At 32.8% G+C, this 144,179-nt stretch overlaps 8 protein-coding genes, 3 long non-coding RNA genes and 3 pseudogenes across 12 annotated transcripts; 7 read left to right on the forward strand and 7 right to left on the reverse strand.

Moving 5' to 3' along the window:
- Positions 1–30,573: 30,573 nt before the first annotated feature.
- On the reverse strand, positions 30,574–32,707 carry LOC114721640 (heat shock 70 kDa protein-like; annotated as a pseudogene).
- A 942-nt stretch (positions 32,708–33,649) lies between these two features.
- Positions 33,650–36,002, reverse strand: LOC114721641 (putative leucine-rich repeat receptor-like protein kinase At2g19210). The gene is made up of 3 exons (XM_028907500.1): positions 35,406–36,002; positions 35,190–35,242; positions 33,650–34,148 (listed from the first exon to the last, which is right to left on the reverse strand). Exons 1-3 carry the CDS (start codon positions 36,000–36,002, stop codon positions 33,650–33,652), a joined length of 1,149 nt encoding a protein of 382 aa, XP_028763333.1.
- Positions 36,003–41,170: 5,168 nt separating this feature from the next.
- LOC114721651 (uncharacterized) lies at positions 41,171–41,857 on the forward strand. Its single transcript, XR_003738105.1, has 2 exons — positions 41,171–41,263; positions 41,605–41,857. It is a non-coding gene; the product is annotated as an uncharacterized LOC114721651 (long non-coding RNA).
- A 530-nt stretch (positions 41,858–42,387) lies between these two features.
- Positions 42,388–43,200, forward strand: LOC114721642 (uncharacterized). The gene has a single exon (XM_028907501.1). It carries the CDS (start codon positions 42,388–42,390, stop codon positions 43,198–43,200), a length of 813 nt encoding a protein of 270 aa, XP_028763334.1.
- LOC114721643 (uncharacterized) lies at positions 43,197–46,803 on the forward strand (annotated as a pseudogene).
- Positions 46,804–47,246: 443 nt separating this feature from the next.
- On the forward strand, positions 47,247–56,659 carry LOC114721649 (uncharacterized). 2 transcript variants are annotated; one of them, XR_003738102.1, is made up of 3 exons: positions 47,247–47,350; positions 56,048–56,128; positions 56,443–56,659. It is a non-coding gene; the product is annotated as an uncharacterized LOC114721649 (long non-coding RNA). The 2 variants fall into 2 exon arrangements; XR_003738103.1 differs by lacking the exon at positions 47,247–47,350 and adding an exon at positions 54,699–54,727.
- On the forward strand, positions 48,481–49,158 carry LOC114721650 (uncharacterized). The gene is made up of 2 exons (XR_003738104.1): positions 48,481–48,564; positions 48,906–49,158. It is a non-coding gene; the product is annotated as an uncharacterized LOC114721650 (long non-coding RNA).
- Positions 56,660–58,080: 1,421 nt separating the features above from the next.
- On the forward strand, positions 58,081–68,429 carry LOC114721644 (senescence-induced receptor-like serine/threonine-protein kinase). The gene is made up of 13 exons (XM_028907502.1): positions 58,081–58,171; positions 58,607–59,177; positions 59,280–59,779; positions 59,874–60,018; positions 60,261–60,332; positions 60,423–60,494; positions 60,597–60,668; positions 60,865–61,016; positions 62,201–62,427; positions 62,537–62,663; positions 67,393–67,455; positions 67,532–67,721; positions 68,024–68,429. The coding sequence occupies exons 1-13, from the start codon at positions 58,081–58,083 to the stop codon at positions 68,427–68,429; spliced, it is 2,688 nt and encodes an 895-aa protein (XP_028763335.1).
- Positions 68,430–75,934: 7,505 nt separating this feature from the next.
- On the reverse strand, positions 75,935–76,521 carry LOC114721645 (heat shock 70 kDa protein-like). Its single transcript, XM_028907503.1, has 2 exons — positions 76,505–76,521; positions 75,935–76,433 (listed from the first exon to the last, which is right to left on the reverse strand). Exons 1-2 carry the CDS (start codon positions 76,519–76,521, stop codon positions 75,935–75,937), a joined length of 516 nt encoding a protein of 171 aa, XP_028763336.1.
- Positions 76,522–76,999: 478 nt separating this feature from the next.
- On the forward strand, positions 77,000–78,029 carry LOC114721646 (probable LRR receptor-like serine/threonine-protein kinase At2g28960; annotated as a pseudogene).
- A 4,121-nt stretch (positions 78,030–82,150) lies between these two features.
- LOC114721657 (heat shock 70 kDa protein-like) lies at positions 82,151–84,176 on the reverse strand. The gene has a single exon (XM_028907510.1). It carries the CDS (start codon positions 84,174–84,176, stop codon positions 82,209–82,211), a length of 1,968 nt encoding a protein of 655 aa, XP_028763343.1. The 3' UTR covers positions 82,151–82,208.
- A 4,474-nt stretch (positions 84,177–88,650) lies between these two features.
- On the reverse strand, positions 88,651–91,080 carry LOC114721660 (heat shock 70 kDa protein-like). Its single transcript, XM_028907512.1, has one exon. The coding sequence runs from the start codon at positions 90,832–90,834 to the stop codon at positions 88,867–88,869; it is 1,968 nt and encodes a 655-aa protein (XP_028763345.1). The 5' UTR covers positions 90,835–91,080; the 3' UTR covers positions 88,651–88,866.
- A 12,607-nt stretch (positions 91,081–103,687) lies between these two features.
- On the reverse strand, positions 103,688–105,979 carry LOC114721656 (heat shock 70 kDa protein-like). Its single transcript, XM_028907509.1, has one exon. It carries the CDS (start codon positions 105,817–105,819, stop codon positions 103,852–103,854), a length of 1,968 nt encoding a protein of 655 aa, XP_028763342.1. The 5' UTR covers positions 105,820–105,979; the 3' UTR covers positions 103,688–103,851.
- Positions 105,980–122,643: 16,664 nt separating this feature from the next.
- Positions 122,644–123,027, reverse strand: LOC114721647 (SPX domain-containing protein 5-like; the record flags this gene model as incomplete). Its single annotated transcript, XM_028907505.1, has 1 exon — positions 122,644–123,027. A coding segment is annotated over one exon (384 nt), but the record flags the coding sequence as incomplete, so codon positions are not given.
- Positions 123,028–144,179: the final 21,152 nt, after the last annotated feature.

The following is a 144,179-nucleotide window of genomic DNA, read 5'->3' on the forward strand; positions in this document are numbered from 1 at the left end:
TTGGAAGTGCTTTGGAAGGAATTAAAGATCAAGGTTTCTAAAGAATTACATTATAATGATTAAAGAAGAACAAATAAAGGCCAAATCACAGGTAAAACTCCTCATTTGAGTTAGAAGTACAAAATTTTCCAGAGGTAAAATGAGCTAAATGAGCTATGACACACTCTGACCTGGTTGCAGCCTAACTAAAATAGAGGAAAACTTGGCTGAGGCAAAAAATTTTAGGCCATAGCATAGTCACTGACAGCAAAATGCACAACAACACTAAGCTAAAAAATTCTAGGTTTTAAGCCCCAAAATTTGACCTTGGCCGCCATTTTTCAGTTTTGGGTAGTTCTTGGGAGTATTTGGCTATGCTAGGGCTTGCTTCTTGGAGGAGATTGAGCTAGGAGTTAGAGCTTTGAAGAGATTTGGGCTTCTTTCCTTAATTTTTTTCTCTCCATCTTGCTTCCTCTACTCTTATTCCATTTTGTGCTTATGTGTATATATATTCTCATGGATTTTCTGAGTATGTGTGGTTAAATACTTTGATTCTAGGATTATTTTGAACTCTTGTATGGAATAAGTTCTCATTTCCCCTATATATTTGTGATTAATGATATGATTGTGTTGATTTTACTCTATGCTTAATACTTCTTGTTGATTGGCTACCACTGAGATTGTTGGATTCACTTTATTCTTGAGAGGGCTAGGTTAGTATAGAACTTGAGTTTAATTGTGTGAAAACTTGAAATTTGCAAGTTGGACGGATAGTTTTGTTGATGAGATAGAGATATACTCATTAACCTCACAGTCATATAAGGTTTGCAATTAAAATTGGAGCTTAATTAATTAATTAAGAGATTAAGGAATTAATTGAGCTAAACATCTATTTGGAGACTTGAGAGAGCACTTATAGGTAATTTAGTATCCTTGGCTAACATAATCTATAATTAAGAAGCAAATATAATGGGGATTTAATTGAGTACTTTTGAAATATAAAAGGGATAAATAATCTTATATCCCTTTGAATCTTTGAGATTGAAGAATCACTTTTTCTTTTTATTAATTTTTAATTTTATAATTAGTTGCTTTGACTCTTGATATTTGTATTACTCAAATTAAGTGAAAGTGTGATAATCAACACTTGATAGGGTTTTGAAACCAAATTTTTATGAGAACGATACTCTACTCATCACTTTATTACTTGTCACAACCCATGCACTTACGGTACGAACACATTTCAACCTTAATTAACACTTTCCTACCATACTAACGTGTATTAAACTAGAAGAATATGTACATGTGATGGTAGATTAAGCTGAGAGTATTGCAACAATCTCGTAAGAAGCATGCTCAACAGCACCTCTACACAATAATAGCATTCATGTCCCTAGCTTTTTCATCCAAAATGTAGTATACACGAGGTCTTTAGTGAGTTTGATTAAAGAGGCAGATTTGGCACTCAAGATTCTCAACCATCATGGCCAGCTTAATCGTGTAATGCACCTCAAAACCCATCTTCTCAAAAATATCATCAGACTCACTACCTCAACACATGCTTTCATCGGTTCACATTTACCACCAATTCAGGTCACCATACTAGATAGTCGTGCACGGGTATGTAAGTGAAAACTCAATATTCAAGTCATCCCTCGCCTCTATAATTACCAAAGGTTCATGCCAACTTGAGTTAAAACCCCATAATAATAAATCACTATCATCTTAATACTATCCTAAAGACGAAGAGTGGCCTACTTTGGCTAGTTTTTCCATTATGAGGTCTCATAAAGTATCCTAAAATGATGCTTAAAACATAAGATCCAACTCATCAATGTTCTTCTTACACAAGAGAGAACAACCAAATTCATATAAAATAAAACTATTAAATTACAACAAAGCTTAGAGGCTTCCCTGTATGATCACTTCACTGTTGATTAGTGCTAGAACAACTAAATCTGTGATTGAGTGGTGCCTTCTGTCACATCCCATCAATTTTAACCCTGAGAGAGTGATTAATAAATTAGATAAAGGGTCAAGTAGTAAAGTAGACTTAGAGTTGAAACAACTTTTGAGTTGAAATATGACTCTTGTTTGGAATGATATTTTTGAAATTATCGATCTAAGAAGGGCAAAATGGGAAAATTAGAGAAGAATTCTAGAAAATTCCTAGAAAATAGTAAAAAGATAAATTAGAGGTTTTGGAATCCTATTTGAGGCTCTGGAGGTAGAAATACCATGAAAATAATTTATTACAAAATTTTCTGTAAACAAAGGTTTGTTTTTGTAAAGCAATAGAAAATTAGTTGGAAATAATTATTTTAAATATTTAGAGAACTCAATAATTTTGAAAAAACTATGAAAAAATTATTTGAGAATTTATTTGAATTTATAAAATTATTTTTAGGTCCTGAAAGTGAAAGGATTAATTTTAGAATATTTATTATCGAAATCTTATTAGTTAAAGCCTGATTTCGGAGAAAATTCAATATAAATAGTTAGAGGTTGAGATAAATTCTAGAAAATTTAAGAGGACCTTAAAATATTAAAATATGATTTTAGATAGGTAAAAATAAATTTTTGAAGGTCCAAAAATATTATTAAAAATTAGACAGGAATTTTAGTCAATATGTCCAAATCAGGTGGAAAATATTTGGAGATGAAAGACAATACTTCTTCCTTCTTTCTCTAGCCCATTGGACATTATTTTAGGCCAGAAATGAATAGTAAATTCATGGGCCAAGTGGTCCGCATGATTATGGACTAAATAATGCAAATTTACACATGATTTTATCAAAATCATAATAGTACATGGGACACTTGTACACTCCCAATTTTCTGCAGCTTATTAAGGTGTGCACATGGCCCTAATACTCTAGTTTTTTAAGGAACACTTGGAGCCAAGGGGAGGCCAAAATTCACTCTATCAATACCCCCTCTTATAACTTCAATTTCGGTTATTTTTGGCACATAAAGGGGGAGGTTTTGCTGCAGAAAAACTGAGTTGGGAGAGCCAAGATTGTGCAGAAATAAGCCAAGAATTATCAAGTAAGAATCAAGAATTAATCAAGGTATGTTAAAGCATTAGTCTGACTATATTTCTAGCTTGTTTCAAGTGAAATTTGGTGACAAAATTTCAAGGTATCATGCTGTCCAAATTTCAAAATATTGAAGAGTGATCAGAAAAGGATAGAAACCATGATTTAAAGCTTAGAATAGCTCGCTTGGTTGATGTTTGGATTGGTTTTTGGAAGAAACTCCAAGTTCTCTAATTATTGTGACAATTCAACCAAGCTTGGTTCAGTGGGTTAGAAATTATTTTAGTTTAATTTGATGATTCTAATGAGTTTAGAATGTGTTTTTGTGTAGAAATATATCGAGAAAAAGTGTTTGAAAGCATTGAAATCAAAAATGGAAATTCTAACCCTAAATCACCTACTATTCGGCCAAGCTCATTATAATAAGGAGGAGTTTGATTTTGATAAAACCAAGTTGGTATTTGGATTCTACATGAAAAGTTGTATAAAAATGACCCTTAAGACTTGTCAAAACAAAGATGAAAATTAAAGTAAAAAAGTCAAAAAAAAAGAGGGTTATAGAGCTATTTTGATACCTAATGGTATTTTATATGTTATGATTCATAAGTTGGCATATATTTATACATGTATTGAGAGGCATTGAGCAAGAGAACAAGGAGAAACACCAAGGGACCAAAGAGACCGAAAATCTTGAATTAAAAAGAGGTAGGATGGAATTTACAATTTTAATGTTAACTTGCTTGGTTGTTACATAATATGATTCCTTGAATATATGTCATGTTGTATTTGAAATTATTTAATGATGATAACATGTTGGTATTTCATAAAATTTTGAGTTTTTCTTACAAAAAGTTATGCCCTTCCAAATTTTGGCATAAATTCTAAAAAATTAGAAAATTCATCGAATGAATAGTACATTTTGACGTTAAAACTGGGCATACATGAGCTGGATTTACACTCTAAATGTATTTTTGTCTTAAAGAGCTCATTGCAGGCTTCAAGTAGGACTTGGAACCATATCATTTTGATTTTTCTGGAACTAGTTATGATTTTTCAAAGTTTAGAAAAATTTAGGGTTACAATAAACAATAACCGGAGAAATTAAGTTTCAAAATTCAAAATTCTCCAACTTAATGACTTGAGAAATGATTCCAAATGTTTCCCACTTGATAGTAAAATTGGGCAATAAAATCAGGTGTGACATATTCAATGTGATATAACTCTTAAGATTGTTGGCAACACTTACAAAAATAATAAAAATATGATTTGAGTCGTGTCCAAGGATACTATCCTCAAAAGTTATTCCGCCAGACAAGTTACAATAAAAGATGGCACTTCATAGGATTAAACAAACCCTTCATGTGTAGAGCCAAATGACAGAAAAGTAGAAATTTGAAACTCAGGAGAAATCTAAAATCCTTTCCACTCCAAGTAAAAAAATCGAACTAACAAACATAATTCCATTTGCTAATAAAACTTGATAATTCCTCTGCATTGCCTGTACTTTCATTCGAACAATCTCACATTCAATTATTTACAACATCTTAAAAATAGAATGGAAGATAAATAAAGGTGACAACTGAAACAATAAATTATAAACGCAGCTTGAAAATCAAATAAAGGGTAAAGCAGTATATGTAATCGCGTCGGCGTCGGAATTGGAATCATGGAGGAACGCCCCAGTCTAATCTCAACCCCAATGCGGCCTTCGACCTGGAAGAGTGCTACGATTCGTCGGTGATATATGATGAGTGGTTAAGAGAATAAGAGAGAGAAGGTTTAATATTTTGGTTTGAAAGGAACTAACCACAACACTTGCAGACGTGATGAACAGAACAATGGCTCTCATGGCTAATATCTTTAATTGAAACGTCTGGTGCAAGAAGATGGAATACAGACATGAAAGCTAAGATTGTATCAGCGAAGAGGCGTGAGTTTTCAGCAAAAAATGAATCGAACCTTCCAGACTGAGATTGTAAACAATATGATAGATATGACAAAACCAAATCAACGATGGCAACTGAAGAGCTTGATTTTGCCTGAGAAGAGCTGAAGTGAGGCAGCAAAGAAATCGAGACTTGAGCAAGAGGCAAATGGGATTCTACAATTCTAGCTGATGAGTGAAGGGAAATAAGCGACTGTAAATGGGTTCCTGCGAATGTGGTTAGGGTTATATTCTGGGTGCTCTTAAAAGAACTTGGATTTGAAATTTAAAATCTCGAAGGGGAAGCTTATCAGGAAAGCATTGGTACATGCAAAAAGTCAATTGGGGAAGAGTTGGTGGCAACTCCGACTGGTTAGTCGATGTCAGATTAATCATTATTAATGTTGAAAGACTGAAGTCATCTGGGGAGTTTGGAGTATGACGTGCGAACCGCTGCATAACTCACTAATTACAGATTGAGATATATGACACGGGTTATGCATAAATGGACCAATGAATGACTTGCTACGACTTTTAGTGTGTTATATTAATATTAATAATAATTAATGATGATTGATGATACCAGCCCACCGACAGGTATATAAGATAATCTTTCTATACTTGACACCACTAGATATTAAACTCAAAGTACAGATTTACCGGACATGCTATAGGAAAACCTTGCCTTGTAGATTAATCCATCTGTTCGAATGATAATACAGAAAGTTACTGAAACAAGACGGTCAGCAAACTCTAACTTCAAAGATTCATCCCATACAAACCTTTCAGGCACTCAGCACAAACCCTCTAACTCATCTATATACGCAAAATAAGAATATGAGCCGGTATACTTTCACTGCTACCTCATTAGGATTAAAGATATATAATAAAAAGAATAACTGCTTCTCAGGAAATAAAATGAAAAGTGGAGATGAAATGCTCAAATTTTTTTTCGTTAACAAACTCAAAATACATAGTACACATATACTTAGTTTTTTTTTTTTTAACCATGACCATTCCAAGCACACAGGACAGAACAGACGGAACATTAAAAGCTTAGAACACAAACCGATTTCCAAGATAGAAAACAACAGGACAGCCTCCTCGCAAACTTAATCAAGAAAATTATTAGTTGTGAGATAATCAGTCTTCGATCTGAACTAAGGTATATATATGCTCCAAAATTTTGTCATGGAAATATTAATGTAGTTTGTTTTGATAGCTATTACTAGTGTATTATTATTCATTCTTAGATGAATTTAAATAATAGATTAAGATATGCTTTTAGTCTTTTAACTTTGTATAAGGTTTCAATTTTGCCCCTTAGCTTTAAAAAACATATTTTTAGTCCTTTAATCCTAAAACCATTAATAAAAAATGATGACATTGAAATCTTGAACATTGATAAAATATTTTCAAATATTAACATATTAAGTTTACTGTTATAAAAAAAATTATCATTTAAGACCAGTAATTTTAATATTAAAGGACAAATAATATACTTTTAAAGTTAAGATACCAAATTGAAACCTTATATAAAGTTAAAGGATAAATGTATACTTTAGCCATTTAAATATGCTGATTTACTAGCTCACGTCACTTGATAACACCAGTGCAAAATACTATATCCAGCATCTCTTAAAAATATCTTCTTGTTGGCCCCCTTTTTCATCACATTTAAATCTCAGTTAAGACAAAACTCCCCTCACATATATATCTTGTATTCCTTAAATTATGATTAAACTGCTTGTAAGTTATTTCAAACTAGCACATGATATAATAATAGCAGCAGAAATTAGCAATTATGGTGTACGTTACAAAGAAATAGATGCCATATTTTTTCATTTTTTTGTCTGTTGCAAGATGAAATTAACGTCGTAATGGGCCTTAAAATTGGAAGATGATTTGGAGAATACTTTAAGTTGAAAAAGGCTTATAAGTTATTTAAAGAACCTCAAGTAATATTGAAGAGAATTACATGAACGACAGGTTATATGAGGATCAAAAGCGCAAGTTTTGAAAGTTTCAAGTCATTAAGTGCATATATAAAAAACTTGCATGAAGTTTCAGAAATCATCAAAAATTCAGGAAAAATAGAAAAATAGTTTCTACTGGACTTTTAAAATATATTTGAGGCATTAAAGGTAACAGTGTCTCAAGAAAAATATTAGAAGTATTATTGAAGCCAGAGTTTAATAGGTCTTGAAATTAATATAATCTAGCAATGAAATTTGTTATTTTATGGCGCTTAGCGATTTTTTTTGTATTTCTAATTACAGTCCAAGTGATATATATGGTGCACTGATAAGCATAATAAACGCATACAGCTAAATTTAGCATAATTGATGGGGGTTGGAAGGTAAATCTAGTTTCAGTGCTCATCATAGTGATGAGCACCATGATACTTATCAAATCTCAACAATTCAAATTTAATATGAATAACGGAGATCTAATATTTTGTATTTTTATTTTTCAAAAAAATATTTTTCTATTAGGTATGTAATTCAAAATAAATGTAAATGCTTAACTGTAAGGTTTTCTTAAAAAGATTTATTTAAAACTTCAAGTTGAAAATTTTATATCTAGACCATTAAAATTGATTTTGAATAGTTTAAATTTTATCATATCGAAGAATATCATAATGTTTATTACTACAATGAATTTGAAACCAGTGAACAAAAAACCAGACCAAACCGATTGGATCAATTAGAAAACCGATGAACTAGCCAGTGGTCCGGTTTCGGTTAAGCATTGAACTGGCCACAAATTGAACCGATAGCAAACCAGTCAAATGGGGAGTGAACCGGTGAAACCAGTAAAAACCAGTGATAAACTGATTTGAATAATTATATTGCTATTAATCTTATTTTTTTCTCATTCAGCTCCTAATATCTCAATCATTATGGATTTGAATGAATTTTAATGATGATTTTAGTATCAATAATTATTAATTTTAGTTATTAAGAAATTATAAAGATCAGAATTCTTAACCAATTCAATGTCCGGTCCAGTTTATTGTTTCTTGGTTGAAACTGGCTCCGGAATATCGCCCCAATAGAGCGTGAGATAGATCCCATAACATCGCTATTCCATGCGTCACAAGGCACTAACAATTTGTACGTATTCAGAATTTCAAACTGACCAAATTGAGGGCTAAGTTCAGTGCCAAAAAATTGAATTTACGCAAAGTGTTTCAAACACGTCCGAAAGTGATAAGAATTGCCAACCGAGGTATGCGCTGAAACGAATAAGTTAAATTGGACCGAGTCCAAGTTTGACTCAGCCTAATTGACTAAGTCTTTTGGATTTAGTTAAAAAAATTGTTTATTATTTATGAAAATCTTCATTTTTGGCTTATTATTTTTAAAATTATATTTATAATGTTCCAAAATTAATAAAATGTCAGAAACACATTTAGACAACAAAGTTCAGTCATTGACAAGTCGTGGTTCTCGAGGATAATATATAATATACTCCTTTTCTCTGCTTCTGAGAGCACCGGCAACCCTTTAAGCTAACCCCTTTGTATCTCTCTTCCTTCGTATATATAACCTCATAACATGACCAGCACATCGCTCTGATTGCTCGCTTTGTTGCTGTTTGTTTTGTTCATCATTGTGAGCCACTCAGGAGAAGTTGCAGTTAATGGTAATTCAGGTAATTAAGTACTTGTTCTGCTTTTCAATTACTTCCCCATCCCTAAATGTAAGAGTTAAATGAGAAGTTTGTTTTAGTTTTAAATGCAAGATCTTAATCTCTCTTTTGTCTCCAATATTTATTATTATTTCTTATTCTAATATCAGAATTAGTTAAAAGATTTACTTTAGTTTCAAAATGTAAGACTTTAATCTATTTCCTTGTCCTCAATTTATAATTTTTTTAAGCTACTCCCATTAATTGTACTATTAAGGGAGGCTTATTGTATTTTCAGTGCAAATTATCAGAAGGAATATCTTAGAAAAATCATCATACATTTAGATAAATTAGTTATCTAACTCTTAATTAGGACTACACATGGGTAGGACTGGATAGGACAAGATAGGCTTCCTACCCAAGTAGTGACACTTTATTAATATCATGTGAAGATCTCCACCACCAAACTTAATAAATAATATTTTAGACTTCAAATATATTTTATAATTTCATAACTGAGAAGAAATATAACAAATATACTACAAATCTATATATCTATCTCTAGTCCACATCTTCTTATAATTATATAATCAAACATACCTTGATAGGTCTTCACACAAAATCCAAGATCAAATATGTCAAAAACTTAAATTTTGAAATATTTAATTCTACAGATATGTATATCACATATATATTAAGTACAATTACATATAATGAATATACGTATATTATATATTAAATAGAATTACATATATAAACTCTAGGTAAGACCAAATGGGTAGGATGATAATCCTACCTATCCAACATTTGCCCGGCCCGAAAATGCTTAACTATTTTTTGCGTTGCTTTTTTAGATCTAGGCTGGGCATAAGTTTTGCAGGCTTCGGTGGTGTTATGGGCTTTTGGGCCTAACAAACACCTCTACTAGCTCCTACATTTAAGACTGATGGAAGTATTTTTATCATAATATATACAATCATTATGTTTTAACAAAATCAACACGTTTTAAGAAAAATTTAATTAATTAATTTCTTTAATTCATTGTAAATTATTTATTTAGTTTTTGTGTATCCAGAAGAGAGTTTTCTATTTGGCTTGCTTGGAGAAAATTTTACAAATAGTGAAAGAGCACTCAGTACCCTAAAATATTTTTTTAAAGTACATTTAGTATCTTAAAGTATTTTATAGTATATATAATACCTTGAAGTGTTTTTCAAGTGCATTCATTACTCTAAAGTATTTTTATTGCAATTTTACATTTAATAATTTAGAATGGTAGATACACTAAAAAATTGTTTAGAGTGTTGGACGCATCTCAAAAAAATACTTAGTTATAGACGTACCACAATATAATTTAGGGTGCTGGACCTATCTAAAAAATATTTCAGTAGTATGTTGTGCACATCATAGAATACTTTAGAAGGGCATTGGATGTATGGATCTTGACCCTTTTATAAAAACAAAGGAATATAATGTGCAGGTTTCATAAGCATAGAATGTGGAGCAGGCAAAGATTACACAGACATTGAAACAGGTTTTTGGTATATCAGACAGATGAGGGCTTCATTGCCAATGGAACCAATTAAGAACTAGCCCAAGGCTTTAATTACAACGATAATCCAACCATAGCACGACAGCTATTAACTGTAAGAAGTTTCCTGAAAGGGAAAAGAAACTGTTACACTCTGAAACCAAATCAAGAGGAGAACGAGAACGAGAAAAAATATTTGGTGAGAGCCATATTTTTATATGGCAATTATGACTCCAAAAACCAAGTTCCAGTATTCGATCTCCACCTAGGGGTCAATTATTAAGCCACAGTTAATTCAAACGATGCGCATTTATATGAGATAATAATTATGCAACAAGATGCCACCACCGAGATGGTACAAGTATGTTTGATAAACACAGGACAAGGCACACCTTTCATCAACACTTTGGAATTAAGGCCATTGAACAACTCCCTCTATCCCGCTCCTCTTTCCTTATCTCTAAACCGAAGAGCCTGTGTTATTCCCAGTTCTAGGCTCCAGCACAAAATTAATAGGTATTATTCTCTTTCTACTACTCTGCACTAACTTTTTCAATTGGATTAAGGTATATTTAGCACCCTGAAGTATTTTCTTAGATGCATCCAGTACACCGAAATATTTTGTGTTGCGTTTAGCACCCTAAAGTATTTTTTTTGTCTTCGTGCTGGATGGATCAAAAAATGTTTTTGAGTGCTAATTGTACCTAAAAGATACTTTAGGATGCTATATGCACCAAAAAATACTTCAAGATGATGAACACACTAAAAGAAATACTTTAGGGTGCTAGATGTATCTCAAAATAATTTAGGATACTGAATATACCTAAGAAAATATTTCAGGCTACTGGATGCATCTTAATCATTTCTTATTTGTTTTTGGCAATACAGTTATAAGGACGGTGCGTATGACCGCTTGTGGAACAAATATAATTTTGGCAACAGTTTTGTTCCCTTAGAAACACGGGTAGAAGTAAAGGCTGAGAACTCCACTTATGAACTACCATGGGAAGCATTATCCGCTGCAATGCAGCCCATGATGAATCATTCTAATCTTCTATCCTTAAATGAGAGGGATACTGATATACTTAGTCAATATTATATGTTCCTTCAGTTTGCAGAAATTCAAAAGCTTCCTTCTGGCCACAAGAGAGTTATTAATGTCACTTTTGATGATGACGACTCCTCCTCTCAAGAATTTGCTCTCTAATATTTGAAACCTATCACACTAAGTTCCAAGAAGATGACTAAAGGGATTGGCTTCATAGTTAGAGCAACAACTAATTCTGATGTTCCTTCTATCATCAATGCCCTCGCAATTTATCATTTTCTCCCTCAACAATATTTCCCTACTGCTACACAAGATAGTATATATTACTCTTATTGTTTTCATCCATCATTTTGTTGTTTTTAATTATCAATAAATTAATTAACGAAAGGAAAAAAGAAAGATAAATTTTGACCCTTATTAGGTGTGTTTGTTATTGAAAATTATGCAATTAATGCCATCATGGAAATCAAGCTTATTTACGGGATCTCTAAAATCAATTGGCAAGGTGGCCCATGTGCTCCATCTAACTTTGCATGGGATGGCCTGAGTTGCAGCTCTGGCAATAGTACAAGGATCATTTCATTGTAAGTGCTGCTACAATATAATATTGCTCTTGTTTGTGATCCATTATATATTTGAATCATTCAAGGAAAATATCTTGCATATAAAAAAATTGTTTAAGAGGATAATAAAATGCCCCATTCTATAGTTTAGGGTTTTGTTCATAAAATATCCGAAATCATGCGCATACAGTCAAGTGTCACAATTAATTACAAGCCACGAATTACACTCTCATGTTTTTCTCACCCTGGTTAATAGCTATTGCAAATTGCAAATTACACATTATAGGAACTTGAACTCAACGAAATTAACGGGACGAATAGCAACATCATTTGCCAATTTGGAAAAATTGGAGTCCCTGTGAGTTGTTACTTAATTTAGATGGGCTCTAAATATTTCAAATATTATTATGTTGTTCATGATGTTGGATATTATGAACAACACTTGTTACCTCATTTCACAGAGATTTGTCGAACAATGAATTGACTGGGCCACTACCAGAATTCCTTGCAACTCTTTCTAATTTGAAATTCATGTAAGACCCTAATATTACATTGCAAGTTTCATATATACTCAGACAATGAAGTCATGTATGTATGAATTCCCATTTATTTCATCTTTTTCGTCTTGTAGTAATGTTGCAGGAAACAAGCTCACAGGTTCAGTTCCTAGAGCTTTGAGGGAAAAGGCTAATTTAGAGCTAAGGTTCATTTATGTGTCATTGTTTTATCAAATTCTGTTTAATTAATGGCCTCAAATTTGGCTCTAATCAAAAGTTAGCCCAAGTCTGACCCCACTCTATCTTACCAGTCTAGCCAACAATCCAGGTCTTTGCTAGGCAAATTCATGCAAAGAGCATAAGTTTGTAATTCCACTTATTGCATCAGTTCTGGCTTTGATCATCATTATTGTCCTCATTTCTTTGGTTTTGTGGAGATTCAGGGAGAGAACAGGTATTGATTTTTATGTATCTAGTTAGTCATTTTATTGGAAATGGTAGGCCCTTATCTGGTATCAACTTTTAGCACTAAATACGCACTAATCTTTACGTATTTAGCTGGTTTTAAGATCAAGTAGTTGCGTTTTCTCCTCTTTACAGATTCATGAATTATGAAGGCATTTGATTTAACACTGCAGTTTTGTCTACTGATGAATATGAAGATGGACATTCTAAAAGGAAAAAATCAAGCTTTTTCTTACTTAGAAGTTCTCGGCATCACAAACAATTTCGAAATTCGTATTGGGAAAGGAGGATTTGGGGAAGTTTACCTAGGCAATTTAGAAGATGGTACCTAGGTTGCTGTGAAGTTACTTTCTCAATCTTCAAGGCATAGGTGCCAAGAATTTCAATCAGAGGTTAGAAAAATAAAAACTCAAATAGTTTTCAATTTTTGTTTAATCACTCAATATTGAACATAAACATGTTCGGTGGTAGAATGATATTCTTATTAATAATGACAAAGCTAACTTTTAACTTGAAGGCTCAACTCTTAACAGTCATTCATCATAGAAACCTGGCTTCACTTGTTGGGTTTTGTGATGAAAATGGCGTCAAAGCATTGATCTATGAATATATGGATCTTGGAGACCTCAGCAGACTATTTTCAGGTTTGTCTTGAACATTTTCAAGACCAGAGAGAAGTCTGATCAAATTCTTAGTCTTTTGAACAATTTTTAGCGTTGATCAAACCGTGAAAATTAGCTTTTCTAATCAGATTCTCTTCACTTTTTATTTGAGATCGAGTTCATTGAAATGCTACTGTAATTGAATGGAAATTGTGTATTTTATTGATGCTTCGATTGGGTATTTATATACAATAGAGGAGCCTAGGTATTAATGGCTCATTACTATGAAATCCTATCATATCGTATCCTATATACTAATTACAGGATATTTACATATCTTATAATATCTCCTATAATATCTCTACACTCCCCCTCAAGTTAGAGCATAGATGTCAATCATACCCAACTTGTTACAAAGATATTCAACTCGAACCCCATTGAGAGCTTTGGTAAGAAGATCACCCAATTGGTCGCTGGATTTGACATGTCCTGTAGAGATGAAGTTTTCCTTGAGCTTGTCTCGGACGAAATGATAGTCAATCTCAATATGTTTCGTTTGTTCATGAAAGACTGAATTTGAAGCTATGTGTAGGGCTGCTTTATTATCACACCACAGCTTTGCTGGTAACGAGGTTTTAAGACCAACCTCTTTTAGTAGCTGGTATATCCAAACTATCTCACATATAGATGGTGCCATGGCTTTGTATTCCACTTCTGCACTCGATCGTGACACCACATTCTGTTTCTTGCTTTTCCAAGACACCAAATTGCCTCCTACAAAAACACAGTATCCTGTAGTAGATTGTCTCATGGCTTTCGACCCACCATAATCAGCATCACAAAAGCACTCAACGTCTGTGTGACCATGATTCTTGTACAATATCCCATGACCTGGGGATCCCTTCAAGTAGTGTAACACATGCTCTAAGGCTTCCCATTGTCGGACAGTTGGCGCAACCATAAATTGGCTAAGGACACTTACTGGACAGGTGATATCAAGATGAGTCACTGTAAGGTAATTCAACTTCCCAATCAATCTCTTATACCTCTCTGGATTTTCAAATGGCTTGCTCTTAGCAGCCTCATCAGGATTTTCACATGGTATGCTACCATCAGTATCAAGCAGAGGATTATAGACCGTAGGGAAGCTGGTCGGGGCAGCCCCTAGTTTCCCAGTTTCTTTCAACAGATCAAGAACATACTTTCTCTGAGTCAATAAGATGCCTTTCTTGCTCCTTATGACTTCAATTCCCAGAAAGTACTTTAATGAACCCAGATCCTTCATTTGGAAATGTGAGTTAAGGAACGACTTGAGAGATGAGATCCTCAAGGCATTGCTTCCTGTAATCAAAATGTCATCGACATACACAACCAGTAGGATCATGCCAGCACTTGTTCGCTGATAGAACACAGAATGATCACACTTACTCTGGTGCAGGCCAAAGTTCTTCACAACAGTACTAAATCTGTCAAACCATGCCCGAGGACTTTACTTTAAGCCATAGAGTGATTTCTTAAGGCGAGACACCTTCCCATGCTCCCCCTGAGCAACAAAACCTGGTGGTTGCTCTATGTACACTTCTTCAAGGAGATCACCATTCAAGAATGCATTTTTGATATCTAATTGATGGAGATCCCAACTATAGGTAGCGGCTATGGAGATGAACAGACGAACAGAAGAGAGCTTGGCCACAGGTGAAAAAGTCTCAGAGTAGTCAATACCATACTTTTGAGCATAGCCTTTTGCGACAAGGCGAGCCTTGAGGCATTCAAGTGTACCATCCGCCTTAACTTTGGGGGTCAACACCTATTTACACCCAATAGCTTTCTTTCCTGCTGGTAAATCTACTAAGGTCCATGTGCCAGCACAATGAAGGGCCGCCATCTCTTCTTCCATAACAGTACGCCAACCCGGGTGGGACAAGGCTTCATAAAGGGACTTAGGTACGGAAATAGTATCTAAAGAGGCAACAAAGGCACGATAAACAGAGGGGAGGTGGTTATACGAAACAAAGGAAGAAATAGGATGGGCATAAGTATGTTTACCTTTGTGAAGGGCAATGGGCAAATCAAGAGAGGGATCTGGATCTGAATCAGGAGGTGTCTCAGAGTCAATTGAGGGATCGGTATCTAGACCTGGAACAGGGTTAGGCTTAGGGTGCATGATGCTTGCTGCAGGATCAGATGACGAAGCAGATAATGGTGGAGTAGAATGTGGCGCAACAGTAGGAGTAGTTTCCTTCAAACGTCTGGTGTAGACCTGAGACAAAGGTGGTTGACCAGGTGCCAATACGGGAGCTGGTGCTGGTGGTAAGCTTGGACTAACAGAATATACCAGAAAGGTATCCTCCTCCATCGGTGGAGAAGGTGAAGCGGAAGCATTAGATGCAAAGTAGGCAACAGATTCCTGAAAAGTGACATCGGCTGAAACCAGATAACGATTCAGAGTAGGAGAAAAACATCGATAACCCTTTTGAACCCGAGAGTAGCCAAGAAAGACACATTTAAGAGACTTGGGGTCCAATTTGGAGATCGTGGGATGCACATCCCGAACAAAACAAACACAGCCAAAGATCTTAGGATCAATAGGGAACAAAGCTTTGGAAGAAAAGAGAGTGGTGTAGGGAATGTTACCATCAAGGACAGAGGAGGACATGCAATTAATAAGAAAGCAAGCTGTGGAGACCGTATTTGCCTAGAATGGTTTTGGAACCTGCATTTGAAATAAAAGTGCACGAGCCACTTCTAATAAGTGACGATTTTTTCTTTCGGCAACACCATTCTGAGCCGGTGTATCCACACAGGAAGATTGATGAAGAATGCCGTGTTGAAGCATAAAAGAGTGAAAGGATTCAGAAAAATATTCTTTAGCATTATCACTGCGCAAGGTGTGGACAAGCATATTGAATTGAGTTTTAATTTCGGCAACAAAAGTACAAAAGTGAGAGAAAAGCTCAGAACGATTTTTCATTAAATATAACCAAGTAGTACGGGAATAATCATCAACAAATGTGACCAAATATTTAAAACCACCTTTGGACTCAACTGGACACGGACCCCAAATATCGGAGTGCACTAACTCAAAAGGGGACGAAGCCTGTTTATTGACTCTAGACACTAACGGTAGACGATGATGTTTAGCAAACTGACACGACTCACAATCTAAAGACGACAAATGCTGAAACTGAGGATAAACCTTTTTTAAAGAAGATAAAGATAAATGACCCAAACGACAATGTGCTTCAAATGGAGTGACACCACCAGTACAAGCCACCGCACGAGACCCCTGATCATCAAGGAAGTAATGCCCGCCAGATTCATAGCCCCTACCAATAATCTTCTTCGTTAAAAGATCCTGTATCAAGCAATGGTTAGGAAAAAGTGAGACCCACCAATTTAATTGGCGAGTAAGCTTGCTAGGGGACAAAAGGTTAAAAGCAAGATTCGGGACATTGAGTACAGATTTTAAATGAATAAAAGGAGTAGGTTTAACAGTGCCAGATCCAAGGACACGAGAGTGGGAACCATCTGCAATGGTGATAGCAGAAGGGTTGGCATAAGAATTATAGCTAGAGAAGAGATGACGGTTACTTGTCATGTGATCAGTAGCACCAAAGTCTATGATCCATTTGGAGGAAGAAGAGACAAGGGCAGTAGCCTCATTACATGTTGCACTAGCAGCGCTCACGGGGGGATTTGCAGACTTAAATTGAGCATACTCGATAGCTGAGATAGTAACCATGTCATTAGCTGTTGTGGCCACATGGGCAGAGCTCTGTCGTTGTTGTTTGTTTTGCAGCTTATGACATGTGCGTTTAGTATGTCCCGGTTCCTTGCAGTAGTAACATATCACTTCCTTGGGCTCCTGATTACCACCTCCTGGTTTCGGACTACTACGATTAGGGAGCCCTCGATTGTCATTCTAGCCTCGACTGAGTAATGCACTAGTAGGTGTAATGGGAGCTAAGGAAGGGTTCTGTTCAGTTCTCAATACACGTGAGAAAGCTTCTTCAAGAGAGGGGATTTCAGCTCCAGACAAAATTTGCGATCAAGCAGCCGCATATTGAGATGGCAGTGCGGTCAGAAAACTCATGGTGGCCATCTACTCGCGGTGAGACACATTAACTTTCCTGTCATCAGAAATAGGCATAAGAACATTGAGCTCTTCATAGGTGCTTTTAAAATCCATAAAGAAGTTTGTGAGGGAACGGTCAACTGGCATCTCAGACCGATAGAACGACCTACAGACCTCGTAAATATGAGAGATGTTGTTCTTTCCTGAGTATAAGAGTGCCAAATAATCTATTAGTTCTTTAACAAATTCACAATGAGTAATAGAAGGCATGATCTCACTGTCAATAGAGTTACGAAGTTGTAACAAAAGCTGTGCATCATCTCTTAACCATGACTTGCGAGAGGCATCCTTTTCATCAGGAGGATTGTCAGTCAAGTGATCTTCCTTCTCAATGCTTCGAAAATAAATACGAAACGAATAGTCTTACTCTAATCCAGATAATTTTTTCAAGTTAGTTTGTGTTCAGTAATCTTAGTGACCACTGGAAGCACCTCAGGGACAACAAACTTGTTATTACCCATTAGGATAATAATTATCACAGCAACACTAATCAGCCAAATAGATCACACTAGGGACCACAGAATAAAAAGTAGATCAGAATTCCACAAACCAGAGCGCCAACGCTTTCTCAGGAAGCCAAAAGTGCTCTAAACAATGGGACCCAGGAAGTAGAAGTGGCAAGGAAGGGTCAGAACAAAAGCGACGACGCCGAAAAACGAGAGAAGACGTCGGAAAACGATGTGACGTGACGGCACGTGAACAGTGCAGCAACGAAGGGTGACGGCACATGAAGGCCACGCGCTACTCGGACAGCGACAAGACTCTGGTGGTTGGCCGATCGAGACCCTGCGACCTCCATTGACCGGCGCGTGTGCACTGTAGAGGACGGGAGGCTGGAGTTCTGTGAACAGTGCAGGGACGCTGAAGAATCGGAAAAAAAAAAACCCTTTTTTTAACCTAATAAACCTGCTTTGGTACCATGTAATTGAATGGAAATTGTGTATTTTATTGATACTTCGATTGGGTATTTATATACAATAGAGGAGCCTAGGCATTAATGGCTCATTACTATGGAATCATATCATATCGTATCCTATATAATAATTACAGGATATTTACATATCTTATAATATCTCCTATAATATCTCTACAGCTACAATACTTTGTCATAATATGTATGTCTTGGTTCTTAAGGCAATCTAATTTGATTGACACTTTTGCAGAGAAAAACTCAAATGTTTTAAAGTGGAATGAGAGACTTCAAATTGCTATAGGTGCAGCAAAGGGTTAAAGAATTAGCTATAGTCTCTCTCCTTAAAATCACATTTACCTTGCCTTAGATAATTTGATGAGATTGCAGGTGTGGAATATCTTCATAATGGTTATAAGACTCCCATAAGTCATAGAGACTTAAAACCATCCAATATCTTATTAAATAAGTTCATGGTTGCCAGGATTGCTGATTTTGGACTATCTAAGGCATTTATAAGTGAAGGAGATACTCATCTATCAACGTGACCTGTCAGTACACATGGTTTCACTGATCCTGAGTAAGTCATTGCATTTGATCAATGAAGAATTATTTGTTAGTGATTGTTAGAAGACAATATGCCATTGTTTTTCCTCGAAACTCATTTTAGTAGACTTAATGCTGCAAAATTTAGTAATAAACGTGAGCATATTAATCCTTAAAAAAAACCAAAAGAGAACTATTATAGACTAACTGATTATTGGCATTACAGATTTCAAAGATCTGGAAACCTAAATAAAAAAAGTGACATCTACAGTTTTGGGATGATTCTTCTTCAACCAATCACAGGCCATCCTCCAATAAGAAGAGAACTGGAGAGTAATTGTTTTATAGTTGATTGGATCTGTCCTAATATTGAATGTGGGGATATCCAAAGCATTGTTGATTCAAGACTAAAAGGTGAATTTAATGTTGGTTCTGCATGGAAAGTTGTTGAGACAACAATGTCATGCATTGCCCTACCGTCCATCCAAAGGCTAGATATTAGTTATGTGTTGCATGAACTAAAAGAATGTTTAGCTATGGAAATAGATCATGCCAATTCAAATGGTTTACAAAGCCATCCAATCAATCATTCTGGTCAACTCACTGCCCTATCAGCTAGGTGATTGCTATACAATAGTGTATGGTGTGAAAAGATATATATATATATATATATATATATATATAGTTCAACATCTTATTTGTTCTTTTTATTTTGGTTTGAATGTGAGAATGGATATTGTTATATGTGTGATATAAAGTAGTTTTTTTTTTTTTTAACTTGTACGTTTTGTTGAAGTTATGTTTTAATTTGTTGGATTGGAAAGCTATTTGACTTGATCATATTTACCATTACTCAAACGTTTAACAAGGATATTGGCTCGCAAATATGGATTTCTTATATATTCCTCAGGCCACCGAAGCCTCAAGTTTTAATTTGAGAAGATTTCCATCTACAAATCAAAACCCACATTTTCGAGTGTGAAAAGTTAAACATGGTTTTTGCACTTTTGATGGTTCTCTTCCACGGAGATGACACGAGAATGTCATCAAAAATGGGGGCAAAAAAAAGGAGAAAAGTTGATTTTTCATTAATGAAGCTATTCTGGGATTAAGTTCCTGACATTAACAGATGTTAATTTTTTAGATCCGGATTTTCAGACATTCCATGGTCTGTCCATTAGCCAATTCATAGTCATTTTGCATGAAATTAAGTTAGTTTCATCAATTAATTGGTTTTTAGAGGCAGTGCATATATTCTCTCAACTCCTATAATGCATGCATAAATAACAAAAGTTCCAAAATCACCTTACCAAACACAGGGTTTCCAAAATCAATTCTTGACCTGAACCATCGATGGTTTCAAAATTAGCTCCCAAAAAACCTGCATCAATATAATAAATTTAAATACCACATGCGCAAAATATTAAAAAGAAAATTTATGCATTAAATTAAAACTTAAGAACTTAAAATTATTTGATAAAATCAAATAATTATCAATTAAGCTCAATAAATATTAAAAAATCTAAATTAATAGGATAAAAAATATACAAAGTTGTAATTTATTGGCATTTTTTATTTGTGTGTTAATTTTTTATAATGACACATGCGCTTAGAATAATAAAGTTTCATTCATTTCTACCATGTTGACATCTTCATTTTGATTCAGCTAATTCATTGAAAAATTTTATTAAGGTACTTAGTAAGGATAGACTTCATCACTCGAGCGAGAAAACTGTTTTAGAAAGGTACTCAAATTCTATTTTCTTTTGTTCTGTTTTACATACCTAAGCTAAGGAATGGACGGAGAACAATGTCTCATCACTGAGGCTATAGTTTCTTGGAGTGTTCTAATATTTTTGAAAATATTATCAACGCTAAGCTTATTAAGCAGTTAAGCCCAGCAAAAAAGTCATGGACTAGCTAATTTCAACAAATTAATTAGTTACTGTAAACTTGTAATGTACAGATCGTATAATAATATACCTAACTAATTTTAAGTAAAACTATATTGTTTTCATAATTATGAACAATTGACTAAATTTATACACACGAACACGATCCTATGCAATTGGAAAAAATATAAAGAAATTTAATCTTAATAATCAACTTTATTTTATTATGATATACTACTTCTGGTCTTAAATATAAGATTTAATTTATAATATAAACTATATTACAAATAAAATACTATATTTAGTACGGTAGGTAGTAAATAAATTTTTTAATACATTGAAGAGATAGATTAATCTGATAATGTCGTTCTCATAAAAAGAATTTTTCTATTTCAAATTGCCCTTAAAGCCATGGTCCCCGCGCGCTCCCCACTAGCCCTTCACAAATTTTATAATTGGGCTAAATCTGTATACCAAGCCCATTTTATGATTTTAAAGAACACATTAATTTCTCACAAACAATTTATCATTGATACAATTATAAACTAGCAAATTACCCCGTGCGATGCACGGGTAGTATTGACTTTCATGATATTTAATTGCTGCCGCAAAAATCAATCCCCACTCCTCCATCATCAATGTAATTAATTAATTTGATCTAAATTCGAAAATTAGTTTTTACTGAAATAGGATTCAACACTAAATTGAACAAAAATAATATCTTCCATGCATGATGAAATTAAATTCATTTGAAAAAACAAAACGTATGAACTACATGTGCCATCATACATCGTCCTTATAAATTTATGCTCGCCAATTTATGTGTAAAATCATGAAGCATTTAAAAATGAATTAGTTCGAACTGAACAAACAGGGAAAAAAAAAATTCAAAACTGCATAATCAATAACAACTACATAAATTAGATGGATTGAGTAATTTCTTCAGAAATCAAAGCCCATTATGGCGGTATCCATATCAAAAAATGAGACTCATTTATTTAAGCATCATTAAGAGAAAAAAGAATGACGGAAAAATTAAGAAAAAGAAACCCAAGTTAAATACGAAAACTAATATATTAATATATTATTCATTAATCATTAAATATTACAACATTTGTTTGCCATCAGAATTTGAGTGGACTTATTTTTTTCAAAATGCAACGGATGACTTTATTTCAGCATACGCACACGTTAAATAGATAGGTAATTTTAGATCACAGTAATTTTTTTTCTGGACGTCAATAATCTAAAATCTTAAAATACTATCGATATCTGAACTAAAATCTAGATGTCAATGCTACAATGAACAGTTGAAAAACACCACGTATCAATTCACAAATCATAATTAGATAGATTGAGTAAACAGATTCAAGAAGTATTTCATGATTTTTAAGACTGCCTGCATCCAAAACAGTGCATTATCACGTCTTATCATTCCCAGAACGATCAAGAAAAGCCAGAAAAAATTGCTATCAGTGCAATACTGCAAAACCAAAGTAAACGTGTTGCAGGTCCTCATAATCCTGACATATCTTAACATACCTTAACATTTTCAGAGCCATGCGTCATTAGGCAATGGAAAGATGATATGTTACTTAAGATCCTTCACATTGAAACACAATCATGATCAAAAACTAACTGAATGCACGCATAATTTGTCAGTCTACCATCCATGGTGTACTCCATTCCTTGACAGCTCTCGAATGTATTCCGGGCTCAAAAAACACAAAATTAAATATAAACTATTAATGAATAAAAGTTCAATTATGTTCAAAGACTACTGTCCCTAATTATTGGATTAAGCTTAAATAAACTTATATATGGTTCTCTACATAGTGAGATGGGATAAATAATAGTTTTCATATCTAATTAAATACTAGTTTATTTTACTTCTGCTTCTTTCTTTTTATAAGCAAAATATTTAGTATAAGTTAACTTTGTATTTCCCATGACTGAGACGGTTGAACTTAGTTTTCCCCCACGTCTCATACCCACGTATTAGACTTCAATCAATATAGTAATATGTATTGTAGATGTGACCTTTGACTTTCACGCGGCAGCAACATTTTCAATAGATTAAGTATATTCAACCCACGTTTGACAACCATCTATAAACCGCATAAAGTAAACTTAATACTACCTCTGGTCCTAATTATAAGACCCAGTTGACTTATTTGAGGAGATTAAGAAAGTAAGTTAAGTTAGTTATTTGTAATAAATAAGTGGTCATTCCTAAAATATCCTTACTAATTAAGTATATTGGCTAGAACTATCATTATTAGAAGGACTATCTTGAAAAAAAAAAGCATAAATATGAAAGAAAAAATGGATTGGGGTCTTATAATTAGGACTAAACAAAAAGTCAAATGGGGTCTTATATTAAGGACGGGAGGTAGTATTTGTTTTCTCGTACACATTCACCTATGCATTGAAGAATCCAAAACTAAGTTTACATGAAAAACGAAGAAGGATGAATTAAACACAAAAAATGAAATGTAGGTGAACTTTTTTACTTTACTGGTGCAGCCTTCAACTTTTCCAACATATACACTCTGATGCGTACTGAAGCTTCTAAAACTACCTTTACATGAAAAAGCTGATTCCACGGACTAATTCATCTTGTGTGATGTATTCCTTAATGTGCCCTACAACCAAAAGGTCCATATCTATATGTTAGTATCCCCACATCTCACACCCATGTCGGGATCTTCATAAACTAAACTAAATATTTTTTCCCAACAGACGCAAACATATGTGAACTGAAGCTACCCAAAATTAACTTTACATAAAAATGCTGATCTCTTTACCTGGATACACATATGCTTTATTTCAATAATTTATCTGGCAACCAAAAAGTGCAAATCTGTATTTTCGTACTCCCACATTTCACACCCATGTCACTTTCGCTGCAGCTTTCAGAATCAACAAAATGATACTAACTTCCATCAGTAGAATTCACATGCAACAACTTGACAGCCATGTTAAAACAGTAAAAGTCAACTACCAGCATATAATATATCAATAAGACACACATCTACAGTTCACACACGCATGCTGCAAAATTCAAATCAAACAATTCAAGCAAGTACTTTAACAAACAAAACACGCCATTGAGCAACTTCTTCTCTGTACCTACATTGACTTTGAAAAAGTCCAAAAAGATAGTTGGAGGCCAGGACTTCCTTCTGCCAATGAAAAAGACAATTCGCACAACCATACTTAATATCTAAACATTCAAGTTTCACAATGTATCTTTTTACTTGAACATGGTATCTGGTAACTAATTAAACCAGGACTACTACTTTAGCTGTTAAACCATGACAAAAATATTTTCTGATTCACTTTTATAAATGTATAATCTCTAAATACACTATTAAATTAAATTGTTACATTAATAGTTTATCTTTTCATGTAAAGCAACATATATCCATGCTATTTTTCATTAGCTCTAAGCTGTGTAAACTTATGAATCATAAACTTAAAGCATCGAATTAATATATTTAATCAATAGTAGTCATTCTGATTATGAAGATAAAGAACATTTACTAACACAAAATGAAGTACATATTAAAAAGTATTCATTACTTCAAACCATACATATTTACATGCTAAATACATATTAAACATACGAATGTGGCACAGACCAAGTACATATTAAACCACAAAATTATAATCACACGTGGATATATACATGACCGGCATTCAAACCCTACCAACAAAAGAGGTGTGATTACATACTTAGTACAGGCAATAAAGGCCACATCCCATCCTAAATACATAGCCCACACATTCTAATTTCAAACTACACCTCTGTACATCCTAAACAACTCAATTCCTCCCAGTTTCCTTCAGCGGCTCCCTCCTCATATGGTGGACTTCATAAAAAATTGGATTCCAAAAAACCCTTGTAGCATTTGTATAGTTCATGAGGGATGAACATCCTGTAAAACAAAAAACAAAAAAGAACATTTTATTCAATCATGATTCTAAGACATTACCCTAATTGAACATCTTTGAATCATAATCTCATTACAGCACGTTAAAGTTCATCTAGTAACCCATTTACCTTGAACACTCTTCACAAGAGCATACTAAACAACACACACCAGCTTACTCACACCCTTCATGGCCTCAAAGTCCTTCCAAGCTTCCTTCTCTTGCTATAAAACACTTTTTACACTTTTTACAAGCCTCCCACTCACACTTACTGAGCGTGTATACAATGGGGGAATATAATGAACTCCAAGTAGGCCTTAAATTACACTTTTCCTCCTCATATAAATTTGATTAAGTAGCAAGCCTAGATAGAAGCCAAACCAGAATTCTTTCCTCGCACCATTTCCAAGACTCAATTGGTTAATAAGTTATCACTTCCTCTGTTTCAAAATGATTGCTAATTTGAAGCTCATGTGTTGTTTCAAAACGATTTGTCTCTTTAAAGTTTCAATAAAGTATTAATTACTATGTCCATTTTATCCTTCATTAATAAATCAATGGAGAAAAAGTCAAATACAAAATAGAAAATTAAGTGTTTTAGTCAAATAGTATTAGATATTATTGCACTCTAGGCTATATTAAATTTCTTAATCCTTGTGCATAATTTAAAATCAACAATTATTTTGAACTGGAGATAGTATACTAAACTACTTTCCACAAAATCAAAAGTGATGACGGTAATCTTATTGTTAAACCTTCAAGGTAGATAGATGCAAATACATACATTTATTTTGAACTGGAGATAGTATACTAAACTACTTTCCACAAAATCTGAAGTGATGACGGTAATCTTATTGTTAAACCTTCAAGATAGATAGATGCAAATACATACATTTCAAGCATTGGCCGATGAAAGTACTCATATCTATAATCTAGGCATAAAAGTATAGCATGAAATCATTTGCACAGAAGGAAGCAAGTCACAAAAGAACTTACAATATCTCTGCACTTCTTAATTGTATCTCGATTTCCTAGGCTTAATACAAAATTTCGAGTTATGGTGGAGAAATTGAGAGATGATCATATCTTACACAAATTTTTAACATTTGGACAGACATTTACTATCATCGGAGTTTTGGAACTTCCACCTACAAAAAAAAATAGACCATGTCTGTCAAGGTGTAAGGAGCCCACCTTACTAAGAAAAATAATAGATTGTGTGTAAAACACTCACAATGTGTAGCTCCCCAATTTGCAGTACCTCTGAAATTGGCACCATGCAAGCTATTCACAGAAGAAGATGGAGAAGACAGAGAACATGAAGGCGGTTTAGAAATTTGAAAGGTTGCAGCTGAAAGGAGAAGAAATCAAAGGGAGGGAGTTGCACGCATATGCAACTAAAAGGAAGAACAAAGGGAATGAGAAGGTTGAAGCTTCGCCCACAACCACAGCATAGCAAATATACAGAATAGAGGAGGAAGAAGAAGACCTTGGTGATTATGGCACAGAAACGACACACCCAGTACGCACTTGTGTGAGGGGGAAGAAGGAAGAGAAAAGGAGGAGATACTACGACAGAATCTTCCAAAACCCACAGATACTGATCCCAATAGGGGAAGTAGGAAAGGATCTGGCAACTACAGCATCCCAAGCGAGAGGACTAAGGCTCGCCCGCACATCGGCGACTATGGGGGGAGTAGTGACTTGAGCAGAGGAGAACTGAATGAAGCCTGTAGAAAAATTTTCTCCCACTCTCTAATGTTGGGTTTGGTAAAGAGAGGAAAAAATGAGGGGGAAAGGAAAGAGAGATTGAGGCATTGAGCTTTGAATTTTGAGAGAAAAAAATTGAAATGTGCAGGCCATGTGGTAGGTGTGAACTGTAAAGGATCTGACACACTCTTAGCTACTAAAAAAACATGACATATAAGAAGACACATTCACTCCATCACTTCATTACACACAAAAATTAAAAAAAAAAAAAAAGCGCACGCAGCCCAAATGATGAGCTGGGTACTATTGATAAGCTGATACTGTTCAAGAACAGTAAATTGAGTGAGAAGCCACAATGAGAGTGAAAATGGCTCAGCTTGACTCTGATTTTTATTTAATATATATATAGATTATAAATGATCTAACATAATAAGAATTGGTTCATAACTTACAAGTTTGCAAGTTTAAATTCTGCTTTCACTTTTACCCAAAAAAAATAGAAAAAGAACTTACGATTTTATAATTGGTGGGATTTGCGATCAATTTGGCAGAATGATGAACTCTGGTTTTGAGGAGAGTCAAAGATCAGATCTCTCAGGTTTTTCTTGGGAGCGGCTTCTCTCTGCTACCTTCCCGTCCGCTGCCTTCAACGCAGTGCCGTCTAGCTGGGTGAAAAAGGGATAATGGATGTTATGGTCTGACACCAGCATAAATGGGAGAGGCATGGCCACAAAGCTATCAAATATATTACACATTCGTTGAGCCTCAACAATATAATATAATTAAGTATATTATTGTTGTGTTTTTTTGTCTGAATATATGATTGTTGTTATCAACAAAAAATTTAGTTTTTTATTGCAAATCTATTTAATATTCGTAAATTATTCAATCCCTTTGATAATAATAAATTAATTATATTTTACATTAAAATAATTAAATCTTAGAATAATTAATTTAACAACAATTTAGTTTTTCATTACAAATCTAATATTATATTTGTAAATTATTCTAATCCCATTTTATAATTAAATCAATTAGATTTTACAATTAAACAAATTAAATCTTAGAATATTAATTTTGCCATTTGTTTATAATTTCACCTAATTTTTAATGAGGGTTTTCTATCTTTTATTAGATTCATTTAGTTTTTCCTAGTATAATCATTAATTCATTTACTCATACGGTCATGTATTTTATTTTTTAAAATATAAATTTTAAATTAAAATTATTAAACATTAAAATTTTTAAAATAGAATACATGACTACATGTGATTGAATAACTTAACATAATAAATTGTTTTTTTTAATCTAATTTTTCACAGGAAAAATTGATTAAAAAATATTTAACATTCAAGGACCTTAAACAGTAGTCTTATAAAAAAAAAAACAAATCGATTTACATTTTTTGACCCAAAAAAAACCAATTTAAATTTTAAGATCTTATAAAAAGAAGGGAGAGAGTATAATATGCAAACTTATATATCCCTTAATTTCTTATTTAGCTTATTATGACCATATAAACTAATGGCTACATTGAGAAAAACTATAAAAATCTTATAAAAGATGGAAAAACCTAATTAAAAATTGAGTAAATATATTTAATTATTTATTATATTTTTCCGCCTCTCCCATTTATGCGAGTGTCAGACCATCACATCTCATTACTCTTTTTTCACCCAGCTAAACGGCACTGCGTTGAAGGCAGCGGACAGGCAGCGAACGGGAAGGTAGTGGAGAGAAGCCGCTCCCGTTTTTCTTGCAGTGAAAGTATATTACACGGCGGCCATGTCGGCCACCGTGATCTATGAGCACTTGAAGCTCCTCCTCCTTTCTTTGCTCCTTCCTCATATTTTCAGCCCCCGCGTTCAGACTTCAGACCCAAAGAGGTCAGATTCAATTCCTTGCAATCGCAACTTTCATCATCGAACATTGTCGCAACCATCTTCAACTTCGTCTTTCGTTACAGGAAGCGATGGCGGCAGAGGTATAATTATGTTCTATCCTTTTGGATATAGAAGCTGTCTCTCTCATCATCATTTCATTCTCTGTTCTTAAAAAGCCATAAAAAAACAGAGTAATAACAAGAAGCGAAAATCCAGAATCCGAGAAGTTATGGTTCCCTGTCTGACTGTGTTGATGAAGTTAAACTTTCACCTCCCCATTGATAATAAACGGAAACGTTTGACCCGTTCGCTTTTACTAGAGATATTACCATATGATTTTGCGAAATGAGCCACCTTGTTCGATGATGGAAGTTGCGATTGCAAGGAATTGAATCCCATCTCGACAGGTCTAAACGCGGGGGTGAGGATATGAGGAAGGAGCGGAGGGAAGGGGGACTGAGGAGGTGAAAGAAGAAAATGCCACGATTGGATCACTAAAATCCAAACGTCGTCGTTTTTGGAGATGAGCTTCAAGTCCCCGCCGATCTGCTCGGCAGCTAACGCGGACTCAAAAAAAGAGAGAAAAATTGAGAAAAACTATTTGGCAAATAATTCATACGGACTCTGCCACTTAAACTCCTTGGGTGCAACTTAATTTCTCTCATGTGTAAATCCATGTTCACTTGTATTTTTTTTTTTTTGGCCAAATCCATGTTCACTTGTATGCAATTATCTTTTCTTGTGTGACATATCTTATTTGTGCAACTGAATTTTCTTTAAGTACAATTCCTTTTCCTAAATGCAAATTAGTCATATGTTTTTTTTAACAACTTAACTTCTAATTTGTGTAATCCAATATCTGAATATCTTATGAATCATTTGTCAATTATTTTATAACGGGGCATTTATCCTAATTTTCATTAAAAAAAACTATTCTGAAAGTTACAAGTGGATGGTTTCCAGGCACTAGGAGCCAAAAAATAAAAACCCACATGAGGCGCTATCAAGATTCAAAATCAAAGCCCCAAAGGTTTTGGAAAACAAAAAGTCAGAGCCCAAAGGTGGACCTGGGCATTAGGTCCCACAAAACCACTAAATCATAAGCTAATCCAAACATGCGGGAGGAAACACAACGTGCCTATTTTCTACAAAAAATCATATAGATGAAACAGTTCCTCAAACATTAAAGAAAATTTGTATTAAACCTGAAAGTCCAACATAAAAGTTCGGTAGCTATTCCCCGGGCAAATCATAGTGCATATCCCGGAAGCAAATTTGGCTTCACCTAGAAAGCAGAGGAGCCAACAAATTGGGGAGTAAATGATCCCAATTACCAAGCAAACCCTGTTCTTAAACTCATTTTCTTCTCTTTCGTTTTCTTTAGCACCCCTTGCCTTGGATCGGATATTGATATTATTGGAAATTTAATTAAAATTACAGAGATACAATGACCATTGTCTAATGAATCTGCAGCGCAATGTGAGCATGGTTGACATGGTTTGTTTATAATACTCAGCTATTAACAAAGAAAATACCTATAGCAACGAGATTTTCCAAGTCTTAAAAAGAGAATACCAGCGTTATGAAGCTCTACATAGTCTGATTTTTTTTTTTTAAAATAACTGGAGATGAAATGCTTAAACTGCTCATTCCACTAACAATACAGGGTTTAAATCTGATACTCTACCATGATCTTTCTGTACTTGACACCACAAGACATTTAAGCTCAGTAGCTCACACAAAAAGAACAGAATTACCAGACAGGACGGCCTTCTCCTGTACATCAATCAAAATCTTCAGGTGTTATGAAGGGAACAAGTATGATAAAGTCCACAATTTCGTGCCCTCACGCTGGCTTGTTACTTAAGAGTTGCAAAAACGAAACAAAAGTGAAACAGTTAACACAAATTCCCGAGCTTGCTAGCTACATCGTGCATACATGAAGCCGTTTGACACAGTAAAATAAAAATTCTCCTTTCTGTTCTCTCACAGTGAGGTGGTTGGTGAGCAGGAGGATCCTAAAACACACCCTGTGCAATTTGGGACTCAGCAGCAAATTTGAAGGTGGGATATTTAACAGAGGCAATATACCATCACCTAACAAATGTGTCAGCTACTACAGATAATAACTGCTTCTCTGAGGAAAATTGAAAGAGGAGATGAAATATTAAATTTTTCATTGAAAAACTCAAAATACAAAGTGTACAACTGATATGACTATTTTCAGGACCATTCTGAATACACAGCACAGGACACTACAAGCTCACATCACAAACTCAATTTAGCAAGACAGAGAACAAAGGACAGCCTTTGTTGAAAACTCATCAACTTCTTCAATCTTTGGCCCAGCTCCAGCACCACCAGATGATGATTTGCTGTAGCCACCGTTAGGCATGCTTGCACCACCGTCCATGGGCACATTGCCACCAGAACCCTGATACATCTTAGCCATTATTGGGTTGCACAACCCTTCCAATTCTTTCAATTTGTCCTCAAATTCATCCACCTCGGCTAATTGGTTCCCGTCAAGCCACTCAATAGTTTCATCAATTGCCTTCTCAATCTTTTGCTTATCTGCTGGATCCAACTTCCCTGCAAATTTCTCATCCTTGATAGTGTTCCTCATGTTGTAGGCGTAGTTCTCCAGGGAGTTCTTAGCCTCCACCTTCTTCTTCACTTCCTCATCCTGGGCCTTATACTTCTCTGCCTCCTGTACCATTCTCTCAATTTTCTTTGCTCAGTCTTCCTTTGTCGTTGGTGATAGTAATCTTGTTCTTCACTCCTGCCGTTTTATCCTCTGCGGACACATTCAATATGCCATTTGCATCAATGTCAAAACACATTGATTTGAGGAACTCCTCTTGGTGCTGGAGGGATCCGAGCTCAAATTTTCCAAGCAAGTTGTTGTCCTTAGTTCTTGCCCTCTCTCCCTCATACACCTGAATTAGCACTCCAGGCTGATTGTCAGAGTATGTAGAGAAAATTTGCTCCTTCTTTGTGGGAATTGTTGTGTTTCTCGGGATCAACACCGTCATCACACCTCCTGCAGTTTCAATGCCAAGGCTCAGAGGAGTGACATCAAGTAGAAGCAAGCCTTGAATCTTCTCATTCCCTTCACCAGTCAGAATTGCAGCTTGCACGGCAGCTCCATAAGCCACAGCTTCGTCTGGGTTTATGCTCTTGCATAGCTCTTTGCCATTGAAGAAATCCTGCAGAAGCTGCTGCACTTTTGGAATCCTTGTAGATCCACGAACGAGAACAACCTCATGAACTCTGCTCTTGTCAATTTTAGAGTCCCCAAGACATTTCTCCACAGGCTCCATGCATTTTCTAAACAAGTCCATATTCAGTTCTTCAAACCTCGCTCTGATAATTGTAGAGCAGAAATCAATACCTTCGTAGAGTGAATCAATCTCAATTGTCGTCTGGGCCGTTGAAGACAGAGTCCTCTTTGCCCTCTCACAAGCAGTCCTCAGTCTTCTCAGAGCTCTTGCATTGGTGCTGATATCTTTCTTGTGCTTCCTCTTGAACTCCTGCACGAAGTGATTCACAAGCCTATTATCAAAGTCCTCACCTCCTAAGTGAGTATCACCAGCAGTAGCCTTCACCTCGAAGATTCCCTCTTCAATTGTGAGCAATGAAACATCAAAAGTTCCCCCTCCGAGGTCGAAGATAAGAACATTCTGTTCTCCAGACCTTGACGCCTTCTTATCCAAACCGTAAGCATGGCTGCAGCGGTGGGTCATTGATGATTCTCATCACATTAAGCCCTGCAATAGCACTGGCGTCCTTCGTAGCCTGTCTCTGAGAATCATTGAAATATGCAGGAACGGTACCACAGCGTTCTTCACCGTTTGACCCAAATATGCCTCTGCGACTTTCTTCATTTTCGTCGACACCATTGAAGAAATCTCTTCAGCGGCAAACTGTTTCTCCTCTCCTTTGTATTGAACCACGATCATAGGCTTATCACCGGGACCAGAGACAACCTTAAACGGCCAGTGCTTCATGTCACTTTGAACGGAAGGGTCGGAGAATCGTCGGCCGATGAGTCGCTTCGCGTCAGAAACGGTGTTCTGTGGGTTCATGGCCACTTGGTTGTTGGCAGCGTCCCCAATGAGACGCTATGTATCAGTGAAAGCAACTTAAGAAGGAGTGGTTCTGTTACCTTGATCATTAGCTATGATCTCAACACGGTCGTTCTGCCGAACACCCACGCAGCTGTAGGTGGTGCCGAGGTCAATGCCAACAGTCTTTCCTTCTGTCTTGGCCACCATTGATGCAACAAAGCTATCCTCAGACGAAAGGACGATAGAATTTGAAGATTATGAAAAGAGAAGAAAATACGAGGATTGAAGTCGACGGTATGTAAGGCGTTTGTGACTGGGGATAGACACAAACTTCTTGGAATCAGTTGTGATTGGTGCAGGAGAATTGGAGGGAAGAAAATATATAGGAAGAAAGAAAACGGGGAAGAAAATTCGAGAGATTAGTAGAAGCCACAGCTCTCTGATTTTCTCATCGACTCCTTCACTGTTCTGCTATAGCTGTGATTATTGAAGCATACGGTGGAGCCTATGATGCAGAGCCTTAACTAAATCCTTCAATTCACTAGCACAGTGTTTATGGCTTGAACTTAGAGTTTCAAATGGGAGTTTCAACTCTTCCAATCTTTACTTCTTTTATTGTATTTGTGATTCCTTAAGTCTTAGAATGAATTTTATAATATTTGAATGTGTTGTGATGATTTATATTTGTATTAAGATTGGTTGTAGTTGTTAGAATCTTTGATTAGCATTTGACATTATGCTGTGATTAACTTTAATTTCTTTACTTGGTTAGACTATGTTTTGAAATTATTATGAATATTCAGTGATAATTCAAGGTGGCTTAGTTACTAGACTAAAAATATTAATTTCTTTCCTTTGATTCTCTTTAGTTAATTGTACTAAAACAGTTTAATTGTAGGTAATTAATATGCAAAGTGGCTTGGTATTGATTATTCCAATTAAACTGTGTCCGGGGGTGGCCCTTGGAGTCTTTTAAATCTAGTTAACTCCTAAATTAATTAAAGTAATAATAACCTAAATCACTGTGTTAGAGGATTGCTTTTCCATTTGTTATCACTTGTTAATTCTCTTTGTTTATTTCATTCATATCCATTTTATAAACTAAAAATCTAAAAATTACTTACTCATTTTGCATCCTTTTAAATTTTGCCATTTAGTTAGTTAAAAAAAAAAAATCAACCCCTTTCTAAGTTAATTCTTTAGCTTTTGCATGCTTAGTTACTTAGGATCTTTTTAGAGGCTCCCTAAAATGAATACGATCCAGATCATGCACTGTACTGCATTAATTCAGTTAACTTTTAAAGTGACCCTAAAATAACTAACAGTTCGTTCTTCAGTCACTTTATAAATTTCAAAAGCATTTAGGATAGGAGGAGCATATGAATTAGTTGCTGCTTTGATAGTGGAGTTTATATGACCTTTGGTGATCTTGTTGGAAATTAGGGTAATAGGCTTCAAGTATCGAAGTGTAAGTTCATGAGAGAGGGAGTTTTCATCATCATCAAAAGTGACATTAATGATCCTCTTGTGGCCAGCAGGAAGCTTTTCAATTTCAGCAAAGCGAAGGAACATATAATATTGGGCGGATACATCACCATATCTCCAATAACTGAAATTTGCAGTTAAGAGAGTGGAATGATTCTGGGGTTGTGATGCGGTGCGCAATACTTCCCGCGGCAGTTCATAAAGGGAATCCTCTACCTTTGCTTCTTCTCTTGTTTTTAAGAGATCCCAATCGGTATTATCATTGTTCCACCATAGGCGATCGTACACATCGTCTTCGTACCTATATTTTCAAAAATAGCTAGGCAAATTATTTATTAATCCCCTTTTTTTAATAGTTCAAGACATCTAATTTATCAAAATACATAGAAATTTACTTAAAATTAAAAAAAATAAAAACTTAAAAATAATACAACATTGTTTGTTATTCGGAATGTCTTGTGAAAGAAACTATATATTCATTAACATTTAGTATAAATTTTTTTTCTTTTTGGTATTTGTTATATCCCAAATTTTGAACCTAAAAACTCAAGCTAGACTAAGTTTAGAAGACTGCGATGCTAGATGAGTCAAATTTTCCAAGAATGTCACAGGGATCAAAGGGCTCAAGATATATAATACTATCTCTGGTAGTTAGGGGTTAAATTTGGTTTTAAATATAAGACTTTAATCCACTTTATTTTTTATATTTTTTTAAAATATCTCTATTGATTGTAAGGGATTCCTACTGAGAGAATTCCAACCATCCGATACATATAATTGAAGAGGATATTTTAACGAGACCAACACACATTTGTGACTAATAAGCAACTTAACTATTTTTTTAATCTTCCCAAATTAGTTATCTAGCTTTTATATTAAGGACCAAAAGTAGTAATAGAATGTTTTAGGGAATAGATTGCAGGATCTGGTGCCCTTTTGTGCAAAACTCATATCTGGAGTCAAAGATAAACCCGAGCAGCATGAGAAATCATTAAAAAAAATATTAGCAGCTAAAAACAGCTACAAACACAACTTTTTAACCACTATTAAAGCATATTTCCGGTCAAACCGGTGATGCAACAATTAAAAAAATTTAATAAAAGTTAATTATATAAATACAATATAATATATGAAAGAAATTATTTCATAACAAATCTAATTATTAGGATAGTAATGTCATAGCATATGAACTTTTCAATAAAATAACACCATATAACTACAAATTGACTAAAAATATAATGAACATTGAGAGAGAGGGTCAGTTGTTCTTTTATAGGTTTTTATTGAACTTTTTTCAGCATTTTCCATGATGCCAAAAACTCATCCGGTTTTCTAAAAATACTCTTGTTCTCGGTTTTTTTCCGACTCCAGGCTCAATAGCGGCTCAGCTCTAGCCTAATCCAACTCAAGCATGAAAACAGTTTTTTGTTTCAAATTAGGCTGTCAGCAAGTCTGGATTAGACGGTCTAACCATCTAGTCCGGTTCGGTTCTTCAATCACTGAGATGTAGCGCCACAGCAACACACACACACAAAAGAAGTTGGAGTTTTTAAAATACCAATAGATTAATTACAAAATCTTGAGTTATTAGCATGAGAATCAAGACGAAAAATCGGGAAGAGAAAGGGAAAGTAAGGGCAAAGTTCGGAAGAGCATAGCTGGTATTAGTGGGCATGAGGCCAGAGCCCAAGTCCATTCTCACAGGAAAAGTGAAATCCATAATAAGGAGAAGCGGAGCTGGATAGGGAGAGCTGTTCAATGGCCCCAATAGCAAAGCGTTGATGAAAGGTGTCCCTTGTTCTGTGTTCACCAAACACACTTGAACCATCTCTCTAGTGCCATCATGCTGCATTATTATCTCAGTTGGAAAGAGATGGGGACCATTAAGGAATGTTCGAACCGTAGTCCAATTGACCCCCAGGTAAAGGTCGAACACTGGAGTGTAACAGTTTCTTTCTCCCTCCACAAAACTTCTCACGGTCATTAGGTGCCGGTTTATGGTTGGAGCATAATTGTTGAAGCTAATGTTGGGGGCCAGTCCGTGATTGGTTCCGCTTTCACTGAAGCCCTCATCTGTCCGGTACCAAATCCATGTCACTTCATCCAAATAATCTTTGCTTGCTCCGCAATCTATGCTTTTGAAACCTGCTCCCATGAATCCATTCACACATAGACACAACTTCTCATCCCTACTTATTAATTAGGCTTAATATGATTTTTTGTCCCTCAAATTTACTTTCATTTTAGTTTTAATCCCTTAAATTTCAAATCATAGGTTCTGTTTCCTCAAACTTCTTTTCATCTAAAACATCACTTCTTATAATATAATAAAAACCCGAACCATTTTGCGTTTAAAGGACCAAAACCAAAATGACTGCAAATTTAAAAGATCAAAGATTGTATTAACATGTAACTTTTTTTAAAAAATGAAACTTCTATTGGGTTCCATTTCTTCTTGTCTTAGATCTAAGGTCCCTTTAACCAATTCATGGAATATAAAAATAGGTAATTGTTTGTCATTAATATGTAGGAAATTTGTGACATTTCTTTTTCAGAAGCATCATTGCCATTAGAGATAAATTAGTAATATTGTAATAAATAGGGGTGCTATGAGAAAGATAAAATGAAAAAAAAAAAGAGAGGAGATTTTATATTTAAGACAAAAGAAAAGCCTTCAAAATATAACTTATATTTAGGGCAGAGAGTATAATATATGTTTTGTTATAATACTTTCGAGAGAAAATACACCCTCTGGATTCCAAAATTTGAATTGGTTTGATCCTTCTTATAAGATCTTATTAGTGATTGTTTGGACATTAAATATGTTTTTAACAATTTTGTCCCTAATTAATTTTCAATGCTCTTTCATCTTTTATCTCCTAGTTACTATTTCTCTTTCTTATTTGATCGATATATTGGAAAAAAAAGTTTAATTTTTACATATTTATTACTTTTAACTTATTTTAACTATTTTCTTAAACAGTATAATTTAATTAATAGGATCTTATAAAAAGGGCCAAAGGTAGTATAACTTTAGTCTTTGAGGGGTTAGTATCATCTTTAATTAGTTGCTCAAAGTTTTCCTCAATTGGTTTTTAATCCTTCAAATTTGAAACTAGTAATTTGAAACTATTTAGGCATTTTGGTCCGCCTAAATACTTTTGGTCCCCAGAATAAAGCTTTTGGTCGTATCTGAGATGAGGTTTCAATGACCAAAATAATTGGTTTCAAATTTTAAGGAGTAAAACCAAAATCAGATCAAATTTCAAAATCCACATATGATATTTACAATTTTTTCAATTATCGATTAAACTCTTAGGCTCTGATTCATTATAATTCGGTCCTTGTAATTTAGTTAAGAAATTATAGGAACTAAATTGTTTTTGAGTCAAGAAATATGGAAACTAAGTTGTTCCAAGTTACAGTAAACATTTAAGGATTGAATCGATAATTGAGAAGTTTAGGGATCAAAAGTCATAATTTTCCTATTTTCTTGGATATTATTATCTCTCAGCCTTTTTAATAAATACACACACACACACACACACACACACAAAACAAGCCCCAGTTAATTGTGGAAATGATGTTTCCAATATTCTTTTAATCAATAGAGGCATATATAAATGAAATATTGGGTTGCTTTTGAACAACTTGAATCATATAACTAACTTTTCTTAACATAAGTGATTTACTTGAAGGCGTCTTACAATAAAGACCAGGAGTATCCACTAATTATTTTGAATAGCACTTCGTTGGAGAAGAAAAATTAGAAATTGGAAGGCAAGCCATCATACCTGAATTATCACCACCGTCTGCAACGACCTTTGCTGAGTGGCTATGACAGTGATGAGCGAAACAAACACATGCAAAGAGAGCATCCACAGCGATGTGATTTTCATCTTCTGGAGTTTGTAGGAAAGAGAGGAAGAGATATCAGAAATGAACTGGGCAGCTTAGAAGTTTGCCACTCCTTGCAAAAGAACCTGGGCTAATTATATAGGTGAAAAATATTCTTTTCAACTTTTTTTCTTAAAATTTCAATTTTTTTTGTAGTTTGTGTAAATTACACTACAGACTAAGTCTTATATTTAAAATTGAAAGCAGTATAATCTAATTATACACATAAATATTTTAAAGAAATCATGTTACATATATTATAATAAAGTAATTTTTCAGTTTTTTTAATTTTCTTAAATTAGTTAATTAGGCTTTATATTAAAAATCAAGACAGTATTTGAGAGATAAAATTATACCATTAAATATTTTTGGTTGACGGATGAACTTTCAAAAGTGTTTCGGGCTGTTAATGTCTCAAAAATGTAGGGCTGTTGTCGGGTTGGGTTCAAGACATTTTGACTTTTTAAATTTGTTCGTGATTTGAAATTCTGTACTTACAATTTGTTTGGTGCATGATCCAGCACGCAATAGCAATATTAACATCTATGTAACTTCTTATCAAAAAAATCTATATAACTTGCAAATTGTATTATGAATGTTGTCGATAAGAGATCTATTGTAAAAATTTTGCTTTTTTTCGGTGAAAAAAAAATCTTTTTTTTTTTTTTTTTCAGTCCCGGAAAAGCTTGGTATGAATTGGTTGGTGACCTAAATTATTAGAATTTATTCGGGTGAGCTAAGAATGATTCAATGAGCTTGATAATTTTATTTCTTCAAATCGAAATACATTTATTGTTAAGTCTATGGATATTAAAATTGAAAACTTTATTTAAGAAGACACGCAATTTAATGTGGACAAAATCAATAATGTTCGTCAACATATTATGAATAAAAATTCTTTGGTAACAATACAATCAATTTCATTTAGAAAATTTTCACTATTCAATATTATTATATCAATATATAATATGAAGTTTATATAACAAAATTATGGGTTAAGGATTATTTTTATTTTAAAAGTATTTGTGAATGAGCTGTGAGTATTTTAAAAAAAAATCCTTTAATTATGACTTAGTGTGATTCTGTTTCTAAATTTTTAGCTTGTCTACAACTCAGTCTCTCTACTATAATCTTCACTCTATGTTGAGAGGTGATTTTGACCGTGGTGGTGCTCTGAAGCAAGGCCTGTAAAGCAGATGAGGTAGTCACCTCTTCTTTTCGTCTTTACAACATCCATCCACTTCTATCCCTGCTTCTTTTCTTTAAATTTTAAATAAAAGAAATTCCAAGTGGAGCTAACTTAAAAGCTATTTTTACCATATTGATGACTCATAAATCAAAGAAAAATAATAATATAAAAAGTGAAAAAAAAAAAGAAGAGACAGAGTCATAGCGCGAGTTAAAAGTTTTTAGGGGTTGAATCCTACCGAATCATAATTTAGAGATTAAATTATAAGTAAGTTGAAGAAGAAGATTAATTTTCCCCAAAAAAAAAATTAGTTCAATATCATCATAGAAGTGTTGGAAGAAGAGAACAAATATTGCCCTTACCATTAAAAAGGTTACGGTTAGAGCGGTATTACTCATTTTTTAATACTTACGGTGATGGACAAAAAAATAACGGGAAAAAAAAAACATAAATATGACACTTGGATATTGAAATCCTCACTTGTCCACTTAAATAATAGAAATTTCTTTGAGCACACATGACCAAATTAGAATTTTAAAGTTCACTGAAAAGACCACATTTGTAATATCCCAAATTTTATGGATTTGAGTAAAGCATAATGAAGGAGAAATTTTTAGAGAAATTATTGAGATTAAGACCCTTAAAATATGGTCTGAATAATTATAAAGTTAATTTCAAGAATTTAGGACCTATTTTCTTGGAATATTCAAGAAAAATAGTTAGAGGCTAATTTTTGAGCTGAGATTTTTAGGAAAATTATTTTATGGACTAAAGAAGCTAATGGAAGAAGAAAATTCATATAGATATCCGTGTGTGATTTCTAGAGTTATTTGATTATTCCAAAAAAAAAAATGTAGAGAAGGACCAAATTGAAAGCAAAATGAGGACCAAAGGGCAAAATGGACATTTCACATCCCTCATCCATCTAATGCGCCCTAACACCTCCTCCCTTCTCATTTTGCTCTGCCATTCGAAGGGAAAACAGAGAGAAAGAGTTGAGAGACTTCGAGAGAGAGCAAGAAGAGCAAAGGCAAGAAGAGGAGGGAATCGATTTGTATCAAGGTGCAAATCAAGCAAGGTGAGTCTCTTGAATCTTCTTCCATCTTTGTTTTCGGTTATTTAGTCATGTGTTGCAAGGTGGTGATGAAGATGAAATCTGGTTTTGAGGGAGAAAATAAAGAGGGTGAGAGCCAAACTATAGAAATTGCACTTACTGGTTAGGATGAAGCTTGTAGTTGGGATTTCTACACTTGTTTTTTTCGATTGATGGCTCTGGTTATAGTTTATGAAACAGGGGTTTGAGGATTTACGGAAATGACTTCTGGTTTGGGTAATAGATGATGAACGAGACTAAATATAACTGATTATTTTCTGGTTGTATGATTATAATATGTTGATTTTATATGCTCTATGTAATTATTGAGGGCGGAGGGGGTGTGCTCTGAATAAGAAAAATGTCAGACTTAAGGAGGGAAGGATGCTGTTCGATTTTACTGGTCAAGGAGCACTTGAACGCTGAAAGTATCAGCTCTATATATATATATAGAGAGAGAGAGAGAGAGAACAAAGCCATTTGAGACCGAAGCATGGGGAGAACGAGTTGGGCTCTTTATATATATTCTTTCGGTTTTGGCTCCATGTTCTGAATTATAGTGAACAGATTTTGTTGGAGTTAAAATGGAAAAGAAATGCCAAAATCTAGAATTTTCATAAGCGAAGGAAAATGTTGAGATTGGGAACTAATTAAGGCATGATATGTGTGTATATGTCTGATGTTTGTCTCAGCAACGTTGATGTTATGATTTGAGGGATGAAACTAAATCTCATGGTATTAATTACATATACCTGATTGATAGGGCAATCTGGAATTTTTGAAGGAAGGGCGTAGAGGGTGAATATATATATATATATATAATGAGGAATAAAAATAATGTTTTGGTTGAAGCTTGATGCTGGAAAAAATTTAGAAACAGTGGCAAAATGGTGCTGTTTGAATTATAGATGGTGTTTGGGGTGTTCAAATGCAAAATGTTTAAATAGGGAGTTTATAGGCTTATATAAGTGTTATATTATGAATATGTATGTCAAATAGGAGTCTTAAAAGGATGGAAGTCAAAACGTGATGCCCCGTTAAAATGATCATGAAGGATTTAAATCATAAGGTGTGTTAATGTAACGCTCTATATGAATATCTAGAGATATATATATATATATATATATTAATCTGCCCTTACTCAAATAATTTATAGGATTTGATATTTGTTCGAATCCATTAAGAAAGGAGCCAAGAAGGAGACAAGGGGAAGGGAGTACAGAAGAAAAAGCAAAAGGTAGTAACTCTTTTCCTTTAATGTGATTGTGCATTGATTGCCACATGCTTGAATGTGCCTTTATGCTGATTGTGCATGAGAACATGTAAGTTGCCTTTGCATAATAATATTTGTCATGACAATATGCGCTGGTTTCCATTTATTTTGGAATGTGGGCGCGATAGATAGCGATTAGCTATATGGGTGTATGGTGTATATGCATCATTGATTATACTTGGATGCAAGGTGTTGTTCTCTTTGGCCTGTGTAGCATGTTGTTTGTGATCTTGTATGATTACGTGAGGGAAATTTGTTACTACTGGGATTCTTTAGAATCTCACCCCTTCTTCCATGTAATACAGCAAGAGCAAGTACTCCTAAGGGCAAGGGAGTAGTGATCGGTGGAGTTTAAAGGTGCAAGAAGCTGGCGATCATTTGTACATATATATTTTGCTTAAAATGCATCTTATTTTGGAGTAAAGATATATATTGTATATCTATTTTGGTATGTAAATATTCCTCCATAAGGAGATGACTAAGGGCAGATAGATCATAATGACTGCTATTGAAGGAAATGGTCAAATTTTTTTGATATAATTATTATTTGGCCTAAAATTATGTGTATCTAATTATGTATCTCGTCGTGTGAGCCAATGGCCAGGGTGTCAAATGTTAAACCCTATTGGCTATAGTTGACTTAATTCAGGATTCGAAGGGCCGGATGGAAATAAAAATATATATAATTCCCAGGATGAAACCTGGCTTTTAATGGATCATGATTAAATAGAATAATTCTACTAGTATATAAGGGATAGGTGTTACATTTTTGGTATCAGAGCGGAGGTTCTGGCAAGAGGTCAAAATGCTCTGCTCGCTTGAGATACATAATTTTGTTATGGTTAATTGTAACAAAGGTGCATATATTGTGGTTTTAGGAATTTGATTCCTACCATTATTTTACAACTATCTATTTGTGTTTGTAAATTGGAAATTTAATATTGCTGTTGTTATTGATTATGATTTATTTCATGATCAGTAAAGATGGTTATACTCAGAGGAGGCAGAAGTGGAGGTCGAGTTGATGAAAACAGACCCCCACCTGACCCTCTACAGCAAATTTGGACAGACTTAATGAACAACAGCAAATGATAAATGAAATTAGAGAGAATCAGGCTAGACAGGACCAAGAAAGAGAAGAAAAGAATAGGAATGATATTCCTATTGGAGGCTTACAACAACAACCTGAACTACAACCACGACAAGACCCACAGCAGGTCCCTGAAGTGGCTTTTGAAAGACCAATTGCAGAGCAAGAAAGTCTACAATATTGGATTTCCAGATTCTGTAAGCATCAACCGCCATCATTCATGGGCAGATTTGATGTACAAGCAGCTGAGGATTGGGTAATGAAATTGGAGAAGATTTTCAGAGTTATGGAGTGCTCTACTGAAAGAAAAGCTCAAATGGCAATATATAAGCTAGAAGGTGATGCGGATAGATGGTGGAAAAACACCGAATTGCTTTTGCAAGCTCGGAATGTTCCACTTACCTGGGAAGTATTTAAAGAGAAGTTTAATGAGAAATATTTCCCTCAGTCAATTAGGGATGGTAAAGAAGCTGAGTTCCTGACACTAACACAAGCTGAAGATGAATCATTTGATGATTATCTAGCTAAGTTCATCCGATTGTCCCGGTATTCCACACAACTACAAGAGCGAAATAATGAACGTTGGAGTACTGGGAAACTGATTCGTGGATTAAAGCCCATGTTGAGAGAAAAGTTGGCTCCTATGCAGCTAGCTCATTTTGACACAGCAGTGGAGGTATGCAGAATCACTGAAAGTAACCTGCAACCTCAAAATGTGATCAAAGGTATAGTAAGCCAGAAGCTTCTGAAGGACCATCAAGGAAGAGAAGTAATCCGACTCCTTGGGATAGGAGAAATGCAAAAAGAATGAATCAACCAAAGAAGCCAGGATCCCAAAGAGTTGCAGAAGTGAAAGAATGCCCTCATTGTGGCAGAAACCATGGGAACAGGCCATGTTGGTTTGGGCCCAATGTTTGTTATAGATGTGGAAAGCCTGGTCACTTTGCTCGAGAATGTGGGCAAAAAATGGAGGAGTTCAGGCCCAGGAATCAAGGTAAAGTCTTTGCTATGACTCATGAGGATGCTCGCAAGTCTCCAAATATGATCCAAGGTACAATTCGACTTAATGGCAATTTAGTGCAAGCATTGTTTGACTCTGGTGCTAGTCATTCTTTTATTGCTTATGAATGTGCTAGACGACTAGGGTTAAAGGTTGATAAATTGCCTTATGACTTGGTTGTGTCAACGCCCACGAGTGCTAAAGTTATTACTGCTAGTGTTTGTTTGAATTGTTTAATTCAGTATGAGCAAAATGATACAGTCATAGACCTTATCTGTATGCCATTCCAAAATATGGATATAGTTATAGGTCTCAACTGGCTATCAGCTAATAATGCATTGATTGACTGTGGAAATAAAAGGCTTATGTTTCCTAATCCCCAAAAGTTTAATGAAATTGAGCCTGAGTTAAACTTCATCTCTATAAGTCAAGCAGAAAAGTGGTTACAGAAAGGGTGTCAAGGGTACATGGTTTTCTTTTCATTACAAGCAGAAGCAGCAGTAAATCTAGATGAGATACCAGTGGTTCAGGAATTTCCTGAAGTATTTCCTGATGACATAAGCGGGTTACCCCCTGAAAGAGAAGTGGAATTTGCAATTGATATCATACCCGGAGCAGGACCAATTTCAAAAGCCCCGTACCGTATGGCTCCTAATGAAATGGTAGAACTGAAGAAACAAATAGAGGAGTTACTAGAAAAAGGGTTTATACGACCCAGTGTTTCGCCATGGGGTGCTCCGGTGTTATTTGTAAAGAAGAAAGATGGAAGCCTCTGATTATGCATTGATTACAGGGAATTAAATAAAGTGACTATCAAGAATAAGTACCCACTTCCTCGAATAGATGATTTGCTTGATCAGTTGGCAGGTTCTTGTGTATTCTCCAAAATTGATCTTAGATCGGGTTATCATCAGTTACGGGTAAAAGCAGAAGATATACCAAAAACTGCTTTTAGAACTCGGTATGGGCATTACGAGTTCTTGGTGATGCCATTTGGACTGACTAATGCACCGGCAGTATTCATGGATTACATGAATCGAATCTTTCGACAGTATTTGGATCAGTTTGTGGTGGTGTTCATTGATGACATCTTGATATACTCCAAGAACATAGAAGAGCATGAAGAGCATTTGAGAATTGTCTTAGAAATTCTCAAGAAGAAGCAGTTATATGCTAAACTCAGTAAATGTGAATTTTGGCTTACAGAAGTTAAATTCTTAGGCCATGTTATCTCATGTGATGGGGTTGCAGTAGATCCTAGTAAAGTGGAAGCAGTGTTGAAATGGAAAAAGCCTGAAACGGTTACAGAAATAAGAAGTTTTCTGGGTTTAGCTGGTTACTATAGAAGATTTATCCAGAATTTCTCCAGATTGCTTTGCCACTGACTAAGCTCACTAGAAAGAATCAACCCTTTGTATGGGATGATAAGTGTGAGGCTAGTTTTCAAGAGTTAAAGAAAAGGCTCACGTCCACTCCAGTCTTGATTATTCCTGATCCCAAACAGACCTATGTAGTCTATAGTGATGCAAGTAAACATGGTTTGGGATGTGTCTTGATGCAACAAGGCAGAGTGGTAGCATATGCCTCTCGACAACTTAAGCCTCACGAAGAGAATTATCCTACACATGATCTAGAGCTAGCAGCAATAGTGTTTGCTCTCAAGATATGGAGACATTATCTCTACGGAGCAACTATAGAATTATACTGTGACCACAAGAGCCTCAAGTATTTACAAGACCAAAAAGAATTGAATATGAGGCAGAGAAGGTGGATGGAACTATTGAAAGATTATGATTATGAAATCAAATACCATCCGGGCAAAGCAAACGTTGTCGCTGATGCCCTGAGTAGAAAAACAGTGCAAGTGGCAGCTCTAATGATTGAGGAACAAGAATTATTGGAGAAATTTAGAGATTTTAATCTGTCAAATCAGATGATATTAGCAGGTTATGGCGCCACTCAAGTGGAAAGTGACTTGAGAGATGAAATAGAAGCAGCTCAGGAACAAGATGACTTGGCGAGATCAATCAAGATTAAAATTGAAAAAGGAGAGACACAAGATTATGATTTTTCGCCTAGTGGGCTGGTTAGATACAAGAAAAGAGTTTATATTCCACTGAAGGCTGAACTTAGACGGAGAATTCTTGATGAGGCACATAAAAGTAGATATACCCTTCATCCGGGCATGACAAAGATGTATCACAATTTGAAGTCATTATATTGGTGGCCAGGAATGAAAAGTGATGTCACAAAGTATGTAGCTCGCTGCCTCACATGTCAAAAGATTAAGATAGAGCATCGGAAACCTCCAGGACCTTTACAACCACTAGAGATTCCAGAATGGAAGTGGGAAAGTGTGACGATGGACTTTGTTGGAGGTTTGCCAAGAACAGCGGCTGGGTATGACACCATTTGGGTGATAGTTGATCGTTTAACAAAATCTGCTCATTTTCTTGCAATTAAAGCTAACTATACCTTAGAGAGGCTAGCACATGTATATATTAAAGAGATAGTCAAACTCCATGGTGTACCAGTTAGCATTGTATCAGATAGGGATCCACGATTTACTTCAAAGTTTTGGCGATCTCTTCATGAAGCTATGGGCACTCAACTGAAATTTAGCACAGCTTATCACCCTCAAACTGATGGTCAAACAGAAAGAACTATCCAAACACTTGAAGATATGTTGAGAGCTTGTGTTTTGGATTTTAAGAAAAACTGGGATTATATCTTGCCATTCGCTGAGTTTGCATATAATAATAGCTATCACGCGAGTATTCAGATGGCGCCATATGAAGCATTGTATGGAAGGAGGTGTCGATCTCCATTGTGCTGGACTGAGCTAAGGAGAGAAGGTTGTATGGTCCGGAATTAGTTGATCAAACCACAGAGCAGATCAAAATTATTAGAAAAAGACTGCTTTCTGCTCAAAGCAGACAAAAGAGCTATGCTGATAAGAGAAGGAGACCATTAGAATTTGAAGTCGGAGATCATGTATTCCTCAAAATTTCACCGATCACGGGCATTGGGCGAGCAATGAAGACGAAGAAACTGAGCCCAAAATACATTGGTCCATTTGAGATTCTTGGTAAAGTTGGACCAGTGGCGTATCAAATAGCTTTGCCTCCGCAATTAAGTAAGTTACATAATGTCTTTCATGTCTCTCAGTTGAAGAAGTATCAACCAGACCCTGAACATATAATTGAACACGAAGAGATGAGTATACAGGATGATCTAACCTTTGAAGTAGAGCCAGAACGAATAATTGATCGTCAAGAAAAACAACTCAGGCACAGAAGTATACCATATGTGAAAGTGGTTTGGAAGGGATTAACTCCTAGAGAAGCAACTTGGGAATTAGAGGAAGGCATGAAGAAACAATACCCAGATTTTATGCTTCAAGGTACGTTTTAAATTTCGAGGACGAAATTTATTTTACGGGGGAGAATTGTAATATCCCAAATTTTATGGATTTGAGTAAAGCATGATGAAGGAGAAATTTTTAGAGAAATTGTTGAGATTAAGACCCTTAAAATATGGTCTGAATAATTATAAAGTTAATTTCAAGAATTTAGGACCTATTTTCTTGGAATATTCAAGAAAAATAGTTAGAGGATAATTTTTGAGCTGAGATTTTTAGGAAAATTATTTATGGACTAAAGAAGCTAATGGAAGAAGAAAATTCATATAGATATCCGTGTGTGATTTCTGGAATTATTTGATTATCCAAAAAAAAATAGAGAAGGACCAAATTGAAAGCAAAATGAGGACCAAAGGGCAAAATGGACATTTCACATCCCTCATCCATCTAAAACGCCCTAACACCTCCTCCCTTCTCATTTTGCTCTGCCATTCGAAGGGAAAACAGAGAGAAAGAGTTGAGAGACTTCGAGAGAGAGCAAGAAGAGCAAAGGCAAGAAGAGGAGGGAATCGATTTGTATCAAGGTGGAAATCAAGCAAGGTGAGTCTCTGAATCTTCTTCCATCTTTGTTTTCGGTTATTTGGTCATGTGTTGCAAGGTGGTGATGAAGATGAAATCTGGTTTTGAGGGAGAAAATAAAGAGGGTGAGAGCCAAGCTATAGAAATTGCACTTACTGGTTAGGATGAAGCTTGTGTTGGGATTTCTACACTTGTTTTTTCGATTGATAGTTATGAAACAGGGGTTTGAGGATTACAGAAATGACTTCTGTTTGGGTAATAGATGATGAACGAACAAATATAACTGATTATTTTCTGGTTGTATGATTATAATATGTTGATTTTATATGCTCTATGTAATTATTGAGGGCGAGGGGGTGTGCTCTGAATAAGAAAAATGTCAGACTTAAGGAGGGAAGGATGCTGTTCGATTTACTGGTCAAGGAGCACTTGAACGCTGAAAGTATCAGCTCTATATATATATAGAGAGAGAGAGAGAGAACAAAGCCATTTGAGACCGAAGCATGGGGAGAACGAGTTGGGCTCTTTATATTATTCTTTCGTTTTGGCTCCATGTTCTGAATTATAGTGAACAGATTTTGTTGGAGTTAAAATGGAAAAAAATGCCAAAATCTAGAATTTTCATAAGCGAAGAAAATGTTGAGATTGGGAACTAATTAGGCATGATATGTGTGTATATGTCTGATGTTTGTCTCAGCAACGTTGATGTTATGATTTGAGGGATGAAACTAAATCTCATGGTATTAATTACATATACCTGATTGATAGGGCAATCTGGAATTTTTGAAGGAAGGGCGTAGAGGGTGAATATATATATATATATATATATAATGAGGAATAAAAATAATGTTTTGGTTGAAGCTTGATGCTGGAAAAAATTTAGAAACAGTGGCAAAATGGTGCTGTTTGAATTATAGATGGTGTTTGGGGTGTTCAAATGCAAATGTTTAAATAGGGAGTTTATAGGCTTATATAGTGTTATATTATGAATATGTATGTCAAATAGGAGTCTTAAAAGGATGGAAGTCAAAACGTGATGCCCCGTTAAAATGATCATGAAGGATTTAAATCATAAGGGTGTTAATGTACGCTCTAGATGAATATCTAGAGATATATATATATATTTAATCTGCCCTTACTCAAATAATTTATAGGATTTGATATTTGTTCGAATCCATTAAGAAAGGAGCCAAGAAGGAGACAAGGGGAAGGGAGTACAGAAGAAAAAGCAAAAGGTAGTAACTCTTTTCCTTTAATGTGATTGTGCATTGATTGCCACATGCTTGGATGTGCCTTTATGCTGATTGTGCATGAGAACATGTAAGTTGCCTTTGCATAATAATATTTGTCATGACAATATGCGCTGGTTTCCATTTATTTTGGAATGTGGGCGCGATAGATAGCGATTAGCTATATGGGTGTATGGTGTATATGCATCATTGATTATACTTGGATGCAAGGTGTTGTTCTCTTTGGCCTGTGTAGCATGTTGTTTGTGATCTTGTATGATTACGTGAGGGAAATTTGTTACTACTGGGATTCTTTAGAATCTCACCCCTTCTTCCATGTAATACAGCAAGAGCAAGTACTCCTAAGGGCAAGGGAGTAGTGATCGGTGGAGTTTAAAGGTGCAGGAAGCTGGCGATCATTTGTGTATATATATTTTGCTAAAATGCATCTTATTTTGGAGTAAAGATATATATATTGTATATCTATTTTGGTATGTAAATATTCCTCCATAAGGAGATGACTAAGGGCAGATAGATCATAATGACTGCTATTGAAGGAAATGGTCAAATTTTTTGATATAATTATTATTTGGCCTAAAATTATGTGTATCTAATTACGTATCTCGTCGTGTGAGCCAATGGCCAGGTGTCAAATGTTAAACCCTATTGGCTATAGTTGACTTAATTCAGGATTCGAAGGGCCGATGGAAATAAAAATATATATAATTCCCAGGATGAAACCTGGCTTTTAATGGATCATGATTAAATAGAATAATTCTACTAGTATATAAGGGATAGGTGTTACATTTTTGGTATCAGAGCGGAGGTTCTGACAAGAGGTCAAAATGCTCTGCTCGCTTGAGATACGTATTTTGTTATGGTTAATTGTAACAAAGGTGCATATATTGTGGTGTTAGGAATTTGATTCCTACCATTATTTTACAACTATCTACCTGTGTTTTGTAAATTGGAAATTTAATGTTCCTATTGTTATTGATTATGATTTATTTCATGATCAGTAAAAGATGGTTATACTCAGAGGAGGCAGAAGTGGAGGTCGAGTTGATGAAAACAGACCCCCACCTGACCCTCTACAGCAAAATTGGACAGACTTAATGAACAACAGCAAATGATAAATGAAATTAGAGAGAATCAGGCTAGACAGGACCAAGAAGAGAAGAAAGAATAGGAATGATATTCCTATTGGAGGCTTACAACAACAACCCGAATTACAACCACGACAAGACCCCAGCAGGTCCCTGAAGTGGCTTCTGAAAGACCAATTGCAGAGCAAGAAAGTCTACAATATTGGATTTCCAGATTCTGTAAGCATCAACGCCGCCATCATTTATGGGTAGATTTGATGTACAAGCAGCTGAGGATTGGGTAATGAAATTGGAGAAGATTTTCAGTTATGGAGTGCTCTACTGAAAGAAAAGCTCAAATGGCAATATATAAGCTGGAAGGTGATGCAGATAGATGGTGGAAAAACACCGAACTGCTTTTGCAAGCTAGGAACGTTCCACTTACTTGGGAAGTGTTTAAAGAGAAATTTAATGAGAAGTATTTCCCTCAGTCATTAGGGATGTAAAGAAGCTGAGTTCCTGACATTGACACAGGCTGAAATGAATCATTTGATGATTATCTAGCTAAGTTCATCCGATTGTCCCGGTATTCCACACAACTACAAGAGCGAAATAATGAACGTTGGAGTACTGGGAAATTGATTCGTGGATTAAAGCCTATTTTGAGAGAAAAGCTAGCTCCTATGCAGCTGGCTCATTTTGACACAGCAGTGGAGGTATGCAGAATCACTGAAAGTAACCTGCAACCTCAAAATGTGATCAAAGGCTATAGTAAGCCAGAAGCTTCTGAAGGACCATCAAGGAAAAGAAGTAATCCGACTCCTTGGGATAGGAGAAATGCAAAAAGAATGAATCAACCAAAGAAGCCAGGATCCCAAAGAGTTGCAGAAGTGAAAGAATGCCCTTACCGCGGCAGAAACCATGGGAACAGGCCATGTTGGTTTGGGCCCAATGTTTGTTATAGATGTGGAAAGCCTGGTCACTTTGCTCGAGAATGTGGGCAAAAAATGGAGGAGTTCAGGCCCAGGAATCAAGGTAAAGTCTTTGCTATGACTCATGAGGATGCTCGCAAGTCTCCAAATATGATCCAAGGTACAATTCGACTTAATGGCAATTTAGTGCAAGCATTGTTTGACTCTGGTGCTAGTCATTCTTTTATTGCTTATGAATGTGCTAGACGACTAGGGTTAAAGGTTGATAAATTTCCTTATGACTTGGTTGTGTCAACGCCCACGAGTGCTAAAGTTATTACTCTGCTAGTGTTTGTTTAAATTGTTTAATTCAGTATGAGCAAAATGATACAGTCATAGACCTTATCTGTATGCCATTCCAAAATATGGATATAGTTATAGGTCTCAACTGGCTATCAGCTAATAATGCATTGATTGACTGTGGAAATAAAAGGCTTGTGTTTTCCTAATCCCCAAAAGATTAATGAAATAGAGCCTGAGTTAAACTTCATCTCTATAACTCAAGCAGAAAAGTGGTTACAGAAGGGTGTCAAGGGTACATGGTTTTCTTCTCATTACAAGCAGAAGCAGCAGTAAATCTAATGAGATACCAGTGGTTAGGAATTTCCTGAAGTTTTTCCTGATGACATAAGCGGGTTACCCCCTGAAAGAGAAGTGGAATTTGCAATTGATATCATACCCGAAGCAGGACCAATTTCAAAAGCCCCGTACCGTATGGCTCCTAATGAAATGGTAGAACTGAAGAAACAAATAGAGGAGTTACTAGAAAAAGGGTTTATACGACCCAGTGTTTCGCCATGGGTGCTCCGGTGTTATTTGTAAAGAAGAAAGATGGAAGCCTCTGATTATGCATTGATTACAGGGAATTAAATAGTGACTATCAAGAATAAGTACCCACTTCCTCGAATAGATGACTTGCTTGACCAGTTGGCAGGTTCTTGTGTATTCTCCAAAATTGATCTTAGATCGGGTTATCATCAGTTACGGGTAAAAGCAGAAGATATACCAAAAACTGCTTTTAGAACTCGGTATGGGCATTACGAGTTCTTGGTGATGCCATTTGGACTGACTAATGCACCGGCAATATTCATGGATTACATGAACGAATCTTTCGACAGTATTTGGATCAATTTGTGGTGGTTTCATTGATGATATCTTGATATACTCCAAGAATAGAAAAGAACATGAAACATTTGAGAATTGTCTTAGAATTCTCAAGAAGAAGCAGTTATATGCTAAGCTCAGTAAATGTGAATTTTGGCTTACAGAAGTTAATTCTTAGGCCATGTTATCTCATGTGATGGGGTTGCAGTAGATCCTAGTAAAGTGGAAGCAGTGCTAAAATGGAAAAAGCCTGAAACGGTTACAGAAATAAGAAGTTTTCTGGGTTTAGCTGGTTACTATAGAGATTTATCCAGAACTTCTCCAGGATTGCTTTAACCGCTGACTAAGCTCACTAGAAAGAACCAACCCTTTGAATGGGATGATAAGTGTGAGGCCAGTTTTGAAGAGTTAAAGAAAAGGCTCACGTCCACTCCAGTCCTGATTATTCCTGATCCCAACAGACCTATGTAGTCTATAGTGATGCAAGTAACATGGTTTGGGATGTGTCTTGATGCAACAAGGCAGAGTGGTAGCATATGCCTCTCGACAACTTAAACCTCATGAAGAGAATTATCCTACACATGATCTAGAGCTAGCAGCAATAGTGTTTGCTCTCAAGATATGGACATTATCTCTACGGAGCAACTATAGAATTATACTGTGACCACAAGAGCCTCAGTATTTACAAGACCAAAAAGAATTGAACATGAGGCAGAGAAGGTGGATGGAACTATTGAAAGATTATGATTATGAAATCAAATACCATCCGGGCAAAGCAAACGTTGTCGCTGATGCCCTGAGTAGAAAAACAGTGCAAGTGGCAGCTCTAATGATTGAGGAACAAGAATTATTGGAGAAATTTAGAGATTTTAATCTGTCAAATCAGATGATATTAGCAGGTTATGGCGCCACTCAAGTGGAAAGTGACTTGAGAGATGAAATAGAAGCAGCTCAGGAACAAGATGACTTGACGAGATCAATCAAGATTAAAATTGAAAAAGGAGAGACACAAGATTAATGATTTTTCGCCTAGTGGGCTGGTTAGATACAAGAAAGAGTTTATATTCCACTGAAGGCTGAACTTAGACGGAGAATTCTTGATGAGGCACATAAAAGTAGATATACCCTTCATCCGGGCATGACAAAGATGTATCACAATTGAAGTCATTATATTGGTGGCCAGGAATGAAAAGTGATGTCACAAGTATGTAGCTCGCTGCCTCACACATGTCAAAAGATTAAGATAGAGCATCGGAAACCTCAGGACCTTTACAACCACTAGAGATTCCAGAATGGAAATGGGAAAGTGTGACGATGGACTTTGTTGGAGGTTTGCCAAGAACAGCGGCTGGGTATGACACCATTTGGGTGATAGTTGATCGTTTAACAAAATCTGCTCATTTTCTTGCAATTAAAGCTAACTATACCTTAGAGAGGCTAGCACATGTAGAGAGGCTAGCACATGTATATATTAAAGAGATAGTCAAACTCCATGGTGTACCAGCTAGCATTGTATCAGATAGGGTCCACGATTTACTTCAAAGTTTTGGCGATCTCTTCATGAAGCTATGGGCACTCAACTGAAATTTAGCACAGCTTATCACCCTCAAACTGATGGTCAAACAGAAAGAACTATCCAAACACTTGAAGATATGTTGAGAGCTTGTGTTTTGGATTTTAAGAAAAACTGGGATTATATCTTGCCATTTGCTGAGTTTGCATATATAATAGCTATCACGCGAGTATTCAGATGGCGCCATATGAAGCATTGTATGGAGGAGGTGTCGACCTCTATTGTGCTGGACTGAGCTAAGGGAGAGAAGGTTGTATGGTCCGGAATTAGTTGATCAAACCACAGAGCAGATCAAAATTATCTCCATTGTGCTGGACTGAGCTAAGGGAGAGAAGGTTGTATGGTCCGGAATTAGTTGATCAAACCACAGAGCAGATCAAAATTATTAGAAAAAGACTGCTTTCTGCTCAAAGCAGACAAAAAGAGCTATGCTGATAAGAGAAGGAGACCATTAGAATTTGAAGTCGGAGATCATGTATTCCTCAAAATTTCACCAATCACGGGCATTGGGCGAGCAATGAAGACGAAGAAACTGAGCCCAAAATACATTGGTCCATTTGAGATTCTTGGTAAATTGGACCAGTGGCGTATCAAATAGCTTTGCCTCCGCAATTAAGCAAGTTACATAATGTCTTTCATGTCTCTCAGTTGAAGAAGTATCAACCAGACCCTGAACATATAATTGAACATGAAGAGATGAGTGTACAGGATAATCTAACCTTTGAAGTAAAGCCAGAACAAATATTGATCGTCAGGAAAAACAACTCCGGCATAAAAGTATACCATATGTGAAAGTGGTTTGGAAGGGATTGACTCCTAGAGAAGCAACTTGGGAATTAGAGGAGGACATGAAGAAACAATACCCAGATTTTATGCTTCAAGGTACGTTTTAAATTTCGAGGACGAAATTTATTTTACGGGGGGGAGATTGTAATATCCCAAATTTTATGGATTTGAGTAAAGCATGATGAAGGAGAAATTTTTAGAGAAATTGTTGAGATTAAGACCTTTAAAATATGGTCTAAATAATTATAAAGTTAATTTCAAAAATTTAGGACCTATTTTCTTGGAATATTCAAGAAAAATAGTTAGAGGATAATTTTTGAGGTGAGATTTTTAGGATAATTATTTATATACTAAAGAAGCTAATGGAAGAAGAAAATTCATATAAATATCCAGGTGTGATTTCTGGAATTATTTGATTACCCAAGAAAAATAGAGAAGGATCAGATTGAAGGGAAAAAAGACCAAAGGGTATAATAGTCATTTCACACCCCCTTACCGACTTATTCTACCCTAATATCTTCTCCCTTCTTATTTTTCCTCTGCATTCGAAGTGCAAACAGAGGGAGAGCTGGAGAGTCTGAGAAAGATCAAGAAAGGGAAAGGCTGGTAGAGGAGAGAATCGGTTCGTCTAAAAGTGGAAATCAAACAAGGTGAGTCTCCTGAATCTTCTTCCATCTTTATTTTTGTTATTTGGTCATGTGTTGCAAGACGATGGTGTGAAGATGAAATCTGGTTTTTGAGGGAGGAGAGGAGAGAAAGTGAACGCATGACAGTTAAGCTGTAGAACGTGCTTAATGGTTAGGATGAAGTTGTGGTTGAGATTTCGCACTTGCTTGTCACGGTTTGATTGCTCTGGTTAAAGTTTCTGAAACAGGGGTTTGAGTATTTAAGGAAATGGCTTCTGGTGGGTAATAGATGATTAACAAGTCTAAATATAATTAATTATTTCTGGTTGTATGATTATAATATGTTGATTTTATATGCTCTGTGTGGTTATTGAGGGATCGAAGAGTGCGTGCTTTGAATAAAAAAATTTCAGACTTAAGGAGGGAAGGATGCTGTTCGATTTTGCTGGTCAAGAAGCATTCGAATGCTAAAACGAAACGCATGAGCTGTAAATATATATATATATATATATAGGACCAAGCCTTTTGAGACAGAGTATTGGGAGAAAGAGTTGGGCTGATTCTAATTTAATGATATCTCGAAGACATGTTCGGACCCAACATCCCAAATGTTTATGTTGATACGTGGCCTCCATACGTGAAAGGCAAATGAAAAGGAAATCGTATGATCATGAAGATAAATAAGCTACATGATATTTTGGAGTGAAGGCCGTGAGGTTAATGGGAAAAGAAAAGGAGTTCTTATGTTTTGTTTTGGTTAAATGGTCTTAACCGCTGGATAGGAAAGGGCAAAATGAGTTTGAATATTTGAATGCTACACGGATTGGAAGTGATTATTCTTTAAATCTGGAATTTAACAAGAGGAGGAATGTTGAATTGAGAGCCAAAATCTGATTCGAAGTTTATTGGGTTGTCTTCTCAAATGCTGAATATTATTTAGTTAGTGGACCAACCTTTTTGATCAATGATTAAATTTTACCAGTAAATGAGCATTTAGAGGAGCAAAAGACATCCATATATTATGAAAGGGAGGAATGATGTTAATATGGGATGTTGCAGCTGAAATTAAATCATGGCAATGATTTGATTATGTATAAATGGGAAGTATTTTCGGTCAAGTGGGTTGAAGAGGAAATGAAATCTTAAACTAGGGGACATTATAGTAGGAGATAGAATGATATTGATAAAGCTGGAATTTTATAAAAGTATGAAATAAATACTATTGCTATTATAAATTTTAAGGACCTTGAATATTCAAGGGTGTTGATGATTATTTTTGAAGCCTAGGAATAAATGATCTATATATATATAATTATTAATTGCCCTTACCTATATAATTTATAGGATTTGATATTTGTTCAAGTCCATTAAGAAGGGAGTCAAGGAAGAAGCAAGGGGAAGTTAGTACAGAAGAAAAAGCAAAAGGTAGTAACTCTTTTCCTTTAATGTGATTGTATATGGATTGCCACATGCTTGGATGTGCCTTTATGCTGATTGTGCATGAGAACATGTAAGTTGCCTTTGCATAATAATATTTGTCATGACAATATGCGCTGGTTTCCATTTATTTTGGAATGTGGGCGCGATAGATAGCGATTAACTATATGGGTGTACTTGGATGCAAGGTGTTGTTCTCTTTGGCCTGTGTAGTATGTTGTTTGTGATCTGTATGATACGTGAGGGAAATTTGTTACTACTGGGATTCTTTAGAATCTCACCCCTTCTTCCATGTAATACAGCAAGAGCAAGTACTCCTAAGGGCAAGGGAGTAGTGATCGGTGGAGTTTAAAGGCGCAGGAAGCTGGCGATCTTTTGTGTGTATATATTTTGCTAAAATGCATCTTATTTTGAAGTGAAGATATATATATTGTATATCTATTTTGGTATGTAAATATTCCTCCATAAGGAGATGACTAAGGGCAGATAGATCATAATGACTGCTATTGAAGGAAATGGTCAAATTTATTGATATAATTATTATTTGGCCTAAAATTATGTGTATCTAATTACGTATCTCGTCGTGTGAGCCAATGGCCAGGGTGTCAAATGTTAAACCCTATTGGCTATGGTTGACTTAATTCAGGATTCGAAGGGCCGGATGGAAATAAAAATATATATAATTCCCAGGATGAAACCTGGCTTTTAATGGATCATGATTAAATAGAATAATTCTACTAGTATATAAGGGATAGGTGTTACATAAGCCACTTCATAAAATTTTTAGCATGAATTTATTATTTTATCCTCCATTTATAACAGCTTAGATAGTTATTCTTTTTTAAATGTGTATATATTAAATAGAGGTAAAGCTGAAAAGTTGTTATATTTTAATGGACAGTTAATATAGTTTAAGGTTCTTCTTGGTCTGTGTGAAATATGTTGGAAGTGCCTGATAAATAAGACCAGATGAGTATATTTCTACTAGCCGGCAAATAGGATTCAAGGTTGGCGCATATATACATACACACACATATACATTATATATATATATATATATTTCTCTATTCCTTTTTATAAAGCATGACAATATCTATCAAAAAAAATTTAACCCTCATTAACTTTGCCTTATAATTTAATAACCTTTCAATTTTACCCTATTTAATATCCACACACTTTTCAATAAACAATAATTTATATGATAATAAATGAAGAGTAAAATTACATATATATATATAATATATAATTTAATGATGTGACTTAGAAATAAATAGAACTAATTAAATAAACACTCTCTTCAGAAAAGTGTATATATATTCACCGGAAATAATTGTGGAAAACTAAAAATATTAACAGATGAAAGCTAGTAGTATTACGTTGGAGTTGGACCATCTTTCACGTTCCAGACAAGATAAAGGGATTTTGGATTTTGCGCTTACGTGGACCAAGTCAGCTGGGAAATAGTGTTTTTACGGGGCCCATATTTAAGGTTGATGTGTATATGCATGATGCATGGTTGGTCGCCATAACGAACCAGAGTGAGTCAATTAGCATAATTGTTCTTGATTTTTTCATATCAAAGATCTATAATTAATTAGTAATTAGTAATTCAAAAAATACATATAATTAAAGAAACAATGAAAGCAGACTACGACCTCTCATCAATCCGCCACCTCTAAAAGATCTATCATCAATTATTAATTCTCTACAATTTCTACTTATATAAACACACACCCCCTCCTCTTTACTAGCGTACACAAAACCTCTGCTCATCTTGGTTTGAATCTGAGATCTCCCAAGCTGCATCGTTAGTTCATTTCTGTTCTTCTTCTTTTTTACGTATCTTCTACTTAACTGTTCCTATTTTATATATATTTATATTTATCATAACATGATAATATGAGCCAGAGATAGCGTCTTCATAGAATTCCACTAATCTCATGGAGAAGGCACCACAATGGATTGTGTGGTTCGTTTTGATCCAACTTTTGCTTAATATCTGTGCTGCAACGCTAGATGCTGCTCACCCAGGTAAGCAGATAAAGTTGGAATTCGAGTGTCAGCTATCTCCTCTTAACTGCTTCGTAATTTTTCCTCACTTCTTTTGCTTTTTTTTTTTTTTTTTTTGGTTTGTTATCATTATAGTTTATATAAAATGAGTGACACCTTGATATCTTATAGGCAAAAAATGGTGATGTTTTAAAATTTTTCTTTTACGATTTTTCAAAGCAAAAATACTCTAAAATTGTATAGTTTCTTTTTAATTTAGATACAAATTTTTTTAACAAAAATCATGAAAAAATTTTAAAAGTGGGGAAAAATCAAGACGTAGAGAAGGGTTGTTGACACCCTAAATCTCTCAAAGTTTCTGCTCATGTCGACTAAAGCTTATGGCTGGCTAACCTTTTGCTTCGATGGTTAAACTACTGCACTAGTATAAATTTGCGTCAACTTTTGTGTACACAGATTTCATAAACATTGACTGTGGAGAAAGTCGTGGATACCCTGATCCCGAAACTGGAATCTCATATCAGGCAGATATGGATTTCGTAGAAACAGGAACAAATTCAATGGTGGCTCCCGAATCAAGAACTGACTTAGATCATTCTCTTTTTGGAAGACAACTGCAGACGCTGAGATTTTTTCCAAAAGGAAAAAAGAACTGCTACACCCTAAAACCAAAACAGGGCAAAAGTAAAAATTACCTTATCAGAGCTTTCTTCGCATATGGAAATTATGATTTCAAAAATCAAACTCCAACTTTTGACTTGTTCCTCAATGTCGATTTTTGGACTACTTTGGATTTGGATTATATCGGTTATCAATTTGCAGAGATTATCCATACTCCCACAATAAGCGACACCATACAAGTTTGCCTAGTCAACACTGGCAGAGGAATCCCTTTCATTTCTACGTTGGAACTGCGACCTCTCACCAATTCTATTTATCTAACCCCTTCTCCTTCTCAATCACTGCTCGTCCTTGATACGAGAGTCGATGTTGGTTCCACTGAGTTTATTTCAGGCCGGTTTACAAGGTGACTCTAATCTTATATTTGTTGTTAGTGTTTTGCATGATTTCATCATCTAGGTTTTTCAATGAATTGTGTATTTATTTATCTAATATTCCAAGCATATAGGTTTAAGGATGACACGTATGATCGTGTGTGGCGTGTGGACAATATTTTTGAAGATAAAGGTTGGAACAAGATCAATACGTCGAAATATATTGATGTTGGAAGCATAAACGATTCTTACAAATTACCGGTAGAAGTGCTCATGTCTGCGACCGCATCATTGAATCACTCCTTTGCTTTAAGCCTTGACTATGATTTTGTCTGGACGCAACCACCTGAAAAGTCTTTCAGATATTATGTCTACTTTCACTTTTTTGAAATCGAGGAGCTTCCCGCCGGGCAAAAGAGAGTAATTGATATTACTGTTAATGGTCAAAATATCAACTCAGAGCCGATAACTCTTGAATACCTAAAGCCGGTGACAGTTAGTAAAGTTACAGATCAAGATGGTCTTCGTTTCAACATAAGTGCAACATCAGAATCTGATGCTCCTCCGATCCTTAATGCCATCGAAACTCATAAAATCATATCACCACTAACACCTCCAACTTACCAAACAGATGGTATTGCAACCAACTATTTTCTATTGTTGTTTCATGATCTCTGAGTCTGTTGCTTTGGCTTCTGAGACCCTGTTTATTATTGGTAACAATATAGCGGATGCCATTCGGGACATAAAAAAAACCTACGAAATCTACCAAGTAGAGTGGCAAGGTGACCCATGTGTTCCGGAGAAATTTGAATGGTTGGGACTTCGTTGCAGATATGACAACAATAACTCTAACCCCAGGATTTTCTCACTGTAAGTATCTGTTTTCACTCTTGTTGAGTTACAGTAAACATTCCTTTGAGTATCTCACAGTAATTATTAGTTCCACTCATTCCAAAATATTGGCTTGTTTGACACTTGAATGTAAAATTGAATTGAGTTAATTTGATGTTAATTATTCAAAATATAATCATCAATCATGTAAGCTATATGCCACTAGAAACTTCACCCATCTCCTGCGCCTCTATGTATATATTAATCATTATCAAAAGCAGAAACTTGAGCGCCAGCAACTTAAGAGGACAAATAGCTGCTTCATTTTCACATTTTACAGAGTTAGAATCCTTGTAAGTATGTAATTAATAATTTCTTCAGGACAAAATCTCAGATATAATTAAGAATTTTGTCATATAAAATATTGCTTTTGTATGTTTTAGGGATTTATCAAGCAATGGCCTGTCAGGACCGATACCCAAATTTCTTGCTAAATTGCCAAAGTTGACAATCCTGTAAGTCTTACAAAATGCATTAATATTTTTTTTAATACCTGATATATGTTCATAACTTGAAGACCCCATGCTAATTGAATGCATTTCACGATTTTTTTGCAGTAATTTGAGTGGCAACAAGCTTATAGGTTCAATTCCCAAGGCTCTTAAAGACAATTCAGATCTGGCAATGAGGTTTCTCACCTTGAATCTGCCATAGTTGCTCAGCCTTGACTGCCTTTTTTCACCTCTTGTGTTAAACTAAAATCAGTTTACATTGGCTCTTGCTTTTTTGAGGCTATTGATGGAAAAGATTTATAAAACTCAATAAATATTACCGAGTCAAATTCAATTTGTAATTTTAACTATACCCATTTGACTTATCTTTCAGTTTGGACGATAATCCTGACCTCTGTTTGAGGGATCCATGCAAGAAGAAAAAGCACAAATTCCCTATTCTATCAATTGTATCTGTTTCAGCTTTGACGGTTGTAATTCTGATTTCCCTAGGAATTTGGATCTTCAAAATGAAAAAACCGGAAGGTACAGACAAAATACTGCTTGTTTTTATTAGTCTCTCCTCACGTGCAGCTTTGTCCTTAGCAAGCAAAGGATGAGATGAGAAAGTATGATTATTATTTTTTTTTTTTTTGGTCAAAAGAAGTATGATTAGGCTGTAGGATGCAGATCATAAAATTCAATAGGGTGTTGGATTCACGTAAAAAATAAAAGTAGGATAGTGGATGCTCATTTATCCTTCATTATATAACATGTTTTGATAATAACTTTTTCCCTAACAGCTCTTTTAATCTCTAACTAATGACTTTACTGAGTGTAATTTTGAAGAAATCATATTGTTTGGGACCAGTTTCAGTGCTCATCACTTTGAAGAGCACTTTAAACTTATTAGATTTTGATCGTTTATATCTTATTTGAAAGGCTTGGATTTATTTTTTTCCTTTTTATTTGTTCAAAATAATTATTTCAACATGTATAGAATCTAAAATAAAGAAAATCTCTTAATTATAATTTTTTTTCATAAAATAGTTCTTTTATTTAAAATAAATAATTAAATATTTTAAATCCAGACAATTTAAATGAGATATACACGGTCAAGATCTGATGAATTTAGGATGCTCATCAAGATGATGAGTACTAAGACTAGTTACTATTATTTCTTAAACCAAGTAAAAGTAATAAATCACCTACTTGCCTTTTGGAATGAGTTTGGATGCTCATCATTTGGACTGTGCCATCTGGAGGTCCAAATCTGATTTGAAAGGTCCATATTTATTTTTTTTTATTTTTTAAATAATTATTTTAATGGATATAAAATCTGAAATAAAAATAATCTATTAACTATTATTTTTTAAAAAGATGGATTTTATTTAAACATAATCATTTAAAAATTTCAAATCTAGCCTGTATTTGATGAGTTTGGCATCAAGAGTGATGAGCATCCAAAGCCAGTTCTAATTCTAATTTATTTCCTTCATATCAAGATGTTACTGTTACCATGAATTTCAATATATACCTTTTATGTTCTCCTTTTCCTTTTGCGTCAGAATAATTGTCTGTTATTAGTCATAACCCCTTTGAAGTGGCAGAAAAAATATCCTAGTGCTATTGTCCACGTTTTTAATTCTCCTAACATGACTTGTGCAATATTCATTTCCCCAATTCATAACACACACCTGACGTGCCGTTCTGAAAACCCCTATTAACAGTTGCAGTGGATCCTACTGTTTCAACAAATCAAGAAGTATCGGAGTATTTAAGAAATCGTGCTTTTTCTTACTCGGAGGTTCTTGAAATCACTAATAACTTCCAAAACTTGATTGGAGAAGGAGGATTTGGAAAAGTTTATTTAGGCACTCTTAAGGATAATACTCAGGTTGCAGTGAAGTTACTTTCTCAGTCATCAAGGCAAGGTTATAAAGAATTTCGATCGGAGGTGAAAAAGAAATCTAACAATGGAATTATATTTTTGTTTTCTCATGGATGCCTCGTTCTAAAAAGTTGATTCTTATTATAAAAATGATAAAGTTGAGTATAAATTGCAGGTAGAACTTTCGATTGTTGTTCATCATAAACACTTGGTTTCTCTGACTGGATACTGTGAAGAGAGTGGTGCTAGGGCATTAATTTACGAGTACATGGCTAATGGTGACCTCCAGCAACATTTAACGGGTAAGGATTATTGCTCAAAAAAAAAAAAGCTTTGGTTTCTTTTATTTGTTTTTTAGAATGGCAAAAAAAATTTTGTTGGTTTCCTAGACATGTTCCAAGTAGTAAACAACTAATATCAAAAGTACTATATTAATATAAGTGTTACTTAACTAATTTGAATAAATCAAATAATTTAAATAAATTAGTTAATTATAACAAATATGATATGACCTCCCAAAAATGCCACTACAAAAATTGACTTTTAATTAATATTTTTTACGCCGACCCTAGAAGTCATCGTTGAGAGTTAACTTTCTATAGTAACTTTAAAAGTCACTGCAAAAAGTATGCTCTTTAGTCGCAACAATATAAGATGCAAATGAAAGTCTGATTTTTAGCTGTGACTCTAGAATTTCGCTGCTGAAAGCGAGACCTTCTGTAATAATTCTAAAAAGTCATAGTTGAAAGTAAGACTTTCAATAAATGGGTGAGGTGGCGAACATGTGACAACCAGTGACTCATACTTTTCTTTGAGAATAATTGTTAAAAAAACACTTTCAGCAACATTTCTGTCAACAATGAAAGACACCTTCAACGGTAACCTGTTTTGCCGCTATTGAAACTAGCTTTCAACTGCAACAAATGGGCTGTCAAAACTTAAAAAAGCCATCACTAAAATGCACTTTTGGCAGCGATTATCATTGTTGCCATTGAAAACTTTCAGCAACAATTGTTGGGGCAGCTACTTTTTGTTGATGGCAAGTTGCCGCTAAATGTTAACATTTTTTTTATAGTATACCTATAACATTAGATTATATATCAATTTATAACTTAAATAAATTAGTTTGAAAAAAAAGAGATAAATATGAAGGATAAAATGATAAATCCAACTCTCAACTTATAAATGGGACCTCACAAAAATTCTACGATAAAAACAAGCTCCGTCCCATATGAACAGATATCTCATATATATATATATATATATATATATATATCTCCAAACCTGTTACTTAGCACAAGAGATAATAAAAATGGACACAATCTGCAAATCCACCCACCAGACCCACAATTAAAAATTGCGACTGTGACACTCACAAATATTCATTCCTCCATTTCAAGTGTGTTAGTTATTGCACAAGATTAGCACCTGCTAGCTAAGCACTTTCCACATCCCATTGCGGGATTTATGGATTGCGCCCTTCCGGTTAGTCCATAAGGATCTGTATGATGGTGCGCCGAAGGCTAACAAAACTAGCGTTCAAAATTCAATGCCTTGACCTCTTGTAAGCATGCATGGAGTCTATAACTTCTAAATGTCATCTCTTTTCAATACCATTGATCATATCTTGTATTAAAAATGATAATGAGGACATATTTCTCTAGATCATAAAATTAAGTATTACCTTCCGTTCTTAGGAGAAGATTTAGTTTATAGTTTAAACCACAGACTAGATCTTTTATTAAGTGTCAAAAATAGTAATTTCCTTATATTTCACTACTTTAAAGATAGGGTTTAGGTGCAAATTTGCTCCAAAAATTTTCATTTAAAAGCATAGGCACCCGAAAGTTTTTTTAGGTGCAAATCTGCCTTGGAAGTTTAAAATTATAATAATACTGTACTTTACCATTAAAAATGTTAATAGTCAATGTTAGTCTTTTGAAGGTAAGAGGAAATATTGCTAAATTTTAAATTTTCAAGACAAATTTGCATCCACAAAAACTTTTGACGAGTGCCCAGTACTTCGATACACCTTAACTATTAAATATAATGATAACTTTCATAAAATAAATCTAACTTCCTCTCCAAAACCAATGTACCTAAAATACTTCAAACAACACAAGAATCAATATTATAATTAGAGGTATATTATAATACATGTAAATTATTTAAACCAATATACTCCTCTGGTTTTATTTATAAGGTAGAGAGAAATTTTTTTTTTTTTGGGCTTTATTTATGAGTCACTTTACTAAAGATTTAGCATAAAGGTACTATGTGTCCTTCATTTATTATAGTGTAAATAATTATTTTTAAAAGTTGCGCATATTAAATAGAGATAAAATTAAAAAGTTGTTATATTTTAACGGAGAGTTAATACAATTTAAAATTTTTCTTCATCTGTGTGAAACATGTTGAAAGTACCCTATAAATAAGACTAGAAGAGCATTTGGATAAGAGAAATTTACTTATAAATTAATTGGGGCATTATTCACTCACCTACTGTGTTCCTGAATATTGTAATTCGCTCTTTAATTTACAAGATTTACTCTCTTGAAGCATTTCAATGTATAAGAAAAACACGGCAACAAATTTTTTAAAATTTCTATAATTTTAAACTTCTGAAGTAAAAACAAACCCAAAAAAAAAATTGAGTGCTAAACGCTCTTGCATGGAAATTTCCAAGGCCAATTTGTGCTTAAGTCTAAAATTTTATGAAACCCATAATAGTTCACTTGATTTATGGTACTCCCCTTTATACTTGAATTTCCTCCTAAGGAAAGGAAAGGCATAATTCTTTTTCGTACAACAAAATGTTAAAATTTTCCATTCTTACTCCAAAGTCATATGCCCCATCCATACTTCAACTTTAGGCCCAAACTACGTTGTAATCATTGCCTACCTTATAACATACTCCTCCGTCTTTAATGTAAAATCTAATTAATGAACTAATTTGAGTGAATTAATGACGTTACTTAAATTTGTTAATATGATATTTTTTTCTGAAATACCCTAATCATCTTTTTTAATTTTCTTCTTTTTTCTCCTACTTGATAGGGAATATTAGTACAGTTAATTTGAAAAAAATTAATAAACATGTGAAACAAGTCTTATATATAGGATAAGTCCTACACTAAGGACCGTAGGAGTACTTTAATGAATCAAAACCTTTGATAAATTCTTTGGTTACATTGCAACCTTTAATTTCCACATCAACTTGTAACCAAAACCCCATATTTAAATTAAAAGAAGTATTTTTCATTATCTTTACTTTCATTTACATATTTAAACAACCTCCTCAAATTCAGGTTCTACCATAGACTTTAAAGAGTTCATACTAAAATGTAGACAATGAAAACATCACCCATGTTTATTAGCTGCTCAATTGAATCAAAATCCCTTCCTCGCGCATATAATCAAACATGCGCATCCTAAAATCATGTCATAAGACAAGCACCACAGTCAGTAAAATACCAACCAAAATTCATTCCACATCATCACAAGGTTACTAGGCTTCTTAATTCTATCTTTATGGGAGATTTAAATTAAAACAATTCAAAATAGAATCTAAATTCATCTCCACCAAAAAAATATTCAAGGAACAATTATCCACATCAGCTTTTTTCTTTCAGACATTTTATCAAACGCTTAATATGCGCTAAATATATAGCATGCTCCATTCCTCTTATCACGACCCCAAACTTATATGCTCTAAATATAAATCCAGTTTTATTCAATAACCAAACTTGGGAAAGCCAAAATAAGTACCAGTTAGAAGAGACACCAGAATTTTCCAATCCACACAAACGACATAATAAAGGTAGAGACAATGCTCTGCACGCGTACACATATGGCAGCATTATGAAAAAAACAGAGGAGGGACAAGGGATTTGGGCATACCCTACACAAACTGACGCATGAGAGAGGAAGATGACAACGACAGAGCAACATAGAAAGACTCACTCTCACACAAACACACATTGGTGACGACCAGGGAGAAGGACAATGGCCGCGCAGAGCCCAGACGAAGATTGAACCTCCTGAAACTTCCTCAGTTCCTCCCTCTCTTCCTTCTTAATATTATTTGAATGACGGGCCTTTACAACTGTTGCTATAATTTTCCTATGGTTTCCATGCCTCAAATACATTTGTTAATTATAGAATTCATAAAATCATTGGCTGATGTTAAAGGCAAGCCGGTACATTGAACCTTCCAACCATGTGAAATATGAAGACTTTAAAATGAAAGAGCTATTTTGTTGCAAAAGCTTGTGCATGAGATATTTAACACTCATTTTCTTCACTCAATTTCAGTATCTTTACAATTGTTCTGTTAATTCGGTGCCATGTTATTTATTTTACTAGCTCAACTTGCTAGATAATTCATTTGCTGAGATTGCCTTCAGACATTTTGTAGCAGGTTTTGGATCATTGGTCCTACTAGAACCTATTGATATTTTTTTCTGGTGACTAGAGAAATCAAAGTGTGTGACTTCTAAAATGTTAATCAATTTAATTCTTATAAATGAATATGGACGCCTGTATATTTTTAACTCCAAGGAAAATGATTGGTTATACAAGTATCAAGTAACAAAAACTATATACTTTCCAATACCGAATTATAAATATTAAATACTTTGTAGATGTGATCTGGTTTCTTATGCCATGCCAAGATTATGTCAAGGGAAGCAGGACTTGATTATCCTCTTACAAAATTATAGTAAAAGTAGAGAACATTTGAATTATGAAACAGAGGAAAATATATATGGCTTTTAATGGCAAACCTACATGGATAATTTCTCAAATTTCTACTTGCCATACTCTTTTTAACCCCACTTTTCAGTCTCCTTCTTTTAACAAATTCTCAGCGTTGATCCAACCTTGACATTTAGCCTTGCTTCTCATACTGGTCTCGTACCAGATTCATATGTGTGTGTGTGTATTTTCATTCAATCACTACACACGAACCATTATCATCATATGCATGTTTTGGTTCCTGAGGCAGTTTCACTAACAAACTGATGTCCGCAGAGAAAAATTCAAAAGTTTTAAGGTGGGACGAGAGGCTTCAAGTTGCCATAGATGCAGCAAAAGGTTAGAGAACTAGTGATGTTTATTCACCCTATCAATCACATACTGCCCTACCTTACATAATCTAATGATGTTGCAGGGCTGGAATATCTCCATATTGGTTGTAAAACTCCTATAATCCATAGAGACTTAAAACCATCTAACATTCTATTAAATAAGCACATGGTAGCTAAGATTGCTGATTTTGGATTATCTAGAGCATTTGAAAATGAAATGGATTCTCATCTATCAACTCGACCAGCTGGTACACCTGGTTTTATTGATCCTGAGTAAGTCACTACATTTTATCAAATGAAGGAATATTGTTATTGATTTTTTTAGGAGGAAACATACCATTATATTTCTTGAAATTCAATTTAATAGAGTTGTTACTACTTTCACTAGTCCTAAATATAAAACGTAGTTTATAGTGTAAATTGTACTATACAAATAAGGTATTATATTTAGGATCGAAGGAAGTATTAAATTAGGAATTTACATAACAATGTTAATCCAAAGAAAATAAAGAACTATTACAAACTAATTGTTTGTTGGCAAAAATTATAAACTAACTGTTTATTGATATTTACAGATTTCACAGGTCAGGAAACCTAAACCAAAAAAGTGATGTCTACAGTTTTGGAATGATTCTTCTTCAATTAATCACTGGCCACCCACCAATAAGAAGAGAACTTGAGGATATATGTTTTATTATTGATTGGATCCGTCCAAAAATTGAGTGTAGGGATATCCAAGCCATTGTTGATCTAAGGTTGGCGGGTGAATTCAATATTAGTTCTGCATGGAAAGCTGTGGAGACAGCAATGTCTTGCATTGCGCCACAGTCTACTCAAAGACCAGAGATTAGTTCCGTGTTGCGTGAACTAAAGGAATGTTTAGCTATGGAGATTGGTCACACCAATTCAAATAGCATACCAAGCCATCAAATCAATCATTCTGGACAACTTGATCCAATCACTACCCTCTCAGCTAGGTAGTTCATCGTCCTTGAGTGTATGTTTGGCTCAATGAGAGGAAGGGGAGGGGAGGGATTTTAATGGAAGGAAGGGGAGGGGAGGAGAGTGGAAGGATTTTAATATTATCTTGTTTGGATTTAAAAAAAGAGGGGAGGGGAGGGAAAAATATTTTAATATGGACAATTTTGTTCTTATTTTATTTAAGATATGGGCATAATGATCACAACATGACAAAATATGAGCATAATGATCACAACATGGCAAAATATGGACATAATGGTCACAACATGACAAAATATTGCCCTTCCCCTCCAAATCCTCCCAATTTTGGAGGGAAGGTTGAGGAGGGGAGGGGAGGAAAAAAATTTTAAAATTTTTCCTCCCCTCCTAAAATTTGTGTGTTGCCAAACAAGGAAAAATGATTAAAATCCCTCCCCTCCCCTCCCCTCCCTCCCTCCCTCCCTCCCTCCCACCCAAATCCCTTATACCAAACACACCCTGAGAGTCGCTATCCTATTTGTTTTTCTTTTTTGGCTTTGCATATGAAACAGAAATAGGATATTCTTTGGTGTAATATATAAAGGAATTTTGTGAACTTGCTCCTTAGAAGCTATGTTTTGTTGGATTAAGAATGTCGGATCCCAGTAGTTAAGGGGTAATCCCTTGAAATATGAGAAATCTCGTATTCCTTAGGTCTAGAGTAATGCATAAAATATCTCGAATCTTTCTATAGATGCAGCACCATAATGAAGATTTTCCTTAGATATTTTCCTTCTAGCAAAGCTTACAAGTTTCATCATGTAAATGAGACATCGTGAAATCTCAATAACAACATCACAATAATGAAATCAAATTGAAGCTCTGTCACAACCAAGATTGTCAAACTTATGAGTTTAAGTAAACTCGTGAGAGGAATATAAACTCGGAATGGTAAACTTATAAGAGTTTACTAAAGACATATAACTAAATAATTCAAGTGCAAAAATATATAACAATTTAGTCTACCTGTATTTTAAATCTATATCATTGAAATTAAATCCATTAGCATTCATAGTTAATCATACCCAACATAGAAATATATACAAAATTATATTAATATGAAGTCACTCAATAAAATCAAATTCAAAAACAATAATTATAAATTCTACAAAGGTCATCAAATGTTGGACTGCTATCATCTTTGTTGTCTTCAAATTCTTCACCCTCACCATTGTAATCTCCATTTGCTTGCCCCATATCATCATCATCATTATCATTATAATTTTCCTTAATGTTATCAACGTTCAAATCAACATTCAGGTCAACATCAAATATTGGATTAACAATGTTCTCATTAATCTCATGATATTGAGGAACCTCATCATCTTCTTCCTCCACACCCTCTTCGTCTATTCTTCCTTTAGTAATCTATTCATCATCAGAATAAATGACATCAAAGTCATAATTAGAAGCTCTGTTATTTTGCTTCCTTGTTAGCTTCAAATTGCACATGACAAATGCCAAGTCCTTCATCTTCTTTTGATGCAATCGGTTTCTTCTTTTGGTATGAATCTAAACAAAAAAGAAAAATACTTATTATTATGCAAACCTTCAAGCAAAATTATGTTGAAAATTTTACAAAAAAAATATGTATATCTTACCATCTCAAAAGCACTCCAATTACATTCACAACCAGAAGAGCTGCAACATAAGCTAAGAATGCGAATTGCAATTCTTTTAAGTTCTAGGCATTCATCTCCATAAGAATCCCACCATTCTACTGGCACCAATTTTTTTCTTAATGCTTATGCAGTTTCACGCCCAAACATACCTTTCTTATGATTAAAGTCGGGCAATTGATACTCAATTTTGTTAAGCTCATCTTTATCCTCTACCACTCTTGAGAAGCAATCATATAATTCTTGTTTGATCATATAATTTGGTTTAAAATCAGCGTCATAATGGAAATGAGGATTAAGATAGTATGCTGCTGCATGCAAAGGCCTGTGTAGTTGAGCTTTCCACCTCTCATCAATTATATTCCATATAAGCTCATAACTATGACGATTAATAAATAAAAAGAGTCATTCAACAAAAACTGCAGAAGTAATCAAGATATAAAAAAACATAAAAATTACATTAATAAAATTAAGCACAATTTAATTTAATACTTACTTCTTTTTAACATTGCTAAAATTTTGTTTGATCTTTTCCTTTGCACTTTCTATTGCCTCATATATGAATCCCATAGCTGGCTTCTCTTCTGAATCTACTAAGCGAAGAACTTTAACAAGAGGAGCAGCAGCTTTCAGACATGTTACAACATTTTTCCACAAATTATTGTCAATAGCATTTCCTGTTACTTCCTTTCCATCTCAAGTGGATAAATATTTGCTATTCTTCCACTCTTGAGAATTAAACAAATTTATCAGTGGTACTCTATGCTCATTAAGACATGATAAAGTCAGATATGTAGTGGCAAATTGAGGTGCAGCAGGCCTGACTAAGTCCCTTACATTTGTGCATTTTCTCAAAAGGTTAATAAGCATTAATCTTGTATAAATGTATGTAGTGATTCTTCTACCCTTACTAATGGTTTCTTTGTACAACACAATCTTTTTTTCAAAGTCGTCCAACATTAAGTCAATACAATGGGTTGCACATGGAGTCCAATACAAATGTTTTCTTTTTTCCATCAACTTTTACCTAGCTGCTTTATAATTTGCAGCATTGTCAGTTACTATTTGAACCACATTTTGCTCTCCCACTTTATCCACAACTTCATCAAGCATCTCAAATACTTTGTCAGCAGTCTTAGAAATTTCAGAAGTATCTAATGAATGCAAAAATACTGTCCCTTTAGGACTATTCACTAAAAAAGTTGTAAATTGAACGCCTTTTTCTATCAGTTCAACCATCAGACATTGTAGAACAACCTAGTATTATCCATTCACTCTTAAAGTGATCAAGCATGGTCTGTGTATTTTTTACTTCTAGGTTTAAGTATTTCTCCCTAATCTTATGATAAGAAGGAGGCCTAAATCCTTGACCAAATCTTCCTATGACTTCACACATCTTTATAAACTCAGGATTTTTTATACAATTAAAAGGAATGGCACTTGTATACAAAAATTGAGCTACTTGTTGACAAGCTTCTTCCCTCATGTCTTTCTTAAACATCTGATTAATGGTTCATTGGGAGTTGCTTGCCCCTTTGCTATTATTTTCTGAATTTCTCAAGAAATTCATGAGCACTTTCTCTGACTTTTGAGATTCAACTTGTGTTTTAGTGCCTTGATCTTCTTCTTCACTGACATCAATCCATTGTCTTTTCCTTTTAGCTGAGGCACTTTTGGCTTCACAAATATGTTGTAGTATTGTAGTTTTTACTTCTTCAGGAACATTAATACAAGCTTTGACATCTATTTTAGTGCATGCCAGATGATGTTTGAATCTATAAATACCTCCATTGACAATTTTTTCACAATAGTTACACTTTACTTTTTTGCTATTCCCATCAACATACATCCCATGTTTCCATCCTATATCAGATCTACTACCTGGATAGTTTTTTCTTCCAGCAATAACCTTTTTCCTAGTATTTTCTCTTACACTTGAAGACATCTTCAATTTAATATTACCTACTTTATAATTAGTCAAAATAAATTATAAGATTGAAAAATAAACTAGAGATCAGATAAGTAAAATCTTTTATACAAAGTAAATAGCTAGTAAAGTGAAACCGAATTTGTTTATTTGATATGAGCTTATCTTTGTTAAATGTTAAATGCAATAATTAAAAAGAATGATAAAATACTATTAGAATGAATAATGAAACAATATTGAAAATTAACCCATTCAACTCCTCCTCATATTTTAACAAAGACCACTTTGTTCTCTAAGACACATAAAACGAAAAAATCATGAAAAGCTAGAGAAAAAGACAAAATACTCACCCAACAGAGTCAATATACAGTAGGTTGCTTTGCATTCCACGGTACAATTCACACCACTTTCACACAAAAACCTATTAAAAAATAATAATAAAAAAATGTCAGAAACTATGTTTTTTTTTTTTTGGTCAGCCTTTCACTTTTTAAAAATGCACATCACAGCTGTATCCTATAGGCCTACACTCCTACACACGTCTATTATATTTCAAAAACCAAAACTTACTTTTCACGGGCTTTTCACTCTCTTCTCCTTTTTCTTCTTCGTCTTCCTCCTGCTTCGACACAAGATGAAACCAGAAAATAGTGGCAGCAAGCAAGGGCGTAAAGGTGTGAAATTGAGAAAAGAAGATAGCGGCGGCAGCTGCACAAGATTACAAGCTTAAAATAGGGCAAGTTTTGTTTGTTTTTTAAAAGCATGATATAATTTTTTTTTAGCTTGTATTTTATTGTTTTAGTCTTTTATTAACCAGATCTACCTGACTCACTTAACTCGGTTTTAAAACAGCGAGTTTAATGAATTTGACCGAGTTGACTCAATTTTTTTAGCTGAAAACATGAACTCAATAAACTCGGTGAGTTGACTCACGAGTTTGACAACACTGATTATCTTTAAGGTCGGTTCTAAAAACTACTTTTCTTAGCCATTTTATTAGCTTAAGCTCATATCATAGTAAACACTAAGGTTTTCTCAATCTTGATTAACATAAGATTTCTTTTAACACACTCACACTAAAACTCCAACAATCCCCCACATGTGGATCATTATCATCTGAGTTACATACAGAAATATAACCATTTCGAATCTAGTGTCTTTCAGACTATGAACCAAACCTAGACCAATAAAACATAGTACACAGAGATGTCAGTGAAGCCTGCTTCTATAAACCAACAACTCTTGAGTGTGTACTAGAGGCATTAAGTGTCAAATTATCCCCACAATTTCTACTATTAATGGCGATTTTATGTGTTATAATGGCCATGACCATGCCCGGTTCTTAACGAATGCTCTAGAGATTTCACCACGATCTCACAGGAGCGGCCCCACTCCACATTTGTAGAGGCGATTTCATTAAACATACCTGCAATGAGCATAATATCCTGTAGGATTATGAATTTGCTCATCCTCGCCAAAAAATATATTCTCGCACTTTCTCATATCATAGGAAGGGATTATGAATTTACAATAGTGCTAGTAGAAATAATAAACAACTTGTTTTTGCCATTTGAACTTTTTTCATGGGATCTCCAATCACAAAGGTTGGGTTTCCATCGTTAATTTCATGTTGGCTTAAGTCTCATTCCCCTTGATGTTTCTATAATCTGTTTCTTTCTCAAGAGTTTTATTAACAGATCCACCAAGTCTACTTTCCATCGCACATAATACCAATATTTATGGTACCCCCGAACATTTCATTTCCATCATAGGATTCCATAATTAGATATATGCCAAACCTTGCAACAAAGGTTATATCACAGGGATTAATTAATTTAATACAACAAATTTTCAAAAATTTGTGTACATACAGATTGAACTGTACAACTATCTCAAATAAAGTATCATAGACATATTTACATATTGGTTCTTGAGAACCAAACTCTAAAAACACTTATCAAGTTGAGAGATTTTGACACTACCTTTATGATCTCAACACTCAAAAAACACATTTGTTTCACCTATACTTCCAATTAAATTTTGAAGCTTAAAATATAATATTACATATCAACATTAAAATTCAATATTCATAATGGCTATGAATACTCATGCATATTTATATCAAGATAAATATTTATTGACAAATATGATATTATTAAAGCACATTTACCTCTACACTAGATAAATTATTTAATTTTTCAAACACAAAATAAAATGATTCACAACACTTGGCCTCAAGGCAATTGTGCGAATATCAAAGCCTCTGTTTTTTCCCCCCAAACACAACATATATATTGTGACTTATAAAATTAATCTAACACAATTTTGTAATCAATATTGTTTTTGTTAGTCACATTACGATTTAAGCACCCCCATACTTTCAAATATCTCATTATATAGAAAAATTATTTTCATATCTCTTCGATAATAATTCTAAGTATATTAGACTCTTCCACCAACTATATGGTGATACCCCAAAAATCATCATGACCAGAATCATATCTCAAAATTTAAAATCCACACAGTTTGTTTTCAAAACAGAACCTTAAAGTAATTACATAAATATGATCACATCTATAAAATGGTCCATCCTTGTATAAAATATATACTAAAAATAATGTCACAACGTAATGAACAATGATAATAAATTTCTAGTATAACAATCTGTCAACCGCCAATACACTTGCAACCATATCCGGCGAACTTAATAATTTTAGTCTTGAAAAGATAACGCTGAGGAATTATAAGGAGGTTAAAAATGCTTAAACCAATTTGATATATTTGATAACTATAACAATAAAGCCTCCAACGGATATATAAATCCACCAACGGCTTGGAAATAAATCACAAATAATATAATAATGATAGGAGGTTATCAATTATTAAAACCAAATTAATATATGCATTGACCAACCCAACAAAGTCTTCAATATGAAAGAATAAAACCACTAACAGAAATACAATGTAACAACATAAACAAAGATAATAAACAATCATTTAATCAATGAACTGGTAAAAATCAATACATATATAAGATATGATAATAAACAATCATTTAATCAACTCCTACACAAATTGGTAGACTCTTAATGATGATGATTGATGATACCAGCCCACGAACAGGTATACAACATAACTGCTTCAAAATGTAGAAGAAATACTTAAATTGCTCATTCCACTAACAATACCAAGTTTTAAATTGCCCATTCCCCTACCAATACCAAATTTAAATCTGATATTTCTTTCATTACCTTTCTGTATTTGACACCACCAGACATTAAACTCAAAGTACAGATTTACCAGACATGCTATAGGACAACCTTGCCTTGTACATTAATCCACCTGTTCAAATGATAATGCAGAAAGTTACTGAAACAAGACGGTCTGACTTCAAAGATTCATCCCATACAAACCTTTCAGGCACTCAGCACAAACCCGCTAACTCATCTCTATACGCAAAATAAGAATATGAGCAAGTATGCATGCACTGCTACCTTATTAGGATTAAAGAATAACTGCTTCTCAGGAAATAAAATGAAAAGTAGAGATGAAATGTTCAATTTTTTTTCCGTTGACAAACTCTAAATACGAAGTCTAGAACTCATACTTAGTTTTTTTTTTTTTTTTTTTTTACCATTCCGACCACACAGGACAGAACAGACGGAATTAAAAGCTTAGAACATAAACATATTTCCAAGATAGAAAACAACAGGACAGCCTCCTCGCAAACTTAATCAACTTCTCTTCAATCTTGGGCCCTGCACTGGCTCCACCAAAGGATGACTTGCTGTAGCCACCTGTAGGCATGCTTGAGCCACTGTCCGTGTGGGCACATCGCCACCAGCACCTTGACATATACTTCTTTGGTTCTAAATATAAGACTCCTTTTGTAGTGTAATTTATATTATAAAAAGGGTTTTATATTTATGATCTAAGGAATATTAATTAGCTATAATGAGGTTGCACAAACCTTCCAATTGTTGCAATTTGTCCTCGAATTCATCCACCTCTGCTGATTGGTTCCCGGCAAGCCAGTCAATATTTTCATCGATTGCCTTCTCAATCTTCTGCTTATCTGCTGGATCCAATTTCCCTGCGAATTTCTCATCCTTGATAGTGTTCCTCATGTTGTAGGCGTAGTTCTCCAGGTAGTTCTTGGCCTCTACCTTCTTCTTAACTTCCTCATCCTGCCCCTTGTACTTCTCTGCCTCCTGCACTATCCTCTCAATTTCTTCTTTGCTCAGTCTTCCTTTGTCATTAGTGATTGTGATATTGTTCTTCACTCCAGCCGTTTTATCCTCTGCTGAGACATTCAATATGCCATTTGCATCGCTGTCAAAACACACATTGATTTGAGGAACTCCTCTTGGTGCTGGAGGGATCCCTGTGAGCTCGATGAAAGCATTTGATTTATGAATTATGAAGGCATTTGATTTAACACTGCAGTTTTGTCTACTGATGAATCTCGGAAGATGGACGTTCTAAAAGGAAAAAATCAAGCTTTTTCTTACTCAGAGGTTCTCTGCATCACAAACAATTTCGAAATTCGTATTGGGATTACCTGGACAATTTAAAAGATGGTACCCAGGTTGCTGTGAAGTTACTTTCTCAATCTTTAAGGCAAGGGTACCAAGAATTTCAATCAGAGGTTAGAAAAATAAAAACTCAAATAGTTTCAATTTTTGTTTAATCACTGGATATTGAATATAAACATGTTAGTTGGTAGAATGATGTTCTTGTTAATAATGATAGAGCTAACTTTTAACTTGCAGGCTCAACTCTTAACAGTCATTTATCATAGAAACCTGGTTTCACTTATTGATTTTGGTGATGAAAACGACGTCAAAGCATTGATCTATGAATATATGGGTCTTGGAGACCTCAGCGGACTATTGTCAGGTTTGTCTTGAATATTTTCAAGACCAGATAGAAGTCTGATCAAATTCTCGGTCTTTGGAACAATTCTTGGCGTGATCAAACCTTGAAACTTAGCTTTTCTGATCAAATTCTCTTAACTTCTTATTTGAGATCGACTTCATTGAAATGCTGCAATACATCATCATATGTATGTTTTGGTTCCTGAAGCACTCTGATCTGACCGACATTTCTGCAGAGAAAAACTCAAATGTTTTAAAGTGGAATGAGAGACTTCAAATTGCTATAGATGCAGCAAAAGGTTAGAGAATTAGTTACAGTATCGCTCCTTAAAAATCACACTTTACCTTGCCTTAGATAATTTGATGAAATTGCAGGTGTGGAATATCTTCACAGTGGCTGTAAGACTCCCATAATTCATAGAGAGTTAAAACCGTCCAATATCTTATTAAATAAATTCATGGTTGCCAAGATTCCTGATTTTGGACTATCTAAGGCATTTATAAGTGAAGGAGATACTCATCTATCAACTCGACCTGCTGGTACACCTGGCTTCATTGATCCTGAGTAAGTCCTTGCATTTGATCGATGAAGAATTATTTGTTAGTGATTGTTAGAAGATAATAAGCCATTGTTTTTCCTCGAAACTCATTTTAATAGACTCAATGCTGCAAAATTTAGGAATAAACATAAGCATATTAATCCTTTAACAAAAACCAAAAGAGAACTATTATAGGCTAACTGATTATTGGCATTACAGATTTAAAAGATCTGGAAATCTAAATAAAAAAAGTGACATCTACAGTTTTGGGATGATTCTTCTTCAACTAATCACAGGCCATCCTCCAATAAGAAGAGAATTGGAGAGTATTTGTTTTATAGTTGATTGGATCCGTCCTAATATTGAATGCGGGGCTATCCAAAGCATTGTTGATGCAAGCTAGACTGAAAGGTGAATTTAATGTTGATTCTGAATGGAAAGCTGTTGAGACAGCAATGTCATGCATTGCACTACCGTCCATCCAAAGGCCAGATATTAGCTATGTGTTGCATGAACTAAAAAAATGTTTAGCTATGGAAAGAGATCATGCCAATTCAAATGGTTTACAAAGCCATCCAATCAATCATTTTGGCCAGCTCACTACCGTCTCAGCTAGGTAATTGCAATGCAACAGCATATGGTGTGAAAAGATACACACACACACACCCACGCATATTTCAAGTTCTTATTTGTTCTTTTTATTTTGGTTTGCGTGTGAAAATGGATATAGTTATATGTATCATATAAAGAAGTTTTTTGTTTTTTTGAACTTGTACGTTTTGTAGAAGTTATGTTTTAATTTGTTGGATTGGAAAGCAATTTGACTTGATCATACTTACTATTACTCAAACGTTTAACAAGGATATTGGCTCGCAAACCGAAGCCTCAAGTTTTGAGAATGGTTCGACTTACAAATAAACATAAACATATCCGAGTGTCAAAAGTCAAACATGGTTTTCCCAATTTTGATGGTTCCCTCCCACGGAGATGACACGGGAATGTCATCAAGGATTTTTTTTGGGGGGGGGGGAGTTGATTTTCATAAATGAAACTATTGTAGGATTAAGTTTATGACATTAACATAGCTTGTTAATTATTTAGATCCGAATTTTCAAACATTCGATGCTCTGTCATTTGGCCAATTCATAGTCATTTTGCATGCCATTTAGTTTCACCAATTAATTGGTTTTTAGAGTTAGTGCATATATTCTCTCAACTCCTAAAATGCAATATATAAATAACAAAAGTTTCCAAAATCACCTTACCGAAAAAAGGTATTCCAAAATCAATTCTTGACCTGAACCTTAAGATTCCCCAAACTATTCAGTCAAAATAATCTCCCCATCGATGGTTTCGAAATTAGCTCCAAAAAGAGAATTTATGCATTAAATTAAAAAATTAAAAACTTAAAATTAATTGATAAAATCAAATAATTGTCAATTAAACTCAATTGTTAGTATTAGTTAGTGATCTCGGCTCAATGAGTCCTTTCTTTTGTGATGAACTGTTAGTACCAGTCCTACATTTTGTTTCTGTGGACTGAAGAGAAAGGAAGCTCAGTGGGAAGAGGATTGTAACATGAGAGAAGCAAAGAGGTCAACCTCTTTCAAATACACAACATGGGTTAAAAACCATAAATTAATAGGATAAAAAAATATACAAAATTGTAATTTATTGGCTTTTTTTTATTTATATATTATTTGTTATAATGACACATGCACTTAGGATAATACAATTTCATTCATTTCTACTATGTTGACATCTTCATTTTGATTCAGCTAATTCATTGAAAAATTTTATTAAGGTACTTAGTAATGAGAGACTTCATCACTCGAGTGAGAAAACTGTTTTACTAAAGTGCTCGAATTCTATTTTCTTTTGTTCTGTTTTACATATGATATAACCTAAGCCAGGGAATGAACCGCGCACAGCGTCTCATCAGTGAGGCTATAGTTTCTTGAAGTTTTCAATATTTTTCAAAATATTATCAATGGTAGGATTATTAAGCACTTAAGCCCTGCAAAAAAGTCATGGACTAGCTAATTTCAACAAATTACTTAGTTGTTGTAAACTTGTAATGTACAGGTCATATAATAATATACATAACTAATTTTAAGTAAAACTATATTGTTTTCATAATTATCAGCAATTGACTAAATTTATGCACACAAACACAATCCTATACAATTGGAAAAAAAATATAAAGAAATTGAATATTAATAATCAACTTTATTTTATTATAATATACTACTTCTAGTTCCAAATATAAGATCTAGATTATAATATAAATTATATTAAAAATTAAATCTTATATTTAGTACGGTAGGTAGTAAATAAATTTTTTAATAAATTGAAGAAATAAATTAATCTGATAATATCGTTCTCATAAAAAGAGAATTTTTTTTTTCCCCTTAATTTGCCCTTAAAGCAAAAGCCCCCATATGCCGCCCACTAGCCCTTCACAAATTATATGATTGGGCTAAATCTGTAAGCCAGGCCCATTTTAAGGAACTCAATAATTTCTCCCAAATAATTTATCATTGACACAATTATAAATTATAAGTAAACCAATAATAGTAAGTCCAATTTGTAAGAAAGACATTGTCGATAACCTTAGCTTTTATTAAAAAAAATTATGAATGAAACCCAGGAAAAAAATTTGAGTCTAGTGAAAAATAGCTAGGATTTTACAATTGGTGAGGATTCTGTGATCATTTTGGCAGAATGATGAACTTTGTTTTGAAGAGTCAAGGACAGACTATGATGTATGAGCACTTGAAGCTCCCCTTTCTCCTCCTCCTCCCCCCTTTGCTTCTTCCTCATATCCTCAGCCCCCGCCTTCAGACTTCAGACCCAAAGAGGTCGGATTCAATTCCTTGCAATCGCAACTTTCATCATTGAACATCGTCGGAAGCGATGGCGGCAGAGGTATAACTATGTTCTATCCTTTTGGATATAGAAGCTGTTTCTCTCATCATCATTTCATTCTCTGTTTTTAAAAAAGCCAAAAAAAAAAAAAAACAGGGCAATAAAAACCCAGAATCCGAGAAGTTATGGTTCCCTCTCAGGTAATTGGGAGAAATTGTTTGGCAAATAATTCATAAAGACTATGCAATGCAACTTAGACTCCTTTAAATGCAACTTAACTCCTCTTATATGCAATCCGTCTTTACTTGATGCAATTTTCCTTTATGTGCAATCTATTTTTTCTAGATGCAAATTAAATTAGCTATGATGTTCTCTTTTTTTTTTTTTTTTTACAACTTAACTTCTAATATGTGCAACTTGTCTTTTCTTGTGTAATCTGATATTGGAATATCCTATGAATCATTTGTCAATTAATTTTATAACAAGGGATTTATCCTAATTTTCCATTAAAGGAAAACTATGCTGAAATAGTTGAAACTGAACAAGTAATATGAATAGTTGGATAGTTTTCAGGCATCAGCAGCCAAAACATAAACCCACATAAGGGCTCAGGCGCTATCAAGATTCAAACTCAAACCCCAAAGGGTTTGGTAAATAAAAATTCAAAGCCCAAAGGTGGACCATGGGCATAGACTCCCACAAGACCACCAAATCATAAGCTAATCCAAACATGCGAGAGGAAACTCACAGTGCTCATTTTCTGCAAAATCATATAGATGATAAAGTTCCTAAAACATTAAAGAAAATTTGTATTAAACTTGAAAGTCCAACATAAAGGTTCGGTAGCTATTCCCCCTGCAAATCGTAGAGCATATCCCGGAAGCAAATTTGGTTTCACCTAAAAAGTAGTTGAGCCGGCAAACTGGGGAGTAAATGATCCCAATTCCCCAGTAGACCCTGTTCTTAAACTCATTTTCTTCTTTTTCGTTTTCTTTCACACCCCGAGCCTTGGATTGGAAATTGATATTATTGGAAATTTAATTAAAATTACAGAAATACAATGACCATTGTCTAATGATTCTGCAGCGCAATGTGAGCACGATTGACATGGTTTGTTTATAATATTCAGTTATTAACAAAGAAAATACCTATAGCAACGAGATTTTCCAAGTCTTGAAACAGAATACCAGCTCATGAACTGCTACATAGTCTGAATTTTTTCTTTTTTTAATTGGAGATGAAATACCTAAATTGCTCATTCCACTAACAATACAAAGTTTAAATCTGATATTCTATCATGACCTTTCTGTACTTGACACAGTAGCTCACACCAAAAGAACAGAATTACCAGACAGGACGGCCTTCTTTTTTACATCAATCAAAATCTTCAGGTGTTATGAAGGGAACAAGTATGATAAAGTCCACAATTTCGTGCCCTCACGCTGGCTTGTTACTCACAGTTGCAGAAACGAAACAAAAATGAACAGTCAAATACAAATTCCTAAGCTTGCTAGCCATACTGTGCTTACATGAAACCGTGGACACAGTAAAATAAGAATTCTCCTTTCTGTTCTCTCACAGCGAGGCGGTTAGTGAGCAGGAGGATCCTAAAACACACCCTGTGCAATTTGGTACCCAGCAGCAAATTTGAAGGTAGGATATTGAACAGAGGCATTGAACCTTATTACTAAGGAAATGAGGCAATATACCATAACAAATGTGTCATCTACTACAGATAATAACTGCTTCTCTGAGGAAAATTGGAGGCGGAGATGAAATATTAAATTTTTCATTTAAAAACTCAAAATACAAAGTGTACAACTGACATAACTTTTTTCAGGACCATTCTGAATACACAGCACAGGACACAAGCTTACATCACAAACTCAGTTTAGCAAGACAGAGAACACCAAGACAGCCTTGCTGAAAACTCAATCAACTTCTTCAATCTTTGGCCCAGCTCCAGCACCACCAGAGGATGATTTGCTGTAGCCACCGTTAGGCATGCTTGCACCACCGTCCATGGGCACATCGCCACCAGAACCCTGATAAATCTTAGCTATTATTGGGTTGCACAACCCTTCCAATTCTTTCAATTTGTCCTCAAATTCATCCACCTCGGCTAATTGGTTCCCGTCAAGCCACTCAATAGCTTCATCAATTGCCTTCTCAATCTTTTTCTTATCTGCTGGATCCAACTTCCCTGCAAATTTCTCATCCTTGATAGTGTTCCTCATGTTGTAGGCGTAGTTCTCCAGGGAGTTCTTAGCCTCCACCTTCTTCTTCACTTCCTCATCCTGTGCCTTATACTTCTCAGCCTCCTGTACCATTCTCTCAATTTCTTCTTTGCTCAGTCTTCCTTTGTCGTTGGTGATAGTAATCTTGTTCTTCACTCCTGCCGTTTTATCCTCTGCTGACACATTCAATATGCCATTTGCATCAATGTCAAAACACACATTGATTTGAGGAACTCCTCTTGGGGCTGGAGGGATCCCTGTCAGCTCAAATTTTCCAAGCAAGTTGTTGTCCTTAGTTCTTGCCCTCTCTCCCTCATACACCTGAATTAGCACTCCCGGCTGATTGTCAGAGTACGTAGAGAAAATTTGCTCCTTCTTTGTGGGAATTGTTGTGTTTCTCGGGATCAACACCGTCATCACACCCCCTGCAGTTTCAATGCCAAGGCTCAGAGGAGTGACATCAAGCAGAAGCAAGTCTTGAACCTTCTCGTTCCCTTCACCAGTCAGAATCGCAGCTTGCACGGCAGCTCCATAAGCCACAGCTTCATCAGGGTTTATACCCTTGCATAGCTCTTTTCCATTGAAGAAATCCTGCAGAAGCTGCTGCACTTTTGGAATCCTTGTAGATCCACCAACGAGAACAACCTCATGAACTCTGCTCTTGTCAATTTTAGAGTCCCTGAGACATTTCTCCACAGGCTCCATGCATTTTCTAAACAAGTCCATGTTCAATTCTTCAAACCTCGCTCTGGTAATTGTAGAGTAGAAATCAATACCTTCGTAGAGGGAATCAATCTCAATTGTCGTCTGAGCCGTTGAAGACAGAGTCCTCTTTGCCCTCTCACAAGCAGTCCTCAGTCTTCTTAGAGCTCTTGCATTGGTGCTGATATCTTTCTTGTGCTTCCTCTTGAACTCCTGCACGAAGTGATTCACGAGCCTATTATCAAAGTCTTCACCTCCTAAGTGAGTATCACCAGCAGTAGCCTTCACCTCGAAGATTCCCTCTTCAATTGTGAGCAATGAAACATCAAAAGTTCCACCTCCAAGGTCAAAGATAAGGACGTTTTGTTCTCCAGACCTTGAAGCCTTTTTGTCCAAACCATAAGCAATGGCTGCCGCGGTAGGCTCATTGATGATTCTCATCACATTAAGCCCTGCAATAGCACCGGCGTCCTTCGTAGCCTGTCTCTGAGAATCATTGAAATATGCAGGAACGGTAACCACAGCGTTTTTCACCGTTTGACCCAAATATGCCTCTGCGACTTCTTTCATTTTCGTCAACACCATTGAAGAAATCTCTTCAGCGGCAAACTGTTTCTCCTCTCCTTTGTATTGAACCACGATCATAGGCTTATCAGCGGGACCAGAGACAACCTTAAACGGCCAGTGCTTCATATCGCTTTGAACGGAAGGGTCGGAGAATCGTCGGCCGATGAGTCGCTTGGCGTCGAAAACAGTGTTCTGTGGGTTCATGGCGACTTGGTTCTTGGCAGCGTCCCCAATGAGACGCTCTGTATCAGTAAAAGCAACATAAGAAGGAGTGGTCCTGTTACCTTGATCATTAGCTATGATCTCAACACGGTCGTTCTGCCAAACACCCACGCAACTGTAGGTGGTGCCGAGGTCAATGCCAACGGCCTTTCCTTCTGGCTTGGCCACCATTGATGCAAGAAAGCTGGGTTCGGACCAAAGGACGATAGAAGTTGGAGATTATGAGAAGAGAAGAAAAAACAAGGATTGAAGTTGACGGTATGTAAGATGCTTGTGATTGGGGATAGACACCGACTTCTTGGAATCAGTTGTGATTGGCACAGGGGAAGCGGAGGGAAGAAAATATATAGGAGGAAAGAAAACGGGGAAGAAAATTCGAGAGACTAGTAGAAGCGACGGCTTTGAAGAGAAGATCTTTAAAACTGGAATTAGGTCCAACTAGATTGTTCTGGAGAGAAACGGCTACCGACCAACAAGTTTACTTGTGTCCCCTCCGCGCTCCGTTTTCGTATTTTTTTTCCATATTCAATTTTATTTGTTGATCTAATTAATAATCATAATATAAATATATGTTGTCTTTCCTAAAATATCCTTACTAATCAAATGTATTGGTTAAAATTACTATTATTATAAGGACTACTTTGGAAAAAAATATAAATATGAGAGACAGTAAATTGCAGTCTTATACTTAGGACCAAAATAAAAGTCAAACAAGATCTCATATTAAGAATCGAAGGTAGTATTATTTATGACAAAATAAGAATAAACGAGGAGTTTTGCCTCGACTTATATAAAATATGCTTATAAATAATTCTAAAGTTCATTTGGAATAACTTATAAATATTTTTTTAATTGTTATTTACGAAATTCAAAAAAAAAAAGCAAAAAATTTTGCCTCGACTCATGTAAAATATGTTTATAAATAATTTTAACTGTGATTCCAAATGGCACCTAGCATAGTGGAGAGAGATATCCAATTTTCCCAAAATGAGGAGGTAAATGTGTTTTTTTTTTTTTTTGGACTCAGAGGAGGTAAATGTGTTTAAAACCAATCCAGCGGATGGATTGATTTGGCTGGTTTCCCACAGCACATTAGGAGCGTTTTTAAGCCTTCGTTTTGCTTTCGATCCGCTTCCTCTTGACTTATCATCTTTACCGTAGTTCAAATAATTGAGATTTAATATATTATAATAATATCAATATAATGTTGACTAATAAAAGAGAGAATTCTAGTCAAATCCATCAGAGGTATCTAAATCCAAATCCAGACATGTATTTCTAATAGATTCTTAATCAGGAACAAGTTTGTACCTGCTTAATTACAAATAAAGTGTATTATTTTTTCCCTCCCAAGTGATTTATCATCTCTTATTATTAATATTTAGACAAAAAAAAACATATGAAAAATTTTCATTGTTTGAATTTTTGTGCATATAACAAAAACCTTTAAAATATTTTAATAAAGCATTTTAAATTATAATATAAATAGTATTTAAATGAATATGGTTTATTTTCAGGTTGTAAATATTTATTTTAAGAATTTAAAATATTTTAATTATAATAAATATTTAATATTAAATTGCTATATTTTACGTTTTCAGTTGAATCCAACATTGCTAATAAACAAAACTAATGTAGATGATCAGAAATGAAAATAAAAATTTATTTAAATGCTACTTATATTTCTAATTTAACATTTTTTATTAAAATGTTTTTAATAGTTTTAGTTATATATGCAAATTTTAAATACTGTAAAATCATTTTTATGTTTTATCCCAAAAAATAATCATAAAAGATAATCAATTTTTCCTTTTAATTAAAGAGGGTCATTCTAGTTATTTAATAATATTAAAAAAAACTCTGATTAGGCCTCACAGTCTTATTAAAAAAATTTTAAAAGTGTAAACCTCAATTTAAAATTTATATATTTCAGCTGGATTTATTTGGATACTCCCAACCAAAATACATATAATTAAATAAAAAATATTTACATCAAATTCTTTATATTTATTATTTCAAGTTAAATAATGTGAAATACAAAAGATAAACAGTTAAAAAAATTATAAGATATTTTAATAAAAATCTATAAAGTGATGTTTTATATTAATTTCCAACAGATTATATATATTTATATATCTAATTTCATCTCTCAAATTTATAATCTTTCCACTCAAAGTATCTTTATTGATTGCACATATTATTATTAAGGAGGCTTCCAATCAAATGATAGTTCCAACCCACATAATAAAGCGTGTAGTTCACATATAACTAACTAAAATAATTTTATTAATATTTACAAATTAATTATTTAGATTTTATACTCACTCCATTTCAAAACATAAATATCATTTAATCAATTTAAAATTTTCAAAAATCTGTTTAAATTAGTTTAGAACAATAAATATATAATGCATATATTTTTTCCCTCAATATACCCTTATTAATGAAGAGAATAATTATAAAAAAAAGAAAAGAGAATGGGTGGCACAAGTGATGATACAGAGTGTTAGAGGTAAAATTGGAAAAAAAAAATCTAATTACATGATTAGATAAAAATTAAATATATTTTACAAGAAAATCAAATCTCTCTAACAAAATTACATTTTGAACCAGAGGCAATATTGAAGTCTGAAGATAGTACCTCCTTCATCTTTTTTTTCAGTGAAAAAACACCGAACCAAACTAGCCGGTTCAACCAAAAAATCGGTAACCATTGGTCCAATTTGATTTAAGTAATGAACCAGGCAAAAACTGAACCAGCATCACCTTGATCAAACTGGTGTAAACCGGTGCAAACCAGTGTAAACTGATGATGAATCGATTTGAATTATTATTTTGCTATTAATTCTATTTTTTCTCATTCAACTCCTAATATTTCAATTACCATATATTTGAATGAATTTTAATGATGATTTTGCTATTATTGATTATTAATTTTAGTTATTGAGAAATCAAAAAGATCAAAATTCTCAATGTCATTATTTTGTCAATGTTACAATCAAATTATTGCTGCATTTCTTTATATTTTGTTACTAGTGATTAGTAATGTTGTTATATTTTGTTATTTCAATTAAATTCTACTTAATGTGATTGGTTTTGATTCTAGTTTGATCCCAATCTGAACTCTTAAACCATCACCTCAACCAATTTAGTATCTGGTAACAACTATCATTCTTTCCTTATCCCTAAATATAAGTAATATTTGTAAGTTGCCTTAAATTTTTATAGCAGATTTTCTATTTTGTTCCCTATTAAAGACTTGTTTTGATAGCTAATATATTTTTTTTTTGTTTCACAAAACATCATTTCTTAGATAATAAATGTTTTAGAATATTTTAATATAATCTCTCTCCATCACATGTTCTATCTTTATCATAATTTTTTTATTATAATAATTTTTTATTCTCTTTTTTTTATCTTCTCTCCCGTAAATAAGAGTATTAAAAAAATTTTATTTTTCATGTATTTATTGCTTTTAACTAACTTTAGTTCACAACAATTAAGAAAATTTAGTCAAAAGCAGTTTATATCGTTAAAATAGCAAAAGCATTATTACTACTTCTCAGTATCACCTGCAATTACAATCAACCCATCTTTGGTTACCCTTAATTCTTTTTCCTAGATAATGTCTCCACAATACTTATTAGTGAGGGTATTTGCGGGGGTAAAAATTTAATACCATTGACTTTCTGCGACTTGTATTTTAGCCGATACCATATATCATAAACCTTTCATAAGGCTCCTTTAAAGCTATAGAATCTCTTTATCAGCAAAATTTGATGTTCAATGGGTCAGTATAGATGTTAGTTTCCCTATCCGCTTGTTTATATGTAATATAACAAACCCGCTTGAAGAGGCTTTTGATATCATACAGTGTTGAACATTAGGAAGCCTAAGATGATATCTCTTAGAATCCGTGCATAATTTATAAAGCTTTTTAAAAGTAATTTTAATATATAAGAAAATTTTTATCTCAACTCATAAATTAGCTTGAAAAAACAAAACAATAAATATGTATAATTTAAAAATATTTAATCAACTAGGTCGTCTATGAAGTTGAGGTTATAAAATTCACCCTCTAATTGTATTGTCAAACCCAACCAATCTAAAAGCAAAAATCCTGTTTGAACCTGATGACCCTCAAACCCAGATTAATGAAGATCGAAAAATAAAGGGCATCAAGCCAAATGATCCATTATCCTTGTCAATGGAATATAATAAAATTACACACCCAAAAAAAAAAACAGAGAAAGAATATAACGAAAAGCCCAGAATCGTACTGGTAGGCTGAACATGGAGAAATTACAATCAAATTCTACAAAAAAAACATAATTATCAAAAAAATCTCAACAATAACCTCAACAGTCTTATAATAAGATTTGAAAATGACAACATTTAGGATTTATCTTTTAATTTTTTTTTTTGCTGGGGACCTTACTATAATTCTCCCGCTGAATGTCGTTACTTTACTTAATACCGCAAGGAAGAGGGAAAAAAGTAATAAATCATGTGATGTACCATTCATTTTTCTTATTGCTTGTTTTACGGGTTTGTCTGCCAATCAAGGTAAGAAAATTGACCAAGTATGTCCCGAATATTAGCCAATAGCTAGAAACATCATGAGCCTCATGCAAGTCCAAGCAAAACATCTTGCCAATATGTACTATAACATTCAAATGACACAATATTCGAAAACTAAAATTATACGGGAAACATTAGATGCAGTTATTGAGTATTCTTTCAATAACTTGTCAGAATCTGACCCAAATATACCCATGCGCAGCACAAGACACTACCAGTTTAAAATCCAGTGACAGATTTTATGAGAGGAAAATCAATTGAGTAGCACTCCCTTGAACATTTAATCCACTTCTTCAATCTTAGGCCCTGCACCTGAACCACCAGAGGATGATTTGCTGTGGCCACTGTTAGGCATGCTTGCACCACCGTCCATGGGCACATCACCACCGCCACCTTGATACATCTTTGCTATAATTGGGTTGCATAAGCCTTCTAATTCTTTCAGTTTATCCTCAAGTTCATCCACCTCTGCCAGTTGGTTCCTGTCAAGCCACTCAATAGCTTCATCAATTGCCTTCTCAATCTTCTGCTTGTCTGCTGGATCCAATTTTCCTGCAAATTTTTCATCCTTGATAGTGTTCCTCATGTTGTAGGCGTAGTTCTCCAGAGAGTTCTTGGCTTCCACCCTCTTCTTCACCTCCTCATCCTCGGCTTTGTACTTCTCTGCCTCCTGCACCATTCTCTCAATTTCTTCTTTGCTCAATCTTCCTTTGTCATTAGTGATTGTGATCTTGTTCTTCACCCCAGCCGTTTTATCCTCTGCTGACACATTCAGTATGCCATTTGCATCGATATCAAAGCACACATTGATCTGAGGAACTCCTCTTGGTGCTGGAGGGATCCCTGTGAGCTCAAATTTGCCGAGCAAGTTGTTGTCCTTAGTTCTTGCCCTTTCACCTTCATACACCTGAATTAGAACTCCAGGCTGATTATCAGAATATGTAGAGAAAATTTGCTCCTTCTTTGTGGGAATTGTTGTGTTTCTCGGGATCAACACTGTCATCACACCACCTGCAGTTTCAATGCCAAGGCTCAGAGGAGTGACATCGAGCAGAAGCAAGTCTTGAACCTTCTGATTCCCTTCACCAGTCAGAATTGCAGCTTGAACAGCGGCACCATAAGCCACAGCTTCATCTGGATTTATGCTCTTACACAGCTCTTTACCATTGAAGAAATCTTGCAGAAGCTGCTGTACTTTGGGAATCCTCGTAGAACCTCCAACAAGAACAACCTCATGAACTCTGCTCTTGTCAATTTTAGAGTCCCTTAGGCACTTCTCCACAGGCTCCATGCATTTTCTAAACAAGTCCATGTTGAGTTCCTCAAATCTAGCTCTAGTAATTGTAGAGTAAAAATCAATACCTTCGTAGAGGGAATCGATCTCAATTGTCGTCTGCGTCGTTGAAGACAGAGTCCTCTTTGCCCTCTCACAAGCAGTCCTCAGTCTTCTTAGAGACCTTGCATTGGTACTGATATCCTTCTTGTGCTTCCTCTTAAACTCTTGGACGAAGTGATTCACAAGCCTATTATCAAAATCTTCACCTCCTAAATGAGTATCACCAGCAGTGGCCTTCACCTCGAAGATTCCCTCTTCAATTGTGAGGAGCGAAACATCAAAAGTTCCACCTCCAAGATCAAAAATGAGAACATTCTGTTCACCAGACCTCGAACCTTTCTTGTCCAAACCATATGCGATAGCAGCAGCCGTTGGCTCATTGATGATTCTCATCACATTAAGCCCAGCAATAGCCCCTGCGTCTTTCGTAGCCTGTCTCTGAGAATCATTGAAATATGCAGGGACAGTAACCACGGCGTTCTTTATCGTTTGACCCAAATAAGCCTCAGCTACTTCCTTCATTTTAGTCAAAACCATGGAAGAAATTTCTTCGGCCGCAAACTGTTTCTCCTCGCCTTTGTATTGAACAACGATCATTGGCTTGTCGCCTGGACCTGACACAACTTTGAACGGCCAGTGCTTCATATCGCTCTGAACAGAAGGATCGGAGAATCGCCGACCGATGAGTCGCTTGGCGTCAAAGACGGTGTTCTGGGGATTCATAGCAACTTGATTCTTGGCAGCATCTCCGATAAGACGTTCCGTATCCGTGAAAGCAACATAAGAAGGAGTGGTTCTGTTGCCTTGATCATTGGCTATGATCTCAACCCGATCATTCTGCCATACACCCACACAGCTGTAGGTGGTGCCAAGATCAATGCCAATAGCCTTTCCCTCGGTCTTGGAAGCCATTGGAAGAAAACAAAGCTCGGATAAACGAGGAAGTAATAGTAAAATGTGGGGTTTGTGATTAATGAAGAAGCGGAGAGGAACGAGGTACGAAGCAAAGGATTGTAGCAACGAGTAGAAACTGAGGATTCTCAGGATCAACTTTGATGAGTGGAGAAGAAACAGAGGGGAAAATATATACGAAGAAGAGAAGAGTGAGGAAATTTCGAGAGGTTAGTAGAAGAAAGGGCTCCGAAGGTAGATGTTCCAAAACTTGAAGGAGGACCCACCAGAGAGTTCTGGAGAGGTAGCCGACGCTCAACTGATTCAGATTCTTCCTAAGCCGTTATATGAACGTTTATAGTTTTCTTCGATGAGAAGAAAAGTTAGGAGGAAAAAAAAAAAAGTTATATGAACGTTTATAGTTTACTTAAATGAGAAGAAAAGTTGGAAGAAAAATAAAAATTAAAAAAAAAATATTATCATCTATCTTGCTATAATAGAGAAGAAAAAATAGGGAAAAAATAGGCAATTATCAAAATAATTAAAATATTCTTATCAAAATATATCATATTTAAAATTAAATCAAATTAAATATTGCAATAGAAACATTATACTAACATTAGCGTCATCAAATAATTTAAAATTAAGCTATTTGGTTTATATATATTTTCACATTATTACATTTTAAAACCAAATTATTTAATAAAAATGTTTTAAGATAAAAATAAAAAGTGAATAATTTTTTAAATATAATAAAGGAAAATAAATATAGATAGGAAGAAAAACAATCACAAAAATTTTACTTTTCTTCCCAAATCTTTCCATATATATTAAGAGAAAATTTGGAGAGAAAATAAGGTATATGATTCACTTTATTTTCTTCCCTATTTTTTCTTCCTTCCATATTTTTTCTCCTATCCAAGTAAGGAAAAACTCATTTTTTATCATGTTTTCTTCTCTAGTTTTTTTTCCTCCCTAATTTTCTCTCAATCCAAGTAAGGGTTTAAGTTTGTCTATGAATAAAATAATTTTAATTTTATATTTAACACAATTTTTTATCCTTTAAGTTTGTACTCATTTTAATTTTGATTTCTCAAGTTTCAAACTACACTTTTTAATTCCTCAAGAGACAAAATATTGTAAGTATTTATTAAATTATAGGACAAATATTTTATATGAAAACAAATTTAAGAGATCAAAACTAAAATTCTTCAGTATTAGATAGAGTAGAGTGAAAGTAACTTGAATAAAAAAATACAAAAAATCAAAATCGAAGATAAATTAAATTAAAGGATTAAAGGAATTAAATTGAAATCAAACGAATTTAAGGATCGTTTTAACGCGACAAATCATATTGGACCGAGCCCAATAAATTCTAAATGGCGATCGGCGCGAAGGAAGGATCTAGAGAGCCCATGTATTCAAAACTAGGAACATCTAAAGCCTAAAAGTCACCCCATGGCTTTGCAAACTTTGAAGACCGTGAGTCAACCAAACGGAGGAGAAGTGAACACGTGGAGCAGAACTGTTAAACGTGGAGAAAATCTGGAGCACAGCAAATCTTTGAAAGGCTTATAATTTTACTGGTCAAAATTACAAATTTTCAATTTCTACTCAAACGACTGCAGCTTTTTTTTTCCCAAAAAAAAGGCTAAAGTGTGTGTGTATATATATATGCTTTTATATATTTGCATCAAGTTTTTCTAGTCTCTTAAATTTATAAAGTATATTTTTAATTATTTAATCTTAGCACTATTAGTTTCATCCAATAAAAAATGCTAACCCATCAAACTTAAGTGATGAGTAGGTGATCACTATAGCAAATTAACTTCCATTTACTTTCAAAAAATTCTGAAATTTTATTACACCTCTTATATTTCTGGGGTGAAAGACATTGATGCCCTTGCTATAAGTTTTTTTCAAATGTTGGCAGAAAAACTTTTTGAAAAAACAAGATCAACTGTTGTTGGAGCTCCGGCCACCAACATTTGGCCGCTTGGAGAATATATTTGCAAAGATGGGTGAGAGGTTTGGAGCCATGATTTCTTAACACACCATTAAAAAAAAAAATTATGACAAGTAAGCCATCAAATCTAATTAATTATATAATGCAAAGAAAGAAAAATATATTTCCACTTGTCCTTAATATAAGAGTTAGTTGATTAATTTGAATAAATTAAGAAAATTAGTTAAGTTAGTTATTTATAATAACTAAGTGTTGTCTTTTTTAAAATATCTTTGCTAATCAAATATATTGGTTAGAACTATCATTATTATAAGGACCATCTTAAGAAAAAAATAAATAAATATAAGAGACAAAGTAAATTGGATTTTTATATTTAGGAGCAAAATAAAAGTAAACAAACTCTTATATTAAGAACTGGGGTAATATGTAACAAAAGAAAATGATGAAAGAGTATAAAACTATAATATAAGTAAGCAAGTCAAATAAAAAAAATAGCAATCAAAATTAAGCAATTAGCATTACAAGGAACAAAAAATCGGATTGAATACTAAACCAGTTGAGGTAGTGATTCAAAAGTTAATGGATCAGATCGGGGTCAAATCGGTCATATTAAAATAATAACATTTAATTAAAAATAACAAAATATAACAATATTAATAATCACTAATAACAAAATATAAGGAAATACAACAATAATTTGATTGTAATAATAAAAAAAATACAATAACATTGAGAATTTTGATTTTTATGATTCCTCAATAACTAAAATTAATAATCATTAATACCAAAATCAATTCATTTAAATATATAACGGCTAAAACATTAGGAGTTGGATAAGAAAAAAATATGACCAATAGCGAAATAATAATCCAAACCGGTTTACACCGATTTTTGCCGGTTCACACTGGTTTGATACCGATTCAGTTTCTGACTGATTTATTGTTTAAATCAAACTGAACTACTGCCCAGTTCATTGGTTTTCTGATTAAACTGACCAATTCTGTCTGAATTTTTTCTCCACTGATTAACAAAAACAAAACACAACGTAGTTAACCTGGAAAATAGAAAGAGGCCCAAGGCGTAGTGTTCCAGCAATTGGCAAAATGCTATGGGGAATGGGTGGCGAATGGCGTGAGAGAAGTCACATTTGATGAATGGCATAAGGGTTCAGATGAGACGCGGGAGGGACGCGCACCCCAATAACTCCATATGGCTCACACTCAAAATGCGTGTCACCTTTGCGTTCCCAATGCCCAGTCGCATATTTCTTCCATGCTCGTACTATGCCAGTTCTCCACTTCACTACCCCAGTTGACTAGAAAGTTACTCCCTCCGTTTCTTATTATAAGAGACATTTGATGTTTATGGCATGTTTCTATATATAAGAGATACTTAAAAGTTGTCTCTACTTTTTGTGTTGATTTCCTATTTTATTCATATTTATTGTCTCCAACTCACACTCTCTCCTTCTCACTTCTCTTTCTTTTAATAATTTAATTGTTCTCTCTCATGCTCTCTCTCCTTATTAATGAGGGCATTTTTGGAAAAAAAAATTATACTTTTTATACATTGATTGTTCTTAACTAATTTTAACTGTTTTTTTTATCAACGTAATTCGGTTATTCGTTTCTTATAATAAGGAACGGAGGGAGTATTTGTCATTTAAAATTATACTACTTTTTTTTGTGTTCCCAACCCATTTAAAATTATTCCACCCTCGCTCCTAGACACGAAGACTTACTTCACATTTGAAATTGCACAGAAAAATTCTATTGAAAAAAAAAAACGAAAACAACTCCAATCTTATTTATCAAAGAATACGTTCTAAAAAATCAATTATATTAAGCATAGGGTGTAATAATATATAATACTCCCACCATTTTCATTTATCGGAAAACTTTGGGAATGTGATTTTATTCTCATTTATAAGATATAATTAATATTTTTCTAAGTATTTATTGTAATTTTTTTAAGTTATTTTCTTATTAAGTGGGAGCGATAGTAAATGAGCTAATTTAGTCAAATTCTTGGGTATCATCAGAAAAAATTCTCCCACTTACGTATTTAAAGTATACTCTTTTCTTTCTTTTTCACAAGTTACAAGCAAAATAATCAAGTAAATTATTCTTTTTGTCCTTTCTCATATTGAATTAGTAAGAGATTATATTAAAAATAAATTAAAGATAACAGATATATTAATTTTAGTTAGAGGGTAATTTTGAATACTGGCGATAATTTTTCACAATTTTAATGATACAGACTACTCTTACTCACTATTTTTTAATTATTGAGAAGTAGTTAAAAATATCTTATATTAAGTACTATTTTTTTTGTTTGCCTACCAAAAGAAGTCAGTTTTATTAATTTTCAAAAAAAGGTACAATCACCAATAGACGCACTCACAGAGAAAAAAGAAGTCTCAAAATCTATGATGCAACCTAAAAGCGAAAACACAACAAAACAAAAATAAACCCGCAAAGAAAACAAAACAGCAAGACAGAAAACAAAAATTACAGGACAAGCAACCAGAGAAAACATTGGCCAATACCACAGCGATCCCCAACACCAATCCTTGAAATTGATCTTATTTTGATTTTGATCTTGGAATTTTAAAACCTGTGATTTTAGTTCTTTAAACTTTATTCTAGGGACCAAAATATTATTCGAGAGATTGAAAATCCTTGTACGGACCAAAATAAAATTAAATTTCAGGGATGAAACCTAATGACTTCAAATTTCATAAATTAAATCACAACGAAGTCAAATCTCAAAAGCTAAAGATTTTGTTACTGCATTAGTAGCTGAGATTAATAATTAGTCTACCTTTAATATTGAGAACAATAAAGTTAGACTCCTTTCAATTAAGTTGTCGCGCGCGGGCGCGCACACACAAAGGTTTAAATATTTAAAGTCTAGACCACTTATTTAAATAGTAGAGCTAGTGTCTCTGTTACTCATTCTAACTGGTATTTAATACATTTTTTTTATTTGAAAATAAATCTTCTTAATTTTATTTTTTAATATTATCATTCATAACTATATATATGTTAAAATATGAGACATGCTCGAAGCTAGATATACATACTAATGAAGACCATCTAGTTTGCAATAATATCTTGGTTTTTTTTTTTTAAACCTTCATGTATAATATCTTGGTTTCAAACTCAATCAGTGAAGTCTTTTTTAATATTATCATAATTAAACGCTGACATGCTTGATCCAATTACAGAATGAAACATTTCTCTTTTTTCTTGTTTCTGGCCAAGCAGAATAAAACATTTTGGGCACTGGTAAATTTGATCTAAATTGTCAACCTTAAATTAATAGTAGTTTAATAATGAAAGTAATAATAACATTGATAGTAGGAGTAATAATAACACAACAACATCACACCATGTTAGAAAAATAATTAAACAATATTGAAAGCATTAAGAAACATTGCGATGTGCGAACAGTCTTACACGCTCCACTAATACTGATGACCAGAGCATTCTTATATCACTACCTGTTTTGTTAATTCCTGTTTAGCTTCATTAATTATTAGTTTAGTGCTAATGAACACGAAAGCACATTCATTGTGGTCCATTAACAGGACCAAGGCTCTCTGAGGATTCCACGTCGATCACTTGTGCATCATTCCATTAGAATTGCAGATTACTTTTATGATTTCTCTCCCTCTTTCTCTCTGTAGAAAGCAGGAAGTATCCAAGTGATAGGTGGAGACTAATCCTCCTAAAGGGTTTAAATTACCAAAATGAGTTTTACCTTTCCCAACAAAGTCTTTTCTATGCACACGATCTTGTTTAAACTCAGAACATCATATTTAAGAGACCTAGCCATCTACCAACTATGCCGAGCTTTGCTGGTTCTTTCTCTCTTTATATATTTGTACTTCTTTAGTCCTGTTTATAGAGTATAGAGGGAAAAAAAATTTTGATCTTATTTCTAAAGTAGAGAGAGAGAACTTTTATATCAATGTACAATTTATCCTTTATTTATTATTGTGTTGACTTTGTTCTCATTGAGTATAATGTATACTCCTTCCAATCCTGAATATAAGACCCTTTTTGTTGTGTAATTTGTACTACAGATTAACTCTTATAGGACCTCTAGTCCCATTTATAGGATAGAAAGAAGAATTTTTTGGTCCTATTTATAAGATAAAATTTTTTTTTAATATATATGTATAATTTTACCTTTCATTTATTATTGTGTTAACTTTATTTTTATGAAATATAATATATATTAAAATAGAATAAAGTTGAAAAGTTGTTGATTGCACAAATTCATCTGTAGTTACTTATACAGTTAAAAAAAATCCTATAACTTTTACTTTAAAGAAAAATTGATTGTAATTCTACGAAGACTATATTATTGCAAATACACATCTTACTATATTAAGGCTGATTATATGAATCGTATCACCTAATTATACTTCATCAATAATAAAATTTTTACATATTTTATTTATTGATATGTTTTATTTGGTAACTTTCTTAAATGGCATTCTTATTTTTCTCTATTTTCTTAGATTTGTAGAGACAAAGACTTGTTCATTTTCATTTAAGAAGATTATACAGTATATTTTCGTTTAATCGGAGAAAATTTAAGTCATATATGTCTTATATAATTTGAATTCTTAAAAAAGTTTTGTTTTGAATTTAACAAAGTTATGTCCTTAAGAAGATATGATTTTTCCCTATTACTTTTTATTCCCTGATGACGTGTTTGGCCCATATGGTAAGTATCACGAGTTACTAAATTTACTAGTTTAACTCTTTTTTTTATTAGTTGGTGGGGAAAAAAAACTGGTTTTTTATTGGAAAGTATTTTCCCAATACTAAAGTTATTTTATATGTGAAAATTATTTCCTTTTAATCTTTATCCTCAATTAATGTCACGAGAAAGAGTAACTTGTGAATACTAATAATCCAATAGATAATTTAGATTTGCTATAAAAAGTATTTTAGAAACTTATATGCATGACAAAAGAAACCCGGAGTATTTATTAAACACAAGTTCCTCTAAAATTTGCTATAAACTAGTTAAGTTGATTTAAAAAAATTTCCCTGCAAATAGGTAATAATCCTTCTGGTCTTAGATATATTCTCCTATCCACAATATAAGTCACTTTAACCAATTAATTTATTAAAATCAAGAAATGATAGTTAATTCAATAAATATATCTCAAATTGAAAATTTTAATTTTTTTTTTTTTACTTTGCTCATATTAAATAAGGGTGAAAAGAAAAATACAAGGAATTGCATTATTCAAGCATTAATTATATGAACAAAATACATAAACATTAATTACGCTCCAATTGGTTTATATTTGGGACCAAATCATCATTCATTTATCTAGAAGTGACTTATATTGTGAACTAGAGTAACTATAAGATATATATATTTTTGGGATATTTATGTAATTCAATTATTTGTGTCTTATATATAAGATGGGATGGAATAAATATAATACGTACTAGTTTTAGAAAACACGTAACGATTTGTTTTTTGGGTAAAATCCTTTCCAACATAATGATGAGAATATAGATTTCATACAAGAGCAACATGAACCTGAACAAACGCAACTACTAAAACTTTTGAAATTTATTTAATTAATTCTCGTAATTGCAATATAAAATAAAAGTTTCAAATGTATATAAGTTTAGTTTTCAAAACAATCATGAGTGTTACAAAAAAATCGATTATTAAATAAAGTTAAAAAATTAAATGTATATTTTAGCATTTAATTTACTTAATTACTCCCAATTAAATTATCCTAAAACAGTCAAGCTTAAAATATTTTTAATAGAAATTACTTTTTCTCCAAATTTTAATGTTTTAATTAAAATATTTTCAGCTAAATCGTTGTTGGCCGACTCTATAAAAAAAAAAAAAAATTATAATGCGCCAGTGTGTATTTATATGTACATATGTGCGTATACATATACCATATATTTATATGTATTTTCAAGGATAGTTTACCAGGAAACGTCCTAAGACCATATGTTATATTATGGAGATTAAGAGTTTATTTGGAGTGACTTATAAACATTTTTTTCAATTATCATTTACGAAATATGAGATAAGCATAAGAAAGGACTTATATAAAATATGCTTATAAATAATTCTGAAATGTGATTCCAAATAGCACCTGAAAGAGGTACCCAATTTTTCCAAGATGAAGAGGTAAGTGCGCTTAAAACCAATCCAATGGATGGATTGATTTGGCTGGTTTTCTATCAAGTTGTCAAGCCATAATCTTCCAAGTTTCCATCAGCAAATTAAGAGCGTTTTTTTCAGTCTCAACCAGGTGGGAATACTGAACAAGCGTATTTTGGCTCAATGACAAACCCAAATCCTTAAGCCTTCGTTTTGCTTTCTATCCACTTCCTCTTGACTTGCTATCTTTATCATAAATCCAAATTATTAAGATTTAATATATTATAATAATATTAATAGTGTTAACTAATAAAAGGGAGAATCTTAATTCAATCCATCCGAAATATCTAAATCCAAATCCAGGCATATACTATCTCCGGTCCTAATTATAAGACCTAATTGAGTAATTTGAAGAGATTAAGAAAGTAAGTTAAGTTAGTTATTTGTAATAAATTGGTGTTGTTTTTCCTAAAATACCATTGCTAATCAAATGTATTGATTAGAACTACTATTATTAGAAGGATTATCTTAGAAAAAAATACATAAATATGAGAGATAAAGTGGATTAGAGTCATATATTTAGAACCCAAAATAAAAGTCAAATAAGGTCCTATATTAAGGACCAGAGGTAATATTTTTAATAAATTCTTAATTAGGATATGAGACCTAATTAAGATTTTTCGAATGTTATTAAATAACGAGATTGTCCCTCCTTAATTAAAAATAAAAATTGATCATCTTATCCCTCTCAAGTAGTTCATCGTCTATTATTATTCATATTTAGACAAAAAACACACAAATAATTCTTCAGTGTTTGAATTTTTGTATATATATAACAAGAACATTTAAAATATTTTAATAAAACATTTTCAATTATAATATAAATAGTATTTAAATAAATATGGTTTATTTTCAAGTTGGAAATATTTATTTTAAGATTTTAAAGTATTTTAATTACAAAAAATATTTAATATTAAATTGTCATAATTTACTTTTTCAGTTGAATCCAACATTGCTAATAAATAAAACTAACGTAGATGATAAGAAATGAAAATAAAATTTATTTAAAAACTACTTATATTTCTAATTTAACATTTTTATTAAGATATTTTTTTAATAGCTTTAGTTATATATACAAATTTTAAACACGGTAAAATTACTTATATGTTTTGTCTTAAAAAATAATCATAAAGGATGAGAAATCACTTGGAAGTGGTAAAATAATCAGTCTTTACTTTTAATTAGAGAGGGTCGTTCTAATTATTTAACAATATTCAGAAATCTCTAATTAAGCCTCACCTTGATTAAGAATTTGTTAGAAATACATGTTTGAATTTAAATTTAAATATTTCAACTAGATTTATTTAGATGCTCGCAACCAAAATACATATAAATAAATAAAAGAATATTTATATCAAATTCTTTATGTTTATTATGTCAAATTCAGTAATATAAAGTACAAAAGATAAAAAGTAAAAAGATTATAAGATATTTTAATAAAAATCTATAAAAGTGATGTATTTAGATTAATTTCTAACAGCTTATATATACACACCTATATCTGTAATTTTATCTCCCAAATTTATAATTTTTTACTCAGAATATCCTTATTGATTGCACATATTATTATTAAAGAGGCTCTCAATCAAATAATAGTTCCAATGCATATAATTAAAGCAAGTAGTTCACATATAATTTTATTAATATTTGCAAATTAATTACAACATCTGATTCTAATTATAAGACTCTATTTCTAATCTACAAATAAGGCTTTATAATTACGACCAAAGGTTGTATTTAGCTTTTATACTCACTCCAGTTCAAAACATAAATATGATTTAACGAATTTACATTTATTAAAAAATCAGTTAAAATGAATTTAAAACAATAAATATGTAAGACATATATTTTTTCCCTCTAAATGTGTCCTGATTAGTAAAGTGAGTAAATAAAAGAAACAATAATTAAAAAAAAAAAGAATATATGGGAGGCAAAGGTTATGGTAAAACGAAATTACGCTTTGAACCAGAGGCAACATTGAAGTCCGAAGATGGTACTCCCTTCTCTCCCTCTGTTTTTTTAATAAGTAACAACTACCCTCCTCCTTATTTCTAAATATGAATAATATTTATAAGTTGTCTTAAATTTTTGTAATAAATTTTCTATTTTATCTGCTATTAAAGAATTATCTTAATAGCTAATATATTTTTTTTATTTCCCAAAACATCATTTTTAGATAATAAAGGTTCTTAGAGTATTTTAATACTCCTCCGATCCTAAATATAAGACCTTTAGAGGAGTATAATCTCTCTTCATCACATGTTCTCTCTCTCATAATTCTTTATAATTTTCTTGTTCTCCTTCTTATTTTCTTCCATAAATAAGAGTATTTTTTTTAAAAAAACGTATATTTTTCACATATTTATTGTCTTTAACTAATTTTAATCCACATCAATTAAGAAAAATAGTCAAAAGTAGTTTATATGGTTAAAATAGCAAAGGCATTATTACTACTTCCCAGTAGTACCTGCAGTTACAATCAACCCATCTTTAATTACCCTTAATTCTTTTTATTATGCTCTACAATATTTATTAGCAAGGCCATTCCCCGGGCGTGGGGAGCTTAATACTATTAACTTTCTGCGACTTATATTTTAGCCGATACCATATATTGCAAACGGAACCTTTCATAAGGCTGCTTTAAAGCTATAGAATCTCTTTATCAGCAAAATTTGATGTTCAGTCGGTCAGTGTAGATATCGGTTTCCCCATACACTTGTTTATATGCAATATGACAAACCCGGGTTTTTGATATCATACAGTGTTGAAGATTAGGAAGCCTAAGATGATATCCTTATAGCCCGTCACTCAATCGAAGGAAATGTAATAAAATACTCCTACAGTCCTTAATATAAGACCCATTTAACTAATTTGATTAGATTAAGGAAGTTAAGTAAATTAGTTAATTATAAGAAAAGTTACATATTTTTCCTAAAACACTATAATCATCTTTCTTAATACCCCATCTCCCTCTTCTATTTGATTATGGTTGGGGGAGTATCCATAGGGGTAATTTAGAGAAAATTAAAAAAAATGAGAAATGGATCTTATATTTAGGACCAAAACCAACTCAAGAATTGGGTCCTATATTAAGGACCGGAGGAATATAATGAAATGCGATACAATAATATTTATATGATTTTGTTTGATACGCCATTAAGAAAATATAATACAGAGATATAAAAATGTTTAGTTGGATTTCAAAGAAGTTATGAATAGATGGGAATAACAAATCAAAGAGACAAAATTACCCATACTCATATATAATGAAATAAAATTGTGTATTTTTTGTTGGGTCAAAATTTATAATAACTCTGTCCATATAATTAAATAATAATAAATTAATAAAGAAGTATAAAGATAATTCATTTGGATTTACAAAAGGATATTGAAATTACTGTGAGCTTTCTCATTCAAATAATTGCACAAATGAATGTTATTCATAGTTGTAAGGATTTTAGTTACTCACAAATTCAATATAAAGTCGTAGTTAGTTCCCGAGAGGGTTTGAGAAGGTAAACCACTTATCTTTAAACGGGAATAGCAATATTATGCGAATGCTAGAAATTTGATATGAAAGATCAAGGGGTTGTGATATCTAGGAAAAGAGCATAACACCGGTACGATTAAGGAGTTTAATTGGAAGAAGGCGACGACGAAGATGAATCTGGGAGGCGTTGTTTTTTTATATGCAGCGTCGAATCTGGCCAATTTGAAAAAAAAAAAAGAGGATAATAAGGTCTTTTTAACTTGATTATGATAAGTCTGTATCCCCATTGATATGTCTCATCTCTATAAATCTTGATACCAATGAGCATTACAAAATGCAATCCATTTTGCATTATTTAAGCCCAACTTTTTATATCATGATTACATACTACTCCAATCTTAAATATAACATTTTTATATGATTTTATATTTAGGACTGAAGGAATATAATCTCATTTCATGTAATCAAATCAAACGGAGCCATTACAATCCGTGCATAATTTATAAAGCTTTTTAAAAGTGATTTTAATATGTAAAAAAAATTATCTCAACTCATAAATTAGTTTAAGATGACGATAAATATGGATAATTGAACGATATTTTTTGAATTTTGGGGTTACAAATTACCTTATCGTCAAACCCAACGAATCTAAAAGCAAAAATCCTGTCTGAGCATATGACCCTCAAGCCCAGATGAATGAAGATCGAAAAGTAAAGGGCATCGAGCCAAATAACCCATTGTCCTTGTCAATAGAATATAATATAATTCCACACGCAAAGAAACAGAGAAAGAATACAATAAAAGCCCAGATTAACATTGGCAGGCTGAATGTTGTTCCTTGTCCTTATTCGTGTGATTTAGCATCCCTTTTTTTTATTGCTTGCTTTACAGGTTTGTCCCTCATTCCCCGGGGAGAAAATTGACCATGAATGTCTAGAATATTAGCCAATTGTTGCAGGCAGCCTCCAGATAAAAACTACTCTTAATATAAGACTCCTTTCTTAGTATAAAATTATTTTACACTATTTTACACTACAAAAAAAATCTTATATTTAAAGCCAGAGAAGTAGAAACATGATGGGCCTAATGCAACTCCCAACAAAACATTTGCCAATATATACTGTGATATCCACTTGACAGTGACACTATTCGGAAACTAAAATTATCCGGCAAACATCAGATGCAGTTTTTTCAGTATTCTTCCAAATTTCAATAACTCGTCAGAAATTGACCCAAATATACCCAAGCACAGCACAAGACCCTATATAAGTTTGACGCCAAAAAAAAGACCCTACAAGTTTAAAATCCAGTCACAGATTTTATGAGAGGAAAATCAATTGAGTAGTCCTGCCTCGAACATTTAATCCAATTCTTCAATCTTAGGCCCTGCACCTGAACCACCAGAGGATGATTTGCTGTGCCCACCGTTAGGCATGCTTGCACCACCGTCCATAGGCACATCACCACCACCCCCCTGATACATCTTTGCTATAATGGGGTTGCATAAGCCTTCTAATTCTTTCAATTTATCCTCGAGTTCATCCACCTCTGCTACTTGGTTCCTGTCAAGCCACTCAATCGTTTCATCAATTGCCTTCTCAATCTTCTGCCTGTCTGCTGGATCCAATTTTCCTGCAAATTTTTCATCCTTGATAGTGTTCCTCATGTTGTAGGCGTAGTTCTCCAGAGAGTTCTTGGCTTCCACCCTCTTCTTCACCTCCTCATCCTCGGCTTTGTCCTTCTTCGCCTCCTGCACCATTCTCTCAATTTCTTCTTTGCTCAGTCTTCCTTTGTCATTAGTGATTGTGATCTTGTTCTTCACCCCAGCCGTTTTATCCTCTGCTGAAACATTCAATATGCCATTTGCATCGATGTCAAAACACACATTGATCTGAGGAACTCCTCTTGGTGCTGGAGGGATCCCTGTGAGCTCAAATTTCCCGAGCAAGTTGTTGTTCTTAGTCCTTGCCCTTTCACCTTCATACACCTGAATTAGAACTCCAGGCTGATTATCAGAATATGTAGAGAAAATTTGCTCCCTCTTTGCGGGAATAGTTGTGTTTCTCGGGATCAACACCGCCATCACACCACCTGCAGTTTCAATGCCAAGGCTCAGAGGAGTGACATCAAGCAGAAGCAAGTCTTGAACCTTCTGATTCCCTTCACCAGTCAGAATTGCAGCTTGCACGGCAGCACCATAAGCCACAGCTTCATCTGGATTTATGCTCTTACACAGCTCTTTACCATTGAAGAAATCTTGCAGAAGTTGCTGTACTATGGGAATCCTCGTAGAACCTCCAACAAGAACAACCTCATGAACTCTGCTCTTGTCAATTTTAGAGTCCCAGAGGCACTTTTCCACAGGTTCCATGCATTTTCTAAACAAGTCCATGTTGAGTTCCTCAAATCTAGCTCTAGTAATTGCAGAGTAAAAATCAATACCTTCGTAGAGGGAATCAATCTCAATTGTCGTCTGCGTCGTTGAAGACAGAGTCCTCTTTGCCCTCTCACAAGCAGTCCTCAGTCTTCTTAGAGCCCTCGCATTGGTACTGATATCCTTCTTGTGCTTCCTCTTAAACTTTTGGACGAAGAGATTCACAAGCCTATTATCAAAATCTTCACCTCCTAAATGAGTATCACCAGCAGTGGCCTTCACCTCGAAGATTCCCTCTGCAATTGTGAGGAGCGAAACATCAAAAGTTCCACCTCCAAGATCAAAAATGAGAACATTCTGTTCACCAGACCTCGAACCTTTCTTGTCCAAACCATATGCGATAGCAGCAGCCGTTGGCTCATTGATGATTCTCATCACATTAAGCCCAGCAATAGCACCTGCGTCTTTCGTAGCCTGTCTCTGAGAATCATTGAAATATGCAGGGACAGTAACCACAGCGTTCTTTATCGTTTGACCCAAATAAGCCTCAGCTACTTCCTTCATTTTAGTCAAAACCATGGAAGAAATTTCTTCGGCCGCAAACTGTTTCTCCTCGCCTTTGTATTGAACAACGATCATTGGCTTGTCGCCTGGACCTGACACAACTTTGAACGGCCAGTGCTTCATATCGCTCTGAACAGAAGGATCGGAGAATCGCCGACCGATGAGTCGCTTGGCGTCAAAGACGGTGTTCTGGGGATTCATAGCGACTTGATTCTTGGCAGCATCTCCGATAAGACGTTCCGTATCAGTGAAAGCAACATAAGAAGGAGTGGTTCTGTTGCCTTGATCATTGGCTATGATCTCAACCCGATCATTCTGCCATACACCCACACAGCTGTAGGTGGTGCCAAGATCAATGCCAATAGCTTTTCCCTCGGCCTTGGAAGCCATTGGAAGAAAACAACGCTAAGATAACGAGGAAGGAATAATAAAATGTGGGGTTTGTGATTAATGAAGAAGCGGAGAGGAACGAGGTATGAACGTAAAGGATTTGTAACAACGAGTAGAAACTGAGGATTCTCAAGATCAATTTTGATGAGTGGAGAAGAAACAGAGGGGAAAATATATGCGAAGAGAAGAGAGAGGAAATTTCGAGAGGCTAGTAGAAGAAAGGGCTGCGAAGGTTGATTTTCCAAAACTTGAAGGAGCGCCCAGCAGAGGGTTCAGGAGAGGTAGTGGACGCAGGACGCTCAACTGATTCAGATTCTTCCTTGCCCCCCTCGCGTTAAGCCGTTATATGAACGTTTATAGTTTACTTGGACAGGAAGAAAAGTTGGGAAAAAAAAAAATCTTTATATGAACGTTCATAGTTTACTTAAATGGGAAGAAAGTCGGAAGGAAAGAAAATAAAAAAATAAAAATTAAAAGAAAAGATATTATCATCTATCTTGCTTAAATAGACAAGAGAAAATAAGAGGAAAAAAAAAGCAATTATCAAAATGATTAAAATATCCTTATCAAAATATATCATATTTAAAATTAAATCAAATTAAATGTTGCAATAGAAATATTATACTAACATTAGCATCATCAAATAATTTAAAATTAAGTTATTTGGTTTATATATATTTTCAGATTATTATATTTTAAAATCAAATTATTTAATAAAAATGTTTTAAGATAAAAAATAAAAAGTGAATAATTTTTTAAATATAATAAAAGAAAATAAATATGGATAGAAAGCGAAACAATCACAAAAATTTTGTTTTCCTTCCCAAATCTTTCCATATGTTAAAAGAAAATTTGAAAAGAAAATAAGGCATAGGACTCACTTTATTTTCTTCCCCACTTTTTCTTCCTTCCATATTTTTATCCTATCCAAGTAAGGAAAAACTCATTTCTCCGTATGTTTTCCTTTCTAGTTTTCTTTCCTTCCTAATTTTCTCGCAATCCAAGTAAGGGTTTAGGTTTGGCTATGAATAAAATAATTTTAATTTTATATTTAACACAATTTTTTGTTTTTTAAGTTTGTACTCATTTTATTTTTGATTTCTCAAGTTTCAAACTACAGTTTTTTATTCCTCAAGAGACAAAATATTGTAAGTATTTACTAAATTATAGGACAAATATTTTATATGAAAACAAACTTAAAAGACTAGAACTAAAATACTTCAGTATTAGATAGAGTGGAATGAAAGTAACTTGAATGAAAAAAAAAATTGACATTATAAAAATCCAAATCGAAGATAAATTAAATTAAACGATTAAAGGAATTAAATTGGAATCAAACGAATTTAAGGATGGTTTTAACGCGACAAATCATATGTGGACCGAGCCCAATAAATTCTAAATGGCGATCGGTGCGAAGGAAGGATCTGGAAAGCCCATGTATTCAAAACAAGGAACATCTACAGCCCAAAAGTCACCCCATGGCTTTGCAAACTTTGAAGACCGGAGGTCAACCAAACGGAGGAGAAGTGAACACGTGGAGCAGAACTGTTAAACGTAGAGAAAATCTGGGGCACAGCAAAATCTTTGAAAAGCTTATAATTTTACTGGTCAAAATTACAAATTTTCAATTTCTACTCAAACGACTGCAGCTTTTTTTCTCTCAAAAAAAAAAGGGCTAAAGTGTGTGTATATGCTTTTATATATTTGTATCAAGTTTTTCTAGTCTCTTAAATTTATAAAGTATATTTTTAATTATTTAATCTTAGCACTATTAGTTTCATCCAATAAAAAATGCTAACCCATTAAACTTAAGTGATGAGTAGGTGATCACTACAGCAAATTAACTTCCATTTACTTTCAAAAAATTCTGAAATTTTATTACACCTCTTATAAAAGACATTGATGTCCTTGCTATAAGTTTTTTTTCAAATGTTGGCAGAAAAACTTTTTGAAAAAACAAGATCAACTGTTGTTGGAGCTCGGGCCACCAACATTCGGCCGCTTGGAGAATATATTTGCAAAGATGGGTGAGAGGTTTGGAGCCATGATTTCTTAACACACCATAAAAAAAAAAATATTATGACAAGTAAGCCATCAAATCTAATTAATTATATAATACAAAGAAAGAAAAATATATTTCCACTTGTTCTTAATATAAGAGTTAGTTGACTAATTTGAATAAATTAAGAAAATTAGTTAAGTTAGTTATTTATAATAACTAGGTGTTGTCTTTTTTAAAATATCTTTGCTAATCAAATATATTAGTTAGAACTATCATTATTATAAGGACTATCTTAAGAAATAAATAAATAAATATAAGAGACAAAGTAAATTGGATTTTTATATTTAAGAGCAAAATAAAAGTAAACAAACTCTTATATTAAGAACTGGGGTAGTATATAACAAAAGAAAATGATGAAAGAGTATAAAACTATAATATAAGTAAGCAAGTCAAATAAAAAAAATAGCAACCAAAATTAAGCAATTAGCATTACAAGGAACAAAAAATCGGATTGAATACTAAACCAGTTGAGGTAGTGATTCAAAAGTTAATGGATCAGATCGGGGTCAAATCGGTCATATTAAAATAATAAAATTTAATTAAAAATAACAAAATATAACAATATCAATAATCACTAATAACAAAATATAAGAAAATACAACAATAATTTGATTGTAATAATAAAAAAAATACAATAACATTGAGAATTTTGATTTTTATGATTCCTCAATAACTAAAATTAATAATCATTAATATCAAAATCAATTTATTTAAATATATAACGGCTAAAACATTAGGAGTTGGATAAGAAAAAAATATAACCAATAGCAAAATAATAATCCAAACCAATTTACACCGGTTTTTGCCGGTTCACACCGGTTTGATACCGGTTCGGTTTTTGACTGATTTATTGTTTTAAACCAAACTGAACTACTGACCGATTCATTGGTTTTCTGATTAAACTGACCAGTTCTGTCTGATTTTTTTGCCACTGATTAACAAAAACAAAACACAACGTAGTTAACCTAGAATATAGAAAGAGGCACAAGGCGTGGTGTTCCAGCAATTGGGAAAATGCTATGGGGAATGGGTGGCGAATGGCGTGAGAGAAGTCACATTTGATGAATGGCATAATGGTTCAGATGAGACGCGGGAGGGACGCGCACCCCAATAACTCCATATGGCTCGCACTCAAAATGCGTGTCACCTTTGCTTTCCTAATGCCCAGTCGCATATTTCTTCCATGCTCATACTATGCCAGTTCTCCATTTCACCACCCTAGTTGACTAGAAAGTTATTTGTCATTTAAAATTATACTACTCTTTTTTGTGTTCCCAACCCATTTAAAATTATACCACCCTCGCTCCTAGACACGAAGACTTGCTTCACATTTGAAATTGCACAGAAAAATTCTATAAAAAAAAAAACGAAAACAACTCCTATCTTATTTATCAAAGAATACGTTCTAAAAAATCATTTATATTAAGCATAGGGTGTAATAATATATAGTACTCCCACTATTTTTATTTATCGGAGAACTTTGGGAATGTGATTTTATTCTCATTTATAAAATATAATTAATACTCCTCCGATCCTTAATATAGGGCCCAATTGTTGGGTTGGTTTTTATCCTAAATATAAGACTCATTTCTTATATTTATCAGTTTTCTCTAAATTATCCCTATAGATATTCCCTCAGTCATAATCAAGTAAAAGAGAAAGAGGGGGTATTAAGAAAAATGATTATGGTATTTTAGAAAAAACATGTCACATTTCTTATAATTAACTAACTTATCTAACTTCCTTAATCTAATCAAATTAGTTAAATGGGTCTTATATTAAGGATCGGAAGAGTATTTGTCTAAGTATTTATTGTAATTTTTTAAGTTATTTCTTATTAAGTGGGAGCGATAGTAAATGAGCTAATTTAGTCAAATTCTTGGGTATCATCAGAAAAAATTCTCTCACTTACGTATTTAAAGTATACTCTTTTCTTTCTTTTTCACAAGTTACAAACAAAATAATCAAGTAAATTATTCTTTTTGTCCTTACTCATATTGAATTAGTAAGAGATTATATTAAAGATAACAGATATATTAATTTTAGTTAGAGGGTAATTTTGAATACTAGCGATAATTTTTCACAATTTTAATGATACAGACTACTCTTACTCACTATTTTTTAATTATTGAGAAGTAGTTAAAAATATCTTATATTAAGGACTATTTTTTTTGTTTGCCTACCAAAAGAAGTCAGTTTTATTAATTTTTTAAAAAATGTTCAATCACCAATAGCCGCACTCACAGAGAAAAAAGAAGAGTCAAAATCTGTGATGCAACCTAAAAGCGAAAACACAACAAAACAAAAAAAAACCCGCAAAGAAAACAAAACAGCAAGACAGAAAACAAAAATTACAGGACAAGCAACCAGAGAAAACATTAGCCAATACCACAGCGATCCCCAACACCAGTCCTTGAAATTGATCTTATTTTAATTTTGATCTTTGAATTTTGAAACCTATGATTTTAGTTCTTTAAACTTTATTCTAGGGATCAAAATATTATTCGAGAGATTGAAAATCCTTGTACGGACCAAAGTAAAGTTAAATTTCAGGGATCCAACCTCCTAATGATTTCAATTTTCATAAATTAAATCACAACGAAGTCAAATCTCAAAAGCTAAAGACTATGTTAGTGCATTAGTAGCTGAGATTAATAATTAGTCTACCTTTAATATTGAGAACAATAAAGTTAGACTCCTTTCAATTAAGTTGTTGTACACACACACACCCACACAAAGGTTTAAATATTTAAAGTCTAGACCACTTATTTAAATAGTAGAGTTAGTGTCTCTGTTACTCATTCTAACTGGTATTTAATACAATTTTTTATTTGAAAATAAATCTTCTTAATTTTATTTTTTAATGTTATCATTCATAATTATATATATGTTAAAATATGAGACATGTTCGAAGCTAGATATACATACTAATGAAGACCATCTAGTTTGCAATAATATCTTGGTTTTTTGTTTTTTAACCTTCATAATATCTTGGTTTCAAACTCAATCAGTGAAGTCTTTTTTAATATTATCATAATTAAACGCTGACATGCTTGATCCAATTACAGAATGAAACATTTCTCTTTTTTCTTGTTTCTGGCCAAACAGAATAAAACATTTTGGGCACTGGTAAATTTGATCTAAATTGTCAACCTTAAATTAATAGTAGTTTAATAATGAAAGTAATAATAACATTGATAGTAGGAGTAATAATAACACAACAACATCACACCATGTTAGAAAAATAATTAAACAATATTGAAAGCAATAAGAAACATTGCGATGAGCGAACAATCTTACACGCTCCACTAATACTGATGACCAAAGCATTTTCATATTACTACCTGTTTTGTTAATTCCTGTTTAGCTTCATTAATTATTAGTTTAGTGCTAATGAACACGAAAGCACATTCATTGTGGTCCATTAACAGGACTAAGGCTCTCTGAGGATTCCACGTCGATCACTTGTGCATCATTCCATTAGAATTGCAGGTTACTTTTATGATTTCTCTCTCTCTTTCTCTCTGTAGAAAGCAGGAAGTATCCGAGTGATAGGTGGAGACTAATCCTCTTAAAGGGTTTAAATTACCAAAATGGGTTTTACCTCCCCCGCAAAGCCTCTTCTATGCACACGATCTTGTTTGAACTCAGGACATCATATTTAAGAGACCTAGCCATCTACCAACTATGCTGAGCTTTGTTGTTTCTTTCTCTCTTTATATATTCATACTTCTTTGGTCCTGTTTATCGAGTAAAGAGGGAAAAGAATATTGGTCTTATTTCTAAAGCAGAGAGAGAAAACTTTTATATGAATGTGCAATTTGTCCTTCATTTATTATTGCGTTGACTTTATTCTTATTGAGTATAATGTATACTACTTCTGGTCCTGAATATAAGACTTTGTTTGTTGTGTAATTTGTACTAAAAATTAAGTCTTATAGGACCAGAGATAGTATTAAATAGGGATAAAGTTAAAAAGTTATTAAAAGAAGAATAGTATATATTATAGGTTTTAGTGTTTTATATCTCTCTCTATATAGTCCTCTGGTTCTATTTATAGGACAGAAAGAAGAATTTTTTGATCCTATTTATAAGATAAATTTTTTTTAATATATATGTATAATTTTACTTTTCATTTATTATTATGTTAACTTTATTTTTATAAGATATAATATATATTAAAATGGAATAAAGTTGAAAAGTTGTTGATTACACAAATTCATCCGTAGTTACTTATAAAGTTTTCTAAAAAAAAATCCTATGACTTAGTAATAGTTACTTTAAAGAAAAATTGACTGTAATTCTACGAAGACTATATTATTGCAAATAAATGTCTTATTATATTAAGGCTGATTGTATGAATCGTATCACCTAATTATACCTCATCAATAATAAAATTTTGACATATTTTATTTATTGATATGTTTTATTTGGTAACTTTCTTAAATGGCATTCTTATCTTTCTCTATCTTTCTTAGATTTATAGAGACAAAGACTTGTTCATTTTCATTTAAGAAGATTATATAGTATATTTTCGTTTAATCGGAGAAAATTTAAGTCATATATGTCTTATATAATTTGAATTCTTAAAAAAGTTTTGTTTTGAATTTAACAAAGTTATGATTTTTCCCTATTACTTTTTATTCCCTGATGACGTGTTTGGCCCATATGGTAAGTATCACGAGTTACTAAATTTTCTAGCTTAATAAAAAAGAACTGGTTTTTTATTGGTAAGTATTTTCCCAATACAAAATTTATTTTATATGTGAAAATTATTTCCTTTTAATCTTTATCCTCAATTAATGTCGCGAGAAAGAGTAACTTGTAAATACTAATAATCCAATAGATAATTTAGATTTTCTATAAGAAGTATTTTAGAAACTTATATGTATGACAAAAGAAACCCGGAGTATTTATTAAATACAAGTTCCTCTAAAATTTGCTATAAACTAGTTAAGTTGATTTAAGAAATTTTCCCTGCAAATAGGTAATAATCCTTCTGGTCTTAGATATATTCTCCTATCCACAATATAAGTCACTTTAACCAATTAATTTATTAAAATCAAGAAATGATAGTTAATTCATTAAATATATCTCAAATTGAAAATTTTAATTTTTTTTAACTTTGCTCATATTAAATAAGGGTGAAAAGAAAAATACAAGGAATTGCATTATTCAAACATTAATTATACGAACAAAATACATAAACATTAATTACGCTCCAATTGGTTTATATTTTGGACCAAATCATCATTCATTTATCCAGAAGTGATTTATATTGCGAACTAGAGGAAATATAAGATATATATATATATATATTTTTGGGATAGTTATGTAATTCAATTATTTGTATCTTATATATAAGATGGGATGGAATAAATGTAATACGTACTAGTTTTAGAACACACATAACGATTTTTTTTTTTGTTAGAATCCTTTCCAACATAATGATGAGAATATAGATTTCATACAAGAGCAACATGAACCTGAACAAACGCAACTACTAAAACTTTTGAAATTTACTTAATTAATTCTCGTAATTGCAATATAAAATAAAAGAGGGCACTAACAGACGAAATTTTCCGATATTATTAAATAACAGGATATGGACCCAAATGCCCTTTGGAGTTTGGACGTGTAGAGTTCGTGTAGACCCCTCAAAAAGGACCAAAACGATGTAACTTCATTCCACTGAACTTATATAAGTCGAGCTCTGTACGATACAAGTTTTAGCAGCTCGAGCTGTGTCTTCAGTTCAAACCTTCTGAATCAGCCATTTTAGCCATTCTTGAGCTGCTTTAATGGATTTTGCGAGGTCACAGAACAGTGAAAATGGAGAGATGGGTGATCGAGTGGGTCATAGAAATAGAATTAGGGTTTCCTCATCAGTTAATTATAGACGAAGAATGAGAAGAAGGTCGTCCACGACACTGAAGTGTTGTCACTGTGTTCCTCGTTGTCCAAGTCTTTTGCAGAGGTTAGTGTCTCTTCTTCACACGTTTTAGTAATTTGCAGTGAATATATAAACGGTCCGGTCTAAATAAATTTGATTTGAATCGTTTGAAATTTTAATTAATTTATTATTTTATCTTTCATGTCTTGAGAGACTAATCATACATATGATTTTATTTAATTTTTGATTTAATTATATTATGATTTACTTTGTAATTGGTGCCCTTAAAATTTGTAAAACTTTTAATTTCTTTTCTATTTTAAAAATTTTAAATGTCAAGGTTCAAATCTGAGCAGTGTCTTGCTTCTTTTAAGATATATAATAGTATTAACATTTTACAATATATATAATTTTGAACTATCTAAATCAAATATCTAAATGATCTAATTGCACGTCGTGTATATGCTAGACATGCTGTTATTTCCTTTAATAATGCTTTCACGTATACTTACACACGGGTTCACAGGCTTCATGCATGCAAATTAACTCTCAAATGTTGAAGTAAAACAAAATTGGCTGACGAATCATTGATTTTTTTTTAAAATGCGTAGTACTTGGCCATTTCTTACTTTTAGTGTTTCGATTCAAGATAATTTTTATATTCTTATTTTCACTTAAAGGAATATAGGAATTTCAGTTTCCAGATTTTTGCATATATATATACTCCTCCGGTCCTAAATATAAGACCTTTATACACACTAGTATAAGATTCTTATATTTAGGACCGGAGGAGTATATAAATAGATAAACCTTGCCTTAATTTTATATTAAAAAAATTTATTCATAAATGTTATTTAATAATCTATATTTCCTTTAAGGGAATTTTTTTTTAATATGAAATTCCAATATATAATTGATGAGTAAACAGTCTGGTGTTTTGATCATAAACAATAAGTATTAAACATATAAAGGTTCAAATTTTGAGCTTTTGTCACAGTTTCATTCTACTTTGTACATATAAACCAAACAAATGATTTACTAAACTGTGAGGCTTTTGTTTGTATATGATTAAAGCTCGAACGAGTTCTTGTCCACAATTCCAAGCCACGCAGTGTTCATATTTCTGAATCCTTTAATGGTGGATCTGCTTCAACTGGATTATCAGAGCAAGAAGGCGAGCCCTTTTGAGACCCACGCCCCGACCATGTGGATCTTCTTTGTGGCTACCTGCATGCACTGTCTAGGGCTTGCGTTTGAGATGAAGATACAAACATCTGGTTCTGTCTGCTGTAGAATCTTCACCAACCTCGTTCTCTTCGCCGGAGCTCTCTCCTCCATTGCCCTTGCCTCCACCTTCCTCCCGCCGGCTCTCGGCTGGGTTTGTCTCGGCCTCTGGACCCTCTTGCCCTTCATTGTGGGCTTCCCATTGCTTGTTTCTGCTCTCAAATGGCTCTGTGAAAAAGTTATGGAGTTTTTCAAATGCTTCACTGCAGAGAAGCTTTGCCTTCCAAAATAATAAACATGATCATTGCAGTTTTATCAGATTTCTCTGAAAAGACAATATTTATGGTCATTGTTTCATCTATTTTGGCTCGCTGTGCCTCTACATCATCGGTTTTTGCTGTGCTTTGTGATGTTGATCCGCTAGAGATATAATAAATTGAATCTCGTGCAGTAGTGTGTGTGTTCGGAGGGATTTGGACTTATCAAGAAGAGCATTCAATTCAATACAATAAGAGTTTTTTCCTTTTTAATTGTATTGTTCAGTTAATTCAAACGGATAGTTGAAATAGACTCTTACTATAATTATCACTTCTTACACTAAGTCTGCTTTTTATTCAATTTAAATAGGTTTGCTGAGACATATTACCTCTGGTTCTTAAAATAAAAGCTAGTTCAACATTTAATTTCATCATAAATATAAGATCCCAATCCATTTTATCTCTTATGCTTATCTATTTTTTCTAAAAGTAGTCTTTATAGTAGTTGGTAATTATATCTAATACTCATGATTAATAAGGGTATTTTAGGAAAGACAACAACTATTTATTACAAATATGTCTAACTTAACTAATTTCTTTAATCTACTCAAATTAGTCAACTAACTCTTATATTAAAAGCTAGAGATAGTGCAACTTAGATAAAGTAATTATAAATACTACTTTTTATTGTATAAGTTCATATAAAGTAATTATAAATTCTACTTTTTATTTGTATAATTCATATATAATACTTACAAAAGAAAAAGTATAAATTCATTCAACAAAAAATTAAAATAATGCAATTTACCATTGGCGTACGTGCTAGGACAAAAAGGGTCTCTAATGTCAAGGGTATAATCAATGTATTTTCGTTAAGCTATTGGTGGGTACTTCCATGGTGGTTTCCTTAGGTGAGAAATAGTAATATTAATCCAATAAGTTATGATTACCATCGTACACTTTTCGGAGTTTCTCCCATAAGACTCCTAACACGTTATTTATTGTTTTCATTACGAGATAATTAAATTCTAGTTAGGATATATTAAAAAAAAGATGAGTATAAGATTTTCAAAATCCTAATTTATTAACTTCCTGACCACCTGAACCAAATCCATCCAAAAGTAATTCGTAAATCGTAAGAAGGAAAAGGAATTTTGACTACTGCATTATTTATTTTCACATCTTTGAAAATGCCAAGTTTTGACTGAAGGCTCAGACTAATTGTAAGCACCTTAACTTGAGTTTAGGTATTGAAAGATTTCCATTATCCAAAGGCACTGCGATTTGATTCTGTGCCACCACAATATCACCGAAAAAAAATAATAATTAGCAGCTGAATAATTAATTCATGTACGCATGATTTTCAAGCATTTTAATTTAAAAAAATCTTAGATCTTATTAATTCTGTACTGAAATTTAATAATTTTATAATTTTATTCATATTTAATATACAATATAATCTACATCAAAAATACAAAGTATATACGATAATAATAAATGAAGAGTAAAAATTATACATTAAGTAAAAAATTTAATGATGCAAATTATATATAGGACCAAAAAAAACTTCACTGCCAAATGAGTGTATTTGATCTTCCTATTTCAAAATAAACAGAAACTTAGGATTGAAATCAAAATCTACATAATTTCACACAACACACATTGAGATGACATTATACATCTACGTGCATTGCAAATATACTGCCTGAAATCATATTCATGTAGAAAAAGAAGAGTAGTTGAAGTGTTTCTTAGTTGAAACTATGTGGAGATGTCCCCATTCAGCTTAATTGGAGGACTAACAATATCATGGCTATAAATGATAGTGGGATAAACTTGGTGATGTGCTAATTAACCATCAGGGTCCCTATGACTTGATCATGTATGCATTTTTGAACTACTTATTCTAGTTCTAAATATAAGATTTGATAGTAAGGTTTGCTTTTTCTGTTATAAATGTAAGACCTTAATTGATTTTATCATTTAAATTCATGACTTTTTTTTTTGCTAAACTCTTTATGTGAATTGCATATATTGAGAGGGCTTTCCAACAAATGAGTAATTTTCAATGCAAATTAATAGAACAAATACTTTAGAAAAATCAGCATATTTTTTAACAATAACTACGTAAACTAATTTTTAATTTCTATAAATTAGTTATATAACTCATACATTTAAAATCAGAGGATGTAAGTTGCAATACCATCTGCATATGTTGAGGCAAAGCTTCAATGAACCATAGAAGGCAATTAATTAATCTCTAAATCAAATATTTACAAAGGATTTTCATGGGAACTATCATAAATCATGCTGTGAACGTGTAATCTTTTGAAGTATGTGTTATCGTTTCTTCATATAATAGTGTTATATATCTTGTGGCTTAGGGGGAAAAGCATTCTAAAAAGTTTCAGATGTCGTTTGGCACACCTAATCTCAAATTAAAGTGCTTACATTAAATTATTTGTTTCACGCTCCCATATATATGTATAGTTTACTTAGCTTAGGTATGAAATAAAATCCATTATTAATTGATGATTGCCCATACACACTTCTCTCCAATAAAAAGGAAACGGGGTGAATAATAACTAGATTTTTTTAATACATTAGGACAAATATGAGCACAACATATCCAAATTAAAATCATAATAAACCACTATGGCCATATAAACTAAGTTAAGTAACATCACTATCTTTTAGTATATATAAAGAACTGGAAAGTATTGATGACTTGAAAAGTTATTCGGGAAAAAAAAAATGAATTTTGACTGCATTATTATTATTCGCATATCTTTTAAAGTCCCTTGTTGACTGCAAATTCAAAGCGGTTTATAAGCATTTTTTAAGGTGACTTGAGCATATCAATTATTTTCTCTCTCTTGTGTTTGGTGAGATTAGGGAGTAATTAAATTAAAATCACCAAATCGAATCAGGCTTAATCTTTGACTAGCCATTTATGCTGCTTCAATATATTCCTGCTGTAAAATGAGCCATGTGTCAGCTAGCATTATTCATACTTCTTCTTTTGGCGTTAGGTTGGGTATTAAAAGTTTCCATTATACTCCCATCATTTTCTTTTTATTGGTCACTTTCTTTTTTGAAAATTTTTTTTCTATTTATTTATCATTTTATAAGTTCAAGGCAACAATAATGTTGTTTTTCCACTTATACCCTTACCCATGATTGAGCACAATTCTCAACCAAAGAATTACTACCTACCTAGCTTACTGCATTTAATTAATAAGGGCATATTAATTAGGAGAAGTAGAAGAAATTTCAACATATCAATTATATTTTTTTAATTTATGTGTAGAAACCTTGAACGATAGATAAGAAAAACAGGAAGTATATTCCAAAAAAGGGGCTACATATATGGAGGGCGCTTTTGATTTTGTAACACTCCACCAAAAGAAAATTTTGCAGCTCAATTAATTGACATACAGCTTCAAAGCATTTTAGATATATGGTTTCCATCTTGAATTGACTTGTTATCTCAATCCTCATTCAATTTAGGGGAGCAATATATATATATATATATATATATATATATATATATATGAACTTGGCTAATGGGTTTATTTGTGGGATGAACTTGTTGGGAACAAAATCGAGAGAAACAGATAAATAGATATATAGGATTCATGCCCATTTTATGTATCTATCCCTCTTTTTATACTATTGAACTATTATCACATAGAAATAGAATTAATTGACGCAACTGACATGAGCTTCAAATAATTAGTTGGTTATAATTAATCAATCTTTTAAGTTTATATAGGAAAGAAAACATTATCTAATTAAATCAACTTATGTCATGTTTGGTATGAATGAAATGAATTCAAAAAAGAGAGATAGAGATTTTTTTTAATTTAAAAATCTTGATGTGGTTGGTGCACATTATTGAAGTTACAAAAGAATTGATACATAACGCCCTCACATATACTCCCTCCAGTCCTTATTATAAGTTTTAAATAACTAATTTAAAAATAATGAACAAATAGTTAAAATTAGTTTAAAATAATAAATAGTTTAGAAATAGACTTTTTTATTTTCAAATTTGCCCTTATAGTAATAAATGAGAAAAATGATTAAAGAGAATGTTTTGGGAAATATGATAAAAGAGAAATAACTAAGGGCAAGGTTCCGGCTAAGACAGTGGATCAAGATTCAATGGGTTAAACAAAGTCAACCTGAGAGTTAAACTGATAAGAAATTAAAAAATAAAAAATAATTGAAATGTTTATATCACACCATCCAAGGACTCAACATTAGTTAAATAACTTAAATCTCTAATAAAATAATCATATACTAACAATTTCTCTTGAACCTTCTATACAACTCCTTTGACAAATTGAAATCTTAATATCATGTTACCAAAATCACTAAATATTCATCCTAGCAAAATATCAAACTAGATATATGATAACAAAATATCCCTCCCTACAATCCTTCAATTACTAAGTAATAATTATTAACTACCTACAAAAAAAGAAAAGAAGTTTTCATCAAAATATTTGGGGGGGGGGGGAATGCAACTGGGTTAACCCACCCACCTAGTCGAGTTAACCTAACCACTACCCTATTGGTTCAAGTCATCTCGAGTCAAATTTGTCCCATTCATATTGGTTGACCAGACCGACCAAGTGACCAGTTCACTAGTTTTTGGTCTATTTTTCAATACAGTGATTAAGGGCAATATTAGAAAAAAAATATATTAAATATCAAGGCAAACATGAATTGAAGTTTATAAAATAAACCATATCTCTTACCAAATTTAAATCTTATAAATAGGACCAAAAGGAGTATAATATAAGGCCTTAGGAATTCTTCACATGGGTTAAGGAAATGTGCTTTCTATTAAAAAAATGTATTGTTAAGTTTACTCAATTTATAAAATATTTTAACTTTTCTATCCCTTCTTAATTCAACTTTCTCCACATTTTAAAAAGTAAGGATTATTTTAAAAATGTCATTTCTCTTGGATTGGGATACTATAAAAAATTTTATCTGTGAGAAGCGATCTAAATCAAAGTATCAATACTTATTAATGTATGATAAATTTGTAAAATACTGACACTTTCTGTGTATAAAAATTTATAAAGTCATTTTCCCCAATAATTTTAGTGGGAGACTTTTTCCAATTTTCCGTTCCTCTTATGAATATTAACTTTCTATTTTATATTCCCTCTAGTTCTATTTATAAGTTTCAAATTTAGGAAAAAGTGTGATCTATTTTATAAGTTTTAATTTGGGTTTGTCTTAATATTTAATGTATTTTTTTAATGTTATGATTAATTATTTCTCTCTTATCACATTTCTCTACACATTCTCTTTCATTTTTTTTCTCATTTATTATAAGGACATATTTAAAGACAAAGGTATATTTCTAATCTATTTATTGTTTTAACTATAACTAATAGTTCATTCTCTGTGAATTAGTTATTTACTCCTTTGGTCTTATTTATAAGACACTTCTAATACTCCCTCCGTTCCTTATTATAAGAGACATTTGATGCTTATGGCATGTTCCCATATATAAGAGACACTTAAAAGTTGTCTCTATTTTTTGTATTGATTTCCTATTTTACCCCTATTTATTTTGTCACCAACTCATACTCTCTCTTCCTCTCACTTCTCTTTCTTTTAATAATTTAATTATTCTCTCATACTCTCTCTCCTTATTAATGGGGGCATTGTTGGAAAAAACATTATACTTTTTATACATTAATTGTCTTTAACTGATTTTAACTGTTTTTTTGATCAACGCAATTTGGTTATTTGTCTCTTATAATAAGGAACGGAGGGAGTATGTTTTACACAGACCAAGAAAACCTTAAATTGCATTAACTCTTTATTAAAATATAGTAACTTTTTAACTTTACCCCTATTTGATATATATACTTTTCAAAAAAAATAACCATCTACACTATAATAAATGAAGGACAATATAATACATTTATGGTAAAAATTTAATAAAGTGACTTATAAATAGGACTAAAAAAACTTTTTATCTCTATCCTATAAATAGAACTAGAGGAGTAAAGTTTATAATAAGGACAAAAGGGAATATTAAAATAATGTTCATGATTAAGTATCATAAATGAGGGTATTCATGTCATGTGGGCTTTGTCCACTCTCTTCTGAAGTCGATATAAAGAGAAAGAAGAAAAGGAAAAAAGAATAAAAAGAATGAATTAGGCACCTACCAGTGCCAAACATATTTTAAGCTTAAACCTTTTTGCACGTCTTTCCATTTTCTTGAAAAATCTTCGAAGTCTACATGTCCAATTGTCTGGAGCACTTCTTCTATGCCGAAACATCTCAATACTTCTGAAAAATTGACTAACGACGAACACTCACTGCTCTTTTTTATTTTATTTGTTATTTCAACTCCAGCAGGAAGTAATAATTTACTACTTCTGACCCTAATTATAAAACATCGCTTGTAGTTTACAAACAAGATTTCATAAATAGGACCGGAGTTAGTATTATAAAGGCAATTCAAATATATTGATATATTTATAGAAAATAATTTTAAACAATTGGTCCAAAATATAAGGCACTGAGTGAGTAATAAATGCTTATTTATCAATTTTGTTCATGCAATTAATATTTTCAACATATTAACTCATTGTGTTTTTCTCTCTCCTTTACTCATTTAACATGTATAAAATTAGAAGGAAAAAATTTCAAATTGGGATTAGATTTAATGAGCTAACTATTATTTTTATATTTTTTAATATTAATGAATTGGTTAAAATGACTTGTATTAGGAACCGGGTGGAAGTAAACTCTTAACCCTCGAATTGATCTGGTTAAAACTGATGGAATTAAATTTTCATTGACGTTTGTTTGCCCAAAAAAAATTTCACTGAAGTTTTAAATTTTGTATACCGCTGTCTAACAGAGACCAATTGTGCCGTTTATTTTAATACTACTTTTTAATGAGTTTTCTAATTAAACTAGTTGAGGGTTTATTTAATTGTTTTAAAAAAGTAACTTTTATCATTAGAGATTTGTATAAAAGAAGTTTTTTTGAATCATATAAGATACTATCAGGTATTAAACGTGAGTATTTCTTTTAGGAAAATTTCAAATCTTAGTTCATCACATTGTGAATGATTAGTCTTTTCCACTGAATCTAACCCACATTGCTACATAAAAAAGAGACGTTGGTAACTAACAGTGACCATAGTAAGTAAGATGGCTTTGACTATCTCTGAGCCACCGAGATCAAAAGTTTGTTATAAATGGGGAAAAAAAGAACATATTGATCAAGGCACTGAAACAAGGACTTGGTATAATCTACTGGTGCATTATGTGTGTGTGTATGATATTCCTAAACTGGACTACCTAGCAAGTATACAACCGATCAGTTGGTGTGATGAAATCTACATTCTATGTATGGTATCAATTGGTGGGGATGATGGAATTTGCTGAATGGCCTGAATGAGGAGAGAATCAGGCATGTTCAGAGGAGGCAAAGAGAAGGCACTCTGAGTGGAGCTTCCTGCTCTGATCTCCTGGATGGTCAGAAGAGCCGCCACAGTGTTCCTGAAGATGCCTTCTCCGGCCAACGTAATAGCGTCTCTCGCTTCCATGGCTCTCTCCGCTAGTTCTTCCTCTACCGCCGGGAACACCACGTCCATCATTCCCTCGCATTTCTTCACCGGTTTTGAGATTTGATCCGTGGCGTAATAGGGTTGCTCCAATTCTTTCTGTATGAATGGTGGCCTCAGCAACCCCCCAGTCCTCTTGTCATATTTCTTCAGTATTTTTTTTTTTTGGTATACAAAAGTTTAGGTGAGTTGGGTCTCGGGAGCTCATCAGGACCAAAACATGCCTCCAGGCTCAGAGAACACTTACAGAAGTACTTACAGATTGCCCACCAAAACGTCCTCATATCGGCAGCGGGATTTAAACTCACGACCTTGTGGATTATGAGCCAACTCCTTACTAATTAGACCACTTTTTTGGTCTTTTTTCAGTATTTTTGCCATCCTTCAAACACACCCAACACCCATAAGTTTATGCTGAGCTTAACCACAAGGCCTAATAAATCATCACGATCAAGTCCCATACTATTCATTTTATTATTATTTTAAAACTAATAAAAAATTATTTACAAGGCCTGAGTTTGTGCTCCATGAAGCAACGGGGCAGGGCTTACAAAAAATTAGCTGGGAACTATTGAACTTAGTTTTTAAATTCCTGTTTGGGTCTAGGCCATCTTTTTGTAAACAAAGCCCAATAATAATAAGCCCAATAAAAAGTGAGGAAGAACATGCCATTTTTATGGGTTCGGGGTCCACGCCTCTTGTCAGTAATACCGATCCCGGGGCTGGCACCTTTTTCATTATTTTATGCTGAGCTTAACCACAAGGCCTAAAAAATTAGTTAAGTTACTCATATGAGTTAGTTTTACAAAAGCGCATTTTCTAATCATTTGCATTGGATGCTATTTTGTTTATGAAAAAACCCCTTGACACATGTATTAATAGAAAGGATTTAGAAAAAAAGTTATAAATTTAAGAAGTGGAATAGATTGAGGTCTTATATTTAAAATTGGAGTAAACTTGTTAACTAGATTTTATATTAAAAGAAGTAATAACTTTGTTATATGGGTCCATGCCTCTTGACTCTTCAAAATTTAGAAAAATATTTAATAAAAATAATTAAACAATGCAAATTATGAACATACTTAAAAATTTCGGGGGAGAAGAAATAATTCTTTATGTCAAAAGTATAGAAAAGATTAAGTTTGGATGGGTCATGGACATAAAACTGGATTTCATGCCACATTTTTAACACAAAATCAGGGAAAACCATATAAAAAAAGAATTAAATCATATCAGATCTCAGAAATTAAAATTTCTACTCCTCAAAGCGTTTTATGCACGTTCAATTAAAAATTAAAAAAAAAACAAAAGGAGGAGTCTAGACCAATCAAACTAAATATACAAATTCCTTTGAAAAAAAGAAAAGAAAAGAGCCAGTGTCGTTATAATCCACGAGTTCAAATATTCTATTTCTATCCACAACTCCTTGAAAGTTGAAATTCATTTTTTTCTCAGTTTTTTTTTAAAAAAAATAATTCAAGGCATTTGCAGGAACACTGACTGGTCAAGTGTATATTTTGATTTTCTGTTGTTAACACTAAAATCGTCACAACAAAAACATGGTTCTAATAAGAAAAAAAGGAAGAGAAATAAAATCGCAGAAACAAAAAGACGGAGAAAATATTTGAGTGATGAGGGGAGAGGGGAGGGGCATAGAGAATTTGGGAGAAGGCATATTCGGTGACTAATGGCATTTAATTAGTTTTGAAAACGCACGGAGGCTACCATGTGGCTCAGTGTAGTTGCTGGGGGAAGAACTAGGCAGCAACCTCTATGCCTACCCCTTCCTCACACAACGCCAACTTTTCATTGGCTGGGTTTGGCAACTTTAGTCCTGTCTTTCACTAAAAAAATTATGTCATTCAACAAAACTTATGGACAATATATAAAGGGGACAACTCCGGAAAAAAAAAATTACTAAAAAAATTCTCTATTGCAAAATTTATTAGGGTAAACATGTAATTTTAACCCTAATCTTATTTTTTTATTTTTTTTATTTTTATTCTTTTTAGTAGTGTAATTTTAATCATCATCTTATTTCTCATATGCAATTTTATCCCTTTTTCTTTAATTTTACCCCTATTACCCCCAAAAAAAAATTAAGGGTAAAATTACAATCCAAAAAAAAAAAGTCAGATAAAATTGTATCTGAAAAATAAGAGAAGAGTTAAACTTGTACTTTTAGCCAATTTATTATCCAATAGTACATAACATTTGTTTAAAGATTCAGATTCCGGTGGATTTAATTTAACTCGTATGTTTGACAAAAACAAGATATGCATCCTATATCACCATGCGCAGAATAAAAAATTTATATGAGTTGGTTTGACTTTTAATTTAGCTTTTAATATAAAACTTTAATCTATTTTTTCCTCATATTTATTCATTTTTTAAGGTAACCCTTGCAATAGTTGTACATACTAAATATTTAATCAAAATGACATTTAATTCATATGGGTATTTTAGATAAAACAACATATATTTATTACAAACAACTAATATAACTAATTTTCTTAATCTACTCAAATTAGTCACCTAGTTCTTATATTAAAGATCGAAAATAATATATAATTAAACATATGTTGTACATAATTGAAGAAAAATTCTACCTACTCAAAGATTTAGGTCATTAGATATTTTTTGTTAATAATTTTGCAGTAAAGGATTTTTTTTTAACAATTTTTCTTCATAAAATTTATGATAAATTATATGACCTCTCTTTTTTTTAATAAGAAATTATATGATCTCTCTTAAGTCTTAACTAAGGGAAAATTTATTTTGATAGAGATATTTTTAATTGGATTCAATTGATTAGGTAAACTCAAATAGTTATCTAAGTTAACTCTATGGTTGGGTTAAATGAGAAAGACTCAATTCACGGATTAAAAAAGAAAATCACATTGAAAGAGCTAATGCAATTGGCAAAAGAAAAAAGAAATAATGAGAGAAAAATACTATCATTAGTAGACTTATACAATAGAACTCATTTCTTAAATTTTATGCATTAAGCTCACCTCTAGCTTAATTTAAAAAAAAAAGAAAAAATTTTTTATTAAAAATTTTATTCGTGTGAAGGAAATAAATTAGAATATTGGTTTTATGTGTACAAAACTTTCAGAGTATCAGCATTTTTTTATATAAAATTTATTAAATCTTCCTTATTAATAAAATTTTTAGGGGACTTTTTGGGAAAAAGACAGAAAAATGCACCTCTAACTCCAAAAGCCCAAAAACGTCCGCCCAATTCCACAAATCCCATTTTGGTACCATGAGACCAAATTGGGATTATTATGTGAAAGGAAAAGACCACATTGCCTTTCATTTTAAATATTATTTTTAAAATCTCACAGCCCCTACTGGCCGGCCGGTCACCGGACCTCCGGCAGCGGCGATCACCGGAGCTCCGGCGACTAGCCGACAATTGGTCACCGGAGCTCCAGCGGTCGGAAAATTTTTTTTTGAAAATTTTTACAACTTCAATATAACGGTTAACAACTTTTGTAATGGTATTAACAACTTCAGTATAGCAATTAACAATAGCTTTTCTGGGAAATTCAACAAACTCCGGCGACCGGAAACATTATTTTGAAAATTTTTACAACTTCAATATAACCGTTAACAACTTTTGTAATGTCATTCACAACTTCAATATAGCAATTAACAACAACTTTTCTGGGAAATTTAACAAACTCCGGCGACCGGAAACAATTTTTTTGAAAATTTTTACAATTTCAGTATAGCGGTTAACAACTTTTGTAACCCTATTAACAACTTCAGTATAGCGGTTAACAACAGGTTTTTAAAACCTGTTTCCGGTCGCCGGAGTTTGTTGAATTTCCCAGAAATACTGTTGTTAATTGCTATATTGAAGTTGTGAATGGAATTATAAAAGTTGTTAACCGTTATATTGGAGTTGTAAAAATTTTCAACTTCATATAACGTTCACAATTACGTTTTTTTGAAAATTTTTACAACTCCAATATAACGGTTAACAACTTTGATATAGCAGTTAACAACAAGTTTTTAAATTCAAAAAGTGACATTTTTATAACTTCAGTAATGCTTTTTAACAAACTTAAAAACCTGTTGTTAACCGCTATACTGAAGTTGTTAATAGGGTTACAAAAGTTGTTACCGCTATATTGAAGTTGTAAAATTTTCAAAAAAATTATTTCCGGTCGCCAGAGTTTGTTGAATTTCCTAGAAAACTTGTTGTTAATTGCTATATTGAAGTTGTTAATAGCATTATAAAAGTTGTTAACCGTTATATTGGAGTTGTAAAAATTTTCAACTTCAGTATAACGTTAACAATTACGTTTTTTTAAAAATTTTTACAACTCCAATATAACGGTTAACAATTTTGATATAGCAGTTAACAACAAATTTTTCGAAAAATTCAAAAAGTGACTTTTTTATAACTTCAGTAATGCCTTTAACAAACTCAAAAACCTGTTGTTAACCACTATACTGAAGTTGTTAATAGGCTTACAAAAGTTGTTAACCGTTATATTGAAGTTGTAAAAATTTCCAAAAAAATTGTTTCCGGTCGCCTTAGTTTGTTGAATTTCCCAGAAAAGCTGTTGTTAATTGCTATATTGAAGTTGTGAATGGCATTACAAAAGTTGTTAACGGTTATATTGAAGTTGTAAAAATTTTCAAAATAATTGTTTCTGGTCGCCGGAGTTTGTTGAATTTCCCAGAAAAGCTGTTGTTAATTGCTATACTGAAATTGTTAATAGCATTACAAAAGTTGTTAACCGTTATATTGAAGTTGTAAAAATTTTCAAAAAAAAAAAATTCTGACCGCCGGAGCTCCGGTGACCAATTGTCGGCTGGTCGCCGGAGCTCCGGTGACCGCCGCTGTCGGAGGTCCGGTGACTGGCCGGCCAGTAGGGGCTGTGAGATTTTAAAAATAATATTTAAAATGAAGGGCAATGTGGTCTTTTCCTTTTACATAATAATCCCAATTTGGTCTCATGGTACCAAAATGGGATTTGTGGAATTGGGCAGACGTTTTTGGGCTTTTGGAGTTGGAGGTACATTTTTCTGTCTTTTTCCCGGACTTTTTCTTCCAGTTTTTCCTTTATTTTTTTTATATAGAATTGGTAATAAAATCATGAGATTTAGAAGCCAACACTATAATTTATTTTTTGCGGGAATAAAATTCATTTTAAAAAAAGGTACAAAACATAAGACCTGCTCCGACATTCTCCTTATTATAAATTACTAATGTTATCAGAATCAAACCAGCGGCGACCTCAGCCCCGGCTTCCGGTTTTCAAACACATTAAAAAATCAGTCAAACGACCAATAATAAAATCTATCATAAATAATACCATCAATTAAGAATAAATTAAAATTAGTTTTCTATTTGGATGGGAACTCATACTAACAAGAAATATAATGACAATCATAAAAAATATACTGACAAGGACATGTCAAGTTTGATAATTTTTTTCTTAAATCTGATCTAAGGGCATGTTAGTCATTTAATTACATTTGTAAGATGTCAAATGAGACATTACCTTTTTCTATGTCATTTCTAACTTTTAGATGTTTGAATTGAGAAATGAAAATTTCATGGTCTTTTTTCTGAAATTTTTCCTTTCCATTTTTACATTAATAAAATTTGAGCTTCTGACAATATAATAATGCTTCCGGTAATAATAGTTAACGTTGGCCATAAAAAAAAAGTTAATATAATTTTTTATTCTTTAAATTTGTCCTTATTTTAGTTTTAGTCTCTTAAATTTTAAATCATAAGTTTTGATCTCTTAATAAGCAAAATGGTTTAAATTTTTATTAAATTATAAGGATCAATGTTACAATGAAAGATCAAAACTTATTATTTGAAATTTAAAGGACCAAAGCTAAAATGAGAGAAAACCTGAGAGACCAAAAAATTACATTAACCCCCCCTCCCAAAAAAAGAGTAACATAATTAGTTGTAGTAATAACATCAAACTGAATTAGTTTGTATTACAAGCTCCTATATTTAGAATCAGAAGTAGTATATCTTTTGTAATGTTTAAAAGTTTCAACCTCATATTATATATATACTTCTCCGATCCTTAATATAAGACCTAATTCTTGAGTTGGTTTTACTCCTAAATATAAGACCCATTTATCATATTTATCAATTTTTTCTAAATTACCCCTATAAATACTCCCTCAACCATAATCAAGTAGAAGAACGAGAAGAGGTATTAAGAAAGATGACTATGGTCTTTTAGAAAAAATGTGTCACTTTTCTTATAATTAACTAACTTACCTAACTTTCTTAATCTAATAAAATTAGTTAAATAGATCTTATATTAAAGGCCGGAAGAGTATATAATTATTTTAGATGACAAAAGATAAAAATGGACTCACTAAATCGTAAAAACAGGCTCACTGAAATGGGGTCTTATTAGGAAAAATGTGTTACTTTTCTTATAATTAACTAGCTTACTTAATTTTCTTAATCTAATAAAATTAGTTAAATAGATTTTATATTAAAAGTCGGAGGAGTATATAATTATTTTAGATGACAAAAGATAAAAATGGACTCACTAAATCGTAAAAACAGGCTCACTAAAATGGGGTCTTATTGGACCGTGACGGGGAGACTGGAGATTTAGTTATCACAAGAGACGAAGTTGAACTGGGGAAGATGAGGATGATTCCTCGGAACCTACAAAAGAATCTTCCATAATGGAAATGGAAAATTACACAATTTATTCTCATTTTAGATTTTCACTTTTCATGAATAATATATGTTATTAAAAAATTATAAAATTTGATCAAAGCGTAAAATGTCTTTTATTTTAGTTAATGTATAATTATCTATGTATCTTATAAAAAAATAAAAATAGAATTTTGTAATTTTGATAGAATTTTAAAACCATGTAAGATACTATATTATTAAAATAATCATGCTTTATGTCCACTTTTAAAATACTGATGAAGTTACTAACAATGATTAAATAAGTAGGAGGACTTTGATTATTAAAAATAAGTTCAAAACTTTAAATATTGAGTGTAGAAAAATTACTTTTAAAAAGATATATTCTAATGAAACATAACAATATTTAAATCTAAATTGATACTTCTCCGGTCCTTAATATAAGACCCTTTTAACTAATTTGATTAGATTAAGAAAGTTAGGTAAGTTAGTTAATTATAAGAAAAGTGACACATTTTTCCTAAAACACTATAATCATCTTTCTTAATACCCCATCTCCCTCTTCTACTTGATTATGGTTGAGAGAGTATCTATAGGGGTAATTTAGAGAAAATTGATAAATATGAGAAATGAGTCTTATATTTAGGACCAAAACCAACTCAAGAATTAGGTCATATATTAAAGACCGGAAGAGTATTATTCAATACAAGATGGTTACATTAAAAAGAAAGGAGAGCAAGATATAGGTCCTAAAAAAGTAAATTAATGATAATTATGTTCTTAATAAATTTTTTTTAAATGAGTTGAAAATATTGATTTAAATATCTATATAGTCAGGTATTTCAATTATAAATAAGGCATTAAATTGAGATTTCTATTTATCACTCAATCGATATTTACAACTAATTTTGTAGTTTTTTTTTTGGCCAAAAACCTAACTATCACTAATTCAATCTTTCAATAGTTAAATATCACTTCTCCTTGAAAAAAACAGCAATAAAGTTGAAACTTCAAACGGAGGTTACGAGGGGTGGATCTTGAGGAACAAATGCCAAGCACTCCGGCAAGTGGGCCCAAGACAGAACCCAAGTTTTGAGACTGATATTATACATTGGAGGGTAATTAATTGGCCTGGTGGCAAAACCATCAAAAAGCATCCCAATGTCCAGATCTTTTGTATAATGAGGATTGTGAATTAGGTTTTTTGATGCTTTGATGGTATTGCGTTGTTCATATTTGGCTTTTGTCATTTTTCTCTCCCTCTTGAATTTCTTTGTATATTTTTTTTTGGGTTATAAATCAAAGTATTTTCAAATCACTTTGAATTTGAGTTCTATTTATAAAAAATCCTCCCAAAAAATAAGCTTATTAGGATTCGAACTTGTGTTTTCTTCTTTATAAAGTTGACATTACTTTTCATCTTAATCAACAACTTGTTAGTTCCGTCATATATGTCTTGTTACTCCTGTTTTGTGGTTTTCTCAAGCAATGTTATATGCTGTCACAATCGTTGCAATTGTCCCATTAATGGAAGTGCTTCAATTTGGGAGATACAATGCTTGATTGTTCTGTTTTTTAGGTATAAAATTAGAACATACGGAGATGGAAAGTGATAACGACAATGGAAGGGATTTGAAGGACTCCTTTTTTTCTTTTTTTTCTTTTTTTTATTAGACAATAGGATTTGGAGGACCTGAAATGTCTTGTTATGAAGATTATTTGCATGCCCACATTTGTTGCAGCCTACTTTATAAAATAGCAAATCATCTACCGGAGGGTGAATTAGGTATGTATAAATATTTAGGATTTTTAAAAACTGTTCATAGTAAGCAGAGTATAAGTGGATGTTTGAACAAATTCAAATTCATAAATTTGAATTTATAAGAGAATGTTTAAACTATAAAACTATGAATACTCAAAATTAAATTTTAACACAAATCAGAATACAAAACCATAGTAAGATACCCTCTCCCACAATATGACTTCAACCCATAGCAACGCTGAAACTTTTTTTTTCCGTTTCTTCTTTTGTGACCTGAAATTCTGAAACATTTTTTCAGATATTTTATAAAATACTTGTCCAGTCATAAATGTAAAACTTATTTTATAGCGTAATTTACATCATAATATGAGTTTTATATTTAAGATTGGAGGGAATACTATATGTACTTAAAGAAAATTTGAAATTTTAACTAATTAGCTTTCTCCTTTTTTTTCGCCCATATTGGTTAAATATTATATCAATATATTAACTATATCACACGCTTATTTTCTTACTTACTATCTATATCTCCTTCGCTCCATCTTTACTTTTTAAAAATAAAATATTTTTTTACACATTAATTGTTGTTAACCAATTTTAATCTACTTTTGATCTATATAATTTGATTATTTATATCTTATATATAGAATTGGAATGAATATATTCATTGACATTGTTTAAATATTCCATTTGTGTATCCCTTTTCTTTCATTAAGGATCTTATTCCCAATTCCATTCTCAACGCTGAATGCCAAATTAATCCGGTTGGACTCTGACCACTGCTTACGGTGGGCCTTTTCAAAAGCACTTGGCCACTCAAAAGTGAGATATGCCAGCTTAAACTCTCCAGCTAAGGCCCAAGAGTTAAATATTTTTCATGAAGATTGTGGTACATAATGCTCAGAGACTCTTTTGTTTTAAGCATATTTGTTCAAGATATTATCGGGTATTAAATATGGATATATTTTTTTTTATAATGATTTGAACATTAGTTCTTCATATTGTAAGGAACTAGTCTCTTCTACTAGACCCAATCCCTATTAGTTACTCAAAAAATTCCTTTTCAATCTTCATATGATCATCCCCATTAATCATGGGTGCACAATATGATTTCAAACAAAATTTCCAAACAAAATCTGTGATAAGCAACTTTAAGGTAAAGCAACATTCATTGAAGGCTCAAATCTCTATATGGATTAACGTCACACAAAGTCTATACGGAAATGTGTTCATATATCCATAAATATGGGGTGCAAAATTGAACATATTGTATATGCTTCATGCTGATACTATCTCTAGTCTTAATTATAAGAGTTAGTTGACAAATTTGAAGAGATTAAAAAAATAAGTTAAGTTAGTTATTTGTAATAAATAAATATTGTCTTTTCCAAAATATCCTTGCTAACCAAATGTATTGGCTAGAACTACCATTGTTAAAAAGACTATATTGAGAAAAAAAAAGTATAAATAGGAGAGACAAAGTGGATTGTTGTCTTATATTTATGACCAAAATAAAAGTCAAATAAGATCTTATATTAAGTACCAGATGTAGTATATACTTAAGATCTAAAAGCTGAAATTACATTAATAGTGCCATGCTTATGAAGGCTTGTCCCTTATTAATGTAATTGTGACGCTAAAGGCTTTAAATTTGATGATCCCCAGGACTCAATAAGAAATTTTATAAATTTCCTTGTGATAAAATGGAATTAGGAGAGGCTTGGGGACTTAACTAAGCAATCAAGAAGTGTTCATGGTCATATTCGTAATCCTATAAAGATTTGGGATGAAAACAGGATTCTGGATACTGAGGGACAAAACGTAATTTCACAAAGTTCTGGGTAAATTAGGGATTGTAAAACACATTTGGGTCAAAGGAAAACAATCCCCGGGGGTTGTGTTGTAATTTTCAAAAAATAATTTGTTTTATAATGGGCAGACACATGGTTTCGTGAAGTGTTGGGCCACAACTGTAATATTCCCCTTTTAAGGAGACGTCCCCACAAATGCAGTAAACGACGCCGTCTAAATGAACCAGAGAAGGATGGCAAGCTCCCAAAAATGACAACTCGTCTGTATTTTTAACGTGTAAAATTTATTATTATTTTACAATCCTTAATATATGAGTTAAATAACTAATTTATAAATGGTAAAAAAATTATCTTATTTAATTATGTATAATAAAGATATGCTGTTTTTTTTAAAATATCCTTATTAATAATAGATAATGAAATAATTCTTGCAATTACTATAGATATTACTTGGGCAAAATAAATAATTATGAGAGACAAAATAAATTAAGATATTATATTTAAGATCAAATTAAATTTTTAACTAACTCTTATATCAATAGTAGGAGGTAGTAATATATTATCTAGACTTTTAGATATATGGGAAAAAACTTCAAACTAATCAATTTTACATCCTATTAAAATTTATTTTTGTTTTTATTCCAGCCATCAAACTTTGAGTTATATCTAAATAAAGGCCTTAAAATTTAAATCATGTGCAAATAAATAATGAAAAAAACTCATAAATGTATAAATTTAGAAACGTCTATTATAAAATTTTAAAAGTCAAGGCAATTATGCGTGTGTGTCTCTCTCTCTCTCTCTCTGACGCCCCAAATGAATGAATGAATGAATAATCATTCCAACGGCGATTCTCAATTATTTCTATTTCATTCGACGGCCACAAGGACGGCAGATGGTCAGAAAACCCCAGAAATTCTTTCACATTATGTAATCATCATACTACCTCCGGTCCTAATTATAAAATCTAGTTGACTAATTTGAGGAGATTGAGGAAAGAGTTAAGTTAATTATTTATAATAAATATGTGTTGTCTTTTCTAAAATATCCTTACTAATCAACTATATTGGCTAGAACTACCATTATTAGAAGGACTACCTTTGAAAAAATGCATAAATATGAGAGATAAAATGGATTGGGGTTTTATATTTAGGACCAAAATAAAAATCAAATAAGGTTTTATGTTAAAGACCGGAGGTAGTATTATGCAGTGAGAGAGAACTCATTGCATACTAAGCTTTGTTAAAAGGTTTCCAGCGAGTTACATCATGCTTGGTCTCTACAACAAGTTTTCCTGATTAAAGTCTTGAAATTTCTTAGGACGGCCCTAAAAAGATGAAATTATTTTTTAAACCGAAAAAAACAAAGTCTTAAGTTCATGTCTCATTTATAGATTAAAAAAATTAAGTTAAGAAATCTTTTTCTTATAATAATCTTTACAATACCCAAATATAAGGGCTTGTTGGGTTTCTCATTTTGGAAACATCTTTTTGTTTTTAAAAACAGAAAAATAAAAAAACTTGTTTGGTAATTTGTTTTTAGTTGATTGTTTTTAAAAAAACCAGAACATATTTTTAAAAACTAAAAAACCAAAACAATTTTTATATATTTTTTCGTTTTTGTATTTTGTATTTTTTGTTTTGAAAAAATTTGAGAAATCTTCTTCTCTTCTTATTTACTTTCCACCACTTATTATTACTAGCGACAACTATCACCTATCAAGTGTGATTTTCTGTGATTTTTTTTCAAACATGATTTTTCAAAATTATTATCTAAACAAATTCTTTTTTTTTTGCTCTCAAAAATTGTTCCAAGAAATAATTTTATAAATTGTTTTAAGAACCAAAAAACAAAGAACAAAAAAAAAAAGGCTTGCTCAATAGCATCAGATGAGATGTTTGTCAAATAAAAACGAAAAGCCTTTATATTATAATAAAAATATGAGAAAATTCCAAAAGAAAATGACAGTTGAATTCCTAAATTCCCAAATTGTCACTTGAATTTACAAAATTCCAAATTATTCATAATGACTAAATTGAAAATTTAAAATTCTAGTGAATTTATAATATTGCTCTTTAATTTTTTTTAAAATAAAACCTCAAGTCATCCTCACCAGCCGATTGGCTATCAGGTTAGTGAACCTATCTTGAGATTTTCTGAAGGGGAAAAAAATTAAGAGGCAATAAGTAAATTCAACAGTATTTTAAAATTTCAATTTAGTCATTACAACTAATATAGAATTTTGCCAATTCAAGTGACTTTTTTTGGGTTTTGTAAATTCAACTATCATTTTTTCCCCCAACTTTCCATGAACATATCTGAAAATAATATAAAATTATTAAGATCTATAATAGTAGCCTTCTTTGAAAATAAAGATAAAATCTAGAGACAAAAATTCAGGGAAGGACACGGCGTGCAGGTTGATATGGTGGAAAATGGAGAAGGCATGAGCCAGAGAGGAACTAAATAAAAGGCCTAAAGACAAACCAAGAAAGTGGAGATCATAAGCATCTCTCTAAAGGCTAACCAATCACATGCCACCAATGCGAGTATTATGCTTGAATCACATAACCTTTATGGCGTGAACCAAAGTCCTTTACTATAAAAAGAATGGTCGGCAAATGTGTGTTTTTGTGTGTTTCTAAGATGTCTGGAACTTTACTTCATTGAAACCCTAGATCAGAAGTTTGTCTCATCACCCATGCTGTCTTCAATGCCCAAATTGGGTGAAAATTATATGGCAGATGGATTTTGTCTCGTAAAAGTCACAAGTTAACTGTTGAACTACTCATTAATGTTTTGTTTGCTTTCCTTAGAAAACCCAGACAAAGAAATGAAACTAACTGTACGAAGAGACACTCTTAAATAAAGGCATGGAAAACTCAAAAAGGATGAACAGTTGCAGAAGCCGATCTAGTTGCCCTTCGGTGAGAGTATATAGCTAACACGGTTATAGAATAAGAAATTTTCAAGTGTTTGATTATGCATCTAATTATTAAGTGAACGATGTTGGGATCAAGTTTCAAAACAGTAGTGTTATAAACGTCACGGGTAAAGATGTGAAGTCCAAGAAAATCATGAAGTTGGCCTCTAGCCTTTATTAGAGTTCTTTGTTACAAGCATAAGATTAAAGAAAAAGCTCATCTCAAAAGACTCACTTATTGTGTGAGGCTTGAACTTATTATAAACGAGACTTCCTTTCTGATGCTCTTCTATGTGAGACTCATAACATTCTGAGTCACAAGGTATCAAAATTTGCAGCCTAACTCTCTAAGGTCACTCACAAATAGTAATATCAAACTCCTCCAATGTCAATATAGGTTTAACACACTAGAAGTGAGTTCTCAAATATGAGCTTTATTAAAGGAAGGGGGGAAAAGCATGTTGGAAGAGTTATTTTCTTCTAATCTAGAGCACAGTGACATCGTATAGTTCACGTTGACAATCTATTTAATGGGATGCGGCTTATAGTAACTAATCACACATGGCTTTGCAATAATCAAAGTCTCAGCTTGTACTGCACTAGGTTTGGTGGATGGTCCCAGCCATGCGTTAGGTAGAACTGTTATTCTGGAAAAGTAATGAAATTTTCTCCCTTGAGTTTTTAATTAATTAACACAGCGGTTGTTAGATTGCTATCAACATAGACTTAATCATAAACGTGCGTGGGATTAATTATACGCTATAATAATCTGTTTTGTCAACCCTTTTTCTCTGAGTTTGTTATGCCTATATAGATACTCTTCTGGTCTTATTTATAAGTCACTTCCAACATGTTTCATATAGACTAAAAAAACTTTAAACTTTATTAACTCTCATTTAAAATTTAATAAATTTTTAATTTTATCCCTATTTAATACATATTATAGCTCATATAAACAAAGTTAACACAATAATAAATAAATGGAGAAATTGTATAACCATACATAAATTTTCTCTTAATGCCCTATAAATAGGATTAAAAAATATATTCTCTCTCTACCCTATAAATAAAACCAGAGGATTATATATTGCCAATGGCCAAAACAGCAAGAAATTACAAGATTTAATTTACTCCATTATTCAGTACAACCCATTGATCAACCGATGCTTGTGAACTTTGATTTGGCAGATGCATTTATGGCTTAACCGTTCAAAAGAGAGATTCAAATCAAAGTTTGGTACTTAATTGTAAGTCTATAGGATTGATCATATGTGTGTGATATTTGACAAAAAAAAAATAGCGTTAAAAAGTAAGGCAGAAACTGAACCACTTTCACATACATATTGAGGTGGATAAATAGGGATCGATCAAGTTGCGTGTACTTTGCTCGCTTTGTGAGAAAAGGCTTTGTGGGCTTAGCTCGTGGCTCTCCTTAATTCCCACCTCTTCATAAGGAGGACATGGTCCCAATTTCAACTGGTGGGAGGGTTTCTCTCTCATTTTCTCATAGGACATCACTCACATTACAACGTTTCTTTGAATAGTTTTCTTTTAAAGAATAAAATTTAAGTCAAAATTGATTATATTCATTTTGTCAAAATTGTCAATCACACACTTGCTATTTTACTATTGTTAGTTGTTAAAATGTATATGTGTAGCACTTGTAAATTTATGTATAAGGTCTAATCATGTAAATTAGGATGTGTAGATTTTCATATTGATAGTGGTTATTTTGTTATTATTAATTATTAAAATGTGTATATGCATTTGTAAATTTACATGGGAGATTATGGATACCCGTTATTTTGTTATTAGTGGTTGTTAAAATGCACATTTACACTTTTATTTATGAACTTGACTTGATGGGCATGAGTAATTTAATCTAAGTTTTGTTTTAACTAACCATGGAGATCGAAGTGAAAAGATACTTGATTCTCCTTAAATAAAATCAAAAGTTTAAAAATCATGTTATGAGAATCATCCCTATAATATTTGGGTCTTACAAGATATAGGGTTTGTGTTTTTATTACTAACTTTTTACCTTTGAAGAAATTATAATACGTTTATAAACATAATATTCTATATATATATATATCAAATTATTAATAAAAATTATTTAAATTAAAAATAAAGAAAAATTGAAAGATCCATATTGTGGATAAGAGAGGATTGGGTAAAACTTATGCGTTGATATCGAATAGTGATAAGTGTAAGAAAATCATTAAAAAAGGAAAATTAAAACATGAGGCGCATTGTGTTTGCCTTCCAATATTAGTGGTGTCCATGAAGATGCTATTGTCCTATACATGAACTTATTCGTGTCAAATTCAATTGCTAAATGCACCATTGCGAAAGAGCACTTTCGATTAAAAAAAGTTTCAAGTAAAAAATGGTTATGTCGAAAGATATTAAGATATTGAAGTTAATAATGGATTCATAATAAATAAGAAATTGGTGTGATTTTTACTCTATTTTTAATTTAAGATTATAATTATAAATTATATTTATTTTGTTTGTGTATTTGATAATGATGTAATAGGGTAGAATTTTGAAAAGAGAAAAAGAATGCATGAGAGTGGAGAAGTATGGCCTAGTTGACTCTGTCTTTTTGTTTAGGAGAACCTCATGAGGTCATAACATAGCCAAAGGAATAAAAAAAAGGTTAAAAATTGTGTTTTTTTCCATTCTTTTTTCTATTTCGAGCTTCCTTTTAATGCATTTCCACCTCCTGGAGTGTGCAAGTCTAAAAGTAGCACTCACTCTCACAAAAAAAGGAAAAAAAAACTTCTCCACCTTTAATTGGTCGATTTCTTCCAACTAGGGCAGTCCGCAATGAAAACTAGCTTCCTTTAGGATATAAAAGATAAGGGCAGACCTTTTTTGATTAGTTTTCCCATACTTAAGTGTTGAGATTCATGTGCGTGTGTATCTGTATATATCCAACCACTTATACAAAAGATGAGAGTTTAACTTAAATTAATTAAAATTAGCACAATTTAGTTTCTATGCAAATAATTATATCTAGATCATCTAAAGAGTAAAGATCAAACTGAAAACTTTGTATTATTCAAATTCATATTTAATTAAAACTAAAATATTAAATAGAGATAGAGAAAGTTAAATAAAAATTAATATCTTTTTAATTTTGTTATTCTTTTTTATATAATGGGCTTATGAGCTCATTCCTTTTTGTTTCAATGGCATCTAAGAAAAATATATCAATTTGCTGCTTCAATTTTTTCTTGATCGCTCTTTTAATAAAAATTATGTTTTATTAATGAAAAATTCAGTGAAAAGCCCTTATTTATAAAATTTTTGACACTAAGGATCAGAATTTAAGATGACACAACTATTTTGAATGGGTGCAACTTTTCTTTAGTAGCGTGTAACATATTTTCAGTTATATGTGCTGATACTTTCTATTTTAAAGACTTTTGCACATCATCAAATAGTTAAAGTGTTGGACCCACCAAAGACATTTGTAGCAGGTTCTTTCAACAGATAAATTTCTCAAATAGGGAGTTTTCACCTAATTCCCCTTCACGAATTGCCCGTTGTTCAAATTTCATCATACGAACTTTAGTTGTATAATTTTTTTTCATGTATATAATTGATATTTTTATTTAAAAAAGGGAGAAACTACTACACATTGTTTATATAAAAAAAATATATTAATAGGTAGTAGGCAGTTGAAGAAGATTGAAGAATTACAAGATCACGCCTGTAAAATTGAGAAGTGGTGGTTTAGATTTATTGAATGGAATCAAAGCCGACCCACCCACTGATGTGGCCCTCTCCGCATGAAAGCCAACCCAAAGCCGCCCTTTCATCCTCCTGGCCACTTTCTTACGCCACGTGGCCCCTCCATATGTTATCGCCACGACACAGATTTAAACCATAGACAAGTCACATTATTTATTATAAATTTTATATTTTCACCATCTAATTTATAAAAAAAAGAAAAAGAAAGCATCGCTTTGGGCCTTTTTTAAAGGGAAAATGGCAAATAAAGACCCCAATATGTGAAATTGTGATTTGAGACCTTTAATTTGAAAAATAGCAAATAAAGACCAGGTTCCATATTGCAAATATGAAATTTTAGTGAAATGTTTGAAATACCCCTAAGCCAAATGACAAGTGGACGATGAGAAGATAAGTTCACTTTAGCGAATGATAATTTTAGAAGACCAAATCACAATTTAGCTGAGGGTATGTCAAATAACAAGTTGACCCGTGGGAAATGACAAGTTTATTTTAGCAAATCACAATTTCAATAGACCAAATCACAACTTAATTGAGGGTATATCAAATGATAAGTTGATTATGAAAAATGATAAGTTCACTTTAGCGAATGACAATTTCAGTAGACCAAATCACAATTTGATTGAGGGGTATTTCAGACATTTCGCTAAGATTTCATATTTACAATATGAGACCGGGTCTTATTTGCTATTTTTCAAATAATAGGTCCCAAATCATAATTTCACATATTAGGGAGTGTTATTTGCAATTTTTCCTTTTTTTAATAAGCTCTAAAGCAATAATTTTATTTTCTTTTTTATGACTTCATCAGCGGAACTTGAGGTAAGTTGATATGTTTTGAGTCCCCTTAAATAAGATTAGGAGTCTGAACGTTATAGAGGAAATAATTAAGTTAAGAGTGATATTTTAATCTGGATAAAAATATTTAGATTTGATTTAATAAGATTAAGAGCCAAATGATCATATAAAAAATATGGATTTTGTTAATTTAATATTACTCCTTATTGTAAGAAAATCAAATAAATTTGCTAACTATACCAAATATAATATGAGAAATAATATCTAGATTTAACTATTTTTTTTATACAATTAAACATACTTAAACACACAACATAATATATTAATGAACAAAGCATGTAGAAGGTGTTGCCATTAAGACAACTTGTTATTGACATTTAAATTTAACTACCTTGAATGTTCTAAATGCACTTTAATTATCCAATCCAAATTGCATTTTTACTTAACTAATTCTTAGTCATTAAGATTTAGCATCTACAAGTCTCAATTCATCAAAATCCTTCAAAATTCGATCTCAGTCAACAAATTAAACTAGTTATCCTCAATTCAACCTTAAATAAAATAATATAACACAACCATTAAATTCAAATTTAATTGGTAAAATTATCATATTTCTTTTCACATATAAACCCAAACTCCGAATCACGTAATAAAGGCAATCTAAATGAATTAAACACTAAATGTACTTCCATTAACTCATTTGAGTACAAAGTAATTGATGAACAAAATCCCCAAATTTACCAACACTTTCCTTAATTCACAACCAAGTGGCCACCTCTTTGAAACCCTTTTCTTTCCTCCCCGCCCCATATGTGCACATATATTCATATAAACTTTGAAAATTCATAATTTATAGAATGGTTGTGAATATAATGTGATACCAAAGCTTGTGAATTATATTGGCTGTTGGATCTTTCTTGGAGTGGACATTTCCTGTTTTTATAACGATTTATAGAATGGTTGTTTTGCTTGGAAGCTCGTCACAAGGGGTTATCATCAACTCAAAAAGGAAAAGCTAAAAAGCCTACTCTTTTTCGTTTTCTTATCTTTAATAATAGAGAATTTTTCCCACTCATGTTCACCCATTCGCAAGTAAACAAGGCAAGTTAAAGTATTATTTCTAAAAATCAAAATTCCTCTCGACACTTGAAAATTTATAATTGGAATAAAATATTGCTATTAATTTTTTGTGCTGAATGCTCGTGTTCTAACATGCCTTTAATTGGCACCTCAATTGATAGAATTGAAAGTGCTTCCCCTTCTTGTCAAATTTTCTCACTTAAAACGCAACAAAAATCTTAGTTTAATAAGATTATCAATATTAATAAATTTTTATTTAAGATTAGCATATTAATAAAAAAAATTTATTTGATCCTTTTTTTAAAAAAAAAACCCCACCTTTTGTGTCATCTTGAAGAAAAAGAAGAAGTACTATTCTTTTCTTTCTTTCCCAACTATAGAAGTACTATTTCACTACACTATTCGACGTTTTTTCCTAGAAAGTTATTTTTCATTTAAAACTATACTCTTTTTTACGTTGCCAACACATTTAGAATTATACTCCTGAATATAAGAGTTAGGTAAGGAATTAATTTTGATATTATGAAATTAATTTTGATCATAAATATAAAATTTCAATTCACTTTGTCTATATTAATTGTATAAAGCAAAAGAATTCATCTTGCAAAGCTTATTATTAGAAAAGTTATTTTATAAAAAGTCAACAATGCTGCATTGTTACAAATAATTAATTATTTTTTAATATTTATAAATTAACTATTTAGTTTCTATATCAAGAATAAGAGGTAATATTATATAATATTCCCACCATTTTTATTTATGAGAAAATTATTAAGTTATATTCTTATTATTAACTGGGAGAGATTAAAAAAATTTATATCAATTACATATTTAAAGTTTATAATCTTTTCGTTCTATTTTATAAGTTACAAATAAATGAATAAATAAATTAATTATGTAAATTATTCTTTTTTCTCCTTACTCATATTATTTGCATTGTAGGGCAGTTTTGAAAAGTTGTGATAATTTTTGACAATTTTAATGATATATACTAGTCTGAACCACTATTTTTAATTCCTATGAACTAGTTAAAACTATCTTATATTAAGGACTATAAACTAAAAAAAAAAAAGAAAATAATGTACATTACAACAAAATGCAATAGTATTTAATTAAAATATTTGTAGTTATTTTATTTTACTTTCTAGATAAATACGAGAACTCTTTCTTCTTAGTGGTAAAACAATTCAAAATTTTCTGCATCAATAGCTGAGTTTAATTAGCCTAAGGCTCCTTTTCAATTGAGATGTTATAATATTCAAAGTCTCGACTCTCGACCACTTATTCAAATAACAAAATTAATATATCTGTTACTCATGCCAACTTAAGTTCATAATTAACCAAAATCTTTTACAAATTTCAGAATATGCCATAGATCATATCAAGATGTCGATCGATATAAATTGGAAGCACAAAGAGTTCTTGTAACACCTAACTTTTATATACTCATGTTAATGTTTGTGAATCACTAAGTACTAGTTTTTATCCTAAGAAAAATGGGGCAAATTTTTTTTTCCGATTTAAGACATGAACCATTTGAAAACAAAATTCCAATGCAAGATCAAACTAGTAAATGACATTGGAATTCGCTGTTAAAGAGATTCAAAACTTTCAAAAACCCAAACCAATGACGTACAATCAACCCCTATTCTTAGGCAGCTTAGTAAGAGACCTGAAGCCTTAATTAACTAACACGTTGCTATCCACAGCTACAAACAGGGATCAAAGGTTGGTAACGAATATAAATATATAGCTATACCAAAACCATCTCGATCGATAGCACTTGTGCTCGGTTTACACAAACATGCTTATAGAGGGTACAAGAGAATATCTACACAAAGCAAGTATTGGTTACTTGCTGTGATTATATATAGAGTAGTATAATTAACATCGCTAATAAAATAAGTTATTATATAAGTACAAAATATTACAAGCATTCCTGCTTTTCATAATTGCCCACCTTCTTTTCTTACAATCTTCTTTCCCTTAGAGCTGCTCGCCTTTATTGTGATCATGGAAGGGAGGGTGAGATTCTGAAGAATCCCTGTAGCAGTAATTTCTAGCAAATACAAATACAAATTACATAAAGCATACAAAACAAACCAAAGTAGAACATAACCTTGCAAACTAATGCAGTCAAGCATTTATGCTCAATGACAGATAGATAAGCTAAATAAATAATGTAGAAATAATTGGTAGATACTGCCCCATATTTGTGATGAGCTACATGTCGTCACTGCTAAACCATGCAAGGAATTAAAGATTACATGTTCTTATGCTTTAAAATAGTAATATGGCACAAACAAACATGCAGCAATCATATACATGTGTAAGATAGGAAAGAACTACTGCTTGGTCCACTTCCCTCTAAGTCAAATCTTACAAATTTCTTCTTCTTTTGCTTATGTTGTGGCCTTGAGCAGATATCAAAACTTATCATATTTGTAAGGGTAGATCAATACTTGATCCAACCGTAATTTATAAATTAAATAACTCTCTTTAAATTCT

Source organism: Neltuma alba, unplaced genomic scaffold (genome assembly GCF_004799145.2).
Source record: "Neltuma alba isolate B1F8T4 unplaced genomic scaffold, ASM479914v2 tig00012051_pilon, whole genome shotgun sequence".
Taxonomy (NCBI): domain Eukaryota; kingdom Viridiplantae; phylum Streptophyta; class Magnoliopsida; order Fabales; family Fabaceae; genus Neltuma; species Neltuma alba.

Excerpts from the sequence above, each read along its gene's own strand:
- LOC114721641 (XM_028907500.1), bottom strand. The coding sequence starts at position 36,002 with ATGGGAGCAGGTTTCAAAAGCATAGATTGCGGAGCAAGCAAAGATTAT. Across the intron at positions 35,243-35,405 it reads ATTTTGTAATTAATCTATTG|GCTAGAGCTGAGCCGCTATT; the intron begins GTATTTTAAAAA and ends GAGTTGGATTAG. Across the intron at positions 34,149-35,189 it reads GAAAAAAACCGAGAACAAGA|GTACGAAGACGATGTGTACG; the intron begins GTATTTTTAGAA and ends TTGAAAATATAG.
- LOC114721642 (XM_028907501.1), top strand. The coding sequence starts at position 42,388 with ATGATAAATGAAATTAGAGAGAATCAGGCTAGACAGGACCAAGAAAGA.
- LOC114721644 (XM_028907502.1), top strand. The coding sequence starts at position 58,081 with ATGGAGAAGGCACCACAATGGATTGTGTGGTTCGTTTTGATCCAACTT. Across the intron at positions 61,017-62,200 it reads CAAAATGAAAAAACCGGAAG|TTGCAGTGGATCCTACTGTT; the intron begins GTACAGACAAAA and ends CCCTATTAACAG. Across the intron at positions 62,664-67,392 it reads CCTCCAGCAACATTTAACGG|AGAAAAATTCAAAAGTTTTA; the intron begins GTAAGGATTATT and ends TGATGTCCGCAG.
- LOC114721657 (XM_028907510.1), bottom strand. The coding sequence starts at position 84,176 with ATGGTGGCCAAGCCAGAAGGAAAGGCCGTTGGCATTGACCTCGGCACC.
- LOC114721660 (XM_028907512.1), bottom strand. The coding sequence starts at position 90,834 with ATGGCTTCCAAGACCGAGGGAAAGGCTATTGGCATTGATCTTGGCACC.
- LOC114721656 (XM_028907509.1), bottom strand. The coding sequence starts at position 105,819 with ATGGCTTCCAAGGCCGAGGGAAAAGCTATTGGCATTGATCTTGGCACC.